We start from the raw sequence: 144,179 nt of genomic DNA, 5'->3' as shown, positions 1-144,179 counted from the left end.
TAATTAATAATGATTGTGGCATTTGTTAAGCACTTACTATGTGTCAGGCACTGTACTAAGCACTGGGGTGGGTACAAGCAAATTGGGTTGGACACAGTCTCTGTCCCGCATGGGACTCGCAGCCTTAATTGCCATTTTACAGATGAGGTAACTGAGGCCCAGAGAACTGAAGTGACTTGCCCGAGGCCACACAGCAGACAAGTGAAGCAGCGTGGCTCAGTGGAAATCAATCAATCAATCAATCGCATTTATTGAGCGCTTACTGTGTGCAGAGCACTGTACTAAGCGCTTGGGAAGTACAAGTCGGCAACATATAGAGACAGTCCCTACCCAACAGTGGGCTCACAGTCTAGAAGGAGGAGATGGACAACAGAACAAAACATATTAACCAAATAAAATAAATAGAATAGATATGTACAAGTAAAATAAATAAATAAATAAATAAATATGTACAAACATATATACATATATACAAGTGCTGTGGGGAAGGGAAGGAGGAAAGAGCCCGGGCTTGGGAGTCAGAGGTCATGGGTTCTAATCCTGACTTCGCCACTTGTCAGCTGTGTGATTTTGGGCATGTCACAACTTCTCTGGGCCTCAGTTCCCTCATCTGGAAAATGGGGATTAAAACTGTGAGCCCCATGTGGGACAAACTGATCACCTTGTATCCCCCCCCAGTGCTTAGAACAGTGCTTGGCACATAGTAAGCGCTTAACAAATACCATCATTATTATTAGCATTAAGTGGCAGAGCCGGGATTAGAACCCATGTCCTCTGCTAGGTGAAATAGGGCAGGTGTCACTAACGAACTCAAGAGCCCGCCGTGTTTTAAATGGTCTTCTTCTCTGCATCTTTCCCAGAGATAAAACGCTCAGTACATCACCGCACCTCAGAACGTCCAGGCCCTGGCAGAGCGGAGCCTTCTCGGCGTTTCTGTTGGCGGTTCTCGAGCGGGTGCTGCCATTTCCCCGTGCCGATTCTCGTTTCATCTTTGCCCCTCCACCCCACCGCCAGCCTCCTGATTTATGTGGTCATAAGTCCGCATATTTATTACTCTATTACTCTATTTATTTATTTATTTTACTTGTACATATCTATTCTATTTATTTTACTTTGTTAGTATGTTTGGTTTTGTTCTCTGTCTCCCCCTTTTAGACTGTGAGCCCACTGTTGGGTAGGGACTGTCTCTATATGTTGACAATTTGTACTTCCCAAGCGCTTAGTACAGTGCTCTGCACATAGTAAGCGCTCAATAAATACGATTGATGATAAGTCAACCTCACGAGAACTCGGTTCACAACTCCTGATGTCTTCAAAAGACCAAGAACTGAAAAACAGCTGAGACGCTAGAAAGGATACCAAGGGTGAGCTGAATCTTGCCAACTTGATGATATTCATGTAAATCCAGGGTAAGAACGGCCCTGCCAGCTGTGTGACTTTGGGCGAGTCTCTTAATAATAATACTAATGATGGTATTTGTTAAGCACTTACTATGTGCAAAGCACTGTTCTAAGCGCTGGGGGGATACAAGGTGAACAGGTTGTCCCACATGGGGCTCACAGTCTTAATCCTCAATTTACAGATGAGGGAACTGAGCCCCAGAGAAGTGAAGTAACTTGCCCAAAGTCACACAGCTGACAATTGGCGGAGCTGGGATTTGAACCCGTGAACTCTGCCTCCAAAGCCCGGGTTCTTTCCACGGAGCCACGCTGCTTCTCCTTAATTTAACTTCTCTGTGTCTCAGTTACCTGATCTGTAAAATGGGGATTAAGACTGTGAGCCTCCCAAGGGACAACCTGATCAGCACTTAGAACAGTGCTCTGCACATAGTAAGCGCTTAATAAATTAAAAAAAAAAAAGTCCAGTACTTGCTGAGCCCTGGATCCGACCACCCAGTTAACCATAGCTATTGACGGGCTTTCGGGTGGAATTGGGCTGGCATAATAATAATAATGATGGCATTTATTAAGCGCTTACTATGTGCAAAGCGCTGTTCTAAGTGCTGTGGAGGTTACAAGGTGATCAGGTTGTCCCACAGGGGGCTCAGTCTTAATCCCCACTTTCCAGATGAGGTAACTGAGGCCCAGAGAAGTGAAGTGACTTTAAATTTGCAAACCCCAAATTCAATCAATCAATCAATCAATCAATTGTATTTATTGAGCGCTTACTGTGTGCAGAGCCTACAGAGAAGTGAAGTGACTTTAAATTTGCAAACCCCAAATTCAATCAATCAATCAATCAATCGTATTTATTGAGCACTTACTGTGTGCAGAGCCTACAGAGAAGTGAAGTGACTTTAAATTTGCAAACCCCCCAATTCAATCAATCAATCAATCATATTTATTGAGCGCTTACTGTGTGCAGAGCACTGTACTAAGCACTTGGAAAGTACAAGTTGGCAACATCTAGAGACAGTCCCTACCCAACAGTGGGCTCACAGTCTAGAAGGGGGAGACAGAGAACAAAACCAAACATATTAACAAAATAAAATAAATAGAATAGATATGTACAAGTAAAATAAATAAATAAATAGAGTAATATCAATCTGATACCACATCCAGTCGTTTTTTCCCTCCGTGACATTTCCAGAACCTGCCCCCTCCTCTCCGTTCAAGTAGCCACAATGCTGGTCCAGGCTGAATCATAATCCAATACCTGTTCTCCCTCCTACTGCGAGCCCCAGGTTGGGACCTGATTTTCTACTTACTATGTGCCAAGCGCCTGACAAATACCGCAGTTATTATTATGACGTACAGATTACCCGCTGGTCAGTTACATATTGTACATATTTATCATCATCAATCGTATTTATTGAGCGCTTACTGTGTGCAGAGCACTGTACTAAGCGCTTGGGAAGTACAAGTTGGCAACGTAAAGAGACGGTCCCTACCCAACAGTAGGCTCACAGTCTAAAAGGGGGAGACAGAGAACCAAACCAAACATACTAACAAAATAAAATAAATAGAATAGATATGTACAAGTAAAATAAATAGAGTAATAAATATGTACAAACATATATCCATATATACAGGTGCCGTGGGGAAGGGAAGGAGGTAAGATGGGGGGGGTGGAGAGGGGGACGAGGGGGAGAGGAAGGAAGGGGCTCAGTCTGGGAAGGCCTCCTGGAGGAGGTGAGCTCTCAGTAGGGCCTTGAGCTCTCAGTAGGGCCAGAGAATACTATTCTCTGGTGCATATTTACTATTCTATTTATTTTATTTTGTTAATTTGTTTTGTTTTGTTGTCTGTCTCCCCCTTCTAGCCTGTGAGCCCGCTGTGGGGTAGGAACCGTCTCTATCTGTTGCCAACTTGGACTTCCCAAGCGCTTAGTACAGTGCTCTGCACACAGTAAGCGCTCAATTGGAGAAGCAGCGTGGCTCAGTGGAAAGAGCCCGGGCTTGGGAGTCAGAGGTCATGGGTTCAAATCCCGCTCCGCCACTTGTCAGCTGTGTGACTGTGGGCAAGTCACTTAACTTCTCTGTGCCTCAGTTCCCTCATCTGGAAAATGGGGATTAAGACTGTGAGCCCCCCGTGGGACAAACTGACCACTTTGTTTCCCCCTCAGTGCTTAGAACAGTGCTTTGCACATAGTAAGCACTTAACAAATACCATTATTATTATTATTATTATTATTATTTATTGAGCGCTTACTGTGTGCAGAGCACTGGACTAAGGGCTTGGAAAGTGCAATTCAGCAACAAATAGAGACAATTCCTACCCAATGGGCTCACAGTCTAGAAGCGGGGAAGACAGACAACATAGTAAGCGCTTAATAAATGCCATTAAAAAATAAATAAATACGATTGAATGAATGAAGGAATGAATGAATAATCCAGCTTGAACAACTACATCAGTTTCCTCACTGGGTTTTCTGCCTCAAATCTCGGCCCAGATGTTTTATTAATACCTCATTCTTCACATATCTCCCCACTCATCAAAAAACACAAGTGGTTATCCATTCCTTTCTGCATGGAACAGAAACTCCCCACCATTGACTGTAAATTACTTATGGGTGGAGAACGTGTCTGCTGATTCTTATGAGGTGGACTCTCCCAGACACTTAGTACAGCGTTCTGTAAACCGCAAATGCTCCATGAATGCCACTGATTGATTGACTGAATGACTGTAAACGAGCAGGGAATGTGTCCACTCCATCCCCCGCATCTTACCTCCCTCCCTTCCCCACAGCACCTGTACATATGTATATATGCTTGTACATATTTAGTACTCTATTTATTTATTTATTTTACTTGTAAATATCTATTCTATTTATTTGATTTTGTTAATATGTTTGGTTTTGTTCTGTGTCTCCCCCTTCTAGACTGTGAGCCCACTGTTGGGTAGGGACTGTCTCCATATGTTGCCAGCTTGCACTTCCCAAGCACTTAGTACAGTGCTCTGCACACAGTAAGCGCTCAATAAATACGATTGATTGATTGATTGTCCACTAATTTTGTTGTAGTGTACTCTCTCAAGCGCTTAGTACAGTGCTCCACACACAGTGAGTGCTTAATAAATGATTGATTGATTGATTGATTGACTGGCGCTCAATCAGCTTTCTTCCTCCTGCTTAGCCACTCTCTTCTCTGGCTCTTCCAGGTTGCACTTTTCCTGCCTCTCTCTCACACTAATCCACAAACAGTGCCTTATTCTTATCTTTCTTACTTTTCTCTTACTTTTCTCTTACTTTTCTTACTTTTCTCTCTCCTTTTCTCTGCCTGGGACTCCCTCCTCTTAGAAGCAGCAAGGCCTAGTGGATAGAGCCCAGCTCTGCCACTTGTCTGCTGTGTGACCTTCGGCAAGCCACTTCACGTCTCTGTGCCTTTTCTTTCTTTCAATCGCATTTATTGAGCGTTTACTGTGTGCAGATCACTGTTCTAAGCACTTGACTGTACTAAGCGCTAAATTACCTCATCTGTAAAAATGGGGATTAAGACTGTGAGCCCCTCGCGGGACAACCTGATTACCTTGGATCTACCCCAGTGCTTAGAATAGCGCTTGGCACATAGTAAGCACTTAGCAAATACCATAATAATAATAATTATTATTATTATTCTCTCTGCTTCCGTTACCTCACCTGTAAAATGAGGATTAAACACCTATTCACCCTCCTATTTTAGACTGTGAGCACCAAGTGGACAGGAACTGCATCTAACCCGACAGGAACTTGAATCTACCCAAAGGCTTAGAACAGTGACTGAAACATAGTTAGTGCTTAACAAATTCATTCATTCAATCGTATTTATTGAGCGCTTACCGTGTGCAGAGCACTGGACTAAGCGCTTGGGAAGTCCAAGTTGGCAACATATAGAGACGGTCCCTACCCAACAGTGGGCTCACAGTCTAGAAGGGGGAGTCAGAGAACAAAGCATTAACAAAATAAAATAGATAGAATAAATATGTACAAATAAAATAGAGTAATAAATACGTACAAACATATATACATATATACAGGTGCTGTAGGGGAGACATTATTATTATTATTGTTATTATTACTATTATTATTATTATTATTATTATTATTATTATTATTATGGACAGGGACTGTGTCCAATCTGATTATTGTATCTACTCTAGAGCGTAGTACAGTCCTTGGCACGTAATGAGTGCTTAACAAGTACCATTATTATTATTATGATTATTATGAATAATATTATTACTATTATTGTTGTTGAGACAGACCACTACTCTCCCATCTTCAAAGCTCTTTCGAAATCACATAACCTCCAGGAGACCCTCATTCAAACATTCAATTCAATCATATTTATTGAGCGCTTACTGAGTGCAGAGCACTGTACTAAGCACTTAGGAAGTACCAATCGGCAACGTATAGAGACGGTCCCTACCCAACAACGGACTCACAATCATCATCATCATCAATCGTATTTATTGAGCGCTTACTATGTGCAGAGCACTGTACTAAGCGCTTGGGAAGTACAAATTGGCAACATATAGAGACAGTCCCTACCCAACAGTGGGCTCACAGTCTAAAGGGGGGGAGACAGACAACAAAAAAAAACATGTAGACAGGTGGCAAAAAACACCCCCCACTTGATCTTTAATCTCCCCAGGTTATAGCCCCCCAAATGTCACATGAGCACTTTCACATAACCTAAGCACTGGTGAACTCCCAACGGCCCCTAGCAGTCCAAACAATCAATCAATGATATTTCTGAGCACTCGCTAGCTGCACAGCGCTGTACTAAGCGCCTGGGACGGAATGTCTAATGTTCTCAAATAGCTGCCACGGAGTTAACCAGGCCCGCAGAGAAGCAGCGTGGCCCGGTGGAAAGAGCCCGGGCTTTGGAGTCAGAGGTCATGGGTTCAAATCCCGGCTCCACCACTTGTCAGCTGTGTGACTTTGGGCAAGTCATTTCACTTCTCCGGGCCTCAGTTACCTCATCTGTAAAGTGGGGATAAAGACTGTGAGCCCCACGTGGGTGGGACAACCTGATGACCTGGTAACTCCCCAGCGCTTAGAACAGTGCTTTGCACATAGTAAGCACTTAATAAATGCCATAATTATCACAAGACTCTTCTAGACTGTGAGCCTACTGTTGGGTAGGGACCGTCTCTATATAATAATAATGGCATTTATTAAGCGCTTACTATGTGCCAAGCACTGTTCTAAGCGCTGGAGAGGATACAAGTTGATCAGGTTGTCCCATGAGGGGCTCACAGTTTTAATCCCCGTTTTACAGATGAGGTAACTGAGGCACAGAGAAGTGAAGTGACTTGCCCAGAGTCACACAGCTGACAAGCAGCAGAGCAGGGATTTGAACCCATGACCTCTGACTCCAAAGCCCGGGCTCTTTCCACTGAGCCATGCTGCTTCTCTATATGTTGCCAGCTTGTACTTCCCAAGCGCTTAGTACAGTGCTCTGCACACAGTAAGTGCTCGATAAATACGATTGAAAGAATGAATGAAGGAAATACACAAAAAACCTCCAAACCCTTACCCTATCCTAAGCCCATCTCTAGTGAGGGCTCCTCAGTTCTTTCACAACAGTCCTATTTGACCTGTCTAATTTTCGGTTCGGTGTTTAATACAGTGTTCCGCATACAGTAAATGCTCACTAAATAGCACTGATTGACTGTTCACACCTCTCCTGCCATTCTTTATTAGCTTTTCTGTTCTCCCCACTCAGGTAAGCTTTCTTTCCATTTTTAAAAAGATGACGGACTCTGAGCCTTAAACTGTCCCTTCTAGACACTGTATTCTTTGTGGGCAGGGAATATGTCTGTTGTATTGTGCTTATACAGTAAGCACTCAATAAATATGATCGATTGATTAATTGTTTGGTCTCCCCTCTCCCATTCACTCTCCTAAATCGGGGTTCTAACCTCTGAGGTAATTCAACTTCTTCACTGAGGGCCAGTTCTGGCCCACGGTGAGAAATGGGCCTTTCTTCAGATCACCCTCAACTCTCTTTTTTTTTTTTATAATGGCATTTATTAAGCGCTTACTATGTGCAAGGCACTGGTCTAAGCACTGGGGGGTATACAAGGTGATCAGGTCGTCCCACAGGGGGCTTACAGTCTTCATCCCCATTTTACAGATGAGGTCACTGAGGCCCAGAGAAGTGAAGTGACTTGCCCAAAGTCACACAGCTAAGTGGCAGAGCCAGGATTCGAACCCATGACCTCTGACTCCATAGTCCGTGTTCTTTCCACTGAGCCACGCTGCTTCCTGATGGTATGTTCCAGTGCTCTAATTTATTAATAATCAATCAATCAATCAATCAATCGTATTTATTGAGCGCTTACTATGTGCAGAGCACTGTACTAAGCGCTTGGGAAGTACAAATTGGCATCACATAGAGACAGTCCCTACCCAACAGTGGGCTCACAGTCTAAAAGGGGGAGACAGAGAACAGAACCAAACATACCAACAAAATAAAATAAGTAGGATAGAAATGTACAAGTAAAATAAATAAATAAATAAATAAATAGAGTAATAAATATGTACAACCATATATACATATATACAGGTGCTGTGGGGAAGGGAAGGAGGTAAGACGGGGGGATGGAGAGGGGGACGAGGGGGAGAGGAAGGAAGGGGCTCAGTCTGGGAAGGCCTCCTGGAGGAGGTGAGCTCTCAGCAGGTCCTTGAAGGGAGGAAGAGAGCTAGCTTGGCGGATGGGCAGAGGGAGGGCATTCCAGGCCCGGGGGATGACGTGGGCCGGGGGTCGATGGCGGGACAGGCGAGAGCGAGGTACGGGGAGGAGATTAGTGGTGGAGGAGCGGAGGGTGCGGGCTGGGCAGTAGAAGGAGAGAAGGGAGGTGAGGTAGGAGGGGGCGAGGTGATGGACAGCCTTGAAGCCCAGGGTGAGGAGTTTCTGCCTGATGCGCAGATTGATCGGTAGCCATTGGAGGTTTTTGAGGAGGGGAGTAATATGTCCAGAGCGTTTCTGGACAAAGATAATCCGGGCAGCAGCATGAAGTATGGATTGAAGTAGAGAGAGACACGAGGATGGGAGATCAGAGAGAAGGCTAGTGCAGTAGTCCAGACGGGATAGGATGAGAGCTTGAATTAGCAGGGTAGCGGTTTGGATGGAGAGGAAAGGGCGGATCTTGGCAATGTTGCGGAGCTGAGACCGGCAGGTTTTGGTGACAGCTTGGATGTGAGGGGTGAATGAGAGAGCGGAGTCGAGGATGACACCAAGGTTGCGGGCTTGTGAGACGGGAAGGATGGTAGTGCCGTCAACAGAGATGGGAAAGTCAGGGAGAGGACAAGGTTTGGGAGGGAAGACAAGGAGCTCAGTCTTCGACATGTTGAGCTTTAGGTGGCGGGCGGACATCCAGATGGAGATGTCCTGAAGGCAGGAGGAGATGCGAGCCTGGAGGGAGGGGGAGAGAGCAGGGGCAGAGATGTAAATCTGGGTGTCATCAGCGTAGAGATGATAGTTGAAGCCGTGGGAGCGAATGAGGTCACCAAGGGAGTGAGTGTAGATCGAGAACAGAAGGGGACCAAGCACTGAACCTTGGGGAACCCCCACAGTAAGGCGATGGGAGGGGGAGGAGGAGCCTGCAAAAGAGACTGAGAAAGAACGACCGGAGAGATAAGAGGAGAACCAGGAGAGGACGGAGTCTGTGAAGCCAAGGTCAGATAGCGTGTTGAGGAGAAGGGGGTGGTCCACAGTGTCAAAGGCAGCTGAGAGGTCGAGGAGGATTAGGACAGAGTATGAGCCGTTGGATTTGGCAAGCAGGAGGTCATTGGTGACCTTTGAGAGCGCAGTTTCCGTGGAATGAAGGGGACGGAAGCCAGACTGGAGGGGGTCGAGGAGAGAGTTGTTGTTGAGGAATTCTAGGCAGCGCGTGTAGACAACTCGTTCCACATTAATAAATGTGGAACTCCCACTTCTGGGGCTTCTGATGCCAATCAATCAGTCAATCCATCAGTACTGTTGGCCGGGTGCCTACAATCCGCTAGGCACTGTACTAAGCAGCTGGTAGAGTTCAATGGAACTAAAAGACATTATTATTACTATTATTATTATGGTATTTGTTAAGCATTTACTACGTGCTGAGCACTGTTCTAAGCGCTGGAGTCGGTCCAGTAATAACAATGATAATAATGTTGGTATTTGTTAAGCACTTACTATGTGCCAAGCACTGTTCTAAGTGCTGGGGAGGATACAAGGTAATCAAGGTTGTCCCCCGTGGGGCTCACAGTCTTCATCCCCATTTTACAGGTGAGGAAACTGAGGCACAGAGAAGTTAAGTGACTTGCCCAAAGTCACACAGCTGACAAGTGGCAGAGCCAGGATTAGAACCCATGACCTCTGACTCCGAAGCCCGGGCTCTTTCCACTGAGCCACGCTGCTTCTCTAAGGTAATCAGGTTGTCCCATGTGGGGCTCACAGTCTTCATCCCCATTTTACGGATGAGGGAACTGAGGCACAGAGAGGTGAAGTGACTTGCCCAAGGTTACACAGCAGACAAGCGGGGAACCAGGATTAGAACTCACGTCCTCTGGCTTCTAAACCTGTACTTCTGTTACTGGGCCATGGTGCTTCTCCAATAATAATAATGATATTTTGTTAAGCATTAAATGGTCTCCACCCTCAAGGAGCTTATATAATTTAATTGGAGAGACACACAGATTCAAAATATTTACCATTAGAGGGACTGTCTCTATATGTTGCCAATTTGTACTTCCCAAGTGCTTAGTACAGTGCTCTGCACATAGTAAGCGCTCAATAAATACGATTGATGATGATGATTAGAGGGACCAGGGGGTAAAAACAGAGCTACAACTGGTAATATTAAGATTTTTAATATGGGTATTCATTCATTTAATTATATTTATTGAGCGCTTACTGTGTGCAGAGCACTGTACTAAGCGCTTGGGAAGTACCACTCGGCAACATATAGAGAAGGTCCCTACCCCACAATGGGCTCATAGTCTAGAAGGGGGAGACAGACAACAAAACAAAGCATGGAGACAGGAGTCAAAACCATCAGAATAAAGATGGGTAGTGGAATAAGTAAATGAATAAATACCAGAATTCATAAATCAGAATCGACACAACTGCTATGGGTGTCTATATATATTCGTATGTGTCATTCATTCATTCAGTCGTATTTATTGAGCACTTACTGTGTGCAGAGCACTGTACTGAGCACTTGGGAAGTCCAAGTTGGCAACGTATAGAGACGGTCCCTACCCAACAGTGTCAAAATGGTTAGCGGAATGACACAGCTTGGGGAGGATGAAATTAATCAGGGAAGCCTTCTGGGAGGAGGTAGCTTTTTTCAATCAATCAATCAATTGTATTTATTGAGCACTTACTGCGTGCAGAGCACTGTATGAAGCGCTTGACAAGTTTTCAGGAGGGCATTGAAGCTGGGGAGAGCCATGGACTGGCTGATTTGAAGGGCGAGGGAATTCCAACAGGGAGAAGAGTATGAGCCAAGTGTCAGAGGAAGAAGACTTCAGTTGAAAACAAGGTGGAAAGTTTTCCTTGGGAGGTGTGGAGAGTAGGAGCTGGGAGGTAGTGGGAGAAGAGAGAGGATATGGGGAAAGCTGGGAAAGCCGGGAAAGCCGCCAGGCATTTTTGCTTGATGCAGGAGGAAATGAGCAATCATTTGAGGTTTGCGAGGAGGGGAGAGGCCTGTGTGTTGACAGAGACTTTGGAGAAGTAGAGTCCACTAGAAATTTTGCCTCATTCATTCATTCATTCGTATTTATTGAGCACTTACTGTGTGCAGAGCACTGTAATAATGATTGGCATTTAATGATGGCATTTATTAAGCGCTTACTATGTGCAACGCACTGTTCTAAGCGCTGGGGAGGTTACGAGGTGATCAGGTTGTCCCACAGGGGGCTCACAGTCTTAATCCCCATTTTACAGATGAGGCCACTGAGGCCCAGAGAAGTTAAGTGACTTGACCAAAGTCACACAGCTAACAATTGGCGGAGCCGGCATTTGAACCCACGACCTCTGACTCCAAAGCCCGGGCTCTCTCCACTGAGCCATGCTGCTTCTCTACTGTACTAAGCGCTTGGGAAGTACAAGTTGGCAATATATGGAGACGGTCCCTACCCAACAATGGGCTCACAGTCTTTGCGCAGCGCTTTGCACACAGTAAGCGCTCAATAAATATGATTGAATGAACGAATGAATGGAGGCTTTCCCAGACTGAGCCCGCTCCTTCCTCTCCCCCTCCCCATATCCCCGCCTTACCTCCTTCCCCTCACCACAGCACCTGTATATATGTATAGATGTTGTACGTACTTATTACTCTATTTATTTACTTATTTTATTTGTACATATTTATTCTATTTATTTCACTTTGTTAATATGTTTGGTTTTGTTCTCTGTCTCCCCCTTCTAGACTGTGAGCCCACTGTTGGGTAGGGACCGTCTCTATATGTTGCCAACTTGGACTTCCCAAGCGCTTAGTACAGTGCTCTGCACACAGTAAGCGCTCAATAAATACGATTGAATGAATGAATGAATCTGTCTCCAAACCCTTGTAAGTCCTACCTTCACAACATTGCTAAAAACTGTGAGCCCGTTTCTAGCCTGTGAGTTAATATGTTTTGTTTTGTTGTCTGTCTCCCCCTTCTAGACTGTGAGCCCACTGTTGGGTTGGGACCATCTCTATATGTTGCCAACTTGGACTTCCCAAGCGCTTAGTCCAGTGCTCTGCACACGGTAAGCGCTCAATAAATACGATTGAATGAATGAATGAGTGAATGAATGAATACACTGTTGTCCTGTAGGTTTTCTGCAGTACAGAAAACGGAAGTCCCAGGCCAGACACGGGGCTGAGCGGGGATTTGGAGACGTATACGAGATGATATCATCTCCTTTGAAAAGTCTCTCCCTTCTCCTTCCCTTTCCCACGGCACCTGTATATATGTATATATGTTTGTACATATATATATTACTCCATTTATTTTACTTGTAGATATCTATTCTATTTATTTCATTTTGTTAATAGGTTTGGTTTTGTTGTCTGTCTCCCCCTTCTAGACTGTGAGCCCACGGTTGGGTAGGGACCGTCTCTATATGTTGCCAACTTGGACTTCCCAAGCTCTTAGTATAGTGCTCTGCACACTGTAAGTGCTCAATAAATACGATTGATTGATTCTCCTACGATTTCAGTTCCTTTTATGATGGGGGAAGGGAGCTGTTGGTCTGGAAGCTCATCTGAAGGGTAGACAACAGATTCCTCAAGTCAAAAGTGGCCACTTTACGAGGGATTGAGCCCACTGTTGGGTAGGGGCCGTCTCTATACGTTGCCAACTTGTACTTCCCAAGCACTTAGTACAGTGCTCTGCACACAGTAAGCGCTCAATAAATATGATTGATTGATTGATTGAGGCCAAAATTGGCAGCCAGCCTGGCCTCCTCCAAATTTTCCCAAACAGAAGTCCGAGAGGAGGTCTTAAACGCTTCAAATCCTTCGGTTTTCCACTGGTGCTTTGCAGTTTCCCAGCTAACAGTCGCATCCTGCCTTTACTGGGGCATCTTCACTGTAGCCGAGAGCAGAAACAGGAAATTTCGGTTATTCGGCATTGTGACGCAGCAGAGTTACAGGCAAATAAAGAACAATAATCAAGATGTCTTCTTGGAAAAAGTCCTGTTTTCACAACAGGAGGTTTGACAAGTGAAGGAGCCCTTCGTGAGCGCGTGTGACTGTCGGCACCCATTCAAAAATTCATTCATTCATTCAATCGTATTTATTGAATGCTTGCTGTGTGCAGAGCACTGTACTAAGCGCTTGGGAAGTCCAAGTCGGCAACAGATAGAGACGGTCCCTACCCAACAGCGGGCTCACAATCTAGAAGGGGGAGACAGACAACAAAACAAAACACATTAACACAATAAAATAAATAGAATTAAAAATGAGGGGAACTTCTCCAGTGGAACCTAGTTTGTCACTGAAGCAAAATATCTTAATGAAGTTGGGCTTCCCCTTTGTAAAGTGACCAGATTTTCTAAATTGCCTGGGAGGAGAAGGCAGGAACGGAAGACAAAAGGGAACTAGATAGACCGACGTTTTGTTAATATGTTTTGTTTTGTTGTCTGTCTCCCCCTTCTAGACTGTGAGCTCGCTGTTGGGTAGGGACCGTCGCTATATGTTGCCAACTTGGACTTCCCAAGCACTTAGTACAATGCTCTGAACTCAGTAAGCGCTCAATAAATATGATTGAATGAATGACTGTCTCTATATGTTGCCAAGACTTCCCAAGCGCTTAGTACAGTGCTCTGCACGCAGTAAGCGCTCAATAAATCCGATTGAATGAATGAGTGACCGTCTCTATATGTTGCCAACTTGGACTTCCCAAGCGCTTAATACAGTGCTCTGCACGCAGTAAGCACTCAATAAATATGATTGAATGAATGAATGACTGTCTATATGTTGCCAACTTGGACTTCCCAAGCACTTAGTACAGTGCTCTGCACACAGTAAGTGCTCAATAAATCCGATTGAATGAATGAATGACCGTCTCTATATGTTGCCAACTTGTACTTCCCAAGCGCTTAGTACAGTGCTCTGCACACAGTAAGCACTCAATAAATATGATTGAATGAATGAATGACCGTCTCTATATGTTGTCAACTTGTACTTTCCAAGCGCTTAGTACAGTACTCTGCAAGCAGTAAGTGCTCAATAAATACGATTGAATGAATGAATGACTGTCTCTATATGTTGCCAACTTGGACTTCCCAAGGGCTTAGTACAGTGCTCTGCACGCAGTAAGCGCTCAATAAATACGATTGAATGAATGAATGAATGAATGAATGAATGAATAAAAGGGGATGAGGGAAAGAAAGGCAGAGAAATAGAGGCAGAATCACAAGAGGGTAGAAGTGGGCTGGCAGAGGAGGAGAGAAAATCATGGAGGTAGAGGTGGGGAAAGAAGGACAGAAGGGAGGGACAGAAATAGAGAGAAAAGAAACAGAGAGAGAGACATATTCAGATGACGTGACTAAACACATATATGTAATAATAATAATAATAATAATAATGGTATTTGTTAAGCGCTTACTCTGTGCAAAGCACTGTTTTAAGCGCTGGGGGGATACAAGGTGATCAGGTTGTCCCACGTGGGGGCTCACAGTCTTAATCCCCATTTGACAGATGAGGCCCAGAGAAGTGAAGTGACTCGCCCAAAGTCACACAGCTGACAATTGGCAGAACGGGGATTTGAACTCAGGACCTCTGACTCCAAAGCCCGGGCTTTTTCCACTGAGACACGCTGCTTGTCCTCTCCCCATACTTAAAGGCACAAAACAAAACACACACACTCTCCCACTGTCCTCTCCCCATAAGCAAAGGCAGAAAACAAAACACAAACGCATACGCACACTTTCCTCTCCCCACACAAAAAGGCACAAAACAAAACACACACACACACATACACACACTCTGTCCTCTCCGCATACATAAAGGAACAAACTCCACCCCCCAAACTATCCTCTCCCCACACACAAAGGGCACAAAACAAAATGCACCCACACTCTTCCCATACACAAAGGCACAAAACACAAACACCCACACATATATACACTGTCCTCCCCCCATAATAATAATAATAATAATAATAATTATGGCATTTATTAAGCGCTTACTATGTGCAAAGCATTCATTCATTCATTCATTCAATCGTATTTATTGAGCGCTTACTGTGTGCAGAGCACTGTACTAAGCGCTTGGGAAGTACAAGTTGGCAACAAAGCACTGTTCTAAGCGCTGGGGAGGTTACATAGTGATCATTGTCCCACGGGGGGCTCACAGTCTTAATCCCTAATTTACAGATGAGGTCACTGAGGCCCAGAGAAGTGAAGTGACTTGCCCAAGTCACACAGCTGACAGTTGGCGGAGCCGGAATTTGAACCCCTGACCTCTGACTCCAAAGCCCGCGGTCTTTCCATTGAGCCACACTGCTTCTCCATGCATAAAGGCATAAAACAAAACACACACACACACACACAAACACGCTGTCCTCTCCTCATAAATAAAGTCACAACCCCCCCACTGTCCTCTCCCCATACACAAAGGCACAAAACACAAACACATAAACACATATACATACACTGTCCTCCTCCCATACACAAAGGCACAAAACACAAACACATACACACACACACACAGACACTGTCCTCCCCCATACACAAAGGCACAAAACACACACACATATACACACACATATATACTTTCCTCCCCGCATACACAAAGGCATAAAACACACACACACATTCACACTGTCCTCTCCCCATACACAAAGGCACAAAACACAAACACATAAACACACATATATAGACACTGTCCTCCCCCCATACACAAAGGCACCAAACAGAAACACCTACACACACACATATATATACTTTCCTCCCCGCATACACAAAGGCATAAAACACACACACATTCACAAACACACTGTCCTCTCCCCATACACAAAGGCACAAAACACAAACACATACACACACATATACAGACACTGTCCTCCCCCCATACACAAAGGCACCAAACAGAAGCACGTACACATACACACATATATACTTTCCTCCCCGCATACACAAAGGCATAAAACAAAACACACACACACATTCACAAACACACTGTCCTCTCCCCATACACAAAGGCACAAAACACAAAAACATACACACACATATAGACACTGTCCTCCCCCATACACAACGGCACCAAACAAAAACACATACACACACACACATATATACTTTCCTCCCTGCATACACAAAGGCATCAAACAAAACACACACACACATTCACAAACACACTGTCCTCTCCTCATACATAAGGACGACCCCCACCCCACACTATCCTCTCCGCATACACAAAGGCATAAAACAAAATACACAGACACTGTCCGCGCCCCATATACAAAGGCACAAATCACAAACACATACACACACCCATATATACACTGTCCACCCCCTTACACAAAGGCTTAAAACAAAACACACACACACACATAAACACACTGTCCTCTCCTTACTCATAAAGGCACCCCCCCCCGCCCAACACACGAACACACTGTCCCCTCCCCATATACAAAGGCACGCACACTGTCCTCTCCCCATAAGCGCTCAATAAATACGATAAATACGATTGAATGAATCAACAAAGGCCCAAAACAAAACACACACGCACATACTGTCCCTTCCCCATATACAAAGGCATTAAACAAAATGCACGCACACTGTCCTCTCCCCATAAGCGCTCAATACGATAAATACGATTGAATGAATCAACAAAGGCCCAAAACAAAACACACACGCACATACTGTCCCCTCCCCATATACAAAGGCATGAAACAAAATGCAGGCACACTGTCCTCTCCCCATAAGCGCTCAATACAATAAATACGATTGAATGAATCAACAAAGGCCCAAAACAATACACACACGCACATACTGTCACCTCCCCATATACAAAGGCATGAAACAAAATGCACGCACACTGTCCTCTCCCCATAAGCGCTCAGTAAATACGATAAATACGATTGAATGAATCAACGAAGGCCCAAAACAAAACACACACATACACTGTCCTCTCTCAAAGCCCAAAACAAAACACACACATACCCTGTCCTCTCTCAAAGCCCCAAACAAAACACACACATACACTGTCCTCTCTCAAAGCCCCAAACAAAACACACACATACACTGTCCTCTTTCAAAGCCCCAAACTAAACACAGCACACACAAACACACACCCCAAAGAAATCTTTGCTTTGAACAACTCTGAGAGCATCTCCAAAGCCACCCCAGCCACGGAATCTGTTTCCTGGGATTTTCTGGTGCTGAGGCCTTGTTCCAAGCCACAGGCTCGGGAGAGCAAACTTTTTAGAATGGAAAATTCCCTCTCTCCATTAATCCCTTTGGCAGCGGAAAATTCCCTCTCTCCTTTAATCCCTGCCCCCATTGTTGCCCCTTGAGTCACTGCAGTCCTAGCAACAGCAGCAGCAAGAAGCCACAAAGCGAGACATCATGAGCCCTTAACAAGCACTAGCTTCTCTAGTAAGCGCTTAACAAATGCCATCATTACTAACAAATACCAGAAAAAAGGGAAAAAACAGGCTTTTCTGTTGACCTCCTCCCAGTTCATACCAACTACCCCCACCCTGTGCTTCTGGATCCTTAGCATTTTGCATAATAATAATGATGGTGTTTGTTCATTTGTTAATCTACTTTGGAGAGTAGAAATTTTGCCTCGGTTCTCTTGTCTTAGTAATAATAATGGCATTTGTTAAGCGCTTACTATGTGCAAAGCACTGTTCTAAGCGCTGGGGGGGGGATACAAGGTGATCAGGTTGTCCCGCGGGGGGCTCACAGTCTTAATCCCCATTTTACAGATGAGGGAACTGAGGCACGGAGAAGTGACTTGCCCAAAGTCACGCAGCCGAGAAGTGGCAGAGCAGGGATTAGAACCCATGACCTCTGACTCCAAGCCTGGGCTCTTTCCATTGAGCCACGCTGTATAGAGTAATAATGATAATGATGGTGTTTGTTAAGTGCTTACTAGGTGCCAAGCACTGTTCTAAGCACTGGGGGAGATATGAAGTAACCAGATTGTCTCACTTGGGGCTCAGTCTTCATCCCCATTTTACAGATGAGGTAACTGAGGCACAGAGAAGTGACTTGCTCAAAGTCACGCAGCCGAGAAGTGGCAGAGTGGAGATTAGAACCCATGACTTCTGACTCCAAGCCCGTGCTCTTTCCATGGAGCCACGCTGTATAGAGTAATAATGATAATGATGGTGTTTGTTAAGTGCTTACTAGGTGCCAAGCACTGTTCTAAGTGCTGGGGGAGATACAAGGTAACCAATCTGTCCCACATGGGGCTCACAGTCTTTATCCCCATTTTACAGATGAGGTAACTGAGGCACAGAGAAGTGACTTGCTCAAAGTCACACAGCCGAGAAGTGGCAGAGAGGGGATTAGAACCCATGACCTCTGACTCCCAAGCCCGTGCTCTTTCCATTGAGCCATGCCGTATAGAGTAATAATAATAATGATGGTGTTTGTTAAGTGCTTACTAGGTGCCAAGCACTGTTCTAAGCGCGGGGGGAGATACAAGGTAACCAATCTGTCCCACATGGGGCTCACAGTCTTTATCCCCATTTTACAGATGAGGTAACTGAGGCACAGAGAAGTGACTTGCTCAAAGTCACACAGCCGAGAAGTGGCAGAGAGGGGATTAGAACCCATGACCTCTGACTCCCAAGCCCGTGCTCTTTCCATTGAGCCATGCCGTATAGAGTAATAATAATAATGATGGTGTTTGTTAAGTGCTTACTAGGTGCCAAGCACTGTTCTGAGCGCTGGGGGAGATACAAGGTAACCAATCTGTCCCACTTGGGGCTCACAGTCTTCATCCCCATTTTACAGATGAGGTAACTGAGGCACAGAGAAGTGACTTACCCAAGGTCACACAGCCGATAAGTGACAGAGAGGGGATTAGAACCCATGACCTCTGACTCCAAGCCCGTTCTCTTTCCATTGAGCCACGCTGTATAGAGTAATAATAATAATGATGGTATTTGTTAAGTGCTTACTAGGTGCCAAGTACTGTTCTAATCGCTGGGGGAGATACAAGGTAACCAGATTGTCCCACATGGGGCTCACAGTCTTCATCCCCATTTTACAGATGAGGTCACTGAGGCACAGAGAAGTTAAGTGACCAGCCCAGAGTCACACAGCTGACAAGTGGCAGAACAGGGATTAGAACCCATGACCTCTGACTCCCAAGCCCGTGCTCTTTCCATTGAGCCACGTTGTATAGAGTAATAATAATGATGATGGTATTTGTTAAGTGCTTACTAGGTGCCAAGCACTGTTCTAAGCACTGGGGGAGATACAAGGTAACCAGATTGTCCCACGAGGGGCTCAGTCTTCATCCCCATTATACAGATGAGGTAACTGAGGCACAGAGAAGTGACTTGCCCAAAGTCACGCAGCCGATAAGTGGCAGAGCGGAGATTAGAACCCATGACCTCTGACTCCAAGCCTGTGCTCTTTCCATTGAGCCATGCTGTGTAGAGTAATAATAATGATGATGGTATTTGTTAAGTGCTTACTAGGTGCCAAGCACTGTTCTGAGCACTGGGGGAGATTCAAAGTAACCAGATTGTCCCACTTGGGGCTCACAGTCTTCATCCCTGTTTTACAGATGAGGTAACTGAGGCACAGAGAAGTGACTTGCCCAAAGTCACACAGCCAATAAGTGACTGAGTGGGGATTAGAACCCATGACCTCTGATTCCAAGCCTGTGCTCTTTCCATTGAGCCACGCTGTATAGAGTAATAATAATGATGGTATTTGTTAAGTGTTTACTAGGTGCCAAGCACTGTTCTAAGCTCTGGGGGAGATACAAGGTAACCAATCTGTCCCACATGGGGCTCACAGTCTTTATCCCCATTTTACAGATGAGGTCACTGAGGCACAGAGAAGTTAAGTGACCGGCCCAGAGTCACACAGTTGACAAGTGGCGGAGCTGGGATTAGAACCCAAGACCTCTGACTCCAAAGCCGGTGGTCTTGCCATTAAGCCACGCTGTAGGTAGGACGTCTATTAACTGCTCTGAACAGAGTAAACTCTCAATAAATACCATGGATTGATCGATTGCCGTATGGTTTGGTTCGACTAGACTGTGAGCCCACTGTTGGGTAGGGACCGTCTCTATATGCTGTCAACTTGTACTTCCCAAGTGCTTAGTACAGTGCTCTGCACTCAGTAAGCGCTCAATAAATACGATTGATTGATTGATTGACTAGGCATTGTAGCTATTCCTTTTATTCTTTTAGACTGTGAGCCCACTGTTGGGTAGGGACTGTCTCTATATGTTGCCAATTTGTACTTCCCAAGCGCTTAGTACAGTGCTCTGCACATAGTAAGCGCTCAATAAATACGATTGATGATGATGATGATGATTCCGATTTCACGATCGGAAAGCGAAGCAGCGTGGCTCAGTGGAAAGAGCCCGGGCTTTGGAATCAGAGGTCACGGGTTCAAATCCCGGCTCCGCCACTTGTCAGCTGGGTGACTCTGGGCAAGTCATTTCACTTCTCCGGGCCTCAGTTCCCTCATCTGTAAAATGGGGATTATAAACTGTGAGCCCCCCGTGGGACAAGCTGATCACCTTGTAACCTCCCCAGCACTTAGAAAAGTGCTTTGCACGTAGTAAGCGCTTAATAAATGCCATTATTATTATTATTATGATAAATATTTTTACGCGTGCCTCCTCCATTAGAACCTAAGCCTCCTTGTGGGCAGGGGCTGCGTCTCGCACTTCTGTCCTCCCTCTCAAGTGCTTAGTACAGTGCATTATGCTCAGCAGATACTCATCAAATACCATTATCATCATCAATCGTATTTATTGAGAGCTTACTGTGTGCAGAGCACTGTACTAAGCGCTTGATCACTATGGTAATAATGGACAGGACAGTGTGTGTGTGTGCATTTTGTTTTATACCTTTGTGTATGGGGAGAGGACAGTATGTGCCTGTGTCAGAGGTGCCTTTATGTGTGGGGAGAGGACAGTTGTGTTTGTGTGTTTTGTTTAAAGCCTTTGTGTAAGGGGGAGGACAGTGTTTATATAGGTGTGTGTTTGTGATTTGTGCCTTTGGGTATGGGGCACGGACAGTGTGTGTGCATTTTGTTTTATGCCTTTGTGTATATGGAGAGGACAGTATGTGTGTGGGGGGGCGGTTGTCTTTCTTTATGAGGAGAGGACAGTGTGTTTGTGGATGTGTGTGTGTGTTTTGTTTGATGCCTTTGTGTATGGGGGGAAGAAAGTATATATGTGTGCATGTGTGTATGTGTTTGTGTTTTGTGCCTTTGTGTAGGGGGGGAGGACAGTGTCTATATGAGAAGCAGCGTGGCTCAGTGGAAAGAGCCCGGGCTTTGGAGTCAGAGGTCACGGGTTCAAACCCCGGCTCTGCCAACTGTCAGCTGTGTGACTTTGGGCAAGTCACTTCACTTCTCTGTGCCTCAGTTCCCTCATCTGGAAAATGGGGATGAAGACTGTGAGCCCCCTGTGGGACAACCTGATCACCTCATAACCTCCCCAGCGCTTAGAACAGTGCCTTAATAAATGCCATCATCATCATCATTTTTTAAAACACTCCCACCCTCATGTCCCCTTAGTTCTGCTGCCCTGCACAAATTGAAAAGAGGAGTCTGTGTTCCAACCCAGTTTTATTGACTGATTTTTAAACACACCCTCTCCAATCACTGCTTTGCCTAAAGGGACGTGCAAGCCAAGATCATCATCATCATCAATCGTATTTATTGAGCGCTTACTATGTGCAGAGCACTGTACTAAGCGCTTGGGAAGTACAAATTGGCAACATATAGAGACAGTCCTTACCCAACAGTGGGCTCACAGTCTAAACTGTCTTAACTTTCAAAAAAAAAAAAAAAAAAAAAAAAAAAAAAATTTGACTGAGTGCTTACTGTGTGTAAAGCACTGTACTAAGCACTTATGCATCAATCCCTAATTTAATATCTGTCTCCCTTTCTAGGCTATAAACTCCTTGTAAGCAGAGAACATGCCTTTCAACTCTGTTGAACTGAACTTTCCCAAGCCTTACTACAGTGCTCTGTACACAGTAAACCTCAATAAATGCCACTGGTTGGTTCGGATAAGAAAAACTGGGGAATGTGGAATGTTGGTTTTTCCAAGGGCTCATTGAAAAAAAAATCTCAATTTAGGACAAACTTGATGGTAAGAGAGAGATCAAGGAGTTCAGGGCCACTTATGGGGTGAAGGGAAGTTAAAGTAGAGAAATTCCATGGGTAAATATCTCCCTCTCATGATTCCCTTCCCGAAGACGGACACCAGTCTGGCCTAAGTAGAGAAAAACTGGATAGAGGGCAGTTGGCCTGGGCCCTATAGACTTGATAAAATAATTGCTCCCAAGAGTCCCGTTTGCAAGGCTGAGTGTGTTTGTGGGGGAAAGGAGGAGGAAGGGAGGAGAGAAGGACCCCCCAACTTCCACCCCCTCTCCGGCACACAAGGCCTTGGGCTTCTGGATAGGGAGCCCCAGATATTACTCTGCTTGGCCCTACCCTACGGGTGGATGACTTATCTACTGGTGACTACTACGATGGACATTTGGAAAGAGGTTTTCTCTCTGCCCTCTATTATGCTTATTGGAGGAAAGACATTTTCCAAAAAGTACTAGTGAAATGCATTATTTCAGAACCTGAAGGTTAGGCGACACAAATGGAGAAGTTGGTGAGTTGAATGGCTGCTTTGAAGGAAACTTATTAGCCACATATGTATTTGGTTCTCACCACAAATGAAAATTTGATGCTAAAAGGATGCTAAAACTATACTGCCACACTGGGCTTGAAAGCTGGGTGGTTTTAATACATTATGGCTCATAAATGGTACTATGTTTTATTTTGTTTGCCAAGTTTTGGAAGTGCTTACTAAATGTCACTCCTCGCCCACTTAAACTGAAATAACCTGTGGCCAGGCGGTTCAGAAAGAATTCTGCACCCAATTGCTTTGAATTATGAGCAGATTGCGTATTCATCATCATCATCAATCGTATTTATTGGGCACTTACTGTGTGCAGAGCACTGTACTAAGCGCTTGGGAAGTACAAGTTGGCAACATATAGAGACAGTCCCTACCCAACAGTGGGCTCACAGTCTAAAAGGGGGAGACAGAGAACAAAACCAAACATACTAACAAAATAAAATAAATAGAATAGATATGTACAAGTAAAATAAATAGAGTAATAAATATGTACAAGCATATATACACATATACAGGTGCTGTGGGGAAGGGAAGGAGGTAAGATGGAGGGGATGGAGAGGGGGTCGAGGGGGAGAGGAAGGAAGGGGCTCATGTATTCATGTCTTAGTTCTGAGCAGAAAGCACACGAGAATATAATTTTATTCCAGCCCATACACGGCTAAATGGGGGAATAAAGAGACTATTCATTCCATCTTTAAAGAAAATATGAATCTTCACTTCCTGATCCTTTCCCAAAGGGGGACAAAAGCCTTTTCATTCCATTAAAAACTGAGAAAGCAATGTGCCTGGCTCTCAGCAGTAGAGAGGATGCATTATTAATCTAAGATAGAGCGATTTGAGATTTAGCCGTGCTTTTGTTTATTAGTCACCTGGGTTAGCCAAGCTCATTAGTAATGGTTTTCTGCTCAGAGAGGGCAAAACTCCCAACATCCTTTTCTAACCATCGGCTAGAAGAGAGACGACACAGGAGCACCAATAACCGAAACATTCATTCAGCCGTATTTATTGAGTGCTTGCTTTTGCAAAGCTTACTTTGCAAAGCTAGTTTGCAAAGCTTACTTTGCAAAGCTATTTTCCAAAGCTTACTTTGCAAAGCACCAAATTAATAGCTTGGGAGAGAGTACGCTACGACAATAAACAGACGCAGTCCCTGCCCGCAGCGAACTGACTTCTTCCTGGTGGCATCGGGGATTCAGCCTGGCCTGAAGCGTGTTTAGAAACCTAAGCTAGGTGTGGTACTAGAATAAATTGAACTGGTTAAGCAGCGTGGCCTAATGGATAGAGCACAGGCCTAAGAGTCAGAGGGACCTGGGTTCTAATCCCCACTCCACCACTTGTCTGCTGTGTGTCCTTGGGTAAGTCACTTAACTTCTTGGTGCCTCGGTTACTCACTTCACCTCTCGGCGCCTCAGTTCCCTTATCTGTAAAATGGGGATAAAGACTGTGAGCCCCTTGTGGGACACAGACATGCTTTTAGACTGTGAGCCCACTGTTGGGTAGGGACTGTCTTTATATGTTGCCAACTTGTACTTCCCAAGCGCTTAGTACAGTGCTCTGCACACAGTAAGCGCTCAATAAATACGATTGATGATGATGATGATCTTATCTACCCCATCACTTAGAACGGTTCCTGGCAAATAGTAAGCAGTTACCAAATACCATTTAAAAAATCTCAAAAACCGGTTATCTCTGCTCTAAACTTGCACTAGTGAAACCAGAGAATTGAGACAAAGCCTCCAAATGGGTCATGATCAGCTCCAAAGGAGAGAGATCAGCTGCAAGGAACCTTCACCTGTATATATGCATATCACCTGTATATATGTTTGTACATATTTATTACTCTATTTATTTATTTATTTTACTTGTACATATCTATTCTATTTATTTTATTTTGTTAGTATGTTTGGTTTTGTTCTCTGTCTCCCCCTTTTAGACTGTGAGCCCACTGTTGGGTAGGGACTGTCTCTCTGTGTTGCCAACTTGTACTTCCCAAGCGCTTGGTACAGTGCTCTGCACACAGTAAGCACTCAATAAATACGATTGATTGATTGATTGATTGATTCCGGCAGCACAAACCAAGCAAGGACCTAGGGGAAAAGGAGATGAAACACTCTCCAAGATGTCGCCTGCCTAAATGAGACTTCTGTAAGCCAAAGTCGCTAAAACTGGAATGGTGGAATGAGCCAGAGGCCAAGGAGCACACTGCAGGTCCTTTTAATTCGGAGAGGGGACCAGCCTGCTTCTAGCTCCTCTGCCAGACAGTATTCTGGCAGCGTGGCTCAGTGGAAAGAGCCCGGGCTTTGGAGTCAGAGGTCACGGGTTCGAATCCTGGCTCTGCCACTTTTCAGCTGTGTGACTTTGGGCCAGTCACTTAACTTCCCCGTGCCTCAGTTACCTCATCTGTAAAATGGAGATTAAGACTGTGAGCCTCCCATGGGACAACCTGATCACCTTGTAACATCTCCAGTGCTTAAAACAATGCTTTGCACATAGTAAGTGCTTAATAAATGCTATTATTATTATTATTATTATGCCCAGTGCTTAGAGCAGCGCTTTGCACATAGTAAGCGCTTAATAAATGCCATTATTAGTATTAGTCTGGAACTTCCACGGGAGGGGGGGTCTGAGCTTTCTGAGCTCTGGCCCAGGCAATGAGAGGGATTATAGATCTTAGTGGGGATCATGCCTCACTTCTGCGTCACCTATACATTTGGATCTGTCACCTTTGAACATTTGATATTTGCCCCACCCCGAACCCCACAGCACTTCTGTACATATCTTTAAATTATATATTATAAATTACTCTATTATTCCTATTAATGTCTGTCATCCCCTCTAGACTGTAAACTCGCTATGGACAGGGAACGTGACTGCTAATTCTGTTGTATTGTGCTCTCCCACGTGCTTAGTACAGTGTGCTGTATATAGTTAGTGCTCAGTAACTGATTAATAATAATGTTGGTATCTGTTAAGCGCTTACTATGTGCAAAGCACTGTTCCAAGTTCTGGGGAGGTTACAAGGTGATCAGGTTGTCCCACGGGGGTACTCACAATGTTAATCCCCATTTTACAGGTGAGGTAACTGAGGCCCAGAGAAGTGAAGTGACTCGCCCAAAGTCACACAGCTGACAGTTGGTGGAGCTGGGATTTGAAGCCATGACCTCTGACTCCAAAGCCCGGGCTCTTTCTACTGAGCCATACTGGAAAGCGCTCAGTAAATACCATTGACTAATTGACGTCTACCAACCTTGTTGTACCGTACTTTCTCAAGTGCTCAGTGTAGTGTCCTGCATATAGTAAGCACTCAATAAATCCCATCGATTGGTAGGAGGGAAGTATGCTGTCTGGGTTGGATCAGCAAGGTAAGGTAGGATGAGGAAAACTGATTGAGAAGTTGATAACAAATGCCATCATTATTATTATTATTGAGTGCCTTAATTACTATTATTATTGTTATGGTATTTGTTAAGCACTTACCATGTGCCAAGCACTGTTATAGGTAATCGGGCTGTCCCATGTAGGGCTCACAGGCTTAATCCCCATTTTAATAATAATAATAATGGCATTTATTAAGCACTTACTATGTGCAAAGCACTGTTCTAAGTGCTGACAGATGAGGTAACTGAGGTACAGAAGAGTTAAGTGATTTGCCCAAAGTCACACAGCTGATAAGTAGCAGAGCCGGGATTAGAACCCACGCCCTCTGCTTCCCAAGCCCGTGCTCTTTCCACTGAGCCACGATGCTTCTCCAAGCCGATGGTGAGGAATTTCTGTTCGACGCAGAGGTGGATGGGCAACGACTGGAGGTTTTCGAAGAGTGGGGTGACGTGGATGAAGCGATTTTTGAGGAAAATGATTGGGGCAGCATACTGAAGTATGGCTGGAGAGGGGAGAAATGCGGGGGTGATTAAGAAGGCCGATGCAGTGGTCAAGGTGGGTTTTGATAAGGGGCTCGATTCATTCATTCAATCGTATTTATTGAGCGCTTACTGTGTGCGGAGCACAGTACTAAGCTCTTGGGAAGTACAAGTCGGCAACATATAGAGACGGCCCCTACCCAGAAACGGGCTCACAGTCTAGCAGTCTTGATGAAGTTAGTCCAAGGATAAATCTTTGGGGGCTTAAGAATTGCTTGAAAATGATGTAGTTCTTCATTCTCAGCCAAGTTGGCCATCATTTACTTCATCTGAAAACTCTAGTCCTCCTCCCAGACAGAGTGTTCCTGGCTCAGGGATTAATGCTGCCCCAAGCCCTAAAGATACTTGCAAAAACACAGGCGCTTGGCTGAAGAAGTGCCATGTGCTTTAACCGTTTCCCCTCTTACACCTTTTAAGACCCTGAACTCTCACTCGGGAAATGGAGTTCTCAGCAGACAATAGTTGTCGATCTATAAACATCCCACAGGAAGGACAAACTGGGGACCCTGAAGCAGCAGAAACAATTCCTGTTCTTATTGCAAATATAGCCCCTCTAGCCGCAAGTGGATTCCGTATTTAACCTTGCTTTCCTCCCCGCCCCACCCCCCAACTTCCAAATTGTCATAAACAAAACCACTTGATTGCCAGCTACTTAGACTCCATTTTACAGCTGCAGGGAGCCACATTCATCACCAGGCACACAGTAAATCGATTTAATCGACACCGTGTTACTAAGAGAGACCGAAAACAACCCAGTGGACAACCCGGTTCCAGTTTCAGAGCATTTTCAGAAACCGAATTAACTAAGCCTGATTTAGGAGGAAAAATAATGTTTGGCATCATATTTTGGCTGTAGATTGAAAGACATGGTATATCTGACTGTGGAGCCTGATTTTTATCCTCCCTCTGCCACTCCTTTTTATAATGGTATTTAATGTTAAGCACTTACTATGTGCCAGGCACGGAACTAAACGCTTTCATCAATCAATCAATCAATCGTATTTATTGAGTGCTTACTGTGTGCAGAGCACTATACTAAGCACTAGGGAAGTACAAGTTGGCAGCATATAACGACAGTCCCTACCCAACAGTGGGCTCACAGTCTAGAAGGGGGAGACAGAGAACAAAACCAAACATATTAACAAAATAAAATAAATAGAATAGATATGTACAAGTAAAATAAATAGAGTAATAAATATGTACAAACATATATACATATATGCAGGTGCTATGGGGAAGGGAAGGAGGTAAGACGGGGGGATGGAGAGGGGGACGAGGGGGAGAGGAAGGAGGGGGCTCAGTCTGGGAAGGCCTCCCAGAGGAGGTGAGCTCTCAGTAGGGCCTTGAAGGGAGGAAGAGAGCTAGCTTGGCAGATGGGCAGAGGGAGGGCATTCCAGGCCCGGGGGATAACTTGGGCCAGGGGTCGATGGCGGGACAGGCAAGAACGAGGCACGGTGAGGAGATTAGTGGCAGAGGAGCGGAGGGTGTGGGCTGGGCTGGAGAAGGAGAGAAGGGAGGTGAGGTAGAAGGGGGCGAGGTGATGGAGAGCCTTGAAGCCCAGGGTGAGGAGTTTCTGCCTGATGCGCAGATTGATTGGTAGCCACTGGAGATTTTTGAGGAGGGGAGTAACATGCCCAGAGCATTTCTGGACAAAGGCAATCTGGGCAGCGGCATGAAGTATGGATTGAAGTGGGGAGAGACACAAGGATGGGAGATCAGAGAGAAGGCTGATGCAGTAGTCCAGACGGGATAGTATGAGAGCTTGAACGAGCAGGGTAGCGGTTTGGATGGAGAGGAAAGGGCGGATCTTGGCAATGTTGCGGAGCTGAGACTGGCAGGTTTTGGTGACGGCTTGGATGTGAGGGGTGAATGAGAGAGCGGAGTCGAGGATGACAACAAGGTTGCGGGCTTGTGAGACGGGAAGGATGGTAGTGCTGTCAACAGTGATGGGAAAGTCAGGGAGAGGGCAGGGTTTGGGAGGGAAGATAAGGAGTTCAGTCTTGGACATGTTGAGTTTTAGGTGGCAAGCAGACATCCAGATGGAGATGTCCTGAAGGCAGGAGGAGATGCGAGCCTGGAGGGAGGGGGAGAGAGCAGGGGCAGAGACGTAGATCTGGGTGTCATCAGCATAGAGATGATAATTGAAGCCGTGGGAGCGAATGAGGTCACCAAGAGAGAAAGTGTAGATCGAGAACAGAAGGGGATCAAGAACTGAACCTTGGGGAACCCCCACAGTAAGGGGATGGGAGGGGGAGGAGGAGCCTGCAAAAGAGACTGAGAAAGAACGACCAGAGAGATAAGAGGAGAACCAGGAGAGGATGGAGTCTGTGAAGCCAGGGTTGGATAGCGTGTTGAGGAGAAGGGGGTGGTCCACAGTGTCGAAGGCAGCTGAGAGGTCGAGGAGGATTAGGATAGAGTATGAGCTGTTGAATTTGGCAAGCAGGAGGTCATTGGTGACCTTTGAGAGGGCAGTTTCCGTGAAACGTAGGGGACAGAAGCCAGACTGGAGGGGTCGAGGAGAGAGTTGGTGTTGAGGAATTCTAGGCAGCGCATGTAGGCAACTCGTTCAAGGAGTTTGGAAAGGAATGGTAGGAGGGATATGGGGCGATAACTAGAAGGTGAGGTGGGGTCAAGAGAGGGTTTTTTTTTCAGGATGGGAGAGACATGGGCATGTTTGAAGGCAGAGGGGAAGGAACCAGTGGAGAGTGAGCGGTTGAAGATGGAATTTAAGGAGGGGAGAAGGGATGGAGCGAGAGATCCATCCATTTAATCCATCCATTCATTCATTCAATCATCAGAGGCATTTGGCATTTGGTATTTGGTATAATGGTATTTAATGTTAAGCACTTACTATGTGCCAGGCACTGTACTAAACACTTTCATCCATTCATTCATTCATTCATTCAATCGTCAGAGGTAGGGGTTGGTGGCGAGATAGGGGAGATCGAGGTACAGTGAGAAGGTTAGCACCAGAGGAGCGAGGTGTGAGGGCTGGGTTGTAGAAGGAGAGAAAGGAGGTGAGATAGGAGAGGGCAAGGTGGCGGAGTACTTTAAAGCCAATGATGAGGAGTTTTTGTTTGATGCAGTGGTGGATGGGCAAGCACTGGAATTTTTTGAGGAGCAGGGTGACATGTCCTGAATGTTTCTGTAGAAAAATTATCCAGGCAGCAGAGTGAAGTATGGACTGGAATGGGGAGTTTGGCTGAGAAGATAAACGCTGGGATAGATGCAAGCTAATCACGTTGGACACCATCCGTGTCCCACACGGGGCTCACAATCTTAATCCCCATTTTGCAGATGGAGTAACTGAGGCACAGAGAAGTGAAGTGACTTGTCCAAAGTCACACAGCAGGCAAGTGGCAGAGCTGGGATTAGTTCTATCCACTTAGCCACGCTGCTTCTCTTGTGTTTTCTTGGCACAGGAATTTAGGAAGCTCTGGGGATTGACAAGGCACTGATGCTCCTCCCAACTGTGAAAAAGAACTGTGCCTTCTTCAGAGCCCTCATTAAACATGTGCCTTTACCGTTTTTTTATTGGCATTTATTACATGCTTACTATGTGCAAAGTACTGTTCTAAGCGCTGAGCACTGTACTATTGCTGTCGTAGAGGAGAATCTGAATCTTTTCAGCTTAGTCGATTACCAGTCATTTATGATAAACAATGAGGTAACAAACAAGTGGTGCTTAGAGATGCTAAGGCTTTGTACCATGGCCTGAAAACATCTTTCCTAGCTTGACAGCTACATGATATGACTCGGTTGTCAAGAAGAAGGGCCATCTGGCCATAAGATTGCTCTTGACCACTACTGAACCAAAACTTCGAGTTCAAAAAAGAGACATATCCCTTCAACCCCTGGGGGAGTGTGAGGAAATTAAAGTTGGTACTTTTTTGGGGGAAGATGAATGTCCTTTAGTAATAATAATAATAGTAATAATAATAATAATAATAATAATGGTATTTGTTAAGCACTTACTATGTGCAAAGCACTGTTCTAAGCACTGGGGTAGATGCAAGGTAATCAGATTGTCCCACATGGGGCTCACAGTCTTCATCCCCATTTTACAGATGAGGGAACTGAGGCCCAGGGAAGTTAAGTGACCTGCCCAAAGTCACACAGCTGACAGGTGGCAGAGTTGGGATTTAGATTGTGCGCTCATTGTGGGCAGTGAATGTGTCTACTAACTCAGTTATATTGTATTCTCCCAAGCGCTTAGTACTGTGCTTGGCACACTGTAAGTGCTCAATATATTTGAGTGATGGACTGACAGTTATATTGCACTTCCCAAGCGCTTAGTACAGTGCTCTGCACACAGTAAGCGCTCAATAAATATGATTGATGATGATGATGATGACAGGCTTCTCAAGGCTGAGAGGCAGAAAGTGGGAAAAGTGAGCCTGTGTCTGACACGTCAGACCTGAGACGAGGCTAAAATAGTAAGTCATCCTTAAAAAAGTATCACTGCACATATGTCACCTTCTTGTGGCAGGTTTTCCTTGAGTTTTGCCCAAGATTGGATGGATTGGAGATGCCAGCCCGACTTTAATGCATGTCAATAGCTATGGTTATCCAGGCAATCAGATCCATGGGTCAGCAAGTATTAGATGTTCTTATCCTATAAGCACTCAATAAATACGATTGACTCATTCAGTCATATTTATTGAGTGCTTACTGTGTGCAGAGCACTTTACTAAGCGCTTGGGAAGTACAAGTCAGCAACATATAGAGAAGGTCCCTACCCAACAACGGGCTCACAGTCTAGATTGACTGATTTTGACAAACATAATTTTCTCCCCTGTGGCCTTCCCTCCATGCATAACCCTCCACCTAGCCCCTTTCCCTTGAACACTAGACTGTATAATCTCCTTGAGGGGAGGGATTGTGTCTATCAACCCTATTGTACTCTCCCGAGCGCTCAGTACAGAGTTCTGCACATAGTGAGTGCTCATCAAATGCCACTGATTGATTGATTGATCTCGGGTTTGTCTACCCTTTTGTCCTCAAGGAAAGCCCTGCCCTTAACTTAGTTTCTATTGAAAATGACCCTCAGGTTTGTCTACCCTTTTGTCCTCAAGGAAAGTCCTGCCCTTAACTTAGTTTCTATTGAAAATGACCCTTTTTCTTCAGCAGATATATGGAGCGGGCAAAGTCAGTGTCCTTCACCTTCCTGCATCCTCTTACGGTAAATTTGTAGTTCAATTGATGAGAATACTAATAATAATAATGATGGTATTTGTTAAGCGCTTACTATGTGCAAAGCACTGTTCTAAGCGCTGGGGAGGTTACAAGGTGATCAGGTTGTCCCATGGAGGGGCTCACAGTCCTAATCCCCATTTTACAGATGAGGGAACTGAGGCGCAGAGAAGTGAAGTGACTTGCCCAAAGTCACACAGCCGACAGTTGGTGGAGCTGGGATTTGAACCCATGACCTCTGGCTCCAAAGGCCGTGCTCTTTCCACTGAGCCACGCTGCTTCTCAATCTCTCAAGGGTCGCAGGGTTTGCTTGGACCTTTTGGGTTGCTAATCAAGTGCTGCAGCTGAAGATTTGCTACTTCCCTCCCAGTTTCCTCATCTTGTCGTTGTCATCTTATGCCGTCGAGTCACGTCCGACCCATAGCGACACCAGGGACACATCTCTCTCAGAACGCCCCACTTTCATCTGCACTCGTTCTGGTGGTGGATCCGTAGAGTTTTCTTGGTCAAAATATGGAAGTGGTTTACCATTCCTTGCCTCCTTCTGTGCAGTAAACTTGACTCTTTCCCCTGCTGCTGCTGCCCAGCACGGGTGAGTTTTGACTTGTCGCCAATCGCCTTCCATTCACTAGCCACTGGTCAAACTCGGAATGGAATGGGTAGGCCTCTGCTTGACTCTCCCTCCCATAGTCGAGACTGGTGGAGGACTGGAAACTCTCCAGGTACGATCCTGAGAGGAAAAGGTTGGCTTGGGTCCTGGTGGTGGTCCTTAGACTGTAAACTCATTGTGGGCAGGGAATGTGTCTACCAGCTCTATTGTATTCTACTCTTCCAGGCACTTAGTACAGTGCTATGCAGTAAGTTCCACTGACTGACTGATTCATTCATTCATTCATTCAGTCGTATTTATTGAGCGCTTACTGTGTGCAGAGTACTGTACTAAGCTCTTGAGAAGTACAAGTTGGCAACATAGAGAGACGGTCCCTACCCAACAGCGGGCTCACAGTCTAGAAGGGGGAGACAGACAACAGAACAAAACGTATTAACAAAATAAAATAAATAGAATAAATATGTACAAATAAAATAAATAAATAGAGTAATAGATACGTACAAACATATATCCATATATACAGGTGTTGTGGGGAGGGGAAGGAGGTAAGTTGGGGGGAATGCGGAGGAGGAGGAGGGGGAGAGGAAGGAGGGGGCTCCATCTGGGATGCCACAGCAGCTGAATGAGCTTTTGAATGTAAGCTTTGGCAATCCTGGAGTCCCAACCGGGCGGTTCCCAAATCTGGGAATGTTCATCTTGTGAAGCATCACCTTGGTAAGCTCTTTTGACCTTGACTGACTCTCTTAATTGAGAAGAGGCATGGCCTAGTGGATAAAGCAGGACTCTGGGAGACAGAAGGACCTGGGTTCTAGTTCTGGCTCCACCACATGTCTGCTGTGTGAATTGTGAATTTGGGCAAAACACTTCACCTCTCTGTGCCTCAGTTCCCTCATCTGTAAAATGGGGATTAAGACTAGGAGCCCATGACTGTGAGTCCAACCTGATTACCTTGTATCTACCCCCAAACTTAGACCAGTTGCTTGACACACAGTGATTGTTTTACATATAAGAAACTAAAAAACAAATAAAAAAATCTGTGACAATCTTTTCGCAGCCTCGTGAGACTATTTTCTTGGTCCTGAGGAAAGGAAAGAATTCCAGCAGAAGTAATCGCCATATTGGCATTAATGAGCAGTTGGCCGGTATAATGGTAGACTTGGAATCTAAGAACATAGGATAATTGGATTTCCTTCAAGTGGCTTCATAATTCTTTCGATAGACTCTCAGTGCCATTTTTTATGCTTTGGCTTTCTTAATTTTGCTTGCTCTTCTAGACTGTGAGCCCACTGTTGGGTAGGGACTGTCTCTATATGTTGCCAACTTGTACTTCCCAAACACTTAGTACAGTGCTCTGCACACAGTAAGCGCTCAATAAATACAATTGATTGCTCTTCCTGGCCAGGTAGTCGTCACTTAGTTCTTCCCCTGGTCTCTGTTACCACTCCCTGTGAACATTTCTCTAGACTGTAAGCTCACTGTAGGCAGGAAACTGTGAGCCCACTGTTGGGTAGGGACCGTCTCTATATGTTGCCAACTTGGACTTCCCAAGCGCTTAGTACAGTGCTCTGCACACAGTAAGCGCTCAATAAATACGATTGATTGATTGATTGAAACATGTCTACCAACTCTATTCAATCAATCTATCAATCGAGCTGTTCTGTTCTTTTGTACTCTTACAAGCGCTTAGTAGGGTGCCTGCCATCAATTGATCATATTTATTGAGCACTCACTTTATTCAGGGCACTATACTAAGCGCTTGGGAGAATACGACACAATATAACAGACAAATTATCTGACAACAACAAGGTTACAGTCTAGAAGGAGAGACAGACAATATAAATAAATAAATCACAGGTGTGTATATAAGTGCTATGGGGCTGGGGATGGTTTATAAAGCTAGCAAGTCAGGGCATTGCAGAAGGAGCGGGAAATAAGGAAATGAGGGTTCCTCTTCTTTAATCATATTTATTAAGCCCTTACCATGTGCAAAGCACTGTACTAAGTGCTTGGGAGAGTACATATGACAACAAACAGACACATTCCGGCCCACAATGACCTCACAGTCTAGAAGGGGAGACAGACATTAATATAAATAAAGAAATAGAAAATAAATGAATAGATGAATAAATAAATTACAGATATATACAGATATATACACATGTGCTGTGGGGTTGGGAGCACTGTACTAAGCGCTTGGGAAAGTGCAATGCAACAATAAAGGGAGATAATCCCTGCCCACTATGAGCTCACAGTCTAGGGTAGGGGAGACAGACATAAATACAAATAGACATCAATATAAATAAATAAAATTACATATATATACAAAAGTGCTGTGGGGTGGGGAGAAGGGAGAAGAGCAAAGGGAGCAAGTCAGGGGGATGCGGAAGGGAGTGGGAGATGAGGAAAAGTGGGACATAGTCTGGGAAGTGGAGGAGATGTGCCTTCAGTAGGGCTTTGAGCGGAAGGTGGGAGAGTAATTGTCTGGTTGATCTGAGGAGGAAGGGCATTCCAGGCCAGAGGTGGGAAGTGGGCCAGAGGTTGGCGGCAAGACAGGTGAGATAGAGGCACAGTGAGAAGGATCATTCATTCATTCATTCATTCAATCATATTTATTGAGCGCTTACTGTGTGCAGAGCACTGGACTAAGCGCTTGGGAAGTCCAAGTCGGCAACGTACAGAGACGGTCCCTACCCAACAACGGGCTTACAGTCTAGAAGGCGGAGACAGACAACAAAACAAAACATGTGGACAGGTGTCAAGTCGTCAGAACAAATAGAATTAAAGCACCAGAGGAGCTAAGTGAGCAGGTTGGGATACAGAAGGAGAAAAGTGAGGTGAGGTAGGAGAGGGCAAGGTGATGGAGAGCTTTAAAGTCAGTGTGAGGAGTTTTTGTTTGATACGGAGGTGGATGGGCAACCACTGGAGTTTTTGAGGAAGCGGGGTGACATGCCATGAATAAGAATAATAATAATAATGATGGCATTTATTAAGCGCTTACTATGTTCAAAGCACTGGCCGTTCATTCATTCATTCAGTCGTATTTATTGAGCGCTTACTGTGTGCAGAGCACTGTACTAAGCGCTTGGAAAGTACAGGTTGGCAACCTATAGAAACGGTCCCTACCCAACAGTGGGCTCACAGTCTAGAAGGGGGAGACAGAGAACAGAACAAAACATATTAACAAAATAAAATAAATAGAATAAATATGTACAAATAAAATAAATAAATAAATAGAGTAATAAATACATACAAGTGCTGTGGGGAGGGGAAGGAGGTAAGGGTGGGGAGTTCTAAGTGCTGGGGAGGTTACAAGGTGATCAGGTTGTCCCACGGGGGGCTCACAGTCTTCACTCCATTTTACAGATGAGGTATTGGGGCACAGAGAAGTGAAGTGACTTGCCCAGAGTCACACAGCTGACAATTGGCGGAGCCGGGGTTTGAACCCATGACCTCCGACTCCAAAGCCCGGGCTCTTTCCACTGAGCCACGCTGCTTCTTAATCCAGGCAGCGGATTGAAGTATGGACTGGAGTGAGGAGAGGCAGGAATTTGGGAGGTCAGAATGGAGGCTGATGCAGTAATCTAGGCGGGATAAGATGAGTGATTGTACTAACGTGGTAGCGGTTTGGATAGAGAAGAAAGGGCGGGTTTTAGTGATGTTGTGAAGATGAGGCCGACAGGATTTGGTGACAGATTGGATATGTGGGTTGAATGAGAGAGTGGAGTCAAGGATGACACCAAGGTTATGGGCTTGTGAGGCAGGAAGGATGGTTTTGCCGTCTACAGTGATGGGAAAGTTCAGGAGAGGACAGCGTTTGGGAGGGAAGATAAGGAGCTCTGCTTTGGACATGTTGAGTTTGAGGTGGCGGGAGGACATCCAAATAGAGATGTCTTGAAGGCAGGAGGAGATGCAAGCCTGGAGGGAGGAAGAGAGAACAGGAGAGTAGATGTAGATTTGGGTGTCATCCGCATAGAGGTGGTAGTTGAAGCCCTCGGAGCGAATGAGTTCTCCAAGGGAATGAGTGTAGGTAGAGAATAGAAGGGGACCCAGGACTGAACTTTGAGGAGCCCCAATAATGATAATAATAATAATGGCATTTGTTAAGTGCTTACTATATGCAAAGCACTAGTTTGGGAATGGGAGTGTGGGAGGAGCCCGGGACAGAGAATGAACAGCCAGAGAGATGAGGAGAACCAGGAGAGGACAGAGTCAGTGAAACCAAGGTTGGATAACATATCCAGGAGAATAATAATAATAATGATAATAATAATAATAATGATGGCATTTGTTAAGAGCTTACTATGTGCAAAGCACTGTTCTAAGCACTGGGGGGGATACAAGGTGATTAAGTTGTCCCACATGGGGCTCACAGTCTTAATCCCCATTTTACAGATGAGGTAACTGAAGCTCAGAGAAGTTAAGTGACTTGCCCAAGGTCACACAACAGACATGTGGTGGAGCCGGGATTCAAACCCATGACCTCTGACTCCAAAGCCCGTGCTCTTTCCACTGAACCAGGAGAAAGGGATGGTCCACAGTGCCAAAGACAGGTGAGAGGTTGAGGAGGATTAGGATGGAGTAGGAGCCGTTGGATTTGGCTTCTAGACTAGATTTGGCTTCTTCTAGACTGTGAGCCCGTTGTTGGGTAGGGACCATCTCTATATGTTGCCAACTTGTACTTCCCAAGCGCTTAGTACAGTGCTCTGCACACAGTAGGTGCTCAATAAATGCAATTGAATGAATGAATGAATTTGGCAAGAAGGAAATCCTCGTTGACCTTTGAGAGGACGGTTTCAGTGGGGCGGAGGGGACGGAAGCTAGATTGGAGGGGGTCCAGGAGGGAGTTGGAGGAGAGGAATTTGAGGCAGTTGGTGTAGACGACTCACTCAAGGAGTTTGAAGAGGAGAAGTGGGAGAGAGATGGGGTGATAACTGGAGGGAGTTGTGGGATCAAGGGAGGGTTTTTTTAGGATGGGGGAGACATGGGCACGTTTGAAAGCAGTGGGAAAGAAGCCACTGGAGAGTGAACGGTTGAAGATGGCTGTTAAGGAGGGAAGAAGGGACGAAGTGTGATTTTTGATCAGGTGCAAAGGAGTGAGGTTGGATGTTCCCAAGCGCTTAGTCCAGTGCTTTGCACACAGTAAGCGCTCATCCCCCCATCTTACCTCCTTCCCTTCCCCACAACACCTGTATATATGTATATATGTTTGTACATATTTTTTACTCTATTTATTTATTTTATTTGTACATATCTATTCTATTTATTTTATTTTGTTAGTATGTTTGGTTTTGTTCTCTGTCTCCCCCTTTTAGACTGTGAGCCCACTGTTGGGTAGGGACTGTCTCTATATGTTGCCAATTTGTACTTCCCAAGCGCTTAGTACAGTGCTCTGCACATAGTAAGCGCTCAATAAATACAATTGATGATGATGATGATGAATAAATACGATTGAATGAATGAATGAATGTGCCAATGGAGGGGGTGGCATTTGAGAGGAGGCAGGAGATTTCCTCTGGAGATACTGCTGGGAAGGGTGGGAAAGTTGAAGAGGGGGCTGGGAGGAGAGGGGATTGAGGTGGGGGGTGGTGATTTGGGGGAGCTCACATACGGTGGTGTTAATTTTCTTAATAAAGTAGATGGCCAGATCATTGTGAGCAAGGAATGGGGAGGCGGGGGGACGGGTGTGATCTTGCTTTCCGTATCTTAGAGAAGCAGCATAGCCTACTGGGTAGAGCCCGGGCCTGGGAGTTAGAGGATTTGCGTTCTAATCCCGGCTCCGTCATTTGTCTGCTGTGTGACCTTGAGCAAGGCACATCACTTCTCCGTGCCTCGGTTATCTCATCCATAATATTAATAATAATAATTGTGGTATTTACTAAGCACTTACTGTGTGCCAGGCACTGTACTAAGCGCTGGGGTGGATACAAGCAAGTAGGGGTTGGACACGGTCCCTGTCCCATGTGGGGCTCGCAGTCTCAAGCCCCATTTTACAGATGAGGACTGAGGCCCAGGGAATAATAATAAGAAGAATGATGGCATTTATTAGATGCTTACTATGAGCAAAGCACTGTTCTAAGCCCTGGGGAGGTTACAAGGCAATCAGGTTGTCCCACAGGGTGCTCACAGTCTTAATCCCCATTTTCCAGGTGAGGTAACTGAGGCCCAGAGAATAATAATAAGAATGATGGCATTTATTAAGTGCTTACTATGTGCATCTGGATGTCCGCCCGCCACCTAAAGCTCAACATGTCGAAGACTGAGCTCCTTGTCTTCCCTCCCAAACCTTGTCCACTCCCTGACTTTCCCATCTCTGTTGACGGCACTACCATCCTTCCCGTCTCAGAAGCCCGCAACCTTGGTGTCATCCTCGACTCCGCTCTCTCATTCACCCCTCACATCCAAGCCGTCACCAAAACCTGCCGGTCTCAGCTCCGCAACATTGCCAAGATCCGCCCTTTCCTCTCCATCCAAACCGCTACCCTGCTAATTCAAGCTCTCATCCTATCCCGTCTGGACTACTGCACTAGCCTTCTCTCTGATCTCCCATCCTCGTGTCTCTCTCCACTTCAATCCATACTTCATGCTGCTGCCCGGATTATCTTTGTCCAGAAACGCTCTGGACATATTACTCCCCTCCTCAAAAACCTCCAATGGCTACCGATCAATCTGCGCATCAAGCAGAAACTCCTCACCCTGGGCTTCAAGGCTGTCCATCACCTCGCCCCCTCCTACCTCACCTCCCTTGTCTCCTTCTACTGCCCAGCCCGGACCCTCCGCTCCTCCACCACTAATCTCCTCACTGTACCTCGCTCTCGCCTGTCCCGCCATCGACCCCCGGCCCACGTCATCCCCCGGGCCTGGAATGCCCTCCCTCTGCCCCTCCGCCAAGCTAGCTCTCTTCCTCCCTTCAAGGCCCTGCTGAGAGCTCACCTCCTCCAGGAGGCCTTCCCAGACTGAGCCCCTTCTTTCCTCTCCCCCTCGTCCCCCTCTCCATCCTCCCGTCTTACCTCCTTCCCTTCCCCACAGCACCTGTATATATGTATATATGGTTGTACATATTTATTACTCTATTTATTTATTTATTTATTTATTTATTTTGCTTGTACATTTCTATCCTACTTATTTTATTTTGTTGGTATGTTTGGTTCTGTTCTCTGTCTCCCCCTTTTAGACTGTGAGCCCACTGTTGGGTAGGGACTGTCTCTATGTGATGCCAATTTGTACTTCCTAAGCGCTTAGTACAGTGCTCTGCACATAGTAAGCGCTCAATAAATACGATTGATTGATTGATTGCAAAGCACTGTTCTAAGCGCTGGGGTGGTTACAAGGCAATCAGGTTGTCCCACAGGGGGCTCACAGTCTTAATCCCCATTTTCCAGATGAGGTAACTGAGGCACGGAGAAGTTAAGTGACTTGCCCAAAGTCACACAGCTGACAATTGGCGGAGCTGGGATTTGAACCCATGACTCCAAGGTCTGTGCTGTAGCCACTATTCCAAGCTGCTTCTCTGTTGGGGATTAAGACCGTGAGCTCTATGTGAGACAGGCTGTGTCCAACCTGATTAGCTTGTATCTGCCCCAACACTTAGTACAGTGTCTGGCACATAGTAAGCGCTTAACAAATACTATCTGAAAAAAAAACCCAACAGCTGCAAGAGGAGTGTCAATTTTTCTTGGCCTGCTCCTGGTCCATTGTTAACATCCATAATAATAATAATAGTATTTGTTAAGCCCTTACTGTGTGTCATGTGCTGTTCTAAGCACTGGGGTAGATCCAAGGTAATCAGGTTGTCCCACGCTGGGGCTCACAGTCCCACTTAGTACAGTGTCTGGCACATAGTAAGCGCTTAACAAATACTATCTGAAAAAAAAAAAAACCCCAACAGCTGCAAGAGGAGTGTCAATTTTTCTTGGCCTGCTCCTGGTCCATTGTTAACATCCATAATAATAATAATAATAATAGTATTTGTTAAGCCCTTACTGTGTGTCATGTGCTGTTCTAAGCACTGGGGTAGATCCAAGGTAATCAGGTTGTCCCACGTTGGGGCTCACAGTCCCACTTAGTACAGTATCTGGCACATAGTGAGCGCTTAACAAATACTATCTGAAAAAAAAAACACAACAGCTGCAAGAGGAGTGTCAATTTTTCTTGGCCTGCTCCTGGTCCATAATAATAATAATAATAGTATTTGTTAAGCCTTTACTGTGTGTCATGTACTGTTCTAAGCACTGGGGTAGATCGAAGGTAATCAGGTTGTCCCACGTTGGGGCTCACAGTCTTAATCCCCATTTTCCAGATGAGGGAACTGAGGCCCAGAGAAGTGAAGTGACTTCCCCAAAGTCACACAGCTGACAAGTGGCAGAGCCGGGATTAGAACCCACAGATTCAGTGACGAGGAGGATGTATGAATTAGTGAATGGAGGAGGCGCTGATGAAAACCCAGTCATTAATGGAAACCATACATCCAGCTGCACACTGAAGACATTATCCCTCCTACTTACAAACTGAAATGGGAAAAGCATGTTTCCATTAGCAGCAAGGATTCCAACGCACAGACTTGAGAGATGGACTTCTCATCATCAATCGTATTTATTGAGCGCTTACTGTGTGCAGAGCACTGTACTAAGCGCTTGGGAAGTACAAGTTGGCAACATATAGAGACAGTCCCTAACCAGCAGTGGGCTCACAGTCTAAAAGCTTGCCAGGCCTGTGGCAGAGGGGTGAAGGGTGTTATTCTGCTGAATAACAAAAGAACACTCCCTTATCCCGAGGATAGAAAATGGGGCTGAAGAGAGTTTGGCATTGTAAACAGAGATTGCATTTACGAAGAAGAAGAAAGCCAACTACTCTATTTAGCAAACAATGACAATGCTTCCTTTCAGAGGGGTGTGTTAGATGAAACGCTCAAATGCAGTTTTTCATTATCCATGCTAAAGCAGGGAAAGGTTGAGATAGATCATTGAAAGTTGCAGATAATGAGCATCCTTCTTCCCCAACTGGAACGGGAAGCAAAACTGATTTGACTTAAGTCTCTCTCCCTCCCCCACTCCTCTGGAATAATAATATTTGGTATTTGTTAAGTGCTGGGAAGGTTACAAGGTGATCAGGTTGTCCCGTTTGGGGCTCACAGTTTTCATCCGCATTTTGCAGATGAGGTGACTGAGGCACAGAGAAGTAAAGTGACTTGCCCAAAGTCACACAGCTGACAGTTGGAAGAAGTGAGACCAAGCAGGAGGTAGGTTTAGGAAGAGGTTCAGAGAAGCAGCATGGCCTAGTAGAAAGATCCTGGAGTCAGAGGACCTGGGTTCTAATTCTGCCTCTGCCACTTATCTGCTGTGTGACCTTGGGCAAGTCACTTCACTTCTCTGTGCCTCTGTTACCTCATCTGAAAAATGGGGATTGAGACGGTGAGCCCCCCCCGTGGGACACAGACTGTATCCAACTTGATTATCTATCTACATATCTATTCTATTTATTTTATTTTGTTAGTATGTTTGGTTTTGTTCTCCGTCTCCCCCTTTTAGACTGTGAGCCCACTGTTGGGTAGGGACTGTCTCTAGATGTTGCCAACTTGTACTTCCCAAGCGCTTAGTACAGTGCTCTGCACACAGTAAGCGCTCAATAAATACGATTGATTGATTGATTGATTGATCTTGAAACTATCCCAGCACTTCCCCTCTCAGGGTCGCCCCTGGAGAGTTTCCAGTCCTCTACCCGTCTTGGCTATGGGAGAGAGAGTCCAGCGGAGGCCTACCCATTCCATTCCCAGTTTGGCCAGTGGCTAGCCAGTGGAAGGCCATCTACTACGAGTCAAAACTCACCCATGTTGGGCAGCAGCAGCATGGGAGAGAGTTGAAGGGGGGAGACACAAGTTTACCGTGCGGGAGAAGACAATGGTTAACCACTTCCGTATTTTGACCAAGAAAACTCCATGGATCCACTGCTGGAACGACTGCAGATGGAGAGCGGGGCGTTCTGGAAGAGATATCAATCAATCAATCGTATTTATTGAGTGCTTACTGTGTGATCAGGTGACAACCTGATCACCTGATCACCTTGTAACCTCCCCAGTGCTTAGAACAGTGCTTTGCACATAGTAAGTGCTGAATAAATGTCATTATTATTATTATTATTATTATGGTATTCGTTAAGCCTTTACTATGGTCAGGGGTTCAAATCCCGGCTCCGCCATTTGTCAGCTGGGTGACTTTGGGCAAGTCACTTCACTTCTCTGGGTCTCAGTTCCCTCATCTGTCAAATGGGGATGAAGACTGTGAGCCCCATGTGGGACAACCTGATCACCTTGTAACCTCCCCAGCACTTAGAACAGTGCTTTGCACATAGTAAGCGCTTAATAAATACCATTATTATTATTATTATTATTATGTGTCAAGCACTGTTCCAAGTACTGGATGAAAGTGGATGAGTGGTGTACTTCCCAAGCGCTTAGTACAGTGCTCTGCACACAGTAAGTGCTCAATAAATGATTGAATGAATGAATGAACGTGGGCACGGGAGTCAGAAAGACCTGGGTTCATTCATTCATTCATTCAGTTGTATTTATTGAATGTTTACTGTGTGCAGAGCACCGGACTAAGCACTTGGAAAGTACAAGTCAGCAACAAATAGAGACAATCCCTGCCCACAATGGGCTCACAGTCTAGAAGAGGGAAGACAGACAAGCACTGTACTAAGCACTTGGGAAGTCCAAGTTGGCAACATATAGAGACGGTCCCTACCCAACAGCGGGCTCACGGTCTAGAAAGGGGAGACAGAGAACAAAACCAAACATATTAACAAAATAAAATAAATAGAATAGATATGTACAGGTAAAATAAATAAATAAATATGTACAAACATATATACATATATACAGGTGCTGTGGGGAAGGGAAATGTCCACGGAGTCGCTACGGGTCGGAGATGACTCGACAGGATAGGACAAGACCCTAGATAATAAAAAAGGGAGGAGAATTAAGATAAAAATTGCAGGATACTGTGGTTTGGAGGGGATGCAGAGTTGCTCCTGCTTGCCCGGACTTCGGCCCTGTGGCTTAGCCTGGGCCTGAGAGTGTGAGGACCTGGGTCCTCTCCCCGGCTCTTCCACTTGCTGATGGGTGACCCGGGCTAAGTCACTTCACTTCCTGGGCCTCAGTTTCCTCATCTGAGGAAATTTAGGCAGTAAGCCCCATGTGGGACAGGGACTGTGTCTGACCTGACCACCCCAGTGCTTCGTGGCCCAGTGGAAAGAGCCCGGGCTTTGGAGTCAGAGGTCATGGGTTGAAATCCCGGCGCTGCCAATTGTCAGCTGTGTCACTTTGGGCAAGTCACTTCACTTCTCTGGGCCTCAGTTCCCTCATCTGTAAAATGGGGATTAAGACTGTGAGCCTCTTGTGGGACAACCTGATCACCTGGTAACCTCCCCAGTGCTTGGAACAGTGCTTGGCGCATAGTAAGTGCTTAATAAATGCCGTCATTACTATTATTAATTATAGAAAGCACGAAACAAATGCCAGCATGGGCCAGCAGCTTGGTGGAAAGAGCATGGGCCCGGGAGTTAAAGGAGGTGGGTTCTAATCCCGGCTCTGCCATTCGTCTGCTGTGTGACTTTGGGCAAGTCACTTCACTTCTCTGGGCCTCAGTTACCTCGTCTGTAAAGTGGAAATTAAGACTGTGAGCCCCATGTGGGGCAGGAATTCCATCCAACCCGATGACCTTGTATCTACCCCATCGCTTAGGGCAATGATTGGCACATAATAAGTGCTAAACAAATACCACAATTATTATTATTATTATTACTACAGTTATTGCAAGAGCAGGAGGCCACTACAACCCCTTTCTGTCTCCACATCCGGGCATCGTGGGTGTCACTGGATTTTGGGGTTTGGGCTTGGGGAGGAAGAAGGCCTTTCGCGGGCCAGTTACAGCATCATCATGGCAACCCCCTGTGAAGTAGTTCCCATCCTCTGCTCACCTGGCTCTGCTGGGGGGGTCTCCTTCCTCCCTCCTGGAGTCTCCTAGGATAATCCCATTCCCTCCCAGCTCAGCTCCTATTAGGACACCTCTCCGTCTGGGAAGTTCCCCTATTTTCCTCCACCTCCTAGCCTCGATAGTGGCTCCAGACAGAGGCCTTCCCTGACGAGGCGCTCATTTCCTCTTCTCCCACTCCCTTCTCAGTCGCCCTTACATTCAGATCCGCACCCTTTTTTCACAGCACTTACTCATTCATTCATTCATTCAATCGCATTTATTGAGCACTTACTGTGTGCAGAGCACTGTACTAAGCGCTTGGGAAGTACAAGTTGGCAACATACAGAGACAGTCCCTACCCAACAGTGGGCTCACACTTATGGAAGCGGCGCGGCATAGTGCCTAAAGCACAGACCTAACAGTCAGAGGGTCATGGGTTCTAATCCCAGTTCTGCCCCTTGTCTGCTGTGTGACCTTGGGCAGGTCACTTCACTTCCCTGGGCCTCAGTTACCTCATCTGGAAAATGGGGATGGAGATTATGAGCCCCATGTGGGACAGGGACTGCGTCCAACCGGATTTGCTTGTATCCACCCCGGCGCTTAGTACAGTGATTGGCACATAGTAACTGCTTAACAAATACCATGATTATTATCTATGATTTATCTATTTATTTTAATATCCATCTCCCTCTCTAGGCTATGAGCCTATTGTTGGCAGGAACTGCGTCCAATGACTCCGTTATCTTGTATTGTACTCTCCCAAGCACTTAATACTGTGCTCTGCACACAGGAAGTGCTCAATAAATGTGATCGATTTATTGATTGAAAACCTGAGTTCGGCCCTAAATACCACAACTTGTGTTTGCCCAATGGACTTCGGCAGTCCAGACTCTCCATTACTGAGTCAGAGCTTGGGGATCAATTGATTGACTCCAGAAAGCATTTAAATTATTGATCAGTAGTCCAACAGAAGTACAGTTCTCATATTGTGGGTTATAGCTTCAGTTTTCATGGGCAGCCCCTTATCAATCAATCAATCAATCAATCGTGTTTATTGAGCGCTTACTGTGTGCAGAGCACTGCACTAAGCGCTTGGGAAGTACAAGTCAGCAACACATAGAGACAGTCCTGCAACTGTCCTGTTGACCTGGTATCTATCCCAGTGCTTAGGACAGTGCTTGGCACACGGTAAGCCCAGCAATCATTGCATTATTTTTCTTTCAAAAATTCAAGATCCTAAAATAGAAAATTGTGTTCACAAATAATAGAAATGAAATGGGACTAGTTCTGATCTGACTATCTTTTACCCACCTCAGTGCTTGACATTTTTTTATGGTATTCGTTAAGTGCTTGCTTACTATAAGTGCTTGCTTGCCTGTAACCTCCCCAGCGCTTAGAACAGTGCTTTGCACATAGTAAGTGCTTAATAAATGGCATTATTATTATTATTATTATTATTATTATTATATGCCAGTCATTTTGCTATGTGCTGGGCAGATACAAGCTAATCCTGTTGGACTCAGTCCCTGTTCCACGTGGGGCTCACAGTCTTCATCCCCATTTTACAGATGAGGGAACTGAGGCATAGAGAAGTTTAGTGATGATGATGATGATGATGATGATGATGATGGTATTTGTTAAGTGCTTACTATTTGCAAAGCACAGTTCTAAGCGCTGGGGAGCTTACAAGGTGATCAGGTTGTCCCACGGGGGCTCACATTTTAATCCCCATTTTCCAGATAAGGTAACTGAGGCCCAGAGAAGTTAAGTGGCTTGCCCGAAGTCTCACAGCAGACAAGTGGCTGGGCCAGGATTAGAACCCAGGTCCTTCCAACTTCTGGGCCCTATGCTCTAGCCACTAAACCACACTGCTTCTTATTAAGAAAGTGCTTAATAAAGACCATCAAAATAAATCGAAGTAATCAACAAATGATAATTGTGGCATTTGTTAAGCGCTTATTAGGTGCCAGGCACCGTTCTAAGCTCTGGGGGAGATACAAGCTTATCAGTTTGGACACAGTCCATGTCCCATATGGGGTTCACAGTCTTCATCCCCATTTTACAGATGAGAGAACTGAGGCATAGAGAAGTTTAGTGATGATGATGATGATGATGATGATGATGATGGCATTTGTTAAGTGCTTACTATGTGCAAAGCACCATTCTAAGCACTGGGGAGGCTACAAGGTGATCAGGTTGTCCCACAGGGGCTCACATTGTAATCCCCATTTTCCAGATAAGGTAAGTGAGGCCCAGAGAAGTTAAGTGGCTTGCCCGAAGTCTCACAGCAGACAAGTGGCTGAGCCAGGATTAGAACCCAGGTCCTTCCAACTTCCGGGCCCCATGCTCTAGCCACAAAACCACACTGCTTCTTATTAAGAAAGTGCTTAATAAAGACCATCAAAATAAATCAAAGTAATCAACAAATGATAATTGTGGCATTTGTTAAGCGCTTATTAGGTGCCAGGCACTGTTCTAAGCGCTGGGGGAGATACAAGCTTATCAGTTTGGACACAGTCCATGTCCCATGTGGGGTTCACAGTCTCTATCCCCATTTGGCAGATGAGCTAAATGAGGCACAGAGAAGTCAAACGACTTGCCCAAGGTCACACAGCAGACAAGCAGCAGAACTGGGATTAGAATGCAGGGCCTTCTGACTCTCGGGCCCTTGATTGATTCATTCATTCATTCATTCAATCGTATTTATTGAGCGCTTACTGTGTGCAGAGCACTGTACTAAGCACTTGGGAAGTACAAGTTTGCAACATTTAGAGACGGTCCCGACCCAACAGCAAGCTCACAGTGTAGAAGGAGAGATCACAATCTTGATCTCTCCACTAGGCCACACTGCTTTTCTGAAAATACCCTGGTGTTATATAGTAGGCAAGGATGTACTGTAAATACTTGAAATAATAATAATAGTTATGGCATTTATTAAGCGCTTACTATGTGCCATGCACTGTTCTAAGCACTGGGGTAGATACAAGGTAAGCAGGTTGTCCCACTTGGGGCTCACAGTCTTGATCCCCATTTTACAGATGAGGTAACTGAGGCACAGAGAAGTTAAAGTGACTCGCCCAAAGTCACACAGCTGACAAGTGGCAGAGGTGGGATTAGAACCCACGACCTCTGACTCCCAAGCCCTGGTTCTTTCCACTAAGCCACGCTGCTTCTCATGATTGTGAGCCCCACGTGGGACAACCTTGATTACCTTATATCCCCCCAGTGCTTAGAACAGTGCGAGGCACGTAGTAAGCGCTTAACAAATACCAACATTATTATTATTATTATTATTATTATTACATGGCACATAGTAAGCGCTTAATAAATACCAACATTATTATTATTATTATTATTATTATTATTATTAGAACCGGCAGCTGACCTTGAAGACAGAAAACGTTTTTCCCCCACCCAACTTCCCTGAAATAACAGTCGGCTCGAGAAGAACTTTCCAGTGACAGACAACTCTGGTGATTTGACTGGAGCGGGTTCAAATTGTAAGATGAAGCGATGGCCCTAGAAACGTACCCGGATATATACAAGGAACGTTTATTTAGTAACAGCGTGCGTGTCCAGAAGTCAATAAAATAAATGAAGCAAGAACTGTTCCTTCTCAACCGGAATCGGTTGTTGCTTGGTCAGTTGCGACAGTAAATGTAAAAATGAGGCAGATGAAAGCGATTTCAGAAAACCACTAAACACGCCGCCCCTCGTGAAAGCTTCCTGGGAGGTGGCCAAAAGAATTATTTAGTCTTTCATGGCCCAGTCTACTGACTCACCTCTCAGGTATTGAAGCATATAATAGTAACAAATACCAACATTATTATTATTATTATTATTATCATTATTATTATTATTAACAAATAATGATATTATTTGTTAAGCACTTACTAGGTGCCGAGCACTGTTCTAAGCACTGGAATAGATACAAAGTAATCAGTTTGTCCCACGAGGGGCTCACGGTCTTAATCCCCATTTTACAGATGAGGGAACTGAGGCTCAGAGAAGTTAAGCGGTTTGCCCAAAGTCACACAGCGGACAAGTGGAGGAACAGGGATTTCTGACTCCCGAGCCCGTGCTCTTTCCACTGAGCCATACTGCTTCTCCAACGGACTGGATCCAATTTGATTGTCTTGAAGTGACCCCAGTGCTTACTGCACTGGCTGGCACGTAGCACTTAACAAAGACCATTAAAAACGATAATAGTAATAATAAAATGAAGAGAATTAAGGCAAAACTAACAGGACCCTGCAGTCAATCAATGGATGGAATTTACTGATTGAGCACTGTATAAAGCGCCTGGGAGAGTACAATACAACAGGGTTGATGGACACGGTTCCTGCCCACAAAGAGTCTAGAGGAGGAGACAGACATTAAAATAAATTTCAGAAATGCACGTCATCTATTTTAATAAAGAAAGAGCCGTGGTGCAGAAGGGAGAGGACTTGGGTTCCAATCTCAGCTCTGCCACTGGCCTGCTGTGTGACCTTGGATAAGTCACTTAACTTCTCTCTGCCCTAGTTTCCTCCCTCCCCTTTAGAATTTGACCCCTTGTGGGACAGGGACTGTCACCGATCTGTTCATCTTGTATCAATCTCTAGACTGTGAGCTCGTTGTGGGCAGGGAATGTGTCTGATTGTTGTTACCTTGTACTCTCCCAAGCATTTAAATAATAATTATGGTGTTTGTTAAGCGCTTACTATGTGCCAGGCACTCTACTAATCACTGGGGTAGATACAAGCAAATTGAGTTGGACACGGTCCCTGTCCCATGTGCGACTCGCGGTCTTGATCCCCATTTTACAGATGAGGGAACTGAGGCACAGGGAAGTGAAGTGACTTACCCAAGTATAATGAAATGCTGTTTCCCGACAGTCTGAAACAAAATGAAAATTGCTTGTGTTCTGTGGTTGCTTCTTCAGATTTTTCAGAGGGGTCTTCGTGCCACCAACTTGGGGGGAAATCCTTTGTCACACCTACTTACGGTAGCCCCGTGTAAAAGGAGAGAGTTTTGGAAATTGCAGTGTGTTCTGATTCCATTTTAAAGGAATCTAAAAAAAGATTTTATTTTACTCTCGAATCATCCCATCATCATTCTCCTCAACCTTCCTCATCGCCACCAACCAAACCCAAAATAAACAAGGAAGATGAAGGACTCTCCGGGATTGGAAAGATGATGGTAAGAATGCCCCAAAATGTATTATGAGCAGGTTAATCAATCAATCAATCAATTGTATTTATTGAGCGCTTACTGTGTGCAGAGCACTGTACTAAGCGCTTGGGAAGTACAAGTAAAGTCCAAGTAAAGTAAAGTACAAGTAAAGTACAAGGTTAAATCAACAGAGTCTGAATTTAGCTACATGTAGGTGATGTGGAAAATAACTTTTTGATAAAGACCCATTCTGGGGTACCTCTTTCAAAGCCATGTGTGGATGGAAGCATTAAGAAGACACAGGGATTTGGGGTATCACTGAAATAATAATAATAATAATACTGCATTTGCTCTTTTATGTGTTTAAGTGCTTACTATGTGACAGGCACTGTACTAAGTGCTAGGGTAAATACAAGCTAATCAGGTTGAACACAGTCCGTGCCCCACTTAGGGCTCCCAGTACTCATCCCCATTTTGCAGATGAAATAACTGAGGCACAGAGAAGTGAAGTGATTTGCCCAAGGTCACAAAGCGGACAAACGGCGGAGCTGGGATTAGAACTCAGGTCCTTCTGGCTCCCAGAATCGGGCTCTAACCACAAGATTATGCTGCTTTTTGTTGGAAAGAGCTATGTACCAAGTACGGTGGGTAGACTCAAAATGTCCCAGCCAGATGCTCCTTACTGCAATTGTTAATTCAGTATTACGACTAAGAATATAGCCCAATTATGAGCAAAACTAGGCAATAAAGTGCAAATGTCGAAAGGCCCAGCATCTGGGTTCTCTTCTCAGATCTGCTGGGGGAAGGGAGGTAAATCTGGCCTCCATCAGCGTGCTGTACTGGGGAGGAACTGATAATAACCCAGGAAATTCCACTGAATAAGGGAAAATACTAGGTCCAGGTGAATAAGGGTGCAAGATAGAGAAGAGAAATGCTCGAAGACGGCACGTGAAATTCTATGCCTCTGTGGTTTCGCTTCACTCTTCTGTGAAGCTAATATTGGCTCTATTTCCTGTGGCACTGCAGTGTACTGGAACAGTGACTTCTTCTCGCCCTAAGGCGAGAAGCGGGTAAAATTAACAGAATTGCTCTGAGTAACGAGCCTACCGTTCTGTTTATCGTCGCCGTCAAAGGAACTAACCCGAGGCTCAGCGGGAACTTCGAACCCCCAGTTCTCCAGCGCTTAGAACAGTGCTTGGCACATAGTAAGCGCTTAATAAATGCTATTATTATTATTATTATTATTACAGGCCACCCCACTGAAACTCATGGATACCAACTCTACCTTGTCATACTCTCCCAAGCGCTTGGTACGGGGCTCTGCAGCTCTGCAGGTGCTCAGTAAATACCATTGATCGATTTTTTTTTTTAAATTGACATCTGTTTAAACGCTTACTATGTGCTGGGCTCACCAGGATTCGGTGACAGATTGAATATGAGAGGGTGGAGTCAAGATAATTGCCAAATTCTATTTGTTCTGACGATTTTGACACCCGTCTCCATGTTTTGTTTTGTTGTCTGTCTCCCCCTTCTAGACTGTGAGCCCATTGTTGGGAAGGGACCGTCTCTATATAATGCCGACTTGTACTTCCCAAGCGCTTAATATAGTGCTCTGCACACAATAAGCGCTCAATCAATCAATCAATCATATTTATTGAGCGTTTACTGTGTGCAGAGCACTGTACTAAGCGCTTGGGAAGTACAAATTGGCAACATATAGAGACAGTCCCTACCCAACAGTGGGCTCACAGTCTAAAAGGGGGAGACAGAGAACAAAACCAAACACACTAACAAAATAAAATAAATAGAATAGATATGTACAAGTAAAATAAATAAATAAATAGAGTAATGAATATGTACAAACATATATACATATATACAGGATATATGTACAGGCTCAATACAGGCTCAATAAATACGATTGAATGAATGAATGAATGAATTGCCTTCCCCCTTTTTTAAATGGTATTTGTTAAGCACTTACTATGTATCAGGCACTGTACTAAGTGCTGGGCATGTTAAGCACTTCCTATGTATCAGGCACTGTACTAAGCGCTGGGGATGTTAAGCACTTACTATGTATCAGGCACTGTACTAAGCACTGGGGAAGATACAAGTTAAGCAGGTTGGGCACAGTACTGTCCCACATAGGGCTATCAGTCTCAATTAACGTTTTACAGAAGAGGTAACCGAGGCACAGAGAAATGAAGTGATTTGCCCAAGGTCACATAACAGACGAGTGTGTGGAGCTGGGACTAGAACCCAGGTCCTTGTACAGATTTGGAACAGGACGTTGTTCTTAATTGTGTTTTTAGAATACCTCTCCCCGCAACCCCTCTAATCTTTAGATTTAGATGTATCTGTATATATGTATATACGTTTGTACATATTTATTACTCTATTTATTTATTTATTTATTTTACTTGTTCATATCTATTCTATTTATTTTATTTTGTTAATATGTTTGGTTTTGTTCTCTGTCTCCCCCTTCTAGACTGTGAGCCCACTGTTGGGTAGGGACCGTCTCTCTACGTTGCCAACTTGTACTTCCCAAGCGCTTAGTCCAGTGCTCTGCACACAGTAAGCGCTCAATAAATACGATTGATTGATTGACTGATTGATTTAGGGAGTGTGATTCTCAAGCAAGTAATGTGATTTGGGGCTCTGGAAGACCCTCGCAAAGGAGAGCCCACTTCTAGACTGTGAGCTCACTGTTGGGTAGGGACCGTCTCTATATGTTGCCAACTTGTACTTCCCAAGTGCTTAGTACAGTGCTCTGCACACAGTAAGCGCTCAATAAATACGATTGATTGATTGACTGATTGATTTAGGGAGTGTGATTCTCAAGCAAGTAATGTGATTTGGGGGTCTGGAAGACCCTCACAAAGGAGAGCCCACTTCTAGACTGTGAGCCCACTGTTGGGTAGGGACCGTCTCTATATGTTGCCAACTTGTACTTCCCAAGCGCTTAGTCCAGTGTTCTGCACACAGTAAGCACTCACTAAATGTGATTGAATGAATGAATGAACCTTCTCACTGTGCCTCTATCTCACCTGTCTTGCCGCTTGAATGAATGAATGAGCAACGGACAGAAGACAGCCTAGATGCGTGAAGTTGGGTAGGACGAGAGAGTTCCTCTTCAGTGCCGCATCCATCAGCGGAGCGACCTCTTCCCAAATGACCCCTGTACCATCTGCTATGGAGATGCTATCTTCAATCAATCAATCAATCAATCAATCGTAGTTATTGAGCGCTTACTGTGTGCAGAGCACTGGACTAAGTCAGGGGAGCACCAGAACATCTCAGAGGACGGTGAGCGGTCGAATATCCAGACTGGAGTCGGCCCAGCTGAGAGTCTGGATGAACCAACCGGGCCCGTGACTTGTCCGGTTCGGTTCCTAACTTTCGATGACCTGAACGAGTCTCCGTCTTGATTAGTTTGGATTATCAGTTGTCTCCGAGGGCACGCTGATTTGGCACGGACGAAGGGCACGCAAGCACGGAGAAACACTAGCCTTTGGGAGCCTAACCGCCCCCACCGTGTCTCGTGTGACCCTGAGAGCAGCTAGGGGAAGGATAGCATCCCGGCCTGCCTCAAAGCCAAGATCTATGCTATAATTACCCACAGCAGTAAATAACTTCCTTGAAAAATTCCATGAAGGACTGGTAAAACCCCCGCAGCTCTGGGAGGTTTAACTACGCCAGGCCGAAATTACATCTAAGAAGTCGTCGGGGCTGCGAATTGCCATGTGCCTTGGATTCTGGCGGGAGGGGGAGAGGAAGACATCGAAAGAAAGAAAACCTTCTGTCTTTCTTTTTATGGCATTTGTTAAGCGCTTACTAAGTGAAAGGCACTGTTCTTAGCACTGGGGTAGACACAAAGTAATCAAGTTGGATTTGTTCCCCCCCATCTTACCTCCTTCCCTTCCCCACAGCACCTGTATATATGTATATATGTTTGTACATATTTATTAATCTATTTATTTATTTATTTATTTTACTTGTACATATCTATTCTATTTATTTTATTTTGTTAGTATGTTTGGTTTTGTTCTCTGTCTCCCCCTTTTAGACTGTGAGCCTACTGTTGGGTAGGGACTGGCTCTATATGTTGCCAACTTGTACTTTCCAAGCGCTTAGTACAGTGCTCTGCACACAGTAAGCGCTCAATAAATACGATTGATTGACTGATTGATTTTGTTTTGTTGCCTGTCTCCCCCTTCTAGACTGTGAGCCCGCTGTTGGATAGGGACCGTCTTTATATTTTGCCAACTTGTACTTCCCAAGCGCTTAGTACAGTGCTCTGCACACAGTAAGCGCTCAATAAATATGATTGATTGATTGATTGAAAGGCACTGTCCTTAGCACTGGGGTAGATACAAAGAAATCAGGTTGGATTTGTTAGTAGGTTTTGTTTTGTTGTCTGTTTCCCCCGTCTAGACTGTGAGCCCGCTGTTGGGTAGGGACTGTCTCTATATGTTGCCAACTTGTACTTCCCAAGCGCTTAGTAAGTGGTCTGCACACAGTAAGCGCTCAATAAATACGATTGAATGAATGAATGAATGAATCCAGTCCCTGTCCCAAAAGGGGCTCACAGTTTTAATCCCCCTTTTCCAGATGAGGGAGCTGAGGCCCAGAAAAGTGAAGTGACTTGTCCAAGATCACACAGCAGACAAGGGGCAGAGCCGGGATTAGAACCCAGGTCCTCTTGGCTTCCAGGCCCGGGTTCTATCCACTAGGCCATGGTGCTTTCTACAGCTGCTATCATTTAATCAATCAATCAATCAATCAATCAATTGTATTTATTGAGCACTTACTGTGTGCAGAGCACTGTACTAAGAGCTTGGGAAGTACAAGTTGGCAACATATAGAGACAGTCCCTACCCAACAGTGGGCTCACAGTCTAAAAGGGGGAGACAGAGAACAAAACCAAACATACTCACAAAATAAAATAAATAGAATAGATATGTACAAGTAAAATAAATAGAGTAATAAATATGTACAAACATATATCCATATATTCAGGTGCTGTGGGGAAGGGAAGGAGGTAAGGCGGGGGGAATGGAGAGGGGGATGAGGGGGAGAGGAAGGAAGGGGCTCAGTGTGGGAAGGCCTCCTGGAGGAGGTGAGCTCTCAGTAGGGCCTTGAAGAGAGGAAGAGAGCTAGCTTGGCGGAGGGGCAGAGGGAGGGCATTCCAGGCCCGGGGGATGACGTGGGCCGGGGTTCGATAGTGGGACAGGCGAGAACGTTCAATTATATTTATTGAGCGCTTACTGTGCGCAGAGCATTTGTCCCCGTCATTGTTACGACCCTGGGCAGGAGTTTGCTGTACCATCCTGTTTCTCCCTTCAAGGCTCAGGGTAACCCAGACAAACTTCTATCACTTCCCCAGGCTACAGGCTCTCAGCATGCTTCCTTTGCCAGGAAATGGAAGCAGAAAGAAGAAGAAATGGATGAAGAAATGGAAGAAATCCCTGCCTCTCATGCGGTGAACTGCTGCAGAGGGGAGGGGTGGCCGGCTGGCTGAAGCACCAGGGATTTGCGGACACACTTGCTCCTGTCTCTCAAAATCCGGGGCCATGGAAATTCTTTGGAATCCTGTTCGCTGGGTGAGGTGGGGCCTGGGGCTCGTACTCCAAATAGCCCTCTCCCCCGGATAGGCCTGCGTGCCAGATTTCAATCCATGATATTGATTTAATAATAATAATAATAATAATGGCATTTATTAAGCGCTTACTATGTGCAAAGCACTGTTCTAAGCGCTGGGGAGGTTAAAAGGTGAGCAGGCTGTCCCACGGGGGTCTCACAGTCTTAATTCCCATTTTCAGATCAGGTAACTGAGGCACAGAGAAGTGAAGTGACTTGCCCAAAGTCACACAGCTGACAACTGGCAGAGCTGGGATTTGAACCCGTGACCTCTGACTCCAAAGCCTGTGCTCTTTCCACTGAGTCACGCTGCTTCTACGCAGCATGCACAGATTTGCACGCTTACTGTGCACAGAGCACTGTATTAAGCACCTGGGAGAGGATAATAATAATAACAGTGATAGTAATTGTGATATTTGTTAAGCGCTTACTTAGAGAAGCAGCGTGGCTTAATGGACAGAGCACGGGCTTTGGAGTCAGAGGTCATGGGTTCTAATCCCGGCTCTGCCACATGTCTGCTGTGGGACCTTGGGCAAGTCACTTAACTTCTCTGAGCCTGGTACCTCATCTGTAAAATGGGGATTATGACTGTGAGCCCCACGTGGGACAACCTGATCACTTTGTATCCCCCCCCCCAGCGCTTAGAACAGTGCTTTGCACATAGTAAGCACTTAACAAATGCCATTATTATTATTACTATGTGCCAAGCACTGTACTAAGCGCTGGATAGATACAAGTTAATTGGGTTGGACACAGTCCCTGTCCCATGAATGCGAATAAAATAGAGTGTGAAGAGTGTGAATACAACTGAGCATGAAGCAGCATCGCCTGGGAATCAGAAGATCGGCATTCTGATCCCAGCTCTACTAGGTGCCTGCTGTGTGACCCTGGGCGAGTCATTTCACTCCTCTGTGCCTCAGTTCCTTCTTCTGTAGAAGAGGGATTCAATACCTGTTCTCCCAAGCAGCGTGGCTCAATGGAAAGAGCCCGGGCTTGGGAGTCAGAGGTCATGGGTTCAAATCCAGACTCTGCCAATTGTCAGCTGTGTGACCTTGGGCAAGTCACTTAATTTCTCTGGGCCTCAGTTCCCTCATCTGTAAAATGGGGATTAAGACTGTGAGCCCCACGTGGGACAACTTGATCACCTTGTATCTTTCCCAGCGCTTAGAACAGTGCTTTGCACATAGTAAGAGCTTAACAAATACCATCATTATCATCATCTACCCCAGCACTTAGAGCAGTGCTTGACACATAGTAAGCACTTAACAAATACCATTATTACTGTTGTTATTGTTATTATTTTCTCTTTGTGATTCCAACTTCTGGCCTCATCATCATCATCATCATCAATCGTATTTATTGAGCGCTTACTATGTGCAGAGCACTGTACTAAGCGCTTGGGTAGTACAAATTGGCAACATATAGAGACGGTCCCTACCCAACAGTGGGCTCACAGTCTAAAAGGGGGAGACAGAGAACAAAACCAAACATACTAACAAAATAAAATAAATAGAATAGATATGTACAAGTAAAATAAATAAATAAATAAATAGAGTAATAAATACGTACAAACATATATACATATATACAGGTGCTGTGGGGAAGGGAAGGAGGTAAAATGAGGGGAGGGAGAGGGGGACGAGGGGGAGAGGAAGGAAGGGGCTCAGTGTGAGAAGGCCTCCTGGAGGAGGTGAGCTCTCAGTAGGGCCTTGAAGGGAGGAAGAGAGCTAGCTTGGCGGATGTGGGGAGGGAGGGCATTCCGGGCCCGGGGGATGACGTGGGCCGGGGGTCGAAGGCGGGACAGGTGAGAACGAGGCACGGTGAGATTAGCAGCGAAGGAGCGGAGGGTGCGGGCTGGGCTGGAGAAGGAGAGAAGGGAGGTGAGGTAGGAGGGGGCGAGGTGATGGACAGCCTTGAAGCCCAGGGTGAGGAGTTCCCTTCCTTCCACTGGGGCATCCCAATGCCTTGAACAGGCCCTGATCTCTTGTGGAACCCAGGACTCCAGCATGGTGCTCCATAGACCCTCTCTTGACCTTCTAGTTATCGTTTTATCTCCCTCCTACCATTCCTTTCCAAACTCCTTGAACGAGTTGTCTACACCCACTGCCTCGAATTCCTCAATGTCAACTCTCCTCTCGACCCCCTCCAATCTGGCTTCCTTCCCCTACATTCCACGGAAACTGCCCTCTCAAAGGTCACCAATGACCTTCTGCTTACCAAATCCAACGGCTCCTACTCTATCCTAATCCTCCTCGACCTCTCAGCTGCCTTCAACACTGTAGATCACCCCCTTCTCCTCAACACGCTATCTGACCTTGGCTTCACAGACTCCATCCTCTCCTGGTTCTCCTCTTATCTCTCCGGTCGTTCATTCTCAGTCTCTTTTGCAGGCTCCTCCTCCCCCTCCCATCCTCTTACTGTAGGGGTTCCTCAAGGGTCAGTTCTTGGTCCCCTTCTGTTCTCCATCTACACTCACTCCTTTGGTGACCTCATTCGCTCCCACGGCTTCAACTATCATCTCTACGCTGATGACACCCGAATCTACATCTCTGCCCCTGCTCTCTCCCCCTCCCTCCAGGCTCGTAGCTCCTCCTGCCTTCAGGACATCTCCATCTGGATGTCTGCCCGCCATCTAAAACTCAACATGTCCAAGACTGAACTCCTTATCTTCCCTCCCAAACCCTGCCCTCTCCCTGACTTTCCCATCACTGTTGTCAGCACTACCATCCTTCCCGTCTCACATGCCCACAACCTTGGTGTCATCCTTTACTCTGCTCTCTTGTTCACCCCTCACATCCAATCCGTCACCAAATCCTGCCGGTCTCAGCTCCGCAACATCACCAAGATCCGCCCTTTCCTCTCCATCCAAACCACTACCCTACTCGTTCAATCTGTCATCCTAGCCCGACTGGATTACTGCATCAGCCTCCTCTCCGATCTCCCATCCTCGTGTCACTCCCCACTTCAACCCATACTTCACACCGCTGCCCGGATTGTCTTTGTCCAGAAATGCTCTGGGCATGTCACTCCCCTCCTCAAAAATCTCCAGTGGCTACCAATCAACCTACGCATCAGGGAAAAACTCCTCACCCTGGGCTTCAAGACTCTCCATCCCCTCGCCCCCTCCTACTTCACCTCCCTTCTCTCCTTCTCCAGCCCAGCCCCCACCCGCCGCTCCTCTGCTGCTAACCTCCTCACTGTACCTCGTTCTCGCCTGTCCCACCATCGACCCCCGGCCCACGTCCTCCCTCTGGCCTGGAATGCCCTCCCTCCGCGCATCCGCCAAGCTAGCTCTCTTCCTTCCTTCAAAGCACTACTGAGAGCCCACCTCCTCCAGGAGGCCTTCCCAGACTGAGCCCCTTCCTTCCTCTCCCCCTCCTCCCCTTCTCCATCCCCCGCCTTACCTTCTTCCCTTCCCCACAGCACCTGTATGTATGTATATATGTTTGTACATATTTATTACTGTATTTATTTATTTATTTTACTTGTACATATTTATTCTTTTTTTTTTTTTGGTTTATATGTTTGGTTTTGTTCTCTGTCTCCCCCTTCTAGACTGTGAGCCCACTGTTGGGTAGGGACTGTCTCTGTTTGTTGCAAACTTGTACTTCCCAAGTGCTTAGTACAGTGCTCTGCACACAGTAAGCACTCAATAAATACGATTGAATGAATGACTGAATGAATAGACTTAATAATTATGGTATCTATTAAGTGCTTACTATGTGCCAGGCACTGTATTAAGCGCTGGAGGATAATGGTCCTTGGAGAGCCAGATCTGAGCTTCCCAAAGGGAAATTAGAGTACGGACTTACCCAGACATCCAATACAATAGACAGGATACATTTTTTACGGTATTTGTTAAGCAGTCACTACATGCCGGGCACTGTGCTAAGCGCTGTGGTAGATACGAGCTAATACAAGCTAGAGAAGCAGCATGGCACAGTGGATATGATTGAATGAATGAATGAATGAATGAATCTAGCTTTACTTCTCTTTATTCTGATGACTTGACACCTGTCCACATGTTTTGTTTTGTTGTCTGTCTCCCCTTTCTAGACCATGAGCCCGCTGTTGGGTAGGGACCGTCTCTATATGTTGCCGACTTGGACTTCCCAAGCGCTCAGTACAGTGCTCTGCACACAGTAAGCACTCAATAAATATGATTGAATGAATGAATGAATGATATAGCTCAGCCCTGGGACTCAGAAGGTCATGGGTTGTAATCCTGCCTCCATCACTTGTCTGCTGTGTTACCTTGGGCAATTCGCTTTACTTCTCTGGGCTTAGATACCTCATCTGTAAAATGGGGATTGAAACTGTGAGCTCCACATGGGACAGGGACTGTGTCCGAACCGATTTGCTTGTAACCACCCCGGTGCTTAGTATAGTGCCTGGCACATAGTAAGCACTTACCAAATGCAGTAATAGTAATCATAATAATAATCGGGTTGGACACAGTCCATGTCTCACATGGGGATAACGGTCTTCATCCCCATTTTCAGATGAGGTCATGGAGGAGCAGAGAAGTGAAGTGACATGCCCAAGGTCACACAGCAGACAAAAGGTGGAGCCAGGATTAGAACCCAGGTCCTTCACCCCTCGGGCATTCGCTCTCTCTATCAGAGAAGCAGCATGGCTCAGTAGAAAGAGCCCGGGATTTTGAGTCAGAGGTCATGGGTTCAAATCCCAACTCCGCCAAATGTTAGTTATGTGACTTTGGGCAAGCCACTTAACTTCTCTGTGCCTCAGTTACCTCATCTGTGAAATGGGGATGAAGACTGTGAGCCCCCCGTGGCACAACCTGATCACCTTGTAACCTCCCCGGTGCTTAGAACAGTGCTTTGCACATATAGTAAGCATTTAATAAATGCCAACATTATTATTAGGCCAAGCTGTTTCTCATGTTCCCACTTTTATACATAAATTTCACTCTAAATAAATTGAAGTCCAGGAAAGGACAAAATAAAAACAAGTTTCTGCTTTGAGAGAACTATCCTCTGTAATAAGACATTTTACAATAAATCTCTAAAGTGTGAAGCATTCTGCAGCAGATCATACCCTCTTAGAGTAAATTATAGCTCTTAAAAGAGATGAGTCATATTAGGAGGAAGCCAAGCTGTCCTTAATTTCCTGAATCTGATACTCTAAGAAATCACACCTAGTGGAAATACCATTTGTTTAGGTTTTAATTCTTGTATCATTGATTTAGATCTCCCATAAGGCTTCTCAGAAATCACTGATTGCATATCCTCTGGAAAACTTCTAAACTTCTTATTTACACGAACTGTGCTTCGTCCAGTTGGAAGAATGGTGGAGTAGCCTAACTTTCACTGTCCCAAGATTTCTCCTGAAGAGAAGGGATTGAGTAGGAAAGGTGGCAGAAGGAAGCTGGTTGCTGAAAATAAAAATAGCCATCGTAGAGGTGTCTGGTATCACATTGAGACTGAGCATGGGGAGGCCAGCTGAAAACCAGACTGTGTAATATAAAAACCCGAATGGCAAGCCCCACTTGTCCAGTGGACTACAGAAACTCATTCATTCATTCGATTGTATTTATTGTGCACAAAGCACTGTACTAAGCACTTGGGAGAGTACAATATAATAACAAATACATTCCCTGCCCACAGCGAGTTCACAGTCTAGAGGGGAAGACAGACATTAATACGTATAAATAAATAAATTACAGATACTCCTACTGTGGTATTTTTGTTTCAGTTTCATTCAGTCATATTTACTGAGCGCTTACTGTGCACAGAGCACTGTACTAAGGGATTGCGAGAGTACAATATCAGTACACACATTCCCTGCCTATGAGCTTTAAATTCATTCATTCAATTGTATTTATTGAGCACTTACTGTGTGCAGAGCACTGTACTAAGCGCTTGGGAAGTACAAGTCGGCAACTTATAGAGACGGTCCCTATCCAACAATGGGCTCACAGTCTAGAAGGGGGAGACAGACAACAAAACAAAACATGGAGACAGGTGAAAACATATAGACAGGTAGGCATCTCTGAAGAAGATATGACATTGTCATCAGACGATTAGAGAAGCAGCGTGGCTCAGTGGAAAGAGCCTGGGCTTTGGAGTCAGAGGTCGTGGGTTCAAATCCCGGCTCCTCCACTTGTCAGCTGTGTGACTTTGGGCAAGTCACTTCACTTCTCTGTGCCTTAGTTACCTTATCTGTAAAATAGGGATTGAGACTGTGAGCCCCACGTGGGACAACCTGATCACCTTGTAACCTCCCCAGCACTTAGAACAGTGCTTTGCACATAGTTAGTGCTTAATAAATGCCATTATTATTATTAGACAGACACGGGGAGATCTTTTATAGGATGCTTCTAATGGATACATTGAGTTTTCAAAGAAACACTGCCTAAGGTTTCTTCAGCATCTGAGTGGCTAGTAGTCATTATAGTTTTGTGACATTTGATTAAAACGTTTATTAAAATCGAATGGTAGCCCTTCTGGTGGTAGGTATGATGTAGAATAGATCCATGGTACAATTCCTGGTGTGAGGCAAACTCATATGATGATGAGAGTAATAATAATAATGATGGCATTTGTTAAGTGCTTACTATGTGCAAAGCACTGTTCTAAGCACTGGGGAGGTTACAAGGTGATCAGGTTGTCCCACGTGGGGCTCACAGTTTCAATCCTCATTTTACAGATGAGGGAACTGAGGCCCAGAGAAGTGAAGTGACTTGCCCAAAGTCACACAGCTGACAGTGGAGGAGCCGGAATTTGAACCCATGACCTCTGACTCCTAAGCCTGTGCTCTTTCCACTGAGCCATGCTGCTTCTCTTGATGATGGTGGTGGTGGTGGTGGTGGTGAGGCACTTAGTACAGTGCTCTGCACACAGTAAGCACTCAATAATATTAATAATAATAATAATGGCATTTGTTGAGCACTTACTATGTGCAAAGCACTGTTCTAAGTGCTGAATAATAATAATAATTATTATTATGGTATTTGTTAGGTGCTTACTATGTGCTAAGCACTGTTCTAAGCACTGGGGTAGATACAGGGTAATCAGGTTGTCCCATTTGGGGCTCATAGACTTAATCCCCATTTTCCAGATGAGGTAACTGATGCCCAGAGAAGTTAAGTGGCTTGCCCAAGGTCACACAGAAGACAAGTGGCAGAGGCGGGATTAGAACCCATGTCCTCTGACTCCCAAACCTGTGCTCTTTCCACTGGGCCACGCTGCTTCTCTAAAAGCATGATTGAATAATAATAATAATAATGATGATGGCATTTATTGTTACTGTCTCTATATGTTACCAACTTGTACTTCCCAAGCACTTAGTACAGTGCTCTGCACACAGTAAGCGCTCAATAAATACGATTGATGATGATGATGATGATTTATTAAGCGCTTACTATGTGCAAAGCACTGTTGAGTGAGTGAGTGATGGTGGTGATGATGGTGAGGATGAAGATGATATTTATTTATTTATTAATTTATTTTTATTGGTGCCCGTTTACCTGTTTTGAGTTCTTGATGCCTGTTGCCTGTCTACTTGTTTCGTTTTGTTGTCCGTCTCCCCCTTCTAGACTGTGAGCCTGTTGTTGGGTAGGGACTGTCTCTATATGTTGCCGAATTGTACTTTCCAAGCACTTAGTACAGTGCTCGGCACACACTAAGCGCTCAATAAATGCGATTGAATGAATGAATGTTTACTTGTACCGATGTCGGTCTCTCCCCCTCTAGACTGTGAGCTCATTGTGAGAACGGATTGTCTCTCTTTCTTGCGGAATTGTACTTTCCCAAGCCTCTCAGGGTGGCACCTGGGGAGTTTCCAGTCCTCTACCAGTCTCGGCTACGGGAGGGAGAGTCAAGCAGAGGCCTGCCCGTTCCATTCCTAGTTTGGTCAGTGGCTAGCGAGTGGAAGTTGCTCCTCTCTGGTCTCCCATCCTCGTGTCTGTCCCCACTTCAATCCATACTTCACGCCGCTGCCCGGATCATCTTTGTCCAGAAACGCTCTGAATGCTAATTTTGATGTAGTAGTTGTGCTTCATGATGGTTGAAGTGGTAGGGGGTTGTGAAAATGTGGTAATAGTTTAATTATCACAAATGATTATTGTGATGGGAAGCAGCGTGGCTCAGTGGAAAGAGCCTGGGCTTGGGGTCATGGGTTCTAATCCCAGCTCTGCCGCTTGTCAGCTGTGTGACTTTGGGCAAGTCACTTCACTTCTCTGGGCCTCAGTTCCCTCATCTGTAAAATGGGGATTAAGACTGTGAGCCCCACGTGGGACAACCTGATCACCTTGCATCCCCCCCCAGTGCTTAGAACAGTGCTTTGCACATAGTAAGCGCTTAACAAATGCCATTATTATTATTATTATAAATGATATCTGGAGGATTTGGCTGTCTGAGAGCCTTTCTAAACCCTACTGGTCTGGCACTGGTATTTTCCCATCTGTCTGACTTTCTCTTTTTCTATATACAATGTCTCAAAACACAAAACAAAAGAAAGGATTCATTCATTCATTCAATCGTATTTATTGAGTGCTTATTGTGTACAGAGCACTGTACTAAGCGCTTGGGAAGTACAAGTTGGCAACATATAGAGAAGGTCCCTACCCAACAACGGGGTCACAGTCTAGAAGGGGGTGGCGGACAACAAAACAAAATATATTAACAAAACGAAATAAATAGAATAGTAAATATGTACAAGTAAAATAGAGTAATAATTCTGTACTAAGATATATGCAGGTGCTGTGGGGAGGGGAAGGAGGTAGGGCAGGGGGGATGGGGAAGAGGAGTGGAAGGAGGGGGCTCAGTCTGGGAAGGCCTCCTGGAGGAGGTGAGCTCTCAGTAGGGTTTTGAAGGGAGGAAGAGAGCGAGCTTGGCGGATGTGCGGAGAGAGGGCATTCCAGGCCAGGGGGAGGACGTGGGCCGGGGGTCGACGGCCGGACAGGCGAGAGCGAGGTACGGTGAGGAGATCAGCGGCAGAGGAGCGGAGGGTGCGGGGTGGGCTGGAGAAGGAGAGAAGGGAGGTGAGGTAGGAGAGGGTGAGGGGATGGACAGCCTTGAAGCCGAGAGTGAGGAGTTTTTGTCTGATGCGTAGGTTGACTGGTAGCCACTGGAGATTTTTGAGGAGGGGAGTAACATGCCCAGAGCGTTTCTGCACAAAGATGACCCGGACAGTGGCGTGAAGTATAGACTGAAGTGGGGAGGGACAAGTGGATGGGAGATCAGAGAGGAGACTGACGCAATAATCCAGTCGGGATAGGATGACAGATTGAACAAGAAGGGTAGCGGTTTGGATGGAGAGGAAAGGGAGGATCTTGGCGATGTTGCGGAGGTGAGACCGGCAGGTTTTGGTGATGGATTGGATGTGAGGGGTGAACGAGAGAGCAGAGTCGAGGATGACACCAAGGTTGCGGGCTTGTGAGATGGGAAGGATGGTAGTGCCATTAACAGTGATGGGAAAGTCAGGGAGAGGGCAGGGTTCACCTCTACTGTTGGTCTCCTCCTCATTTCCTTTTATTTTTTGTGTCATATTAAAAAAAATCTTTTTGCTCTCTCATCATGTCACAAGCACACCCATATCCTTTTAGACTGTGAGCCCACTGTTGGGTAGGGACTGTCTCTATATGTTGCCAACTTGTACTTCCCAAGCACTTAGTACAGTGCTCTGCACACAGTAAGCGCTCAATAAATACGATTGATGATGATGATGATGATCCTCAGACAAGACTGATTATGCTGCCGTTGGGCGGTGTTACAGAAAGAGCTTGCAGCTGGATTTGAGGTTGAAGGTAGAGGATGGGATAAAGCGCAATTTATGGTAAGCGCTGGAGGTTGTAGTATGGGAACTTGCATACTTTCCGCTAGTGGAAAAAAGCAAAACGAGTTTTTGGAAATAAAGGAGAAGGGGCTTGAAAGAAAAGTGTCCAGTGACTGAGGCGGAAAAACCAAGGAACACATGTCCATTCTAAAGAAGGTACCGTATGAGGAATTGGGTATTTTAGCACTCGGGGCAAATTTTTCAAACTGTGCCTCTATTTTCTGAAAACACACCAACCAGAGCTGAAATGCTGCTCTCTTTCTGGCTCCTCTTTCTCTGTTGCACCTCGAAAGCTGCCCCTCTAGCCTGTCTCCCTAAGATACCCCTCCAGGAATAAAGGACCAATGGAAACTGAAGAGGTCAAGACCCTTAATTCGGGGGGATTTTCCTTCAGAAGTAGTTACTTTTTCCCTTGACTACGTGTTATAATGACTTCCTATTTTCTCTCCTCACAGATGTCCCATCTTAAGCTTAAACTAGATGAGGACTTCCAAGGTTTCCGATCTGGCGACCCCATCATTGGTGGGTATAAGTATAGATGAGCTGGACATGTAGGGGAATTTACGATCTTTTATCATTTAAGTCATCAAAATCACACCGCTTATTAGTGCTACTTCTAGAACTGGTATCTCTAGTCTCCTTTATATACACACTGTTTTACAATTACCGAGTAGGTGAGAAACGAACGCATGCAGCCTCGTGTAAAGAGCCCGGAGTGCGATTCAAGTGTGAGAAGGCAAGAAAATAGAAAGCACGGTACATCTTAAGGTAAAGCATTGCCAGTTGTAAGTGAATGGGTGGGGAATGTCACTGTTTATTATTGCATTGTATTTTCCCAAGCGTTTAGTACAGGGCTCTGCACGCAGTAAGCGCTAAGTAAATATGACTGAATGAATGAATGCCCAACCGCTCTTGTGCAGAGAACTAGCTTTAGTAAATTAATAGAGATCTTTGAAGTAGGTTCACGTTAGATATTTTTTCTTCTCATTTTAGAGACAAATAATGAAATGAAGGCTGAGTCAGCGGACAGAGCGAAAACAGGAATAGAGTGCTGGATTGCAATGAGAGGGGGGAGAGCCATGACTCAGGAAATGGTGTCTTGGCTGTCATGAGATGGAGTTTATTACTCTATTTATTTATTTATTTATTTTACTTGTACATATCTATTCTATTTATTTTATTTTGTTAGTATGTTTGGTTTTGTCTCCCCCTTTTAGACTGTGAGCCCACTGTTGGGTAGGGACTGTCTCTATATGTTGCCAATTTGTACTTCCCAAGCGCTTAGTACAGTGCTCTGCACACAGTAAGCGCTCAATAAATATGATTGATGATGATGATGAGTCAGTTCTGTGTCTTTTTTTTCTTGCCAATAAAGACCAGGGGTTGGAGAGGCAGGGAGAAGTGTCGGGAGGAGTTTGAGCACTTATGTACCTATCCATAATTTATATTGATGCTATCGGTGCCTGTTTACTTGTTTTGATGTCTGTCTCCCCTCTTCTAGACTGCGAGCCCGTTGTGGGCGGGGATTGTCTCTCTTTGATGCTGAATTGTACTTTCCAAGCGCTTAGTATAGTGCTCTACACCCAGGAAGCGCTCAATAAATACGGTTGAATGAATGAATGAATGAATACTAATGTCTGTCTCCCTCTCTAGACTGTAAGCTCGTTGTGGGCAGGGAAAGTTTCTACCAACTCTGTCGTATCGTTTTCTCCCAAGCGTTGAGTCCCGTGCTCTGCATGCAGTAACCACTCTATAAAAATGATTGATGTTATATTATAATGGGTGATGCAGATAACAACACACATTCCTTAATTTCATTTATTTTAGAAGTGCAGGGAGGGGTCTGGAATAAGAGTACTTCTGGATGAATAAAGCGTCTCCACCGAATTGGGTGAGTTCATCATGACTCATGGAAATGCATCAGCACGATAATCCCTCTGAGAATTATTATGCCTCTGGCCTCGCCTGTATTAATATACAGGATTTCTGCAAGCATTTCTATCCTAGGAAGTTTTGGAGGACTAAACCTGCTTTTCTCTGCATCCTCCCAGTTTCCCGTGCCAGGGATAGGGCTGGGCTAACGTAGGGATTTTAGGGGCTCTAGTCCGGGGTCTCGGTGACGCCACGCAGCATCCAGATATACGGAAGCCCTGTAGAAGCCATGGTAGCCAAGGACTCGGGCTACCCGGCTCAGAAGAGAGAAGCAGCGTGGCTCGGTGGAAAGAGCCCGGGCTTTGGAGTCAGAGGTCATGGGTTCAAATCCCACTCCGCCAACCGTCATCTGTGTGACTTTGGGCAGGTCACTTAACTTCTCTGTGCCTCAGTTACCTCATCTGTAAAATGGGGATTAAAACTGTGAGCCCCCCCCGCCATGGGACAACCTGATCAACCTGTAACCTCCCCAGCGCTTAGAACAGTGCTCTGCACATAGTAAGCGCTTAACAAATACCATTATTATTATTATTATTATTAAAAAGTCCTAGAAACCGGCAAACCTCCTCTGGCCACCCAACTCTTGACTTCCTGGGAAGTCCTAAAGAAAGAAAACGGCCAGACCTGGAGGGAAAATGGCAGGTAACCCTGGGACTCGATGTCTTTCAGAACCTGATTCTTTCATCTCACCACCGAGATGAACCAGAGAGCAGATACCCCGGGGGAAGAGAGCAGGGGGACAGAGAGCAGGGAGGTAGAGAGCAGCCGTGGTATCTCTCAGACCCTGAGTTTTTCATCTCACAGCTGAGATGAACCGGGGGTAGAGACCTCGCCTCACTACTCTCTTTCACCCAGCCCTCATACGTCACTCCTCTCGTGCTAATTTTCTCACTGTGCCTCCATCTCTCCTGTCTCGCTGCCAACCCCCGGCCCTTGTCCTGCCTCTGGTCTGGGACGCCCTCCCTCCTCAAATCTGCCATACAGTGACTCTCCCCCACTTCAAAGCCTTACTCCTCTCCTCCAAGAGGCCTTCCCAGACTAAACTCCTCCTTTCCTCATCTCCCACTCCCTTCTGCCTCGCCCTGACTAGCTCACTTTGCTTCCCCCCCCGCCAGCTCCACAGCACTTATGTTCAAATCCATAATTTCATTTATTTGTATTGGTGTCTGTCTCCCCACTCCCAGAGAGAGAGTAAGAGATGGAGAGACATAGGCGGGGTCCGTTCATTTGCTCGGTTTCCCTACTGGAGCAGTGGCGGGGAGGGTGGCAGATGTGTGGCTGTGATTTCTATCAAATGGGCTGGGGGCCGGAAAGGGGGACGGGCTCCACGCCACCCTCAACATACACAATAATGATAATAATAATAATAATAATAATGACATTTGTTAAGCGCTTACTATGTGCAGAGCACTGTTCTAAGCGCTGGGGGGGGATACAAGGTGATCAAGTTGTCCCACGTGGAGCTCACAGTCTTAATCCCCATTTTACAGATGAGGTAACTGAGGCTCAGAGAAGTTAAGTGACTTGCCCAAGGTCACACAACAGACATGTGGCGGAGTCGGGATTCGAACCCATGACCTCTGACTCCAAAGCCCGGGCTCTTTCCACTGAGCCACGCCACGCAACCTTTCCACCCCTTGGTTGGCTGGAGAATTCTCCTCGTTCTCTGCCATGGGATAATACGTCACGGTGTGCCTCGAAAATATCTCCTGTTATTAATAATAATAATAATAATGGTATTTATTAAGCCTTACTATGTGCAAAGCACTGTTCTAAGCGCTGGGGAGGTTACAAGGTGATTAGGTTGTCCCACGTGGGGCTCACAGGCTTAATCCCCGTTTTACAGATGAGGTTATTGAGGCCCAGAGAATAGTAATAATAATAATGATGGTATTTGTTAAGCACTTACTATGTGCAAAGCACTGTTCTAAGCGCTGGGGAGGTTACAAGGTGATCAGGTTGTCCCGGGGGGGGGCTCACAGTTTTAATCCCCATTTTATTCATTCATTCATTCAATCGTATTTATTGAGCGCTTACTGTGTGCAGAGCACTGTACTAAGTGCTTGAGAAGTACAAGTTGGCAACATAGAGACGGTCCCTACCCAACAGCGGGCTCACAGTCTAGAAGGAGGAGACAGACAACAAAACAAAACATATTAACAAAATAAAATAAATAGCATAAATATGTACAATTAAAATAGAGTAATAATATGTACAAATATTTATACATATATATAGGTGCTGTGGGAAGGGGAAGGAGGTAAGGCGGGGGAGATGGGGAGGGGGAGGAGGGGGGAAGGAAGGAGGGGGCTCAGTCTGAGAAGGCCTCCTGGAGGAGGTGAGCTCTCAGTAGGGCTTTGAAGGGAGGAAGAGAGCTAGCTTGGTGGATGGGCAGAGGGAGGGCATTCCAGGCCAGGGGGAGGACGTGGGCTGGGGGTTGATGGCGGGACAGGCGAGAATGAGGCACGGTGAGGAGGTTAGCGATGGCAGAGGAGCAGAGGGTGCGGGCTGGGCTGGAGAAGGAGAGAAGGGAGGTGAGGTAGGAGGGGGCGAGGGGATAGACAGCCTTGAAGCAGAGAGTGAGGAGTTTTTGCTTGATGCGTAGGTTGACAGACAACCACTGGAGACACATCCACCAAGCTAACTAGCTAGAGAAGCAGCATGGCTCAGTGGAAAGGGCCCAGGCTTTGGAGTCAGAGGTCATGAGTTCAAATCCCAGCTCCGCCAACTGTCAGCTGTGCGACTTTGGGCAAGTCACTTCATTCTCTGGGCCTCAGTTTCCTCATCTGTAAAGTGGGGATTAAAACTGTGAGCCCCAACTGGGACAACCTGATCACCTTGTAATAATGATAATAATAATAATGATGATGATGGCATTTATTAAGTGCTTACTATGTGCAAAGCACTGTTCTAAGCGCTGGGGAGGTTACAAGGTGATCAGGTTGTCCCATGGGGGGCTCACAGTCTTAATCCCCGTTTTACAGATGAGGTCACTGAGGCCCAGAGAAGGGAAGTAACCTGCCCAAAGTCACACAGCTGACAATTGGTGGAGCCGGGATTTGAACCCATGAACTCTGACTCCAAACCCCGGGCTCTTTCCACTGAGCCACGCTGCTTATTGTAACTTCCCCAGCAGTTAGAACGGCACTTTGCACATAGTAAGCTCTTAATACTGTCATTATTATTATTATTAGCTCTCTTCCTCCCTTCAAAGCCCTATTGAGAGCTCACCTCCTCCAAGACACCTTCCCAGACTGAGCCCCCTTTTCCCTCCCCATCCCCCCACCCTACCTCCTTCCCCTCCCCACAGCACCTGTATATATGTTTGTACAAATTTATTACTCTATTTATTTTACTTGTACATATTTACTATTCTACTTATTTTGTTAATGATGTGCATCTAGCTTTAATTCTATTTGTTCTGACGATTTTGACACCCGTCTCCACATTTTGTTGTCTGTCTCCCCCCTCTAGACTGTGAACCTGTTGTTGAGAAGGGACTGTCTCTAGATGTTGCCAACTTGGACTTCCCAAGCACTTAGTCCAGTGCTCTGCACACAGTAAGCGCTCAATAAATACGATTGAATGAATTGAATGAATGAATACTGAGAGCTCACCTCCTCCAAGAGGCCTTCCGAGACTGAGCCCCCTTTTCCCTCCCCATCTCCCCCGCCGTACCTCCTTCCCCTCCCCATAGCACCTGTATATATGTTTGTACAGATTTATTACTCCATTTTACTTGTACATATTTACTATTCTATTTATTGTGCTAATGATATGCATCCAGCTTTAATTCCATTTGTTCTGACGAGTTTGACCCCCGTCTCCATGTTTGGTTGCCTGTCTCTCCCCTCTAGACCGTGAGCCCGTTGTTGGGTAGGGATTGTTTCTCTCTCTTGCCAACTTGGACTCAGCACCTGTATATATGCTTGTACAGATTTATTACTCTATTTATTTCATTTGTACCTATTTACTATTCTATTTATTGTATTAATGATGTGCATCCAGCTTTAATTCCATTTATTCTGACGAGTTTGACCCCCGTCTCCATGTTTGGTTGTCTGTCTCCCCCCTCTAGACTGTGAGCCTGTTGTTTGGTATGGATTGTCTCTCTCTCTTGCCAACCTGGACTCAGCACCTGTATATATGCTTGTACAGATTTATTACTCTATTTATTTTACTTGTACCTATTTACTATTCTATTTATTGTGTTAATGATGTGCATCCAGCTTTAATTCTATTTGTTCTGACGAGTTTGATGCCCATCTCCACATTTGGTTGCCTGTCTCCCCCTTCTAGACTGTGAGCCCGTTGTTGGGTAGGGACTGCCTCTAGATGTTGCCAACTTGGACTTCCCAAGCGCTTAGTACAGTGTCCTGCACACAGTAAGTGCTCAATAAATATGACTGAATGAATGAGCCCCCTTTTTCCCCTCCTCCTCCCCATCCTCCAGGCCCTACCTCCTTCCCCTCCCCACAGCACCTGTATATATGTTTGTACAGATTTATTACTCTATTTATTTCACTTGTACCTATTTACTATTGTATTTATTGCATTAATGATGTGCACCTAGCTTTAATTCTATTTGTTCTGACGAGTTTGACCCCAGTCTCCATGTTTGGTCGTCTGTCTCCCCCCTCTAGACTGTGAGCCCGTTGGTGGGTAGGGATTGTCTCTCTCTCTTGCCAACTTGGACTCAGAACGTGTTTGTGCAGATTTATTACTCGATTTATTTCACTTGTACCTATTTACTATTGTATTTATTGCGTTAATGATGTGCACCTAGCTTTAATTCTATTTGTTCTGATGAGTTTGATGCCCGTCTCCACGTTTGGTTGTCTGTCTCCCCCTTCTAGACTGTGAGCCCGTTGTTGGGTAGGGACTGCCTCTAGATGTTGCCAACTTGGACTTCCCAAGCTCTTAGTACAGTGTCCTGCACACAGTAAGTGCTCAATAAATATGACTGAATGAATGAGACCCCTTTTTCCCCTCCTCCTCCCCATCCTCCAGGCCCTACCTCCTTCCCCTCCCCACAGCACCTGTATGTTTGTACAGATTTATTACTCTATTTATTTCACTTGTACCTATTTACTATTGTATTTATTGTGTTAATGATGTGAATCCAGCTTTAATTCTATTTGTTCTGACGAGTTTGACCCCCGTCTCCATGTTTGGTCGTCTGTCTCCCCCTTCTAGACTGTGAGGCCGTTGTTGGGTAGGGATTGTCTCTCTCTCTCTTGCCAATCTGGACTCAGCACCTGTATATATGCTTATACAGATTTATTACTCGATTTATTTCACTTGTACCTATTTACTATTCTACTTATTGCGTTAATGATGTGCACCTAGCTTTAATTCTATTTGTTCTGACGAGTCTCCCCCCTTCTATACTGTAAGCCCGTTGGTGGGTAGGGATTGTCTCTCTCTCTTGCCAACTTGGACTCAGACCCTGTTTCTACAGATTTATTGCTCGATTTATTTCACTTGTACCTATTTACTATTCTATTTATTGTCTTAATGATGTGCATCCAGCTTTAATTCCATTTGTTCTGACGAGTTTGACCCCCGTCTCCATGTTTGGTCGTCTGTCTCCCCCTTCTAGACTGTGAGGCCGTTGTTGGGTAGGGATTGTCTCTCTCTCTTGCCAATCTGGACTCAGCACCTGTATATATGTTTGTACAGATTTATTACTCGATTTATTTCACTTGTACCTATTTACTATTCTATTTATTGTGTTAATGATGTGCACCTAGCTTTAATTCTATTTGTCCTGACGAGTTTGACCCCAGTCTCCATGTTTGGTCGTCTGTCTCCCCCCTCTAGACTGTGAGCCCATTGGTGGGTAGGGATTGTCTCTCTCTCTTGCCAACTTGGACTCATAACGTGTTTGTGCAGATTTATTACTCGATTTATTTCACTTGTACCTATTTACTATTGTATTTATTGCGTTAATGATGTACACCTAGCTTTAATTCTATTTGTTCTGACGAGTTTGACCCCAGTCTCCATGTTTGGTCGTCTGTCTCCCCCCTCTAGACTGTGAGCCCGTTGGTGGGTAGGGATTGTCTCTCTCTCTTGCCAACTTGGACTCAGAACGTGTTTGTGCAGATTTATTACTCGATTTATTTCACTTGTACCTATTTACTATTGTATTTATTGCGTTAATGATGTGCACCTAGCTTTAATTCTATTTGTTCTGATGAGTTTGATGCCCGTCTCCACATTTGGTTGTCTGTCTCCCCCTTCTAGACTGTGAGCCCGTTGTTGGGTAGAGACTGCCTCTAGATGTTGCCAACTTGGACTTCCCAAGCTCTTAGTACAGTGTCCTGCACACAGTAAGTGCTCAATAAATATGACTGAATGAATGAGCCCCCTTTTTCCCCTCCTCCTCCCCATCCTCCAGGCCCTACCTCCTTCCCCTCCCCACAGCACCTGTATGTTTGTACAGATTTATTACTCTATTTATTTCACTTGTACCTATTTACTATTGTATTTATTGTGTTAATGATGTGAATCCAGCTTTAATTCTATTTGTTCTGACGAGTTTGACCCCCGTCTCCATGTTTGGTCGTCTGTCTCCCCCTTCTAGACTGTGAGGCCGTTGTTGGGTAGGGATTGTCTCTCTCTCTCTTGCCAATCTGGACTCAGCACCTGTATATATGCTTATACAGATTTATTACTCGATTTATTTCACTTGTACCTATTCACTATTCTATTTATTGCGTTAATGATGTGCACCTAGCTTTAATTCTATTTGTTCTGACGAGTCTGACGCCCGTCTCCATGTTTGGTCGCCTGTCTCCCCCCTTCTAGACTGTAAGCCTGTTGGTGGGTAGGGATTGTCTCTCTCTCTTGCCAACTTGGACTCAGAACGTGTTTGTACAGATTTATTACTCGATTTATTTCACTTGTACCTATTTACCATTCTATTTATTGCGTTAATGATGTGCACCTAGTTTAATTCTATTTGTTCTGACGAGTTTGACCCCCGTCTCCATGTTTGGTCGTCTGTCTCCCCCCTTCTAGACTGTAAGCCCGTTGGTAGGTAGGGATTGTCTCTCTCTCTTGCCAACTTGGACTCACAATGTGTTTGTACAGATGTATTACTCGATTTATTTCACTTGTACCTATTTACAATTCTATTTATTGTCTTAATGATGTGCACCTAGCTTTAATTCTATTTGTTCTGACGAGTTTGACCCCCGTCTCCATGTTTGGTCGCCTGTCTCCCCCCTCTAGACTGTGAGCCCGTTGTTGGGTAGGGATTATCTCTCTCTCTTGCCAATTTGGACTCAGAACCTGTTTGTACAGATTTATTACTCGATTTATTTCACTTGTACCTATTTACTATTCTATTTATTGCGTTAATGATGTGCACCTAGCTTTAATTCTATTTGTTCTGACGAGTTTGACGCCCGTCTCCATGTTTGGTTGCCATTCCCCCCGCCCCCAGACTGTGAGCCCGTTGTTGGGCAGGGATTGTCTCTCTCTCATGCCAACTTGGCCTTCCCAAGCGCTTAGTACAGTGTCCTGCACCTATTAAGCGCTCAATCAAAGCGACTGAATGACTGAATTTTGGAAGCGAGGCGCGACGAGCGCATTTAAATGAGCGGGCAGGGCGGTTAACCGCCGCCGCCCTCACCCTCCCTCCTCGCCTCAGAGGGGGAGGCCGAGGCGCCAGCCGCACGCCTAACGCGCATGCGCGCCGCCTGCCGAAGCGGGGGGCGCGCGCGAGAGCGGGCGGGAAGAGCGACGTGGGAGAAGGGACGGGGACCCCTGACGGACAGCCAGGGAGGCCAATCAGGAGCGCGAGCGCCCGCCGCCTGTCCAGCTCGGCCAATAGGAGAGGCGGGAAGGCGGGACCTGTCCCGGCGGGGTGAGGGAACACCGGAAGTCGTCCCTTTCTCGCGCGCGCGCGCCCGTGCCTGAGGCGAGGGCGGTTGGCGAGGCGGCGGACTCCGCCTCCCTGCCGTGTGGGACGCGTCGGCCGCCATCACCGCCTCCATCCCCATCCTCCTCATCATGTCGTCCCTGTCCTCCTCTCCCGGGGACCCGTACGACGAGAGGGATTACGAGAGCCAGGCCAAGCGCCTCAAGACGGAGGAGGGGGAGATCGACTTCTCGGCCGAGGAGGGCGACGGGCGCCGGGACCAGGCCGGGCGCGATGGCGGCGGCGGACCCGGCGGCGGCGGCAGGACCTTCCCTCCCTCGGTAAGCTCATTCATTCATTCACTCACTCACTCTCATTCATTCACTCACTCACTCACTCACTCATTCATTCATTCAATCGTATTTATTGAGCGCTGTCTGTGTGCAGAGCACTGGACTAAGCGCTTGGGAAGGACAAGTTGGCAACATATAGAGACCGTCCCTGCCCATCATTCATTCGTTCATTCATTCATCCAATAATTCAATCAATCAATCGTATTTATTGAGCGCTTACTATGTGCAGAGCACTGTACTAAGCGCTTGGGAAGTACAAATTGGCATCACATAGAGACGGTCCCTACCCAACAGTGGGCTCACAGTCTGAAAGGGGGAGACAGAGAACAGAACCAAACATACCAACAAAATAAAATAAGTAGGATAGAAATGTACAGGTAAAATAAATAAATAAATAGAGTAATAAATGTGTAATAAAGTATAAGTAATAAATAAAAACATTCAGTCGTATTGAGCGCTCACCGAGTGCCGAGCGCTGGAATAAGCGGTTGGGAAGGACAAGTTGGCAACGCATAGAGGCGGTCCCTGCCCATCATTCATTCATTCACTCATCCACCCATTCATTCATTCAGTCGTGTTTATTGAGCACTCACTGTGTGCAGAGCACTGGACTGAGCGCTTGGGAAGGACAAGTTGGCACCGTATAGAGACGGTCCCTACCCATCATTCACTCATTCATTCATTCAATCGTATTTATTGAGCACTCACTGTGCGCAGAACACTGGACTAAGCGCTTGGGAAGGACAAGTTGGCAACATATAGAGACGGTCCCTGCCCATCATTCATTCATTCATCCAATAATTCATTCAATCGTATTGAGCGCTGTCTGTGTACAGAGCACTGGACTAAGCGCTTGGGAAGGACAAGTTGGCAACACATAGGAACGGTCCCTACCCGTCATTCATTCATTCAGTCGTTCATTCATCCATTCATTCAATCGTATTGAGCGCTCACCGAGTGCCGAGCACTGGACTAAGCGGTTGGGAAGGACCAGTTGGCAACGCATAGAGGCGGTCCCTGCCCATCATTCATTCATTCACTCATCCACCCATTCATTCATTCAGTCGTGTTTATTGAGCGCTCACTGTGTGCAGAGCACTGGACTGAGCACTTGGGAAGAACAAGTTAGCAACGCATAGAGACGGGCCCTACCCATCATTCATTCATTCATCCATTCAATCAATCGTATTTATTGAGCGCTCACTGTGTGCAGAACACTGGACTGAGCGCTTGGGAAGGACAGGTTGGCAACACATAGAGACGGGCCCTACGCATCATTCATTCATTCACTCATTCATCCAATCGTATTTAGTGAGCGCTCACTGTGTGCAGAGCACTATACTAAGCGCTTGGGAAGGACAAGTTGGCAACACATAGAGACGGTCCCTACCCATTATTCATTCATTCACTCATCCAGTCGTATTTATTGAGCGCTCACTGTGTGCAGAGCACTGTACTAAGCGCTTGGGAAGGACAAGTTGGCAACATATAGAGACGGTCCCTACCCATCATTCATTCAGTCGTATTTATTGAGCGCTCACTGAGTGCTGAGCACTGGACTGAGCACTTGGGAAGGACAAGTTGGCAACACAGAAACCATCCCTACCCATCATTCATTCATCCAGTCGTATTTATTGAGCACTCACTGTGCAGAGCGCTGGACTGAGCGCTTGGGAAGGACAAGTTGGCAACTCATAGAGACGGGCCCTACCCATCGTTTATTCATTCATCCATTCATTCATTCATTCAATTGTATTGAGCGCTTACTGTGTGCAGTGCACTGGACTAAGCGCTTGGGAAAGACAAGTTGGCAACACATAGAGACCGTCCCTACCCATCATTCATTCATTCATCCAATCGTATTTATTGAGCGCTCATTGTGTGCAGAGCACTGGACTAAGTGCTTGGGAAGGATAAGTTGGCAACACATAGACACGGTCCCTACCCATCATTCATTCACTCATTCATCCAATCGTATTTATTGAGCGCTCACTGTGTGCAGAGCACTGGACTAAGCGCTTGGGAAGGATAAGTTGGCAACACAGAGACGGTCCCTACCCATCATTCATTCATTCATTCAATCGTATTTATTGAGCGCTCACTGTGTGCAGAGCACTGGACTAAGCGCTTGGGAAGGACAAGTTGGCAACACATAGAGATGGTCCCTACCCTTCATTCATTCAATCATATTGATTGAGCGCTCACTGTGTGCAGAGCACTGGACTAAGCGCTTGGGAAGGACAAGTTGGCAGCACGTAGAGACGGTCTGTACCCATCATTAATTCATTCATTCATCCATTCATTCGTTCATTCAATCGTATTTATTGAGCGCTCACTGTGTGCAGAGCACTGGAGTAAGCGCTTGGGAAGGACAAGTTGGCAACACATAGAGACGGTCTGTACCCATCATTCATTCATTCATTCATCCATTCATTCGTTCATTCAATCGTATTTATTGAGCGCTCACTGTGTGCAGAGCACTGGAGTAAGCGCTTGTGAAGGACAAGTTGGCAATGCATAGCATTGCATCAGCCACATGTCTGCTGTGTGACCTTGGGCAAGTCACTTCACTTCTCTGAGCTTCAGTTACCTCAACTAAAATGGGGATTAAGACTGAGCCCCACGTGGGACAACTTGATCACCTTGTATCCCCCCTAGCGCTTAGAACAGTGCTTTGCACAGAGTAAGTGCTTAACAAATGCCGCTATTATTATTTATTCATTCAATCATATTGAGTGCTCACTGTGTGCAGAGCACTGGACTAAGCGCTTGGGAAGTACAAGTTGGTAACACATAGAGGGTCCCTACTCATCATTCATTCAATCATATTTACTGAGCGCTCACTGTGTGCAGAGCACTGGACTAAGCGCTTGGGAAGGACAAGTTGGCAACAGATAGAGGCGGTCCCTACCCATCATTCATTCATTCATTCAGTCGTATTTATTGAGCGCTCACTGTGTGCAGAGCACTGGTCTAAGTGCTTGGGAAGGACAAGTTGGCAACACATAGAGACAGTCCCTACCCATCATTCATTCATTCAATCGTATTGATTGAGCACTCACTGTGTGCAGAGCACTGGACTAAGCGCTTGGGAAGGACAAGTTGGCAACACATAGAGATGGTCCCTACCCATCATTCATTCATTCATTCAATCAATCGTATTTATTGAGCGTTCACTGTGTGCAGAGCACTGGACTAAGCTCTTGGGAAGGACAAGTTGGCAACAGCAGGCTCACAACGCTTATTCATTCATTCAGTCGTATTTATTGAGTGCCTACTGTGTGCAGAGCACTGTACTAAGCGCTTGGGAAGTACAAGTTCCCAAGCTACTATATACACAGCACTGTTCTAAGCGCTGGGGAGGTTACAAGGCGATCAGGTCATCATTCATTCATTCAATCGTATTTATTGAGCGCCTACTGAGTGCAGAGCACTGTACTAAGCACGTGGGAAGTACAAGTTCCCAAGCTCCCATATACACCAGCACTGTTCTAAGCACTGTGGAGGTTACAAGGTGATCAGGTTGTCCCACATGGGGCTCCCAGTCTCCATCCCCATTTTACAGATTCATTCATTCAATTGTATTTATTGAGCGCTTACTGTGTGCAGGGCACTGGACTAAGTGCTTGAGGACACTGAGGCTCAGTTAAGTGACTTGCCCAAAGCCAGGAAAGAGCCCGGGCTTTGGAGTCAGAGGGTGTGGGTTCAAATCCTGGCTCCGCCACTTGTCAGCTGGGTGACTTTTGGGCAAGTCACTTCTCTGGGCCTCAGTTCCTTCCTCTGGAAAATGGGGATGAAGACTCTGAATCCCACATGGGCAACCTGATCACCTTGTGCCCCCCCCTCAGCGCTTAGAACAGTGCATTGCACATAGTAAGCGCTTAACAAATACCGTCATTATTACTGTTATTAATTGGTGGAGGTGGAATTTGAACCCATGACCACTGACTCCCAAAACTGGGCTCTTTCCACTGAGCCACGCTGCTTCGAGAAGCACCGGGCCTCAGTGGGAAGAGCCTGGGCTTGGGAGTCATGGGTTCTAATCCCGGCTCCCCCACTGGTCTACTGGGTGACCTTGGGCGAGTCACTTCTCTGAGCCTAAGTGACCTCATCTGGAAAATGGGGATCAAGACTGGGAGCCCCATGTGGGACAACATGATCATCTTGGATCCCGCCCCTGCCCCATTGCTTAGAACAGTGCCGGGCACACAGTAAGCGCTTAACAAATGCCATCATCATTATTATTTGTTAAACGCTTACTATCAATCAGTCAATCGTATTTATTGAGCGCTTACTGTGTGCAGAGCACTGTACTAAGCGCTTGGGATAGATACAGGGTGATCATGTTGTCCCACATGGGGCTCACAGGCTTCACCCCATTTTACAGGCGGTGGCAGGAGGAGCTTCCCTCAGTTGTTATCCTGATAATGATGGTATTTGTTAAGCGCTTACTATGTGCCCAGCACTGTTCTAAGCGCTGGGGATAGATACAAGGTGGTCAGGTTGGCCCACATGGGGCCCACAGTCTTCATCCCCATTTTACAGGCGGCGGCGGAAGGAGCTTCCCTCAGTCGTTAATCTGATTTTTAATAATGATAATGGTATTTGTTAAGCGCTTACTATGTGCCCAGCACTGTTGTAAGCGCTGGGAATGTGGGGAGATACAAGGTGATCAGGTTGTCCCACGGGGGGCTCACAGGCTTCATCCCCCTTTTCCAGATGAGGGAACTGAGGCCCAGAGAAGTGAAGCGACTCGGCCCAAGTCACCCAGCAGACAAGGGGCGGAGGCGGGATTAGAACCCAGGACCTCTGACTCCCAAGCCCGGGCTCTTTCTGTTGAGCCACGCTGGTTCACGGTGATGATGCCCTCCGGTGGGCATCCCCCCCCCGTGTCCCCGACCTTTGCCCCTTTTGTTCCCCCCTGACATTTCTAGACTGTGAGCCCGCTGTTGGGTAGGGACCGTCTCTATATGTTGCCGACTTAGACTTCCCAAGCGCTTAGTCCAGTGCTCTGCACACAGTAAGCGCTCAATAAATACGATTAAATGAATTTCCTTTTCAGCTCCCCGTTGGCGAGCCGTTGGGGCCGAGCCCTTTGTTCTAGCTCCAAGCGGGGGAGGCCCCGGTTCCCCGCCTTCGGCCAGATGCTGATGGCAGGGTCATTCATTCATTCAGTCGTATTTATTGAGCGCTCACTGTGGGCAGAGCACTGGACTAAGCGCTTGGGAAGTACAAGTTGGCAACATAGAGAGACGGTCCCGACCCCACAGCGGGCTCACGGTCTAGAAGGGGGAGACAGACAACAAAACAAAACATATTAACAAAATAAAATAAATAGAATAAAGACGTACAAATAAAATAGAGTAATAAATACATACAAACATATATATATATATATATATATATGGGGAGGGGAAGGAGGTAAGGCGATGGGGAGGGGGCGTCGGAGCCCCGATTCCCCCTCTCCCCTTTCTTCTTTTGGGGTTGTTTCGGTAGTATTTCTTCACCGCCGGGGTGGACGTATTACCTAATCGGGACCAATCCCATCTGTGCCCCCCATTATACTATTTGTTAAGCCCTTACGGTGTGCCAAACACTGTTCGAAGCGCTGCAGTAGACAGGAGGTTGCCCCCCCCCCCCCCCATTATAGTATTTATTAAGTTCTTACGATGAGCCAAGCACTGTTTGAAGCATTGGCATAGATGGAAGGTTGCCCCCTCTCCCCCCCACATTGTATTGTTTCCTAAGCGGTTACGATGTGCCAACACTTTTTGAAGTGCTGGCATAGACAGAAGGTTGCCCCTCCCCAATTATAGTATTTCCTAAGCGCTTACGATGTGCCAACACTGTTCGAAGCGCTGGCATAGACAGAAGGTTGCCCCCCCCCCATTATAGTATTTCATTCATTCATTCAATCATATTTATTGAGCACTTACTGTGTGCAGAGCACTGTACTAAGCACTTGGGAAGTAGAAGTTGGCAACATATAGAGACGGTCCCTACCCAACAGTGGGCTCACAGTCTAGAAGGGGGAGACAGAGAACAAAGCAAAACATATTAACAAAATAAAATAGAATAAATATGTACAAATAAAATAGAGTAATAAATGCATGCAAACGTATGTACATATATACAGATGCTGTGGGGAGGGGAAGGAGGTAAGGCGGGGGGATGGCGAGGGGGAGGAGGGGGAGAGGAAGGAGGGGGCTCAGTCTGGGAAGGCCTCCTAAGTGCTTACAATGTGCCAACACTGTTTGAAGCGCTGGCATAGACAGAAGGGTGCCCCCCCCCCCCAATTATAGTATTTCCTAAGCGCTTACGATGTGCCAACACTTTTCGAAGCGCTGGCATAGACAGGAGGTGTCCCCCCCCCCCCGGCCAATTATAGTATTTCCTAAGCGGTTACGATGTGCCAACACTGTTCGAAGCGAAGCGCTGGCATAGACAGGAGGTTGCGCGCCCCCCCCCCCCCCCCCCCCAGTTATAGTATTTCCTAAGCACTTACGATGTGCCAATCACTGTTCGAAGCCCTGGCATAGACAGGAGGTTGCCCCCCTGCCCCCATTATAGTATTTATTAACCGCTTAGGATGTCCCAACACTGTTGGAAGCACCGGCCTGGACAGAAGGTTGCCCCACCCACTTGGGGCTCACAGTGTGACTACCCATTTTCCAGACGAGGTCACTGAGGCCCGGAGAAGCGAAGGGTGGGGATGGGGGGACCCCTCCCCACCTTTGCCCGGTTTCCAGGTGAGGGAGCAGAGGCCCAGAGTTGCGGAGGGAGCTGGCCAAGGTCACCCAGAGGACGAGGGGCTGGGGGTGGGCCCGGATTCCGTGTCGGAGACCTCGGGTCTCGCTTGGGCTGAGCCCGATTTTCCGCACCTGGGGATTGGTAAGGTGGGGCCCTCGGGAAGAGGCCGGCCATTCCTGGGTGCCCTCATTCATTCATTCAGTCGTATTTATTGAGCGCTTACTGTGTACAGAGCACTGGACTAAGCGCTTGGGAAGTACAAGGCAACATGTGGAGACGGTCCCTACCCAACATTCATTCATTCAATCGTATTTATTGAGTGCTTACTGTGTGCAGAGCACTGTACTAAGCGCTTGGGAAGTACAAGTTGGCAACATATAGCGACGGTCCCTACCCAACAGCGGGCTCACAGTCTGGAAGGGGGAGACAGAGAACAAAACAACCTCCCCTCCTTCTTCCCCACCATCCTTCCTTCCTTCCTTCATTCGTTCATTCATTCATTCAATCGTATTTAATAATAATAAAATAATAATAGTGGCATTGATTAAGCACTTACTGTGTGCAAAGCACTGTTCTAAGCGTCGGGGAGGATACAAGATGATCAGGTTGCCCCCGGCAGTTCACAGTCTCAATCCCCATTTTACAGATGAGGTCACTGAGGCCCAGAGAATAATAAGAAATAATAATGATGGCATTTATTAAGCGCTTACTATGTGCAAAGCACTGTTCTAAGTGCTGGGGAGGTTATAAGGTGATCAGGTGGTCCCACGGGGGGTTGACAGTCTTCATCCCCATTTTACAGATGAGGTCACTGAGGCCCAGAAAAGTGAAGTGACTTGCCCAAAGTCACACAGCTGACAAGTGGTGGAGTCGGGATTTGAACCCATGACCCCTGACTCCAAAGCCCGTCCCCTTTCCATTCATTAATTCATTCAAATGAGCCCGCTGTTGGGTAGGGACCGTCTCTATATGTTGCCAACTTGTGCTTCCCAAGCGCTTAGTACAGTGCTGTGCACACAGTAAGCGCTCAATAAATACGATTGAATGAATGAATTGAGCGCTTACTGTGTGCTGAGCACTGTACTAAGCGCTTGGGAAGTACAAATTGGCAACATATTTTCCACTGAGCCACGCTGCTTCTCTGAGCGTTTACTGGTTGTGGAGCACTGTACTAAGCGCTTGGGAAGTACACTTCGGCAAAAAGATAGAGACAGCCCCTACCCAGCAACGCGTGAAATCCCTCCCCAAACCTAGGATCGCGTTGGAAGAAATGGGAAGTCTCCTGCCGCACGTATTATGGCCTCTGCCCAGCCTTAGTAATGAAACCCGCAAAAAGACACCGAGAAAAACACCGTCCGATCGTGTCTTGTGGGTAGTTTGGTTTTTTTTGTCGGGGGGGCGAAGATCGGGAGAAAAAGTAAGGGGGTAGTAAAAACAGGAATCAAAATCAAAACGAATTTGAAAAAAAAAAAAAACCCACCCAAAAAGCCAAATCCTTCCCCGGATCACGAGGTATAATTGCTCGGAACTATTGTTTGGACCAGCCGGTTTCGAGGAGTAAGAGTAACCCAGTTTAAATCAAAAAAGGAAAAGACTTTCGCCGCTGCCCTGCCATTTCAGATTGGACATGCGTGGCGTAAAACGAGCGACAAAGAGCCAACCTTTCCCGTTAGTTACCCTTTAAATTAAATGTAGCCTCTCGTCTTTCACGGTTACCGTTTCCTCATTTTAGAAAAAAAAATATGAGAGGCTTTTGGGGTACTGGTAGGTTTATAAGGGGAATACAATTCAGAAAGGCCAGTCGAGGTGACATCCGATATTGCTATATATATAGTTAGCATTTAGCTGGTTAAGGTCCCCCTTCTCCTCCTCCTCCGTAAAATTGTGTGGCCTTTAGCACTAGGTGGTTACTTTGTAGTCTGTTCGTAGCGTTTTGAAGTAACTTCAGAAATCTGATGTAAACCAAATGGAATAAGTGGAATCCGATAAGTTTCTCCTTTGAGATAATTTCATGCAAAAGCCGGCATTTGGTCGGTGTACTTGATTTTTAGAAACAAATAGTCTGGGGCTTTTTTTGTGTGTGCGTGCGTGGGGGAGTTGGGGGGAGGGTTCGGTATGCCTTTGCCCAGAGCCTAGCTTGAGATGGACGCTGCAACAGACTGACACGTTTTACTTAAAGCGGCAGGAAAAGCACCGTAATCGCCGCGTAAAATCTCTCTCGGAGCATCGAGAATGTTAAGTTTAGCGAAATGAATGTTCTTCCTTCTGGGTGTTTTGTAGTGTGGAAAAGAAAGAAGAGCTAACCTTAAAAGTAGTTGCTGGGCTGCAAATAATCACATTCCCTAGGGTGTGAAAAAACAACACAAGCCGGGCTCAGTGGAAAGAGTGAGGGACCAGGTTCTAATCCGGTTCAGTGCCCTGCACATAGTAACCGCTCAATAAATACGATGAAAGCGAGTGAATTGAATACCGTTGATTGATTGATAATCCCAGCTCTGCTACTTGCCTCGTGGCCTTGGGCAAGTCATTTAACTGCCCCTGCCTCAGTTTCCTCATCTGTAGAATGGGGATTCAATACTTGGCTCCCCCCCAGACTGTGAGACCCATATGATTCTCTTGCATCCACCCCGGGGTTTAGCCCGTAGCAAGCACTTGAAAAATGCTATTATTCTTTTAAGTAGATGTATTTTCTACTTGAGTTTCTATTTTGGAGGAAGCAGGCTAGTGCTCGTTTACCTAGACAAGCACACTTAACAAAAAAATGCTTGTGAAGTTGTGGGAAGAATCGTCGAATAATAAAACCTAAACCAGAGTTCCTTATACCTTTTTATTTATTAAACATTTCCCCGCTGCCTCTTTAAAATCACAATTAGGAAAGAACATTATGAAATCCTGGAATTATTGTGTGAGAACCAACCGTCAGCAGTTGTCGGGAACCATTGCTTTTTCAGTACAATAGAGAAACTCTGCCTGGCCCTACTTGTGGTATTTCTTAAGCTCTTTATTATGTGCCAAGTGCTGGAGATAGGTTGGATACTATCCCTGTCCCACATGGGTATTGAGTTGTGTACAATTATGGGTCTGTATCTTTTAGGACGGTAAAATGGAGGATTGCGTAATTTAGTAAACAGGAAAGTGATGCTTACAAGCCTTTCTGTTTTCTGGCTCTGTTTTAAGCCTATTCCTGTTCTTTTCCTGACACATAGTCTAGTTTATTTAAAGAGGAACGATCATTTCAGGAAAGTTTATTGACTGCCACCTTGATGGCTTCAGCACACTGCCATGCAAACGTTGGCTCTCAGATTTGAATTAATGATAAAGTTTCTGAGTTTGCTGAAGCAGCAAGAATTGCGAATGCATGTGGGTGTGACGAGGGCTTCCGGTATGAGACGCATGATATGCTTCAATTATGTGGTGAATCTGCAGGCACCTATTTAGAAGTGTGTCGTTTGGCTTCGCTCTGCTGCTCTTGTCTACGCTGCAAAAGCATTTGTGTACAGGACTAGGATGGGCATGATCCCTATAGGGCCTGTCTCCCTCTGGGAACTGTAGGCATACATTTTTAAATGCCGAAGAAAACACGTTGCTCAGAACTCCGCATCTCTTTGTATCATCTTGGCTAACCTTCAACCAAGAACCGAGAAAGATTTTAATTGTCAAGGTAGAAATATCCTTTGAAGTTGTTTACAGAAAAACATCAGGAGGCCTAAAGACTAAAAACGCATAGGCTGTTAAAAAGACTAGAATGCTGAAAAGGAGATTATGGAGATTTGAGTCTTGTGTACTCCCCAGCTATTCACCTGCTTCATTCTTGTGAGTGAGCAGTGTTCTAAAATTTACCGGAATTGACCTTGAAGAGCATATTTATAGTAAATTTCCATATCCTGCCTGCGTACAAGAAAGCCTTTGAGTAGAAGCAGTTCAGATAAACATGTGAATGTACCAGTGTGACAGATTCATCCAGAAGAGATGGGGGAATTTGTTGAAAAAGATGTTGAGGATTTGCTAATTTGGGGACAGATCTATAGCACTGTTGAGATACAAAGTACATGCTTCTCTCTTTCGTTCATTCGGTCGTATTTTTTGAGCGCTTACTGTGTGCAGAGCACCTTCCTTCCTAACTCCTGCTGTAATAAAAATTTAAATTATTTGGTAATGTTACTCAAAACTTGTTTAAGCGTACCTAATGTGTCTTTTCTTGCAGACTGTGTCAGTTCCCATTGAACCAGACTTTTCAAATTTAGGGATGGCTGTGTGATACAGGACTTGACAACTGCTTCCGCTTACTATGTATATCTCTGTAGAGGGTAGACCAGACAGAGTCTGTAAAATTGCCTCATCATCAGGAGTGTCGAACAAGTGCCTGCCCAAGTGGACGGGCAAGCCATCGGGGGGGTTCTGTGGGTTGCTGGGGGCATCGCATGATTTTGCAGTTGAAGTTCAGAGACTCGGAGAGAGGGGAAGAGGGTGTGTACGTGTAGTGCAGCACTTCCTAACTGTTTCTGGATCAGTGTCTAAGAACAGACAAGCTCCATTCTAGCCTTGGCTGAGCTGCTGAAATAAAGCTCACTTGTCTTTACACCTGGGTCTGAGAGCCTATTGCATGGCTTTGAATTTTAGGATGTTCATGTATTTCCATTTTTTTATTATATTCAGCTTTTCTAAAAATCTGAAATGATTTCACCACTCTTCAGTGTCGTTGGTGTGCCTAGTGGCAGTAGGGGGAAAATGGTTAAAAACTACCACATGTATATAAAATCATCCATTTTGTTAGCTTAATGTGTTTGCCTGCTTTTTATAAATAGCAGCCAGAGCAGGGGTAATTTTTGGTGCAGTGGTTTCTGTGTTAGACCATTTAATCCTACTGCCATTCTTTATGTACTTTTGAAGGAGTATTTTAGTCACCAGGATTCAGCTTGCTGGGTGGCTTGAACACTGATGTGATTATGATTATTAATATTCCTTCCTCAGGTAAAATAAGAGTGGACCCTTTGTGGTTCCTAAATCGTATTAAGCAGTGATGAAGTGGTCTGAAGAAGTGGTAAAGTTAAAAAATAAGATATGTCGTAGGTTTTCTGTACATTTGAAGGCTCCTTTGTAGTACATATAACATAGTTTCTGAAGAGTTGCTTGTTAAAATTGTACTGATTGCCCAGAAGTATAAAATGGGTTGTAAAAGACTATTTTATAAGCCCTCCTTTAAAATCATAACAATAATGAAATTAAGATTAGAACTGAAGTGGGAAGATTGCCATTTTTGCTGATGGGTGTGTAAATATTGTTTCTAGACTGAAAATTTAGTCTTGAAGAGGGGTTTGTCTTAGTAATCCTGAGTTTTGCGAGTTCTACCTGAAATCCTTGTAATAATAATAATAGTAATAATAATAGTATTTTTAAGTGCTTACTAAGTGCCAAGTGAGTGACTTTGCATTTGCTTGAAGCTGAAGTGTTGCCAATTAAGCAAGCTTTATTATTTTACTAGAGTGAAATTTATCATCTTAGAGATGCTAAACCTTTCCATCTTTACATGTTTAAAATATTTTATGAGGGAAAGCTTGATGTTTTCGTAAAATTCCAAAGTTCGTCGAGGATAGAAAAACGGTTGGGAAATGTCTCAAATCTATATACCAGTTGTTGAAGTGGATACCGTCCCATTTATTTTCAGGGAAACCTGGGGTGGGGAAAGTGTTACGCCAGCACACTGTTTTACTATATTTTTGTAAACTATTCTACTTTTTTTTCCTCACATTTTGAACACTCACTGTGAAGTCAAGATCTGTGAAACAGTCCCAAAAGTTTTAATTATAATCGTGGTATTTAAGTGCTGGGATTAGATTCAGTAGAAGCAGTTTGGACACAGTCCCTGTCCCACATGGGGCTCACAGTCTTAAAAGGGAGGGAGAACAGGTATTTTATCCCCATATAATTACATCATTACAAATGAGGTAATTGAGGCCCAATGAAGTGACTTGAGCAGGGAAATGGAGAAACCAGGCTCTTTGAACTCCCAGGCCTGTGCTCTCCAATGGGTCACACTTTTAAGTTTTCTGTAACATAACCTTGTTTGTGTCCCCCAGCTGCCTTCTCTAAACTGTAAGCTTGTTGTAGGCAAGGGACGTGTCTACCAACTCTGTTATATTGTTCTCTCCCAACTGCTGAATACAGTGCTCTGTATACTGTAAGCAATCAATAAATTTGATTCTCTAATCATCCATCTACCCCCTCATCTTTCTGTCCTTAATCTCCCCACGTACTCTATTATCTCAACTTCCTCCATGTTCTCCCTGTTCATCCCTCTGCTTTATCTACTCTCCATCCGCCTCCTCCTTCCCCAGCAGCCACAGCCTTATGGCAAACCATTTTTGGCAGCAGAGCAGATGTGGCCTGCCCATTTATTTCTCCATTTCTTGGGTAGTGGCTTCACCATTTTGCATAAAGGCTGCTTGTGCTGCCCGGATCCTTTCAGAAAAAGGGAAGGGAGGAGGTAGCTTATCTTCCTTAAGGAAGCAGCATGACCTAATGGAAAGAGCCCAGGCCTGGGAGTTAAAGGACCTGGGTTCTAATGCCGGCTCCCGCCACTTACCTGCTGTGTGGCCTTTCACTTCACTTCTGGGCCTTAGTTCCCTCATTGGCAAAATCGATATTCAATGCCTGTCCTCCCTCCTACTGTGAGCCCCATGTGGGACCTGATTATCTTGTATTTGCCCCAGCACTTAATACAGTGCTTGGCCCATAGTAAGCGCTTAATAAATACCACAGTTAGGGTTATCATTCCCTGCTTCCTGTTGTCACTAATGACAACAGGTTGCTGTTGTGGCCATGGGGAAGGAAATGGAGAACAAAGAAGATGGGGCAGTGGGGAGGTTAAGAATGGAAGTTAGAGGGCCAGACCCCCGCGTGTTAACAGAGGTGATGGGACAAACAAGGAGAAGGGCAACACAAAATTCAGTGTCCTAGTATCAATTTCCTTTCCTGTTATCTTCACTCTCCCTGTGTGTATTTGTGTGTGTGTGCATGCGTTTGTGTGTTTTAAAATCCATAATGTTAATGATCCTTGACTCAGGCTTGGGGAGTGAGAACTACAGGATTAAAGGATTTACCTCTCCTTTTTCACCATATCCCTTCAGTCACTCTATAGAACCAGGTTTGCTTGGCTGGCATCAAAGATGGTCTTGGGCAAAGGCGTTCACCCTCCACCTGCTGTTTCCGCACAGGGTTTTTTACTATCGCCCTGGCAGTGATCTTTAATTCATGGGCTCAACACCAACTGCTCCTGCCCAGATTATTGACCAGGGACTGCTATCTGAGTGGTTAGGGGTGAGCTTCAATACTTTTTTTATATAGCACAAAAATCCAGAAACTAGTTTCACTTAAAAAAAATAGGAAAAATGATTATTAAAATTTATTTTTGTTTTAAAATCTTAAGCTTCACACATTGCCATCCCAGAAATATATGACTTGCCCGATTTCATGGAGCCCTAAATTTGCAGGACTGCCCACTGAAGACAGTCTATCAATTAATCAGTGGTATTTGAGTGCTTACTGTGTTCAGAGCCCTGTACGCTCCTGGGAGAGCACAATACAAAAGAGTAGGTACTCACATTGTGAGTATGAGTAGTTCATTGCACTCACAGTTAGGAATGTTCCCAGGCAGAATCTCTCATTTGTTCTAATGAACTTTTTACTAATATGCATTTAGGTAGGGAGATCTTTCTTAGAATGGTACAGGAAATACCTTTACATTTAAATGAGCGGAGATGAGCCTGCAGAAGCTGCTTAGCTGAAACTAAAAAAAAAAAAAACGGGTTCTGCAGCCACTTGGCTGTATCTAGTCCCTCTTAAAAATGGTGCAGAGCACTTCCTTTTTAAGTGTTGAAAACTGTTGTTTTTATTAAAGCGTGTCCTATTGGGTTCAGGGCATTCGAACTTTCTAATGATCCCTGTCTTTGAGAGATGAGATGATGAGTGATGAGAAGAGAGATGATGGGTGTGTGGGTCCTTTTAAAATCCCTTACTGTTTTGAAACTTCAGTTGGGATATTGGACCATTTTAAACTTCTAAACTCAAGGGTCATTTTTTAGAATAGAAGTTTAAGGAATTAGAGCGGGTTTTCTGATCTTAGGCTCCGCCACTTATCGACTGTGTGACTTTGAGTAAGTACTTCTCTGTGCCTCAGTTACCTCGTCTCTTCCTCCCTTCAAGGCCCTGCTGAGAGCTCACCTCCTCCAGGAGGCCTTCCCAGATTGAGCCCCTTCTTTCCTCTCCCCCTCGTCCCCCTCTCCATCCCCCCGCCTTACTGCCTTCCCCTCCCCACAGCACCTGTATATATGTATATATGGTTGTACATATTTATTACTCTGTTTATTTATTTATTTATTTATTTTACTTGTACATTTCTATCCTACTTATTTTATTTTGTTGGTATGTTTGGTTCTGTTCTCTGTCTCCTCCTTTTAGACTGTGAGCCCACTATCGGGTAGGGACTGTCTCTATGTGATGCCAATTTGTACTTCCCAAGCGCTTAGTACAGTGCTCTGCACATAGTAAGCGCTCAATAAATACGATTGATTGATTGATTGACTGTAAAATGGGGGTGGGGGTGGGACGACCTGATTACCTTATCTCTATCTCAGTGCTTAGAATAGTGCTTGGCACCTAGTAAGTGCTTAATAATACTATTGTTATTATTATTATTATTATGCTAACCCTCCAGGGGCAGAGATAGAGGTTTGCAGTGCGTGACACCTATGTGTGTAGAGGAAGCCTTTCTCAAGGGTAGGATGCTGCTGTTTGGCAGAGAAAGAGAAAGCAGAACAGAGGTTTGGGAGTATATGGGGGTGTTAAAGTTTAAGATCATTTATATTGTGGAAAAAGGAACAACTATTGTACAAGTTGCTGCATGAACAGAACAATTTCCCTTAGAATTTTACTTTTCCATTCTGAATCAGTTACTTTTAGGCAGCTTTCGTAAATGAATTGTCTTCTTGATTCTGGAGTAATGTTATATAAAGGACTTTAACTTGGCAGTCCTGTCCAAGTGAAATATTAGTTCCCTGATCTTTCTTAAAAGGAAATAATTATTAAAACTGTCCTCAGAACAATGCTGTCCAAAGGAATGGTCACAGAAGATAATAACAAAGAGAAGCCAGTTTGCTAATTCTCTCGAATGAGGTTATCTGTAGGGAAGCAACATTTTAGAAGAACAAAATCCGAGGAGAGAAACTTTGTGCAAGTGCAGGGGAGAGAGAAATCTAAGCTTAGATTAGTTGCTCATTTGTTTAGGGAGTTAGGTCAGAAACGTAGAATATTGTTATTCTCTCCCTGATCTTGGTGTTACTCTCAAAATATACTTGTAGAAAGGCAGCCTTGGTGGGGTAGAACTTTTGATTAGTACCCCCTTTTAAAACGCATTTGGAACAGAACCTATTGTGAGAATTGAATAGGAGCAGCCTTTTTGTGGGCAGGGAATGTGTCTGTTACATTGTTGTGTTGTACTCTTCCAAGCGTTTAGTGCAGTGCTCTGCACACTGTACATGCTCAATAAATATGAATTGATTGATTGAGCAGCTCCTCTCCATAATTTGCCAATCCAAATCCAAAAGACTTGACACTTTTGAGCAAGGATCATAAACAATCAGTGGAGAAGCAGCTTAGCCTAGTGGAAAGAACATAGGCCGGGCGTCAGAGGACCTGGGTTCTAATCCCATATCTGCCACTTAGCTGCTGTGTGACCTTGGGCAAGTCACTGAACTTCTCTGGGCCTCAGTTCCCTCATTTGTGAAAAGGGGATTAAGACTGTGAGCCCCAAGTGGGTCAGGGGACAGTTTCTAACCCAGTTACCTCGTATCTACCCCGGTGCTTGGTACAGTGCCTAGCGCATAGTAAGTGCTAAGCATAATAAGTAAGTAGAAGCAGTGTGGTCTAGTGGATAGAGCACAGGCCCAGGAGTCAGAAGGACCTGGGTTCTAATCCCAGTTCTGCCACTTGTCTGCTGTGTGACCTTGGGCAAGTCACTTCACTTCTCTGTGCCTCAGTTCATAGGGATTAAGTCTGAGCCCCACGTGGGACATGGACTGTGTCCAACCTAATTAGCTTGTATCAACCCCAGTGCTTAGAACAGTGCTTGGAACAAAGTAAGCACTTAACAAATACGATTAAAAAAGTGCTTAACAAATACCATAAAAAATCAGTGGTATCTGTTTAGCACTTACTGTGAGCAGAAGACCGTACTGAGGGCTTGGGAGAGTACAACGTAATAGAGTTGGTAGATGTCTGTTTTGCCCACAAGGAGTTTATAATCTAGAGGGGGAGACGGACATTAAAATAAATTACAGTTACGTACACATAAGTACTGTGGGGCTGAGGGTAGGGGGGAATATCAAGGATTTAAAGGGTACAAATCCAAGTTCAGGGGTCACCCATAAGAGCGACAGAGTAGGAGAAATAAGGACTTAGTTAAGGAAGGCCTCTTCAAGGATATAGACTGTGAGCTCGTTGTTGGGTAGGGACCATCTATATGTTGCCAACTTGCACTTCCCAAGTGCTTAGTACAGTGCTCTGCACACAGTAAGCGCTCAATAAATGCGATTGAATGAATGAATTTTAACAGAGTATAGAATTCAGTAATTCTCTAGACTGAAAACTCCCTGAGGGCAGGGAGCGGATCTACAAACTGTCTTATTGTACTCTCACAAATAACTTAGTACAGTGCTCCACATACAGTAAGGACTCAGTAAATACCATTGATTGAATGAGGCTGTGAAGGTGGGGAGAGTGATTGTCAGATTTGAGGAGGGAGGGCGGGAGTGGGTGAGAGGTTGATGGAGAGATAGAGAAGATGGAGGTACAGTGAGTAGGTTGGCAGAGGAGTGAAGTATGTGGTTTGGGTTGTAGAAGGAGAGTGGTGAGGTAGGAGGGGTAGGGTGATTGAGTCCTTTAAAGTCGATGGTGAGAAGTTTTTGTTTGATGCGGAGGTGGATGGGCAACCACCGGAGGTTCTTGAGGAGTAGAGAAACATGAACTGAATTTTTTTTCCCCCCAGAAAAGTGATCTGGCAGCAGAGTGAAGTATAGACTGGAGTGGGGAGAGACAGGAGGCTGTTGGTAGTAGTTTAGGCGTGATAAGATCAGTCCTTGAATCAGCATAGTGACAATTTGGAGAGGAAAGGGCAGATTTTAGCAGTGTCGTGAAGGTACATTCAACAGGCTTTGGTGAAAGGTTGACTGTGGGTTAGGTGAGAGAGATGTCAAGGATAACGCCAAGGTTATGGGCTTTTAAAACGGGGAGGAGAGTGGTGCTGTCTACAGTGATGGGAGGACAGGATTTGAGTAGGAAGATGAAGAGTTCTGTTTTGGACATATGAAGTTTAAGGCTGAGAATCCAAGTCAAGATCTCCTGAAGGCAAAAGGAAATGTGCGACTTCAGAGAAGGAGGGAGATCAGGGCTGTAGATGTAGATTTGGGAATCATCTGAATAGAGCTGATTTTTGAAGCCAAGGGGCACCTTGATTTTTGAAAAAAGAAGGGGCACCGGAACTGAGCCTTGAGAAACTCCCACATTTAGAGGGTAGAAAGCAGACTAGGAGTCCTTGATAACTGGACTAGACATAATAAGCAAGCTGACCTCTGAATAACTATTTGAACGTTGTGGAGAATCAATCAGTCGTATTTATTGAGTGTTCACTGTGGGCAAATCACTGTACTAAGTACTTGGGAGAATACAGTATGAGAGAGTTGGTAGACATATTCCCTGCCCACAGCAAGCTTACAGTCTAGAGGGGGAAGAAATCCAGTGGGATTTCAGAAGAGCTTTGAAGGGAAGCGCCATGTTTTGGAGTTTCAGGCAGCAGGAGAGGTTTGAGCAAATGGTCAGAAGTTGGAGAGGGTAAAGTGAGGGTCAGTGAGAAAAAGGGCTTGAGAAAAATGAGTGAGAAGAGTTGGTGTGCCTTAAAGCCAGAGCTCAGGAATATCTAGTCTGAAGCACAAGGCAATAGAGCATATAAAGATTTTTCAGAAGTGGGAAGATGTGTTCAAAACAACACATTGGAGCAGTGATCCTGGTGTCCTGGAGTGGAAAGAGGCTGCTTTAGTAGTCTGGTCGGGTTTTGATGAGCACCTGGACCAGATTGATGCTATTCGGGTGGAGAGGATCCAGAAATAATGTGGAACAAGAACCAGCAAAATAAATGGGTGAGTTAATAGAGAACAGAGAGTCGAATGTTATCAAGGTGGTGTGCTTCTGGGTTAGGGAGGATGATGGTGGGGCCGATGAGTTGGTGTAAAGCGAGATGGACAGTGTATACCCAAAGCAAAGGCTTCAGAAACAGCCACAGTTAGGGAGGGGCAGAGGAAGAGCCAGTGAAAGAGAATGTGTGAGCCAGAGGCACTACAGTTCCCATATCCTACCCAGTCATCTAGGACCACCCATCCTGGAGGGCTATGTGAAGGATCTCTGCAGAGGTAAGGGCCCCCCCAAATCCAGATCTCCTTCGGTCTGGATAAGGAGCCAGTCTGATTCCACACAGCTGAGTTAACTCAATATAGCTAAAACATACATACGTGTCTAAATAGTCTTTTTCCTACTGTAATTTATTGTAGCATCTCCTTCATTAGATTGTAAGTTCCTTGAGCATAGGGATCGGGTCTTTAATTTTATTGGTCTTCTTCCCAGGGCTTACTTATAAGTACAGTGCTTGGCACACCAGGAATCACTCCATAACTACACTAGATTAATTGAGCTAGTAGGATTTGATAATTATGATTGGGTCCTTTCTAGAGGAGCAAATTGTTCAGACTTGGTTGTAGTGGGGGAAAATACAACCAAGTGCTTAGTACAGTGCTCAGTAAGTTCTCAGGGCCCTTCAAGGACCTACTGAGAGCTCACCTCCTCCAGAAGGCCTTCCCAGACTGAGCCCCCTCCTTCCTTTCCCCCTCCTCCACCTCCCCATCCCCCCGCCTTACCTCCTTCCCCTCCCCACAGCACCTGTATATATGTATATATGTTTATACGTATTTATTACTCCATTTTTATTTTATTTGTACATATTTATTCTATTTTATTTTGTTAATATGTTTTGTTGTCTGTCTCCCCCTTCTAGACTGTGAGCCCACTGTTGGGTAGGGACCGTCTCTATATGTTGCCAACTTGTACTTCCCAAGCGCTTAGTACAGTGCTCTGCGCAAAGTAAGCGCTCAGTAAATACGATTGAATGAATGAATGAGTAAATACCATTGACTGGGAGAGGAGGGAGGTTAGGTAAGAGGGAGAGCCGATTCCTTTAGTCTGTAAGCTCGTTGTGGGCAGGGAACATGCTCACCAAATCCGTTATTCTCTCCCAAGTGCGTAGTACAGTGCTCTGAACCCAGCAAGCACTTAATACCATTGACTGATGTATAATTTTTTCTGGCTTGTGATTTGAAAGAAAGCAAAAGACGTATGAAATAAATGATGTGACTAGTTGGGGTATCTGCAGAAATTTTTCTAGATTCCCGACACCAACTGAAATAGTCCTAATCCACTTGGTTCCTTGGAAGCGAAGTTAAATTCAGACAAATTTACTGATTTCTTCTCTTTTTGGGAGGTGGAATTTGGTTAAGTTGGAGTCTGACTCAACATTAGTGTATTTAAAAAAAAATGTGCTCCAGCAGGGCTTTTTGCATAATTGAAATTTACATGAGTCTGAAAACTAAAACCCCACAGTAACTGAAAATCATTTTCTCTTGTTAGGAGTCTGGTGGAAGTCATCACAAAGTTTCCGTTTCTCCAGTCGTCCACGTCCGAGGACTCTGCGAATCAGTTGTGGAAGCTGACCTTGTGGAGGCTCTTGAAAAATTTGGAACGATATGGTAGGTACAGTAGTCAAATAATGAAGATTTGGATGAAAATATAACAACCAGAGTGAAAAGTTCACTGGTCAGCACAGCAGGTTGGACGTTTACGTATGACTTTAGCTTTTACCCCGAGAGGAGACTTTTCAACTAAGGTGTTCAAATCCTGCGAGCCTTTCAAACAAAGGATCGGAGGCGTTCCGGCCAAGCCGCTTCTTCCTGGGATCTCAAAGCAGGCAAGAACTCTGGGAAGCTCAGCAAGGAGGAAGCAGGAACAGTCGGAATGGGTGAAAAGAAATAGCTTTTTTAGTCACTGGTTCCTTATAGAGTTGGTGTCCCTGCCGGGAAGCTGCAAGCTCTTCAGTCCTGGAGGCACAAGCTCTGGAGATTTGTTGTGCTTTGATAGTCACCCTTCCCTAGCCCCCACAGCACTTAAGTATCTATCCGATTGCAATTTATTTTAATGTCTGTCTCCCCCGCTACTCTGTAAGCTTCTTGTGGTCAGGGATTGTCTATGCCTTCGCTTTTTTTTGTATTGTACTCACCCAAGCGCTTGGTATAGTGCTCCTTACACAGTAAGCGCTCAGTAAAGACCTGAATAATGGGTGGAGATAGCAACAATAGGAGATATCTCACATTATCTGCTCTAGCTGCTGCAACTCCAGTGACAATTCCTGTGTGTGTTGGGGAAGCTAGGGTCTTCCAGGTGAAATCCTAGACTCTCATAGCTCGATAATAGTAATAATGATTACAGTGATACTTGTTAAGCACTTAGTATGTGCTAAATGCTGGGGTAAATACATGATGATCAGATCAGACATGGTCCCTGTCCCACATAGGGCTTACAGTCTTAGAAAGAAGGAGAGCGTATTTACAGATGAGGAAACTGAGGCACAGAGAAGTTAAATGATTTGCTCAAGGTTATGCAGTTTCTAACGATAATTTAAAAGCATGTCCTGAGGCCAGTGCTCCTGCTTCTCCAGACACATCTCTTTAATCTTCTAGATTGTGTCAGCGTCTTTTCTATTGCAAACTCAGTTGTAGTGGACTCTCCCAAGCTTTTAGAACAGTGAACATAGTAAACACTCAATAATATGATTGATTGGAGGATGACGTTAGATTGGTTAAAAGTAGGAAATGTGTGCCTGGAAATATACATAATTAAAAGTATATATTCATGTTATTTACATATAGTTATATATATTTACACTTTTTAATGAAATGATTTAAGTAGGAGTAATCGTATTATGCACTTACCATGTGCAAAGCGCTGTACTAAGCGCTGGGAGAGAATGCACAGGTGGGAATGAGACATTGTCCCTGTCCTTGGGGCGAGGGGCTCAGTATCTGAACAGTAGAGACCAGCCTGAAGCAGGGTGACTACAGGGAAGAATTTCAGGATGAGGAAAAGTTCTGGGGCATCTGAGTGTCCAGGAGGCATCTTTCAGCTTGGTGGGAGATATTATAATAGTAATAATAATAATAATTGTGTTATTTATGTGCTTACTATGTGCAAGGCACTGTACTAAGTGCTGGGTCGTATACAGGGAAATTGGGTTGGACACCGTCCCTGTCCTGCACAGGGTTCTCAGTTTCAATCCCCATTTTACAGATGAGGTAACTGAGGCCCAGAGAAGTGAAGTGCCCTGCCCAAGGCCACAAAGCAGACATGTGGCGGAGCTGAGGTTAGAACCATGGCTTTCTCACTCCCAGGCCTGGGCTCTATCCACTATGCCATGCTGCTCCTGTATGTATAGTTAGCTGCTGATCGGAAGGCAGGCTGCAAAATGGGCTGGTGGTTAAAGGGAATTGAGGATAGGATTAGTTGTAGGAGTATGGGAATATTAGAAGTTAACGTCTCTGTTGGTAGCTAGTGGCCAGATTGATAACCTGGGTGATTGTGCTTTGCCATCCCTTTGGCCTCCTGGAAGGAGAGCAAATCCTGAGGACAGGAGCACTCTTGGAAAACACAACTTAGGGCTCCGTCATCTCGGGTTTTAGAGATAGTTGAAATCTGGTATAGTTGAGTAGCTAACTTGGGAAGATGGGATTGATGGCTCTCTGGGATGGGGCTTTAGAATCAACCTGATGCACTGCTCAGATCCTTAACCAGCCTAGTTTCTCGGATTCCCCTAGAGTAGGATCAGCCTGGGGCTTTCTCCTCTTTGAACCTGGCCAGCTGAACTGCAGCTCAAGGTTCATTTTATATCTGGGCTTTCCATGGACTCTGAGATGGAGGCCAGAGTCAAAGAATAGGCTGAAAAAAAATTTTTTCAAGATTGGGTAGGGCTCTGTAGCCATTCAACTTCTCTTTGTTTGGATGAGTGAAACTGCGAGAGAGAGCATTTGAGCCACAAAGTCATAACTTAAGAAAAAATGAACGGGCTATCCCGTAGGTGAACTGGGCCGATTTCTTGAGGACTTCTCCAAATGGTAACGGGGGATAGAACTGGATTATTTCTTCTATTCTTGAAGACTTGGTTTTATAAAATCCAAGGCCACCTTGGAAAATGAAAATTAAGGGCAGTTGAGTGGAAATTCCACAACTCAAACCTCACTACCAAAACCCTGTGTCAGAGGGTAACCAAGCTCTGAGTTGGTGTTGGATAAATGGGTCCGATCGTCGGTGCCAGATTGTGGTAGGGCCTTTTGACTTATTTCTTTGTATTGGTATTATTTCCAATTTTTTGACAGTGATTACTGCCACAAAAGTGGGTGAAAATTGGTGGGGAAATTTGGGGGTGAGGAATGGAACCAAATATCTTCTCAACAGCAATTCCAGTTGTGGAGAGATTTTTTAAAAAAATACCCAATCTTGAATCCTGGGATATAGATAGGAGAAGGAAGGTTCAGGTAATTTCCCTTGACTTCATTTTTGGCCCAGAAATAGGTTCCTCTTGGGTTTCTGACCCATCAGAAAGAGAAACCTATTTCAAATACCAAAGCATTTGCTGAATTTAATTAATTACCCCCTACCTCCCTGCATTGAACTGAATTTCAATAATTTTTTTTGTAAAATCCAGTGTTTAGATACACCAAAGACAAAGGGATGGAAATAAGTCATTTTTAGATTGTGAGATAGAAAGGCATCTGATTTAATTGTCTACCACAGTACTTAGCAGTGCTTGGGTTTTGTTAGCACTGAATGAATACCATAGTTATCATTGAACTTGAACGGTTTATGAGCATGAATGAAGAGCTTGTTACAGCTTTTGATTCAAGGTTAACTTTTATTTTTTCCAGTCTGTAGCAATATTTCTCAAACTGTTTTTGTTCAAGAGAGTTCTATAGCATCCACAGCATTTTATTTTCTTTAAATTCTCCTTCCTTAGTTCCCCAAAGCAAATAGATGATAGCTCTTGCCTATAATGGTCACTTAGCCAGTTTTACTGGTGAGCTTTTGGTGAGGACCCCGAACTGACTCTTGATTCTGTTGTCCATAAAGCCAAGAAGTTCTCCCTAAGAAACTGTCCATTAAGCCATCTCAGGGGGGCCGAAGAAGTCGTTTGGCAGCTGCATTTTGCCCTAGCATTACCCTGCTTTGAGCGTTCACTCACATAGTCTATCAGGCAGTATGCTTCAAATTGCCTTTTTAGAAAATTCTTTTTACTAAAACTGTACATAGGTTTTCTTTAAAACTGCTGCTTATATCCCTTGAGCGGTAAGTCTCCTTTTTTTGTATATTGGAAAAAGTTCGTTTACCGTAATAATGCCAAGGTCGTGGGTTTGATCTGCATAAAAGCCACTGAGCTTTTGAGAATCAGTGTGCCCTGGTTGATTGAGCATGGGGTTGGGAGTCAGAGGACCTGGGTTCTAATCTCATGTCTGCTACTCGATCTGCCTAGGTCACAGAGCAGGCACGTAACTTGGGCTTCGATACCTATTCTCTCCTACGAAGACTGCGAGTTGCCTGTGGGACAGGAACCATGTCTGATCAGGTTATCTTGTATCTTCCCAAGTGCTTAGTACAGTGTTTGGCACATAAAAAGTGCTTAACAAATGTCACAATCGTGTACTGTGCTAGCAGTATTTCTCCGGCAGTTCTAGTTAGTGCCAGGATTCACCAAATATGCTGTGGAACTCCAGGTGGGAAACATTATTCTGTAAAGTGTGCTAATGCTTGAAATTTTCTGGGCCTCAGCTTCATTGAGAGTCCGAATTTCAAGTTTTGTTTTGAACATGTTAGTATTATCATTACTACTATTACTGCTATTTGGTCATGCGAAGCATACTTGAGTCAATGACTTGCGGATTTTAGCTCTAGACTGTAAACTCATAGGCAGGGAACAAGTCTGCTAATTCTGTTGTACTCTTCCAAGTGCTTTGTAGGGTGCTCTGCATACAAAGTGCTCAAAAAATACCATTGATTGGGGACTTTAAAGGGATTTTAAGCACTTAGTACAGTGCTCTGCACACAGTAAGCTCTCAATAAATACGATTGATGATTTTGAACAGAAAAGAAGGGAGGATAATAGTTTTGTGTATTACAGACAGGCTGTGAAATATATTGCCAACTTTCTGAAACACAACTAAATGTAAATGTTTCGGGGCAGGGATGGGATTATTATCTACTTCATTGACTAGTGTTGATTACCTAGGGTTAATTAAACGTTCTGGGAAGTAACATAACTTTTTTAGTGGAAAAAGCTAGGGTTTTAATCCTGACTCTGACAGTTGCCTACTCTCTGCCTGAGATTCCTCCTCCCTAAAGTGGGGATTCAGTGCCTCCTCTCCCTTCTTATACTTAAAACTGTGAACTCCATGTGGGACAGGAGCTGTTCCACTTGATTAACTTGTTATCCCAGTGCTTAGAACAGCATTTGACATAAAGTAAGTGCTTAAATACCATAAAAAAAGTGGATTGATCAAATATTTTGCTCAAAAGAAACTTTTAAAAATTTCTCTTGTGACTAGGAACAAATAATCATTTGTGAAAAATGATGTTTTCTTTTAGCTATGTAATGATGATGCCATTTAAACGCCAGGCTCTAGTGGAATTTGAAAACATAGATAGTGCCAAAGAATGTGTGACCTTTGCTGCGGATGAGCCGGTCTATATCGCTGGTCAGCAGGCGTTTTTCAACTATTCTACAAGCAAAAGGATTACAAGACCGGGAAATACTGATGATCCGTCTGGCGGCAACAAAGTTCTTCTGCTGTCCATTCAGAATCCTCTCTATCCAATTACCGTGGTATGTATAACTGCAGTATTATAAAGCTAAACCAAAGTTGATTCTATTCTAGATTATCGTCCAGTTTTATTGCTATTTAGATATTTGAAAATTACAAATTAAAATGTGAATTTTTAACTGTGTTCAGTTTTCGTTTGCTGTGAGCCAAGTGGCTTAGGGCAGAGCTCTTTAAAATCAGGTGTGTGTGTGTATACATGCATACACATATTTGGAAAATTTTGTTAATGCTTTATGGTCAGCCTATTTCAAAAATGTTGGGTGAACAAATAGGATTATGTGTGCAAGGAAAAATTTGGTGGGTAGTGGTGCATTTTTAAATACAGGGAGTTCTCTTATATTTCATGTAAGTTCCTTGAGGTCAGGGGACATGTCTACCAATTCTGTTGAGTTGTACTCTCCCAAGTGCTTAGTGCTGTGCTCTGCATGTAGTAGGTGCTCAATAAATTCAGTCATCTGATCGTGTTCCCGTAGCATGAGGCTTTTCAAGAAAAGTGTGTTTTAGTCGTCATTGATTTAGTGGGAATTAATGAGTTCGGGGTAGATGGCTCGAAGGGACCGCCGTGACTGGCAAATTTTTGTTCCGTTTTCTATTAGAAAGCTTTACACCCTTGCCTATCCATAGTTTTACTGTATTAAATACTGCCAAGTTACAAAAACCAAAGTTCAGGCATTTTCTGGGTTATGTCCATCTCACATTGTGGAAATTTGGAGACGCATCATACGCCAACCGTTGACACTCCCCGAAACGTGTAAACCCTATCTGCGGAGTTACGTCCAATGACGGCTGATTGGGGCAGAATTGGTTTTCCCCCCCACCTCTTCTGCCCCTGCATGGCTCCATCCTCACTCTCCCCTGTTCAGATAGTCTTCCTCACCCCTTCTCCTCTTGCCCCTTGTGTCTTTTCTCCTAAGCTACTAATCTCGTTCTCAAGCCCCAGGCCCTCGCAGCTAGCAGGAGTAGGGCAGGAGAATGTTCCTGATGTCCCAGGAACTTGCCCCAAGGGCAGGGGATATGTCTGTTTATTATTATATTGTACTCTCCCCAATATTGTATATATTGTACACAGCAAGTGCTCAATAAATACAGTTGACCAACTAGGGAAGAACTGGCTTGGTTTTACCCCGCTGTCTTCCCTTTCACTGCTCTGTCATCTCCAAAATAGCCATCACCAACGTGCTTCCATCTCCAGCCTCTCAGCCAGCCCCTCCCTGAGGAACTCAGCAGCGTGGCTCAGTGGAAAGAGCACGGGCTTTGGAGTCAGAGGTCATGGGTTCAAATCCCGGCTCCACCAATTTGTCAGCTGTATGACTTTGGGCAAGTCACTTCACTTCTCTGTGCCTCAGTTACCTCATCTGTCAGATGGGGATGAAGACTGTGAGCCCCATGTGGGACAACCTAATCATCTTGTTTCCACCCCAGCGCTTAGAACAGTGCTTTGCACATAGCGCTTAATAAATACCATCATTATTATAACTCTGGCCACTGTAACTGCTCCCGAACCTTTGGCTCCCCCAGGAACTGCAGTTGTGTGCAGCTGGTTGACATCCCCTTCAGCGCTTAGAATAGGGCTTTGCACCTAGTAAGTGCTTAGTAAATGCCATTATTATTATTCCCTTGCTCTCAGGAGGAGGCAGTGAGCCTCCTCTACCGATATCAGTGAAAGCCTCCAGGTGAACCAGTTTCTTCCATCTCCAAGTCGCCACTATGGGGCCACTCTACAGGGGAGAGAGGGAGGGAGCCGGGAAGGTCCAAAATGGCCAGACGGCAGTGAGAGGACTGGTGAGGAGGGCCAGCCCGAGCAACAGAAACATCAGTGGGGTCTTGGCGTCAGGGAGCAGCCCGTTGGCAGCCCCAGTGAGGCCCCGGGAGAGTGGCATATGGGAAGCTGGAGCCCGGTCACGCACCAGGGGATAAAAGATTGAAGCCAACAGAGGGACAAGACATGGCTCAGACCCAGCCATCTCTCTTGCCATCTGGGGCACCAAGGCAAGGCCATCGACAATGCAAATGAATGCCACTGCATCACCCAGGCTCAAGAGAAGCTTCCTTTGACTTAGCAGTAGTAGTAATAGAAATAGAATGAGTGCCCTTTTAGTAAGGTGCACTGTATTTTTGGACAGTATGGAATAAAGAAGTGACATTGCCTCCCAGTTGGAACAGAGCAACAGAGGGGCCCTCTGGGGATGCCCTCCGAAGCGGCTTCAGCAGCCATTCAACTTGAGTAAGGGACGTGGTGCTCATACCACTTTCTGACATGGCTGTGACACTCCTCCCACTAGAGTTAATGCCTGAGCAACCTGCCGCTTCAACTGTTACTCTGGGTGGTGGATGGGCCCTTCTCCTCCCACAAGAGAGATTAAAGCTTTAGCAGTCTTCAGTCATATATGAGGTGTCAGGAAGTTGCAGCGGATATACTGTTTTCCCTGCATACAATGCAGTCTAGCAGCCTCGGAGGTTATTCATGGGGGAAACTGGACTGTGAGTCCCGCTCCCCTGGGTCACCTTTCCTCTCCCCTGGCCCCTAGTTCCCTGGGTAGGAGTCTTAACTACTTTGAACTTGGGAGCATCTAGCAAACTATATCTAATTCTCATTACTCAATGTACTGTATGTCTAAATTTGAAAACACACACACACACAAACGAAACTCTTAAGATTAAGTGATTCAAAATTGTACTGTGCCAAATTCACAAGATACTGAACTCGTGACCTACCGAAAATAGTAATACGATGTAATTCAGAAGACGTGGATCTTACCCAGAAAAAGCTGGCATTCTCAAAACCCAGTGAAATTGTAAACAGTCGCCTAGTGCACATAAAGCTATTTTTATGGTATTTAAGTACTTACTATGCGTCAAACACTGTTCTAAGCACCGGGACAGGTAGAAGTTAATTAAATTGAACACAGTCCGTGTCGCATATGGGGAGCACAGTCTAAGTAGGAGGGAGAACAGGAGAACTGAGGCAAAGAGAAGTTAAGTGACTTGCCCAAGATTTCACAGCAAGTGTTTGGCAGAGTCAGGATTAGAACCCAGGTCCTCTCGCTCCCAGGCCCGCGCTCTTTCCATTAGACTGCTTCCTTTCCTTTTCTTTTCCCTCTGCCAGTGCTCAATAACATCCACCTCTGCAATTTTTAGTCTTACCTCCTTGCTTTCTGTAGTCTGTGACCTCAAGAGAGCTTGGGGATGTCAAGATTTTATTTTTGACTTAGGTTGTGATTGAGAAGGTTCCCTCTAGCCCAGTGCAGGGTCAAAACTGAGACCTAGGCAGCCCCTTGCCTCATTATACTTCTGGATAAAATTACAGAAAATCCTTTCCACTTAGCCCATATCTCATTTCTAATTCCGAAATTGTGTCTGAAGACCTTCCTCTTGTGGCCCACTCAAGGATTAGGCATTTCCTGCAACCCTGCAGCTTCTGACAAGTAGGTTAGGTTTAAAAACCAATCCAGAGTAAAAATTTGTCAGGACATCAAAATTCCCTCTGAATTATTTTAGTTTAGAGGGCATTAACTTATTGTTGGAGCTCCCCTCTCCTTGTTCAATATTAAATAACAATATAGGTCCATGAAATCTAGGAACTTCAAGACACCTCCAGACATCTTTTAGCCTAAAGTTGTCGTCGTCGTAGTAGTAGTAGTAGCAGCAGCAGCAGCATTGAGCGCTTACCGTTTGCAAAAGCTCTGTACTGAGCAGTGGGGAAGGACTACACAGATGGGAATTGTGTGGTCTTTGGCCCTCGGTTGAGTTGGGGAGGTTCACGATACGGAAATAGGGAGAGGGGACTGGTGACACACGTAAGGGGAGGCGAAACAAAACACCGACAATACAGAGACAAAAACAGAAATATGGTATTGTGGTAGAGGAGCAGAATTTCAAGCCCCATGTGGCTCCGAATCCAGTCACAACGGAGCCAGAGGCTTCCCAAAGTTTTGTGGTGGCGGCATGCTCCACAGTCTCTCCTTAAGGTAGGAGAATGACAAAATCACACAGACCCATAGGTCCCAAGGGCATGGGAATTTCTTGGTAACCTATTTCAGTTCTATATCAGTCCTTTGTTGCCCTTGGGGGAGTAGAATAGAATTAAGAAGATAGGATCCCTGCTCTCAAGGAGCATACCATCTAATGTGGGGGATTGGCATAAAATAAACTGTAGGTTGGGGAAGCCCCTGAGGATGAGGATGAATGAGGGTGAGTGCCGTGGAAATTCCAGTCAGGGTGGATGGGGAGACAAGGGGAGTGTTGGAGGGGTGAAGTGTGTGAGCTACGTTGTAGTGGGAGAGGAGCCAGGGTGGCTAGTGGGGAGGTTGAGTGCCTTAAAGCTGATTGTGAAGAGTTTCTGTTTGGTGTGGTGATTGATGGATGGCTAAAAACTGAAGGTGAATGAGGAGTGGGGAGATGTGCATAGAGGTGGAAGATGACAAGAGCTTAGACCAGCATGGTAGCAGTTTGGATGGAGAGGAAGAGGTGGTTTCTGGAGGTGTTGTGAAGATAAGATTGAGAGGATTTGGTCAACTCTCCTCTGCTTTTAACGTAAACCAGTTTTCTCTTAAGACGTGGGGACAACTGATCAGCATCCTTCCAGTAAAATCTCTGCACACACTCGTGTGCGTTAATTAAGGGACACCTTTAAACTTTTTTCAGATTCCGAGGTAGTCATCCGTTCATCTTCACAGGAATTTTAAAAAATAAATTTTGAAATGGCATGAAAAGTATTTTTGTACTTCAGACTCAGAATAGGGTTTTTGCTTAGATTAATGTATCGTTTCTAATGTTTTATAATTTTCATATAAATTTTAAACAATTGGTTTGATTTTAGTTGACTGATAATTTAAGCTATCAGAAAAAGCTTACCTTGATTTAAATGCTTAAAATTAAAGCTGTTTTTCCTATGGAAAAAATGATCTCAGACTTGCCTAGATAATCAGAATGTTCAATTCAAACTTTCTATCTTGTGGTAAAATGCCTCTTTTTTCTACAGGATGTTCTATATACCGTGTGCAACCCTGTTGGGAAAGTACAGCGAATTGTTATATTCAAGAGAAATGGAATACAAGCTATGGTTGAATATCCTTTATTTTTCTTGATGTTTAACTGGAAATATGTAAATTGAGGGGGTTTTTCATGATGCGAGATATTTCTTGTTTGCAGTTCATCCTTTAAGAAAGTGGAGCAATTTCACCCAGAACTCAAAAGGGCTGTTCATTAACCAAAAGATGTTCAAAGTAGTTGAAAGACAGATTTCTAATTTTTTTGATCTTTAACGTAGGTAGAATTTTAGCGTTAAAGGTGACTTTATCCTAAAGGTGCCTCTTCATCTTGAACAACATTTGAATGCGTCCTGTGTGTAGAACTTTACTTAGACCCTTGGAAGTGAAAGACCATTTCTACCACAGATCTCATCTCATCTGTAGATTTCTGTGTTTCCATTATTTCAAATTAAACAAAATTCTGTTATAATTCCAAGAAAATAACTTCATCCAAATTAAAGTGAATGCACTGGAGGACTTATGATGCTTAAACCTCCAGAATTAGGACTTACTTTACCTTCATTTTTGAGCCCTACTGGGTTTTCTTGTAAGTGCCCAGAACTTATGTTGATTTTGTTTTTTAAAAGTTAGTAAGTACAAATTATTCTTTTTCATTTGTGAAGCCTGAAAGGTAATCATTCCCAAGTCTTCATTTGGAGTTAAAATGGAATCAAGTGCAGAAATCCCAAAGAGGGAAGTGAACTCAAGAAAGCTGGTTTCAGAATTCTATCATCTTCAAGTCATGTGGATCCCCCTTGTAAAATGTGGGGTTAAAAATTAATGCAGAGTCCAAAATCCTCCCTGTGTTTTTTCTCTGTGTACATTGTTATTGTTCTAGTAGGGTTTTTAGGTGTATAGCCATTATTTTTTAAAAAATTCAGGTAAAAATCAGGTTTAAAGCTTTATAATTTTCCAAAATTTGGGGCTTTGTGTTTCTGACATTACAAAATTTGTACAGCAAGTGTTTCTCCAGTAGTACTGCTCCTTTCTAACATTTGCAGGTGGCTAATCAAATGGTCAGCATAACTTCACGTACTGAGCAGTGTTGCGTAATGTTGGATATCTAACCCTTTCCAAGCTTATTCTGAAATTTAACAATATCCAAACTTTGGTTTAGAGGTCAAGGCTGTCTGTTGGAGTGAGGAAAATGATGAAATGCACACAAGCAATAAGCAGAAACTGCCGTGGATTCTGATTGCCCAAGGAACCTTTGCAATCAGTCAATCAGTTGTATTTACTGAGCGTTTACTGTGGGCAGGGCCCTAAACTAAGCCCTTGGGAGAGTAAAAATAATAGTATAACAAACACATTCCCTGCCCACAGGGAAGTCCCTAGAAGAAAACATTTAATCCATGTAAAACTGACCAAACTTTCCAGTTATTCTGTTCCAAAGTACGTAATGAAAGCAAAGTAATGACAATTGACTATGAGCAGATTTAGCGTGTTTTCTATGATGACTCTGGCAGAATTGAAATGAATTGAGTAACTTTTAAAGTTCAAGGTCAGTTTTTTTAACATTTTAACATTTATTGAGGGTTTGAAAAAAAACCCAAACTTTTAAAAAACCAAACACAACAAAAAACCTGATAGGGTTAGTGGTGGGGGAATACATTTAGGGTTTATTTGAATAAAAATTTTAAACCCCTACCAGCAGGATCTCCTAAAATGCAGAGATTATGGGAAGAGGGGACTTTTCTATTTTTTGGTATATTGATTAATACTGGATGTGACCTGGGACCCCGGATGTTTTGTAATCCAGTACGAAGGTAGGAGACTTTGTTTAAACACTCCCTGTATCTGCAAAGATTACTTTGGGAAGTTACGGCGCTTTTCGTGGGGAGTGGGAAATGGGTCAAGAAGCAAGGAGTCTTTATAGCCATTTCCTTAACATAATTTACGTTCGAATCAGTTCTTTGTGCCCAGAAAGCTAAGGCAGCACTCAATGGAGCAGATATATATGCTGGATGTTGCACACTAAAAATTGAATATGCACGGGTAAACACTTTCCCTTTCTTGCTCTATGATTGCCGCGGAGGAATATGTATTCTGTGAACTTACCATTCTTTGCATCTCAACAGCCGACTCGCCTCAATGTCATTCGGAATGACAATGACAGTTGGGACTACACTAAACCGTACTTGGGCAGACGAGGTAGGTGTTGTTGCATTCCAGCCGTGCGCGCTAACCCAACTTCTGTACAGATAGGTTTCTGTGTCAATGAAGTAGTTAAATGCAAGTAAACCGTTGGTGGTGAAGGCTTTGTGGTTGTCCCAAGCCCGGAAAAAAAGATATGCCTGAACCTTAGATTCCCCCTACTGGTGTGTACTGAGCTATTTAGTTCAGCAAGGAGCACACACTTGCAAGCACGCCCGCAGTTCAAGGACTTGCATTTCTCCAAGCAGCTCTCACTCTTTGGAGGAGAGGAAACCGATTCAGAATATTGCTTACAAACTACAAACTCGCACACTGCTTCTCTATGGAAAGGACTTTTTTTTTTCCCCAAGCTGGACAAGGCATTAAGAAGGATAGAGGACTCCGGCAGGCTGACTCTACACTTCATCATGCACAACAGTCGACATCAGCAAAAAAAAAGCCCTCTGAAAAAAAAAAAACCAAAAAAAAAAAAACCAACCTCAGACTTGCAATTCATCTTGACTGCATACTGCATGCACCACCACCACAAGTGTTAAGAGGAGGACCCTCACAGTACTTCCGATTTGCATGGGATGAACACCATGATAGACTGTGCCCATGAATTCAAGCTGTACGTGTGTATTGGTCGGGTTTCCCTTAAGGTTAACAGTTGTAGTACTTGAGACATATTTTATTAAAGAGCGTACAACTCTAGACTTTTTCTGTACTGTTGTAAATCTGCACTCTGCTGTAATGAGGTCTTTGCAGTTTAGAGTAAAGCTGTTTGTTTGGCATCAAATGATTGGGATTCATTTGTATGCAGCCTTTGAGGTCAGATGCTGCCGGACCAGTCCACCTGGGTATATTAAAAGGCAGAAGGCACGAGAAGTGTACATGCGATGCACTTCAGTTAATTTTATCGGGAACGTTCGTAACTGTGACCATTCAATGGGGGGTTTGCTTGGCAATAGTAACGCAAATGCATCTGTAAAAAGGCAAAGTGCTGTGTAGACTGATTTCTGTCAAGTGGCTGTTGATAAAAAGTTGTCACTTTTTGTAATTTCATAGTACATGTCGCTCCATGTTTTAGTAACCTGTGTAACTCGGAAAATAGACCCTTAACTGAGGTGGAAGCAACCTGTGTAGTGAAGGTAGATTGTGTTGATAAATATGAAAACAAGGGCTTTCACTTGAGATGCGTATTAAGCTATCAGCTATTTTATAGAAGTGCGGGATTTCATCAGTTTGCTTCATTAAAATTGTTGTACAACGAATCGCAATATAATTCTGGAATTTCAAAGTTGTAAAAGGCTAACAAGGGGACTTCAGTATTGGCTAGTCTTTGTTACCAGCAATTGAAGTACAATTTGAAAAATTCGCTTAATCCAGGGCAACCCTGAAGCTTTATACAGGTTTTACTATGGCATCCAAGAAATCCCGATGGCATTAGGGACCCTAAAATATCCATTGTAAAGCAAATTAGCCTATCGGTTAATTTAACGAAGTGTTTTAATTGTTTGAACCATTTAATTTTTAAAAATACTTAGTTTGCTTATGCACGGTCCCCAAACAGGTTGAATTTTATAGCTTCGATTGGGCCGTGCATTTGCTCTTCTCAGTGGAAATCTGGTAGCCAGAGGCACGGTACAACCGACTCAAATTGAAAAAGACAGTCTCAGCCACTTAAATTGAGTGGGACAAATGGGCAGCTAAATTTTTTTCTCCTAGCAATTTTCAGGGAATTAATTGACTATCAGTGGTGAGGGTAATAATTGTGTGGTAATGTGTCAAGCACTCTAGTAAGGGCTAGAGCAGACACAGCCCCGTACCACGTGGGGCAAGCAGTCAAAGAAGGAGGGAAGAATAGGTATTTTAACTCCACTTTACAGATGAGGAAACTGAGGCCCAGAGAAGTTGTGTCTTGCTCAAGATCGCATGGCAGGCAAGTGGCAGAACTAGGATTAGGATCTGGGTCTCCTGCCACCCCCCCCACCTACTTCCCCCCAAGCCCATACTGCTTCTCAAAAATCATTTGCTTTTGAGACTGCAGATTTTTTTTTATATGAAAGGAGTGATTTGTTTAAAAGCGATGCTTGTCAGAGTTGGAACTCAGTGCTAGATCTCTAACGTCCAACTTGAGATTCTTTTTGTAGATGAGAATAGTAACCTGACTTTTCTGGGTCCCTTCCATTTTGCTTCTGAAGGAACCTCTAAGATGCAGTCTTGGTAAAGTCTCATTAGACTTATCACACATAACATTGTTTCATCCAGTAGGAAGTAGAGGCTTAAATCTTGCAACTTTCTCTTCAGTGAGAATGGAAAAGAATAGTAGTCCGCTCTTCCGCAGGAGGAAAACTCCTTACTGGTGAGAGGGCTGACTCTCAGCTGGCTGGAGTACAAATCACTCTTACTCCAACTACACCTTTGAGTCTAGGAACCCACAGCCAGAGCTGATTTTGAAGAGCAGTTACTAGAACTGTTGAGTTCCTGCCACTTAAGACCCTCTAATAATGATCTCTTTTTAAAGTATGATACTTCAGCCTTCCGGAAGCGAGGAGTTACAAAGCGCTTTTAATTAGGATTGTTAGAACGGTCTGTAAATGCGGCTGGATTGTTTTGTGCACGTGAAAAGAAGCCGCCTCCTCTCTCTCCCCCCCCCATCCCTGAAGTAGATTTGATCACCTTTTCTCCCTTAGTAGGTTATACCAGACACCTAGTAGGAAAGTGTACTGTTTCTCTCATCTCCTCTCTCACGTTTTTGCTTAAGAAATAGTCTAGGAGAAGTGGAAAGCCTGGCTGTTCAAATTTACTAGGGCCAAAATTAGAGCCAGGTCTAGGAGGGGACACTTTTCAAGTTGTACAGAATTAAATTGACTGTCCTGCCTTTTGAAACTACTGCCTAACAAAGATTTATGTACCTTTTTTTTACCAACCAAATACGGTAAATGCCATTCCTGAAAAACCTGGCCACTGTTTTTCCTTTGTAACAACCAAATCTAGCTTTCGGGAATTTGGCGTATCATTCCGAACGATTCTTTGAGGGTTGGTACAGCTCTCATCCAATAATGTTGACCCCTTGGTTAGCTTTACGTAGGTATATTTAAGCAGGGGGGCACTCAAAGGACTGCCCTTTCCTGAGAATGGAGACATTGGCTTTTTGCTTGCGGTGAAATCCTAACCTGTGACACACTATGGGCTATTACTGTGCAGTTCTTTCAGCACTCTCATAAATCAGTAGGTGCTTGTAACTATGTATATGTACATATATAATACTCTGTGTTTACTGATTGTGAAACCATGTAACACAGGTTGTTGTTGGCTTATGCTGAAACTTCTTGAAAGAAGCCCACTTTGAAACTGTGTTGCTGTTGAAGCTAATAGTATGATTCAGGTACTGTCTTTCAAAAGTACTGCCCTTACAGCTTGTTTTTAAAACATGCCTAGGTAAAGCCTTCTGTACAGTGTTAACCTGTAGTTTTGTGTACCTTCACTTTCTGAAAATTATCCAGTCTTCCCTTAGATTAAGTGTGTCTGTATCTTGTAGTTGCCAAACAATATTCAAGTTATACGGAACATGTTAGCCAGATGAAGCTTTTTCGCAACCTTTGGAGTTCTACACCTATGACTTGTGTTTAAATCTGCTTTGAATGGATGTTTAAAGATAACCAAGAATCGAAACCTTTTCTTTGAATTGTAATGCTAACGTATGTTCAAAGTGAGAGCTCAAGTCAAGTGTTCGGGTCTGCATCTCCCATTGTTAAAACTGCTTTTCTACTTCTGTGTCAGATAGAGGAAAGGGTCGCCAGAGGCAGGCGATTTTGGGAGAGCACCCTTCATCCTTTAGACATGATGGCTATGGTAAGTAAGTTTTCCAAGGCACAAGGAAGCCTGCCTTTTCCTAGTCTCCGATTAAATGGATCTGGCCTTGCGGTTTTTATAGCTGTGGAGATACAGAATGGGATTTCAGTTAAATTGGTGGCAGAATGGCTTGTCCCCTGTCTTTTTAGTGGTACTTGTGTCGGAACTCTTCTGACCTGCTTCTCGGTGGGCCTTGAATACGATTTCCTATGGTTTCAGCCCCGGTACTCGTCCGTAAATATTTAAATCCTGACACTTTTAAGTCAGCTAGGGAACCGTAGTGTTTTAAGGACTTTGCTTTCCCTAGAACATCTCAGGAAATTTATTTCTTTGGCTTTTGACCTTCTGAGATTAGCGGGGGCGGCTTGTCTCTGTTTTCTTCTCTGCTTTCTGCAGTCTGTTAATAACCTCGCCAGTGACAAGTGATGGTTCAACCTTACTTTATTCACCCAGGGTTCTGGGTGATAATCTAGCCCCAAAACACCAACATGATGAATACATTTTATCCAAGGTTGGGAAACAGAACCTGAGACAGTATTTTGACCTATTATAGAAATGCCTTTTTTTTTTAAAAAAAGTGCATATATAGATCTCTCTCTCTCTCTCTCTCTCTCTCTCTCTCTCTCTCTCTCCATATATATATATATATATATACAGATATGCATATGTAATATTTGTTGAGCACTTACTATGTACCAGGCCCTGTACTAAGTGCTGTGGTTGATGCAAGATAATCAAGTTGGACACAGTCCCTGACCCTCATAGAGCTCACCGTCTTAATCCCCATTTTACAGATGAGGTATAACTGAGGCAGAGAAGGTGACTTACCCAAGGTCACACAGCCCACAAGCGGAGGATTCGGGATTAGAACTGAGATCCTCCAACTCCCATGTCTTTCCACTAAACCACACTGCTTTTCTGTCAGTTGAGCTGCAGTTTTTAGCAGTAGGTCCTTCCTTGTGCTTGAGGTTTGAAGGGCAAGTATAAAGACCGGTAGTCCACAAAGCAGCGAGATCTTCAGTTTCCTTAGTTTTTGAAATTTGGGTAAGTTCACACCTAGGATCGATGGGATAGTTTCATGGACCTCCTTATTTGTCTTTTCCGTGGAGGCTTGCCATACTCCTGTGGACTTTTTCTTCTTTTCCCCAGTGAGCACTGGGGAATGTGCCACTTTATCATGGCTTTATTTCCCACTCCTTTCAGTGTGTTTGTTTACTAGCGACTCCGTGACAAACTTCCTTGTTGAGGATATTTTAGATGTGGGCCTCTCCACTCCTGAAAAAGCCAGATAATTAGCCCGTAGAATTCTATTTGTAGTTTCCCCTCCTATCACTTTGCTCTGTTGAGGTTTGATGAAGAAGGGGCAGTTAGTTTACATACCTAAATTGCTTTCCCAGCGTTGGACAAATCTTTAAACTCATGTTCCTGGATATGCATTACCCACTTTCTCCTCCTCCGGACCAGTCAGTCAGTATTTATTGAATCCCTACTCAGTGCGGAGCGTTGTGGATTGTATAGGCTCATTTACAGTCTGTGAAGCACTCGTGTATATATATACATCCACTCAATTTATTTTGACCACTGCAGTTGAAATGTATTTGTGTTTTGTCTCCCCTGTTAGAGTGTGAGCTCCTTGTGGGCTGGGAATGTGCCACTTTATCATGGCTTTACTTCCCAAGGATCTAGTGTGGTGCACTGCACTAATAAATGTTACTGGTCCAAATGCCCAGGAAAGGTCAATAAAAGTAAAAGAAAAAGACATCACCCCTGCCCTCGAGGGGCTTAGAACCCAATGGAGGACAGAGTCGGACACAAACTGTATGCAAGTGGAGGAAGCAGGAGGAAACACAGATTCAGTTGGAAATAACAAGGTTGTGGAGAAGTCATAAAGTGAAATATATAAATTGACATGTTTCGAAATGCTACAGGTGGCTTTGGGGATGACACACGAGCCGGGCAAATTTCACTTCTGGGCTAATAATAATAATAATGGCATTTGTTAAGCGCTTACTATATGCTAAGCACTGTTCTAAGTGCTGGGGAGGATACGAGGTGATCAGATTGCCCCACGTGGGGCTCACAGTCAGTCCCCGTTTTCCAGATGAGGGAACTGAGGCTCAGAGAAGTGAAGTGACTTGCCCAAAGTCACACAGCTGACAAGTGGCGGAGCCAGGATTAGAACCCATGACCTCCGACTCCCCAGCCCGTGCTCTTTCCACTGAGCCACACTGCTTCTCTCTGTGTCTCTCCCCTTGTCTCTGTCTCTCTCTCCGTGTATCTGCCTGTAGTTTTCTCTCCATCTCTCTGTCTCTCTTTGTCTCTTCCCGTCCCTTTCCATCTTTCTGTCTCTCTCCCCCGTCTCTGTCTCTTTCTCCCCCTCAGTCTCTCCCTCTCTCACCTCCACTGAGTTGTCGGGTTTGATAATGAGAATCTATTTTTCCAACTGTGGGGTGGGTAGTCCTACAGATCATAAGTTTGTCGGTGCGTTTTGCTTTGACTCCTTACACAATCCTTCTAATTATCACATTGCACAGACCACTTTTTGTTTTTGTAGTTAGGTGAACCCAAGAATTTATCTGCACTTCCGTGGCTACCTACTGGGCATTTTGGAGTGTTACTTTTACTGAAATGTACCACAAGAATACAGGTTTCTTTCGCTAACTGTAATCTTGAGTGTCCATGGTCAGTATTCTGTTCACTATTCTGTTTACCGTTTAACTAACATAGTGTTCAGTCCAGAGTAGCCGCAGTTTTCTGTGACTGTAAATAATGCTGCCAGTCATCTCAGGCTGGCGCTGCTCAGGTCCCACAGTACTTTGCTGTTTATGTGCATTTCATAGGGAAAATGAATTGGGACTGTTTAAAACTCACTGTTACAGTTTGCTGAGTAAGCTCGTTGTGAGCGGTGAACGCTAATTCTGTTGTACTGTACTCTCTTGAGCGCTTAGTACAGAGCTCTGCTCGCGGTAAGTGCTCAGTAAATTCCATTGTTCGGTCAATTGAGCATTGATACAGGATTAGCACAAAGCACAGTGGGATTGGGGGGGACTCCTACCATACTATGGCAACATCGAGCTCTAAACAGTTACTGTCACTGATTTTCCCCTGCAACTAGGAACGGCAAATGACTACCAGGCTTCGGACGTTCATTTTAGACTTTCACAAACTTTACGGGACTTCAGTCACTGTGACTAATGCTGGGGATCCTGTGGTCCTCTTGGCTAATCATCGGTTGGTGAGAGAAACCTGTATTTGCAAAAGGAATAAGTAATAAGTCTGTCTTTTCACCATTTTTGTAGGATCCCATGGCCCACTATTGCCCTTACCGAGCCGTTACCGAATGGGCTCTCGAGATACACCTGAGCTTGTTGCCTATCCACTCCCCCAGGCCTCCTCCTCCTACATGCATGGGGGAAACCCCTCTGGCTCAGTGGTTATGGTTAGTGGGCTGCATCAACTAAAGATGAACTGCTCAAGGGTCTTCAACTTGTTCTGCTTATATGGAAATATCGAAAAGGTAAAACTTAAACGTCTCTCTGTCTGTCTAGTTAGGAAGCTAGGAATAGGCCCCGTGGCTTCTCAGCCATCCAAACCAGGAATCCCGAATCTGACACGGGCGCGAGAACCTCTTCCCCCAAACAGTCCACCTGGTCAGTTGTGGAGGATGAGGTAACAAATGCAGCTGTGCGCAAGGACGCCGTGCATAAGGGACATTGTCACATATCATTTTGTAGGGCCACTTGCGCACACAGATTAAAACAGAGTCTCGATGTCAGTGGTGGGCTTTGGGGATTCAAGGAGAGTGAGGAATAGTTCTCTTAACGAAGATCCTCAGGTAGAGCCAGGAGAGCCTTTTATATTACACAGTCGACAGCTAGAATCCACATGGTAAGAATTGTGAGTGGTGGATGATTTTCTGCCCTTTAGTTTGGCTGGCGGGCACTTACAATAGTAGTCCTGATTTTCTTCCTATCTGGGATTTGGGATTTTTACCAAGTCAGTCTCTCTTTTTTTTTTTTTTCCTCTTTCTGTTCGGATTTTACCCTGCTGTTGTGTGACAAGACCCATGTGGGTTTCATTTGGGTTGTAAAGTCACTTCCGATTTTCTGAGTGCTCAGGAATAGAAGTGAGAAGCACAGAGCATTCACGGTCATAATAATAATAATAATAATAAATTCCACGGCCTGCTGTTTGATTAATTGAACTCCAGTTCTCCTCTACGTCTCTTTGCTGCCAGAACCAATTTCTTTCATGTGGACAATCACAAGACATTTAATATAAACTGATAATATCTTTAATGAGGTATATTCACGGTCATGTGGACAATCACAAGACATTTAATATAAACTGATAATATCTTTGAGTTGTATTCATGGTTATGATACATATTTCTTTGGACATTTCGTGACGTCCATGCTATATACGTTTTTCTCCCTGGCATGATATATTAGACTCAAGTTTGTGAGTGAATATTAAGTTGTCAAGAATATAAATTTTGACTTAAAAGAAATCAAGCAGCGCACTGGTTTGTCAACTACAATTAATTTGAATTTAATGCCTTTTGAAATAATTCAGCTACAACTATTTTTCTGTTATATTTAAACTCAGGAACCATGTAATGCAGTACATTAGAGTCATAAATATGTTACTTCCAGAATTTATGTGAGGTGTGGGGGGGGGGGGGTGGGCATTAATAAGTTGAGGTTGCAACTCGTCTGAGGTGTCTGATAAAGTCAGAATTAGAGTTGGTTTCTAATGCCAGCCACTTACTGCTGGATTGTGGCTACTCTTGCAAGAAGTTAAAGACTATTGAATGGTTTGTCAGTGGGAATTGGTTTGTATTCAGAAGGGTTTGCTGCTTTGGGATTTGGCCTCATTACTCTCTTCAGTTCAAAGACTGTTGCAATGTGCTGGACTGGTCCAACGGCCGTGATTTACCTGGTTACTTTGGATATTTTCTTTACAGGTCAAATTTATGAAGACCATTCCTGGTACCGCACTGGTAGAAATGGGGGATGAATATGCTGTAGAAAGAGCTGTCACCCACCTCAATAATGTTAAATTATTTGGAAAAAGACTCAATGTTTGGTAACTATATGATCATTTTCACTTTCATAATAGTGCTGCGTGACTTTAGTGAGGCAACCTGTGGTGCCAAATAATGCTGCGGTTCTGAGTGTTTGTCGGCCTTTGCATAAAAACTCTAAGCGTGCTTGAAACTAGAGATTTTTCCAAATTGAAGCATTCGAAGTAAAACAGCAGGGTGTGCAGTTCAGATCAGTTTCCTTGCATGTTAAAATCGATCGCTTTTACTTTGTCAATATTTAAGTTGGTGGAAAGTATTCAAATATGAGGAATGGCTCAGAGAGAAATTACCTGACTAGTAGGATAACTGTAGTAGTTATCAATGGGTGATCAGAACTAGAACGAGTTACTGTACAGTCAGCTCTCTCACTACATGTGTTTTCATTATATGCTTTGGATAAAACATTGATGGGAATTAGGGAAAGTTCTCCTGACAGTACCCATCTATCTGGCTAGAACAGTTGTTGTGTGTGCATGGCTTTGACCAAGATCTTAGTATTATCCCCTCCCATCACTTTGCTCTGTTGAGGGGTTTGATGAAGAAGGGGCAGCTAGTTTACTTACCCAAGTTGCTTTCCCAGCGTTGGACAAATCTTTAAACTCATGTTCCTGCATATGCATTACCCACTTTCTCCTCCTCTGGACCAGTCAGTCAGTATGAGTTTTTCTGAACATGAGGTCCATGTTTGCTCTGTTTCTGGAATCTGGTTTTTGTTTCTACAAACACCGTTGGTGAGTTGGTTTAGCCTTATAACAATCTGAGAAAAGAAATGAAATGAATCGTCTCTATGCAGATGATTCCCAAATCTCCATCTCCAGTCTTGACCACTCTCCCTCTCGGCAGTCTCACGTTTCCTCCTGCCTTCCGGGCATCTCTACCTGGATGTCCTGCTGATACCTCAAAATAAACCTGTCCAAAACAGAACTCCTTATCTTCCCACCTAAGCCCTATCTGACCCCTGTCTGTAAACAGTACCGCTATCCTCCCTGTCTCACAAGCTCATAACCTTGGCGGTGCCCTTGACTCCTCTTTCCCATTCAATCTGTCACCAAATCCTGTCAGGTCTATCTGTACAACATCACTAAAAACAGCCCTTTCCTCTCCATCCACATTGCTACTATGCCGATCCAGGCGCTTATCCTATCCCGCCTTGACTCCTGCCTCAGCTTTCTTACTGACCTCCGTACCTCCTGCCTCTCCACACTTAGCAGTGCTGCCTGAATTGTTTTTCTCCAAAAATGTTCAGTCCTTACCTCCGCACTCGTCATGCACCTCCAGTAGTTGCCCGTCAGACTCTGCTCCAAACAGAAACTCCTCACCACCGGCTTTAAAGCACTCGATCCGCTCTCCCCATCCTATTTTACCTCACCGGTCTACTTCAGCGCAGCCCACTCACTTCACTCTTCTAGCACCAGTTTGCTCTCTGTGCCCTGATCTCACCTGTCTTGCTGCTGACCCCTTTCTCACGTCCTCCCTCTGACTTGGAACACCCTCCCCCTCAATTTATGCCAGACCGCCACTCTCCCCACCTTCAAAGACTTATTATGGTCACATTTCCAAGAGGACTTCTCCAACTAAGCCCTCTTTTCCCTGGCTCACTCTCCCTTCTGTATCATCTGTGTACTTGGATCTGAGACCTTTAGGCGTTTGATATTTGCCTCGCCTTTACCCCACAGCACTTAGGTACATATCTAGAAATTCTGTATTATAAATTATTAATATCTGTCTCCCTTATAGCCTGTAAGTCCCTTGTGGGCAGCAAAAGTGTCTACCAGTCTGTTATTGTACTCTCACAAGCACTTAGTACAGTGCTCGGTAAATATCACTGGCTGATTGCTCGATGGTCTTGGCTGCTTTTTTAAAATCTAACTAGATATGGGGACTTTTTTCTTTTTCTTTTCCCCTCAATCCCCAGTGTGTCTAAGCAGCACTCTGTTGTTCCAAGTCAAATATTTGAGCTGGAGGATGGTACGAGTAGCTACAAGGATTTTGCCATGAGCAAGAATAATCGCTTTACAAGTGCTGGCCAAGCGTCCAAGAATATCATCCAGCCACCCTCTTGCGTGCTGCATTATTATAACGTTCCATTGTGTGTGACGGAAGAGACCTTCACAAAGGTAGGAATTGACTCCCGAAATATTAAATAGGTGTTTTCGTATTTTTTAAAGCCTGTGCAGGTGGAAAACTGTCTAGTCCAAGGCCTTGATCATTTGAGTCCATTCTGCGCCCTGCGTGAAAATCAGGGGTAGCTTAACGAGATGGAAATAGCAATAGCATCAAGAAGAGGGCAGATATCCCCTCTAGATGAAAAGTCCAAAATGAGTTCTCAAAGCTGGGGTGTTCGGTGGTCGGCCCATCCGTGACCACAAGGATCGATGTCAAGAAGTGAAACCATCCAAAGGGTCTCACCGTGCTTCATGGTGACCCGTCAGAGACCAAATTTTGCATGGTACTGCCGTTGGTCTTAACCAACACTGAGTATGCCGCCCACTTCCTGCGCAAGGTTCACGTACTTAGCCGCCTCGTCAAAGAACCCTTCGTAATGTTTTTGTTTCTGTTTCTGTGACAGTTGTGTAGTGACCATGAGGTTCTCACATTTATCAAATACAAAGTGTTTGATGCAAAACGTAAGTAAGCATTCCCTCCGTTTCCAAAGTGAAATTCTCTGAGCTGTCCATCGCAGCAGGTGACGGCAGTCGCATTCTGTCTTTGACAGCTTCAGCCAAAACACTTTCCGGGCTGCTGGAGTGGGAGTGCAAGACGGATGCTGTAGAAGCCCTAACTGCACTCAATCACTACCAGATAAGAGTTCCAAGTAAGTAAAATTCTTTTCATTTGATTGTAATGTCAGACTTGGAATTGGTGCAGGTGTCGAGGGAGAAATTTGCGGAATTTTCTCCTGATGTAGCGTAAAAGCCAAACTTTTAGTTTTGCAGTCCACTCTGCTTGTGTTCTTAATCGTTTTAGCATGGTAAATGCCCTCTCTTTGGTCTTGTTGCTAGCGCTCCCGAGGCCAGCTTTGAACAGCTCAGCTAGAGATAGCAGTACCCCTTCAAAATTCTGCGTATTACTGCTGAGTAACTCCAAAGAATATACACTATTTAAAAGCAGGGTGACTTGGGTTTCAAAGTTAGAGATGAGACAGGTTCCGTGGCTCAGTGGAAAGATCCCCGCCAATTGTCAGCTGTTTGACTTTGGGCAAGTCACTTCACTTCTGTGCCTCAGTTCCCTCATCTGTAAAATGGGGATTAAGACTGTGAGCCCCACGTGGGACAACCTGATCACCTTGTATCTCCCCAGCGCTTAGAACAGTGCTTTGCACATAGTAACAAATACCATTATCATTATTATTATTAATGATTATAATTGTGATTATGGTATTTAAGCACTTACTATGTGCCAGGCACTGTACTAAGTGCTGAAGTGGATACATGGAAATCGGGTTGGACACAGTTCCTGTCCCATATGGGTGCACTGTACTAAGTGCTGAAGTGGATACATGGAAATCGGGTTGGACACAGTTCCTGTCCCACATGGGTGCACTGTACTAAGTGCTGAAGTGGATACATGGAAATCGGGTTGGACACAGTTCCTGTCCCACATGGGTCTCACACTTCTAATCTCCATTTTACAGATGAGGTAACTGAGGCCCGGAGAAGTGAATAGTCTTGCCCAAGGTCACACGGCAGATAAGCAGCAGAGCAGGGATTAGAACTCTGGTCCTTCAGACTCCCAGGCCTGGGCTCTGTCATCATCATCATCATCAATCGTATTTATTGAGCGCTTACTGTGTGCAGAGCACTGTACTAAGCGCTTGGGAAGTACAAGTTGGCAACATATAGAGACAATCCCTACCCAACAGTGGACTCACAGTCTAAAAGACTGTCCTCTAGACCTTGCTGCTTCTCAAAGATAAGCACAAATTAAAGATTAAGGATAAGCACAGATATTTGATTGCTCCCCCATGTTTTGGGTTCTCTAGAAGAATATTCATAAAATGTCTTCTGCGTTCTCTGGGAGCTTGTGTCTTCGGTTCTGCAGATGTTGTTGTTCTGCAGCTTTCAGCAGCCACTTCGATTTGGGGGGGTCTGCACCCAAGAGTGGCGAGCAGGTTTGCTCGCATTCCCTTCTCAGATGATCAGCCGGTCAGAAAGGCAGTTGCCATTGTGTCTCTGCAAAGCAAGCGAAAGGAGGTACCGACAGTGGGGGTGTTTTTTAGGGGTAGACTCGGAGAAGCCTTGTGGGGTGGACCCCCTAAATGGGTGGGGTGGACACTCCAGGCAAATCCTCGCTCTGCTCCAGGATCAAATCGACCAGTCTCGGGTGCAGAGCTGCATCATTCAGTCAGTCGGTCAGTCAGTGGTATCTCTTGATTATTTACCGTGTGCAGAGCACTCTGCTAAGTGCTTGGGAAAGAGCAATGCAGTAGAATTGAGAGACTCAATCTCTGCCCACGAGGAACTTACAGACTAGAGGGGGAGACAGACATAAGAAATAAACTACAAGGGAAACGGTGGAGGAGTAGAAGGAGATGGTCCCTAAGTGACGGGGGACTGACTGGATGTCACGCCTTTATCCGAGTGGTGTTAGCGAGAACCGCCCTGAGGAGCTGGGATTTAGGATCCTTGTGGGTGGGGAATCCCTTGCCAAGGCTCAGATCCGTGGAGCAGAGGTGATGGCCCGCTGCCTCAATGCCACGGCATTGACTTCGATCTCCTTTTTCATATAAGTTGCCAATTTGTACTTCCCAAGCGCTTAGTACAGTGCTCTGCACACAGTAAGCGCTCAGTAAATACGATTGATGATGATGATGATTCCTCATCCCCAAACTCACCAAACGAGGGGACGAGAAGTAGTGCGGCCTGATGGGGAGAGCGCAGGCCTGGGAGTAAGAGGACCTGGGTTCTAATCCCAGCTCTGCGCCTTGCCTGCTGTGCAGTCTTGGGCAAGTCACTTAAGTTCTCTGTGCCTCAGTTTCCTCAACTGTGAAATGGGGATTCTCCTTCCTTACACTGTGAGCCCCATGTGGGACAGGGCCCCCAGTTGCTGTGGATCTACCCCGGCACTTCAACATAGTAAACGCTTATCAAATACCACAATTGTTATTTTTCGTATTATTTGGGGATACAATAAGCGTGGCTCAGTGGAAAGAGCTCGGGCTTTGGAGTCAGAGATCATAGGTTCGAATCCTGGCTCCGCCACATGTCTGCTGTGTGACCTTGGGTAAGTCACTTAACTTCTCTGAGCTTCCGTTGCCTCATCTGTAAAATGGGGATTAAGACTGTGAGCCCCACATGGGACAACCTCATTACCTTGTTTCCCCTCCCCAGCGCTTAGAACAGTGCTTTGCACATAGTAAGCGCTTAACAAATGCCATTATTGTTATTATTATTATTATTATTATTATTATTATTATTATTATTATTATTATTATCTGAGGGGTTCTGAAAACACCTGGGGCTCTAGCAGAGTGAAATCTGTCCTGCTTTTGTTTTCTGCAGATGGTTCCAACCCCTACACGTTGAAGCTTTGTTTCTCTACTTCATCCCATTTATAAAGAGAGAAGAAGGTAACATGATAGGAACCACGTTCAGCTTTCTTTTGCAGTTTCAAAAAGTAGATGTCACCATCTCAAGTGGTTGATCTGATGTTGCCTTGCTCACTTTGATTTAAGATTTGTATCTCGTTGAAAAATAAACAGGTTTTTTTTGCCTCAAGTAGATTTTGATGTAAGCTTAAGTATTAAATTGTTTTCATTAAAATAGAATAACTACACGTGTAGAGTATCTACAATCCCTTTGTAGATTATGCAATTATATACACTGTTTCTAATCTTATCACTATGGTTGTTTTGTTCCACAATTGAAAATATATTTGCATTCTAAATATTAAAGATCTGCAAGTATGTTTCCTTTGCGATTGAAATTAATTTGCAGGTGGAAGTATTGCATCTTAATATGGTAGAATTCCTGTTATACGTTTAGGTATTTAACTATGTTGGATTTATCCATGATAAACATAACTTGTATTTATAAAGTGCGTTTAATCAGGTTTCAGGATAACCTTGCACATGATGAATTGAAGTACTGCAGACTTGGTCGATTTTATATTTCCAAAAAGGTTAACAGACACGTGGGTACAATTTGTACAGTGTGCTCTCAAACTTATTTAAATTGGTGGTGGTTTTTTTGTTGCTGTTGTTTTGTTGTTGTTTTTTTTTTTTTGAAACCATTGTTCATTTGTATTGACGTGCTAGTTCATTTGTATTGACATCTGTTGCTAGTCCCAGTTTGGGGGTTTTATAATTAAAGTTTCAACATTGAGTTATGTGTTCATCCTCATTGACTGCATGTTGCCCTTAAATCCCACGCGGACCTTCAAGCCCTCAGGATTGATAATTTTGATATGAGCAAATGGAGTTAATTCCTTACGTGGGAGAATCACACTCAAAAGGAGCTTGTTTTCTATGCCCTTTGCACTTGAGTATAATGTTTAGAATCTCAACTTTTGGTTAGGTGTCCCCTCTTCCTCCTCCTCTTCCTCTGTCCCCCCCCCCCCCCAAAAAAAAAAAAAACCCAAAAAACAAAGTTTGTTCAGAGCTTTACAAACATTAGCAGTGGATTTTTTTCCTGGTGTTTGCTTTACTTCAGGTAAATAGACTTTTCACTTTGGTCTAACCATTGTCTAGCTACTCCTCTTCTCCGAGGAGGTTATTAGGGTCGCAGGCAGGATGCCGTGTACTGGAATACTCTACCTGAACGAAGGAAAAGAACTGTCACTGGGATAGAGCGGGCTGCCTTTCACATGTCTGCAGCTGTTAAACTCAGCCAGCGAAAAGGGCTGCTAATGTGCAAATTGAAACTTAACCCAAACATTTTCTAATCTAGAAAAGGGGTAGAATCTGTGCACGAGGTGGGTTGTTTTTTTTAACTGTTCAACCAGGTTTTCCTGCAAACTTAAAAAAAAATTAAGCAAAGGAAAGCAAACCGTCGTTGCATTGTGAACTGTAGCTCTATAAAGACTCTTCCAAGGCGCACAGTTATATGATCTTAAGTTGAGTCACTGCCACATGCTGCATATTTTCCCTCTGTCCAAGGGGGTGGGAGGTGGCAACGGGGCAGATTTAATGCACCGGGGACTCTAACAGCACGGTCATTTCAGCTGGTCGGTCCCCTGTCCGGTCGGGATAGGGCACCAGAAGACTTTGTTTGAGATCCAGGAATTGTATTTGAAGTGCCCAGACTCCCTCCGCCTTGACTCCTGCCTCCAAGTCCCGCAGCTCGGAAGAGGCACCCGTGTTTCCGGAGAACTGGGAGGGGAACACGGTGGCTTCAGAGCAAAGATGGAAACTGTGTCTCCTTGAGGTTCTACAGATTTCCACCAAGAACCTTTGTGTGTCCTTCTGGCACATTTTTATTATGTCACCTGCCTATTGAGATGGTTGATAACATCTGTTCTGGGGGGGCAGAGCAGAATTTAGTTTTCTCAGGTGCCATTGGTGATGACAGTGATGATTATGGTATTTGTTAAGCACTTGTGTCAAGCACTGCAGTAAGCACTGGGGTAGATAAGATAATCAGGTCAGGACTGTGAGCCCACCGTTGGGTAGGGACTGTCTCTATATGTTGCCAATTTGTACTTCCCAAGCGCTTAGTACAGTGCTCTGCACATAGCGCTCAATAAATACGATTGATGATGAACAGTCACTATCCCACATAATAGTAATAATAATAATAATGATAGCATTTATTAAACACTATGTGCAAAGCACTGGTCTATGTGCTGGGGAGGTTACAATGTGATCAGGTTGTCCCACCGGAGGCTCACAGTCTTAATCCCCATTTGACAGATGAGGGAACTGAGGCCCAGAGAAGTTGTGACTCGCCCAGAGTCATACAGCTGACAAGTGGCGAAGCTGGGATTTGAACCCATGACCTCTGACGCCAAAGCCCGGGCTGTTTCCACTGAGCCACGCTGCTTCTATGGGGACACATGGGGCTCACGGTCTTAGTAAGAGGGAGAAAGGGTTTTGAATCCCCATTTTACAGTTGGGGAAACTGAGGCACAGAGAAGTGAGGTGACTTGCTCAAGGTCACATAGGCAAGTTGTGGAGCTGGGAATAAAACCCAGGTCCTCGGCCGGGTGTGCCCTCAAGCATAATCTCAAATTCCAAAGCTGAAGTTGGTTTTTCTTCAACAAGAGTTTTTAAAGGAATGAAATAAAGCCATCTAACTAATGCCACCAGGACTTTTCAAAAGCAGTTATATTCGTGCCCATCCTTCTTTCCAGACTCAGACAGGGCAAGCAGTCAATCAATCAATCAATCAATCAGTTGTATTTATTGAGCGCTTACTGTGTGCAGAGACTGTACTAAACGCTTGGGAAGTACAAGTTGGCAACATATAGAGACGGTCCCTATCCAACAGTGGACTCACAGGGGGAGAGAGAGAACAAAACAAAACATATTAACAAAATAAAATGAATAGATATGTACAAGTAAAATAAATAGAGTAATAATAGAGTAATAGCAGATTCTCTGTGCCACTTCTCTTCTACATCTGTAGCTTTAGGACTGTCAGCTCCTCCTAGACTGTAAACTCACTGCGGGCAGGGAACGTGTCTACCAACTTCATTATACTGTACTCTCCCCAAGTGCTCAGTGTTCTGCACACAGTGAAGACACTCAATAAGTACCACTGATTAAGAAAAAAAGGCAGACGGGGCTGGACTAGGCAACCAGGTGCTCCCAGCTAAAAATTCCCTTCTTAGAAGTTCAATCTTCTTCAAAGGGGGTCCGCTGTTATTTGACCACCCCGCAGGATGTCTGTGTCTTGTTAAATTGTTCTCTACATGTACAATTAGAGAAGCAGCATGGCTCAGTGGAAAGACCATGGGCTTTGGAATCAGAGGTCATGAGTTCAAATCCCGGCTCTGCCACTTGTCAGCTGTGTGACTTTGGACAAGTCACTTAACTTCTCTGGGCCTCGGTTACCTCATCTGTAAAATGAGGGTGAAGACTGTGAGCCCCCCGGGGGACAACCTGATCACCTTGTAACTTCCCCAGTGCTTAGAACAGTGCTTTGCACATAGTAAGTGCTTAATAAATGCCATTATTATTACATGTGCTTAGTGCAGTGATCTGCACACGGTAAGCGCTCGATAAATTCAGTATGTATATATGGTTGTACATATTTATTACTCTATTTATTTATTTATTTATTTTACTTGTACATTTCTATCCTACTTATTTTATTTTGTTGGTATGTTTGGTTCTGTTCTCTGTCTCCCCCTTTTAGACTGTGAGCCCACTGTTGGGTAGGGACTGTCTCTATGTGATGCCAATTTGTACTTCCCAAGCGCTTAGTACAGTGCTCTGCACATAGTAAGCGCTCAATAAATACGATTGATTGATTGATTGATTCAGTTGACTGACCTGAAACAAGTGAGACAGACGGAACAAATGTGTTTTTGATCCAGGCCCGAGCAGTTGCAGGCCGACGCAGGTGGGTGTTCAGTCATTCATTCATTCAGTCATATTTATTGAGCGCTTACTGTGCGCAGAGCACTGTACTAAGCGCTTGGGAAGTCCAAGTTGGCAACACATAGAGACGGTCCCTACCCAACAGCGGGCTCACGGTCTAGAAGGGGGAGACAGACAACAAAACAAAACATAAACCAAATAAATAGAATAAATATACAAGTATATTTATTCTACCAGTATTTACAAGTATATACAATAAATGTACAAGTTCCCGATTCAGCCACAGTGTGAACGGTTTCCAAGAAAAGGGCAAGGCTGTTCGGCAAAAAGCCCTGGTTCTAGCCACCCTCTGCTTGCTGAAGATTCCTCTCCGCAACGTCCCTCTCTTTCTGAACGAGTTCTGAGCGGTTATAGAAACAGTCGGAGCCGGGAAGTATCACAGCTATGGGGAGAAGAGGGAAAATTGGCCTCGGGTTCGGAAAACAAGCCATTTTTTTAAATGGCGTTTATTAAGCACTTACTATTTGCAAAGCACTGTTCTAAGCACTGGGGAGTTACAAGGTGATCAGGTTGTCCCACGGGGGGCTCGCAGTCTTAATCCCTATTTTACAGGTGAAGTAACTGAGGCCCAGAGGAGTGAAGTGACTTGCCCAAAGTCACCCAGCTGACAAGTGGTGGAACCAGGATTTGAACCCATGACCTCTGGCTCCAAAGCCCGGGCTCTTTCCACTGAGCCACGCTGCTTCTCCTAGCCGACTGCCCGTCCCTTCATTGCTTCCAGCCTGTTTAGTACCCTGCGGTAGGGCTTTGCTTAAGGATGGTAAACGTGAATAAAAGAGGTCAACTGAGGCTTCCAAATGATATTTTTTTAGTGCCACCTGCGGGCTTAGGGTTGCTAGGCAACTGCTTTTTACCTAGCAAATGAACCCAGTTGTTTTTGGAGGAAAGGAGGTTTTGGTTGAGAACTTCCCGCTGCAGTTGGGAGCACGAGATACAGAGAACTTTTCCAGATTTTTTTAAATTGGACTTCCACAGACCGTGAGTTTCTTTAGTGACATGCTGATTAGAAACCAGCGTGGCTCAGTGGAAAGAGCCCGGGCTTTGGAGTCAGAGGTCATGGGTTCGAATCCCAGCTCTGCCACATGTCTGCTGTGTGACCTTGAGCAAGCCACTTCACTTCTCTAAGCCTCAGTTCCCTCATCTGTAAAATGAGGATGAAGACTGTGAGCCCCACGTGGGACAACCTGATCACCTTGTACCCCCCCCCCAGCGCTTAGAACAGTGCTTTGCACATAGTAAGCGCTTAACAAATGCCATCATTATTATTAGAAACCGGCCCACCTCCATATGGCTACTGATTGGCTGAGGGGTTTTCAGTTCAAATCCTGGCAACAAGGCCTCTTTGCCCACGGCGCCACCCACTTGATGATGATGATGATGATGAAGATGACGGCATTTGTTAAGCGCTTACTATGTGCAAAGCACTGTTCTAAGCGCTGGGGGGGGGTACAAGGTGATCAGGTTGTCCCACGTGGGGCTTACAAGCATCATCCCCATTTTACAGATGAGGGAACTGAGGCTCCGAGAAGTTAAGTGACTTGCCCGGGGTCACACAGCAGACATCATCATCAATCGTATTTATTGAGCGCTTACTGTGTGCAGAGCACTGTACTAAGCGCTTGGGAAGTACAAGTTGGCAACATATAGAGACAGTCCCTACCCAACAGTGGGCTCACAGTCTAAAAGAGCCGGAACTCGAACCCATGACCTCTGACTCCAAAGCCCGGGCTCTTCCCACTGAGCCACGCTGCTTCTCTGTTCGTTAAATCATAAGATCTTGTTCATAAGATCTAATTATTTTACTGTAAATGGTAACGGCAATATAAATCATTTGAAATTTGTCTTGTTCCTCCTTTCTTTGCTTTGTTTTCTAATCTTAATTGAGTTCTGTTCATTTGAGCCCACTCTTTTGTAGGGACTGTCTCTATATGTTGCCAACTTGTACTTCCCAAGCGCTTAGTACAGTGCTCTGCACACAGTGAGCGCTCAATAAATACGATTGATTGATTGATCTCCAATTCCCACCACCTGGTGATGTATATAATGTTCTAGTGATTGTGTGGACATTATTGCTGAAATTGGCAGGAATGTCGACTCTCTGGATTCTAGCTATTTATGGCATGTATCCTTGTTATTCTGGCCTGAAACTGGATCTTTCCCCTTTTGAATCGAGAAGTAGCGTGGCCTAGTGGATAGAGGACGGGCCCGGGAGTCCGAAGGACCCGCGTTCTAATCCTGCCTCTGCCACTTGTTTGTTGTGTGACCTGTTGTGTGTCTCAGTTGCCTTCTAGACTGCGAGCCCGTTGTTGGGTCGGGACCGTCTCTATACGTTGCCGACTTGTACTTCCCAAGCGCTTAGTACAGTGCTCGGCACACAGTAAGCGCTCAATAAATGCGATTTAATGAATGATTGTAAAATGGGGATGAGGACTGTGAGCCCCATGTGGGACTGTATCCAACCTAATTACCGTGTATCTACCCCAGTGCTTAAAGTAGTGCCTGACGCATAGTACGGGCTCAACACAAACCATTTAAAAAAAAAAATTAGTGTCAGGCCAAATGCCATTTATGGCTCATTCACCATCTCCTGTGGATTTACACCTACCAGTAATAATAATAATGATGGCATTTATTAAGCGCTTCCTATGTGCAAAGCACTGTTCTAACCCCTGGGGAGGTTACAGGGTGATCAGGTTGTCCCACGGGGGGCTCACAGTCTTAATCCCCATTTTACAGATGAGGTCACTGAGGCTCGGAGAAGGCTTGAAGCAACGTTGCTCAGTGGAAAGAGCCTGGGCTTTGGAGTCAGAGGTCAGGGGTTCAAATCCCGGCTCCGCAAATTGTCAGCTGGGTGACTTTGGGCAAGTCACTTCACTTCTCTGTGCCTCAGTTACCTCTTCTGTAAAATGGGGATTAAGACTGTGAGCCCCCCGTGGGACAACCTGATCACCTTGTAATCTCCCCAGTGCTTAGAACAGTGCTCTGCACATAGTAAGCGCTTAATAAATGCCGTCGTTATTGTTATGATTGAAGTGACTTGCCCGAAGTCATCATCATCAATCGTATTTATTGAGCGCTTACTGTGTACAGAGCACTGTACTAAGCGCTTGGGAAGTACAAGTTGGCAACATATAGAGACAGTCCCTACCCAACAGTGGGCTCACAGTCTAAAAGGGCGAGACAGAGAACAAAACCAAACATACTAACAAAATAAAATAAATAGAATAGATATGTACAAGTAAAATAAATAAATGGAGTAATAAATATGTACAAACATATACATCATCATCATCATCATCAATCGTATTTATTGAGCGCTTCTTGTGTGCAGAGCACTGTACTAAGCACTTGGGAAGTAAGTTGGCAACATATAGAGACAGTCCCTACCCAACAGTGGGCTCACAGTCTAAAAGGGGGAGACAGAGAACAAAACCAAACATACTAACGAAATAAAATAAATAGATATGTACAAGTAAAATAAATGAATAGAGTAATAAATATGTACAAACATATATCCATATATACAGGTGCTGTGGGGAAGGGAAGGAGGTAAGATGAGCGGGATGGAGAAGGGGACGAGGGGGAGAGGAAGGAGGGGCTCAGTCTGGGAAGGCCTCCTGGAGGAGGTGAGCTCTCAGTAGGGCCTTGAAGGGACTTCCCAAGCGCTTAGTACAGTGCTCTGCACACAGTAAGCACTCAATAAATACGATTGGATGAATGAATGAATTTCAGGTTGTTGCTTTCAATCAGACATTTTTATGGAGTGCTTTCTCTCATGTTTCGTCCCAGAAACCACAACAGTAGCTACAGAGAGGAGGAATCCAGGGGTGCTCAGCTTTGAACACGGAGGACAACTGTACTGGCTGTTTACATGAGTCCAATAAACCAGCTTACCCCTGCAACCCCACTTCACTCTGGGTTGGTACAGCTTGCCCAGTGGTGGAGGCAGGGGCGAGGGCTTAAGAGGGAGAGAACATCCTTGGCTCTGTGTGCTTGTGTGTTTGTATACATGATGTGTGTGTACACGGGTTTAAGTGAGTGTGAATGTGACTCCTCTGTTCTCCTTGCCCCCTCTATTTCCCTTCTCTCTATCAATCAATCGTATTTATTGAGCGCTTACTGTGTGCAGAGCACTGTACTAAGCTCTCTACCTTCTTACCCTGTTTCTCCTGATTTTTTTTCTTTACTTTTCACTTCTGGTCAGTCTGCCTTTCCTGTCTTTCCATGCCCATCCTTCTCCCACCCAGTGAGCCTCCAAAATAATAATAATGATGGCATATATTAAGCGCTTACTGTGTGCAAAGCACTCTACTAAGCGCTAGGGAGATCGTCCCCCTCTCCATCCCCCCCATCTTACCTCCTTCCCCACAGACACCTGTATATATGTATATATGTTTGTACATATTTATTACTCTATTTAATGTACTTGTACCTATCTATTCTATTTATTTTATTTTGTTAATATGTTTGGTTTTGTTCTCTGTCTCCCCCTTCTAGACTGTGAGCCCACTGTTGGGTAGGGACCGTCTCTAGATGTTGCCAACTTGTACTTCCCAAGCGCTTAGTACAGTGCTCTGCACACAGTAAGCGCTCAATAAATATGATTGATTGATTGATCAGGTTGTCCCATGGAGGGGTTCACAGTTTTAATCCCCATTTTTACAGACGAGGTAACTGAGGCACAGAGAAGTGAAGTGACTTGCCCAAAGTCATACAGCTGACAATTGGTGGAGCCGGGATTTGAACCCATGACTTTTGACTCCAAAGCCCGGGCTCTTTCCACTGAGCCACGCTGCTTCTCTAAATCTTTCCTCAGATCAGCAGGGCAGCTCTGGAGAAGGCAAGCTCTCTGCCCAGACTTGGGGATTACTAGAGGGTTTCCCCCTCTCCATCCCTCCAGCCTTACCTCCTTCCCTTCCCCACAGCACCCGTATATATGTATACATGTTTGTACGTATTTATTACTCTATTTATTTATTTTACTTGTACACATTCTATTTATTTTATTTTGTTAATATGTTTTGTTTTGTTCTCTGTCTCCCCCTTCTAGACTTTGAGCCCACCGTTGGGTAGGGACCGTCTCTATGTGTTGCCAACTTGTACTTCCCAAGCGCCTAGTCCAGTGCTCTGCACACAGTAAGCGCTCAATAAATACCATTGAATGAATGAATGAAAAGGGTTTGTGACAGGTACGGGGTGGGCCTCTCGGAACCCGAATGGAAAATTCCCCACTTCTCTGGGTAGGCGCCTCCTTGGATAAGTTTCCCAACCAGGTCATTTAGGCCCTGGTCTGGAGAAATAAATTTGGGGAAAGGAGAAGTATTAGACTCCAAAGCTAAGGTGGCCTCAAAGGGGCAGCTTTAGAAACGCCAGCAGGACGCAGTTGACCCCCTCCAAGAGCCCCAGTAATCGTGACTGAACCAGATTCCCCAACAGCCTAATTCATTCACTCATTCAATTGTATTTCTTGAGCGCTTACTGTGTACAGGGCACTGTACTAAGCGCTTGGGAAGTACAAGTTGGCAACATATAGAGACGGTCCCTACCCAACAGCGGGCTTAATGGTCAAAGTCAGGATGGAATCAATATTGGTACTGTTTCACTTAGACCATGAGCCCAACTTGTACCCACCAACAGCACTTGATGCGTAGTAAGTGCTTAACAAATGCCATAAAATCAATCAATCAATCAATCGTATTTATTGAGTGCTTACTGTGTGCATAGCACTGTACTAAGCGCTTGGGAAGTACAAGTTGGCAACATATAGAGACAGTCCCTACCCAACAGTGGGCTCGCAGTCTAAAAGGATCAGAAAGAATAGCAACAGGGGATACCAAAGAATGAAATTTAAAGCCATTGACGTCTACTGCTTGGTTGTCGGAAGCCATTCACCATGTGCTTGGCTACGTGGTGGCCCTAGAGCTGTGTTTGGGGGAAGATCCTTGAAAGGGTTTAGACTAAAATAACTGGAGGGGCTCACCCTAGCTTCCTTTTTAGCCAAGGTGTTGCTTTAAGACCACTGTTGGGTAGGGACCGTCTCTCTATGTTGCCAACTTGTACTTCCCAAGCGCTTAGTACAGTGCTCTGCACACAGTAAGCGCTCAATAAATACGATTGATGATGATGATGATCTCCTCCAGGAGGCCTTCCACACTGAGCCCCTTCCTTCCTCTCCCCCTCACCCCCCTCTCCATCCCCCGCACCTTACCTCCTTCCCTTCCCCACAGCACATGTGTATATGTTTGTACATATTTATTACTCTATTTATTTATTTTACTTGTACCTATCCTATTTATTTTATTTTGTTAGTATGTTTGGTTTTGTTCTCTGTCTCCCACTTCTAGACTGTGAGCCCACTGTTGGGTACGGACTGTCTCTATATGTTGCCAGCTTGTACTTCCCAAGCGCTTAGTACAGTGCTCTGCACACAGTAAGCGCTCGATAAATACGATTGATCGATTGATTGATTGATTCTCTGGGCCTCAGATACCTCATCTGTAAAATGGGGATGAAGACTGTGAGCCCCCTGGGGGACAACCTAATCACCTTGTAACCTCCCCAGTGCTTAGAACAGTGCTTTGCACATAGTAAGCGCTTAACAAATGCCATTATTATTATTATTACACTGGGGCAGCATTTATGAAGATATGGAAGGAGCCATCAGATTCAGGATGGAAAGATTGCCTTTCAGAGCAAGCTTCCTTATCATGACCCTAGCTCCAACATTTCATTCTTGTTATTTTTTTTAATGATACTTGTTAAGCACTATGTGTAAGACACTGTTCTAATCATTCATTCATTCATTCATTCAAAAACAAACTGGGTTTATCAGATAAGAATAATAATAATGATGGCATTTATTAAGCGCTTACTATGTGCAAAGCACTGTTGTAAGCGCAGGGGAGGTTACAAGATGATCAGGTTGTTCCACGTGGGGCTCACAGTCTTAATCCCCGTTTTACAGATGAGGGAACTGAGGCACAGAAAAGTTAAGTGACTTGCCCAAAGTCGCACAGCTGACAAGTGGCGGAGCAGGGATCTGAACCCATGACCTCTGATTCCAAAGCCCGTGGATCTAGATGAGAGATTCCCAAGACAGAGAAAGAAAGTTTACATGTTACTTGATATATTCCTTCCCTTCAAATCAAGGGGTACCTTCATTCATACATTCACTCATTCATCATCATCATCATCATCAATCATATTTATTGAGCGCTTACTGTGTTCAGAGCACTGTACTAAGCACTTGGGAAGTACAAGTTGGCAACATATAGAGACAGTCCCTACCCAACAGTGGGCTCACAGTCTAAAAGGGGGAGAGTCTAAAAGGGGGAGAGTCTAAAAGGGGGAGTCATTCCGTAGTATTTCCTGAGTACCTACTGTGTGCAGAGCACTGTATTAAGCCCTTGGAGGGGAGGGCAACAGAGGAAAAAGACTCCACTTGGAATGCCCTCCTTCCACATGTCCCACAGACAGACGATGACTCTTCCCCCTTCAAAGGTTTCTTGCAGATAGATTCCCAAGAGGCCTTCCCTGACTAAACCCTCTTTTCCTATTCATCAGTTCCTTTCTGCGTTGTCCTGACTTGCTCCCTTTATTCATCTCCCCTCCCATCCCCAATCACCTATTCATTCATTCATTCAATCGTATTTATTGAGCGCTTACTGTGTGCAGAACACTGTACTAAGCGCTTGGGAAGTCCAAGTTGGCAACACATAGAGACGGTCCCTACCCAACAATGGGCTCGCAGTCTAGAAATCAGCAATTAATCGAGTTAATCAGGTTGGACACAGTCTCTGTCCTGCATGGGGCTCATTGACTAAGCAGGAGGGAGAACAGGTATTGAATTCCCATACTACAGGTGAGGAAACTGAGAAAAATGAAGTTAAATGACTGGTCCAATTTCACAGAGCGAATTGGCAGAACTGGGATTAGAATGGCTGAACTGACTAAAGCCTGCTGGGAGGAACAGATCAATCTAAGAGAAAGAAAACAAGTGAAGAGGCGGAAATAAACTCCCTTTTCTTCGGCCCCTCTTTGTTTCAGTGCTGTAGACTGCAATCAGCCAGAGATTGCTCCTGCAGTCCAACAGGTGGTGAGTGATGTTGTGTGTTGGTTGCCCTCGGACCGAAACTCGAGGCCTTGGCCCCAGCCTGGACCAAAAACGCTCCAAATTATCAGATTAAACACACCTTCTCTGACTGTTGAAAGCAGCAGGAGGCTGTCAGGAGCACAGGTTCGTTCATTCATTCATTCAATCGTATTTATTGAGCGCTTATTGTGTGCAGAGCACTGGACTAAGCGCTTGGGAAATACAAGTTGGCAACATATAGAGACGGTCCCTACCCAGCAACGGGCTCACAGTCTAGAAAGGGGAGACGGACAACAAAACAAAACATGTGGACAGGTGTCAAGTCGTCAGAACAAATAGAATTAAAGCTAGATGTACATCATTAACAAAATAAATAGAATAGTATATATATACAAGTAAAATAGAGTAATAAATAATAATAGAGTATTAATTCTATTAGTAGTATTGAGAATATTAAATGAGTAAATTCTATTAAGAGTATTAACTCTATTAATGAGTAATAGAGTAATAAATTCATTCATTCAATCATATTTATTGAGCACTTGTTGTGTGCAGAGCACTGTTAAGCACTTGGGAAGTACAAGTTGGCAACATATAGAGACGGTCCCTACCCAGCAACGGGCTCACAGTCTAGAAGGGGGAGACGGACCACGAAACAAAACATGTGGACAGGTGTCAAGTCATCAGAACAAATAGAATTAAAACTAAATGTGCATCATTAACAAAATAGAATAGTAAATATGTACAAGTAAAATAGAGAAATAAATAATAATAGAGTATTAATTCTATTAAAAGTATTAAGAGTATTAAGAGTAAATTCTATTGAGTATTAACTCTATTACTCTATTAATGAGTAATAGAATAATAAATTCATTCATTCAATCGTATTTATTGAGCACTTGATGTGTGCAGAGCACTGGACTAAGCTCTTGGGAAGTCCAAGTTGGCAACATATAGAGACAGTCCCTACCCAACAGTGGGCTCACAGTCTAAAAGAGTCTAAATGTGCATTATTAACAAAATAAATAGAATAGTAAATATGTACAGGTAAAATAGAGTAATAATAATAGAGTATTAATTCTATTTATAGTATTAAGAGTATTAAGAGTAAATTCTACTAAGAGTATTAACTATTACTCTATTAATGAGTAATAGAGTAATAAATTTATTCATTCACTCAATCGTATTTATTGAGCACTTACTGTGTGCAGAGCACTGTACTAAGCACTTGGGAAGTACAAGTTGGCAACATATAGAGATGGTCCCTACCCAACAACGGGCTCACAGTCTAGAAGGGGGAGACAGACAACAAAAAACATGTGGACAGGTGTCAAGTTGTCAGAAGAAATAGAATTAAAGCTAGATGTGCATCATTAACAAAATAAATAGTAAATATGTACAAGTAAAATAGAGTAATAAATAATAATAGAGTATTAAGTCTATTAAAAGTATTGAGTACTAATTAAGAGTAAATTCTATTGAGTACTAACTCTATTACTCTATTAATGAGTAATAGAATAATAAATTCATTCATTCATTCAATCGTATTTATTGAGCTCTTATTGTGTGCAGAGCACTGGACTAAGCAGCAGAGTGAAGTATGGAATGGAGTGGGGAGAGACAAGAGGCAGGGAGGTCAGTAAGGAAGCCGATGCACTTCACTTCTCTGTGCCTCAGTTCCCTCATCTGTCAAATGGGGATTAAGACCGTGAGCCCCATGTGGGACAACCTGATTACCTTGTATCTACCCCAGCGCTTAGAACAGTGCTTGGCACATAGTACACGCTTAATACCAATATTATTATTATTATTATGAGTGATTGGATTGACGTGGTAGCAGTTTAGATGGAGAGGAAAGGGTGGATTTCGCCCTCCAGAGTGTGAGTTCCGTCCGCTGTACCATGCTGCTTCTCTAAGCAGCGAGGAGTTAGGATCATCATCAATCATATTTATTGAGCGCTTACTGTGTGCAGAGCACTGTACTAAGCGCTTGGGAAGTACAAGTAGTCAGAGGGCATAGCAGGCCAGAATCAATCAATCAATCGTATTTATTGAGCGCTTACTGTGTGCAGAGCACTGTACTAAGCGCTTGGGAAGTACAAGTAGTCAGAGGGCAAAGCAGGCCAGAATCAATCAATCAATCGTATTTATTGAGCGCTTACTGTGTGCAGAGCACTGTACTAAGTGCTTGGGAAGTCCAAGTTGGCAGCATATAGAGACAGTCCCTACCCAACAGTGGGCTCACAGTCTAAAAGGGGGAGACAGAGAACAAAACCAAGCATACTAACAAAATAAAATAAATAGAATAGATATGTACAGGTATGGCCAGAAGTCTCAAATGTTCCAGGCCGCCCATGACAGAGCCTGTTGCTTAGCAAATACCATCATGATTCTTGAAAGCAGAACCATGAAAAACCTCCACCCCTCCCCATCTCCCCCCTCCCCCCCCCCTCCTCCCCCTCCCCACAGCACTTGTGTATATTTCTACATATTTATTACTCTATTTTATTAATAATGTGTATATAGCTATAATAATGATGATGGCACTTGTTAAGCGCTTACTATGTGCAAAGCACTGTTCTAAGCACAGGTGATCAGGTTGTCCCACATGGGGCTTACAGTCTGAATCCCCATTTTACAGATGAGGTAACTGAGGCACAGAGAAGCTAAGTGACTGGCCCAAAGTCACACAGCTGACAAATGGTGGAGCCAGAATTCGAACCCATGACCTCTGACTCCCAAACCCGTGCTCGTTCCACTGAGCCACGCTGCTTCTCTAGCTATATAATTATAACTCCAAACTGTGAGCTCGTGTTGGGTAGGGACCGTCTCTATATGTTGCCAATGTGTACTTCCCGAGAGCTCAGTCTAGTGCTCTGCGCATAGTAAGCGTTCAATAAATACGATTGAACGAATGAATAATGAATAATAACGAATGAGAAGCAGCGTGGCTCAGTGGGCAAGAGCGTGGGCTTTGGGGTCAGAGGTCATGGGTTCAAATCCCAGCTCCGCCAATTGTCAGCTGGGTGACTTCGGGCAAGTCACTTCACTTCTCTGTGCCTCAGTTACCTCATCTGTAAAACGGGGATTGAGACTGTGAGCCCCACGAGGGACAACCTGATAATCTTGTAACCTCCCCAGCGCTTAGAACAGTGCTTTGCACATAGTAAGTGCTTACTAAATACCATTATTATTATTCTATTTATTCTGACGGTTTTGACGCCTTTCTAGTCAGTCAGTCAGTCAGTCAATCGTATTTATTGAGCCCTTACTGTGTGCAGAGCACTGTACTAAGCACTTGGGAAGTCCAAGTTGGCAACATACAGAGACAGTCCCTACCCAACAGTGGGCTCACAGTCTAAGAGACGTTGGGTTTTGTTGTCTGACAGACTCGTCTGTCTAGACTGTGAGTCGGGGCCGTCTCTCTATGTTGCCGATTTGTCCTTCCCAAGCGCTTAGTCCAGTGCTCTGCGCACAGTGAGCGCTCAATAAATACGATGGAATGAATAAATAGCATTCTTAGCGCCCGGCCTTAGCTTCCGCCAGATGGCCGCTAGGGGGCAGCATGGGCAGGTACTGCCGCAGGTTGAGCCCGGATCCATTAAATGGAATCATCCATACTCTGAAATGGTGCCGCCTGATATATAGATATATAGATATATATCAGATATATATATAGATAGATAGATATAGATAGATATATAGATATATATCAGATATATATAGATATATAGATATATAGATATATATAGATATAGATATAGATAGATAGATAGATAGATAGATTATAGATAGATATATGATATTTATATATAGATAGATATATGATATTTATATATAGATAGATAGATGTGTGTGTATACACGTTCATCAATCAATTCATCAATCAATCAATCAATCATATTTGCTGAACGCTTACTGTGTGCAGAGCACTGGACTAAGCGCTTGGGAAGTACAAGTCGGCAACATAGAGAGAGAGTCCCTACCCAACAGCGGGCTCACAGTCTAGAAGGGGGAGACAGAGAACAAAACCAAACATGCTGACGAAATAAAATAAATAGAATAGATATGTACAAGTAAGATAAATAAATAAATATATGTATACACATTCATGTATATATATATATATACATTCAATCATATTTATTGAGCGCTTACTGTGTGCAGAGCACTGGACTAAGCGCTTGGGAAGTACAAGTCGGCAACATATAGAGACGGTCCCTACCCAACAGTGGGCTCACAGTTATATGTGTGTGTATGTGTGTGTGTATACACACACATGTATATATGTATGTATGTAGATGTATATCAATCAATCAATCGTATTTATTGAGCACTTACTGTGTGCAGAGCACTGTACTAAGCGCTTGGGAAGTATAAGTTGGCAACATATAGAGATGGTCCCTACCCAACAGTGGGCTCACAGTCTAAAAGGACTGTGTCTAAAGGATGTGTGTGTATATACACGCACATACATATATACATATATATGTGTGCATGTATATATACACATATACATATACATGTGTATGTGTGTGTGTGTGTATATACATGTATATATATCTCTTTCCACTGAGCCATGCTGCTTCTGTGGAGCCCGGAGGAGCAGCGTGGCTCAGTGGAAAGAGCCCAGGCTTGGGAGTCAGAGGTCATGGGCTCGAATCCCGGCTCTGCCACTTGTCAGCTGTGTGACCTTGGGCAAGTCACTTCACTTCTCTGGGCCTCAGTTACCTCATCTGGAAAATGGGGATGAAGACTGGGAGTCCCACGTGGGACAACCTGATCACCTTGTATCCCCCCAGCGCTTAGAATAGTGCTTTGCACATAGTAAGCACTTTTAAAAAAATACCATCATTATCTATACTCTGAAATGGTGCCTGGTATATGTATATGTCTATGTTTATATATGGGGCAGTCAAGATAAAAGTTGGTCCCTATTCCACCCGGGGCGGAGAGGGAATGGGTGTTGAATCCCCATTTGATAGAGGAGGGAACCGAGCCACAGAAGTGAAATAAATACGATTGAATGTGAATGAATGAATGAATGAAATGACTCGTCCACGGTCACAGCAGGTCAGGGGCAGAGGCAGGATTAGAAACCAGCTCCTTTGGCTCCCAGGCCTGGACTCTTTCATGGCATACTGGGAGTCAGAAGGTCATGGGTTCTCATCCCATGACCTTCTGAGCTGAGCCCCCTCCTTCCTCTCCCCCTCCTCCCCCTCTCCATCCCCCCTCACCTTACCTCCTTCCCCTCCCCACAGCACCTGTATATATGGATAGATGTTTGTACATATTTATTACTCTATTTATTTTACTTGTGCATATGTATTCTATTTATTTTATTCTGTTAATATGTTTGGTTTTGTTCTCTGTCTCCCCCTTCTAGGCTGTGAGCCCACTGTTGGGTAGGGACCATCTCTACATGTTGCCAACTTGTACTTCCCAAGCGCTTAGTACAGTGCTCTGCACACAGTAAATGCTCAATAAATACGATTGATTGATATATATTTGTATACACACACACCTCTGTGTGTGTGTGTGTGTGTGTGTGTGTGGCTCGTGGCGTGGGGGGTCGCCTGCTGGAATTTAGAGGACTATGCCAAGAATCCTGGAATTAGAGGACTATGCCAAAGATAATAATAATAATAATAATGATAGTGACGGCACTTATTAAGCGCTTACTATGTGCAAAGCACTGTTCTAAGCGCCGGGGAGGTTACAAGGTGATCAGGTTGTCCCACGTGGGGCTCCCAGTCTTAATCCCCATTTTCCAGATGAGGTCACTGAGGCCCAGAGAAGTGAAGTGACTCGCCCAAAGTCACCCAGCTGACAATTGGCGGAGCCGGGATTTGAACCCAGGACCTCTGACTCCAAAGCCCGGGCTCTTTTCCACTGAGCCACGCTGCTTCTCGTTAAGATCCCGGCAGAGACCCTCAAGGTCCAGACAGATGGTAGAGGAGACCAGCCCACTGTGCCACATTGCTCCTCAAGTATTCCCAAATCCAGAGGCACATTTCTCCGGGCTCTAAGACGTCGGGATTCCAGACCCGCAGGGCCTCCTCTCCTTTCCCCGTCTCTTCCCGCCATGGATGGGGAGGAGAACCAGCCCACTGGAGGTGAGTGAGTGGAATAATAATAATAATATTGATGGCATTTGTTAAACGCTTATTACCCTCTGTAATAATTAATCCAGGGCCGGGGAGGTTTGGACCGGGACCAGCCCATTCAGAACCTGGAGAAATCCAAGGGCTGAGCCCCTCTGGGAGTGATGCAGGAGTTTTTCCCTGAATGTCACTGAATTATTCATTTATTCAATCATATTTATTGAGAGCTTACTATCATCAATCGTATTTATTGAGCGCTTACTACGTGCAGAGCACTGTACTTAGCGCTTATGATGGTATTTGTTAAGCACTCACTATGTGCAAAGCCCTGTTCTAAGCACTGGGGAGGATACAAGGTGATCAGTTTGTCCCACGGGGGGCTCACAGTCTTAATCCCCATTTTACAGATGAGGTAACTGAGGCACAAAGAAGTTAAGTGCCTTGCCCACAGTCACCCAGCTGACAAGTGGCGGAGCCGGGATTAGAACCCATGACCTCTGACTCCAAAGCCCGGGCTCTTTCCATTGAGCCACGCTGCTTCTCCACTATGTGTGGAGCACTGTACCAAGCGCTTGAGAGAGTACAATGCAACAATAAACAGTGACATTCCCTGCCCACGATAATAATAATAATAATTATGGCATTTGTTAAGCGTTTACTATGTGCCAAGCACTGTTCTAAGCGCTGGAGGAGATAGATCCAAGGTGATCAGGTTGTCCCACGTGGGGCTCACGGTCTTCATCCCCATTTTACAGATGAGGGAACTGAGGCCCAGAGAAGTGAAGTGACTTGCCCACAGTCACCCAGCTGACAAGTGGCGGAGCCGGGATTAGAACCCATGACCTCTGACTCCCAAACCCGGGCTCTTTCCACTGAGCCACGCTGCTTCTCTCACAATGAGCTCACGATCTAGAGTTAGAAAATTGGCAAGGCTTAGTGGAAACAGCACAGGCCCGGGAGTGAGAGGTCCCAAGTTCTAATCCCAGCTTTCATTCATTCAATCGTATTTATTGAGCGCTTACTGTGTGCAGAGCACTGTACTAAGCGCTTGGGAAGTACAAGTTGGCAACATAGAGAGACGGTCCCTACCCAACAGTGGGCTCACAGTCTAGCTTTACCACTTGTCTGCTGTGTGACCTTGGGCAAGTCGCTTAACTTCTCTGTGCCTCAGTCACCTCACCTGTAAAATGGGGACTAAGACTGTCAGCCCCGCGAGGGACAACCTGATTACCGTGCATCTCCCCCAGCGCTTAGCACAGTGCTTGATACATAGTAAGCGCTTAAATACTATCGTTAGTATTATTATTCACTTCCCTGTGCCTCAATTCCCTCACCTGTAAAATGGGGACTAAGACTGTCAGCCCCACGAGGGACAACCTGATTACCGTGCATCTCCCCCAGTGCTTAGCACAGTGCTTGATACATAGTAAGCGGGACTGTGAGCCCACTGTTGGGTAGGGACTGTCTCTATATGTTGCCAACTTGTACTTCCCAAGCACTTAGTCCAGTGCTCTGCACACAGTAAGCGCTCCATAAATACGATTGATTGATTGAAATGCTATCGTCAGTATTATTATTCACTTCTCTGGGCCTCAATTCCCTCATCTGTAAAACGGGGATGACGATCGAAGCTCCGTGTGGGACACAGACCGTGTCCAATCTGATTAGCTTGTATCTACCCCAACGCTTAGTGCAGTGCCTGGCACGTTGTAAGTGCGTAACAATTATAATTAAGAAAACTGACCCAGTTATTTCTTTCCCAGTGTGTTTGCCTTTGTCCTTAACTTGTAGAGCGCGTCTGGTTCAGCGTCCTTAAGTCTTTCTCCAGTGCTTGGAATAAAGCACCGGAGAAAGGAATGCAATGAATGAAAGGAATGAATGGACTATTCATTCCTTCAATCGTATTTACTGAGCACTTACTGTGTGCAGAGCACTGGACTAAGCGCTTGGGAGAGGACCAAGGCCCTGCTGAGAGCTCACCTCCTCCAGGAGGCCTTCCCAGACTGAGCCCCTTCCTTCCTCTCCCCCTCGTCCCCCTCTCCATCCCCCCATCTTACCTCCTTCCCTTCCCCACAGCACCTGTATATATGTATATATGGTTGTACATATTTATTACTCTATTTATTTATTTATTTTACTTGTACATATCTATCCTATTTATTTTGTTTTGTTGGTATGTTTGGTTCTGTTCTCTGTCTCCCCCTTTTAGACTGTGAGCCCACTGTTGGGTAGGGACTGTCTCTATGTGTTGCCAATTTGTACTTCCCAAGCGCTTAGTACAGTGCTCTGCACATAGTAAGTGCTCAATAAATACTATTGATGATGATGATGAGGACAGATTTATCACTCCATTTAACTTGTACATATTTACTATTCTATTTATTTTCTTAATGACGTGCATTTAGCTTTAATTCTAGTTGTTCTGACGACTTGACGCCTGTCCACTTGGTTTGTCTTGTTGTCTGTCTCCCCCTTCTAGACTGTTAGCCCGTTGTTGGGTAGGGACCGTCTCGCTATGTTGCCAACTTGTACTTCCCAAGCGCTTAGTCCAGTGTTCTGCACACAGTAAGCGCTCAATAAATACGATTGAATGAATGAACAATACGAAAGGCAGTAAAAAGAAGGAGAAAACCGCACCGACTCCAGCTGGTCACCTTCAACCCCCTGCTCCTGGGCTGGAGGTTTTTGAGGTGGCAGGATCCTTCCTCCACACACTCTGCTTTTAGCCCAAGATGTTGATAGGCGCACCTAGGAACCACGGTGATAGGTACCAGAAAAAGAGAGAGCAAGAAAAGAGAGGGGAGGGAGAGAGAACTGAATTGTACTTTCCAAGCGCTTAGTACAGTGCTCTGCACACAGGAAGCGCTCAATAAATACAATTGAATGAATGAATGAGCAGGTTCAAGGTGGAAGCTCATTTTCTCTTCACAGGAACGCGATACTCTTTGTCCCTGTCTCAAACTTGACAGGGCCAGAGAGAGAGACCTCCTCCTTGTTTCCTCCCCGTAAAGATGGAGGAAGCTTGTCTTGCTCTCCTGGGTCTGCCCCGTGAATCAATCAATCAATCAATCAATCATATTTATTGAGCGCTTACTGTGTGCAGAGCACTGTACTAAGCACTTGGGAAGTACAAGTTGGCAACATATAAAGACGGTCCCTACCCAACAGCGGGCTCACAGTCTAGAAGAAGTAAAGGTAGCGTGGCTCAGTGGAAAGAGCCCGGGCTTTGGAGTCAGAGGTCTTGGGTTCAAGCCCCGGCTCTGCCAATTGTCAGCTGGGTGACTTTGGGCCAGTCACTTCACTTCTCTGGGCCTCAGTTCCCTCATCTGTAAAATGGGGATGAAGACTGTGAGCCCCCCGTGGGACAACCTGATC

General features: G+C 44.9%; 1 protein-coding gene and 1 non-coding gene across 2 annotated transcripts; one reads left to right on the top strand and one right to left on the bottom strand.

Moving 5' to 3' along the window:
- Positions 1 to 32,464: 32,464 nt before the first annotated feature.
- Positions 32,465 to 32,602, bottom strand: LOC119934959. Its single transcript, XR_005453049.1, has one exon. It is a non-coding gene; the product is annotated as a small nucleolar RNA SNORA7 (small nucleolar RNA).
- A 42,376-nt stretch (positions 32,603 to 74,978) lies between these two features.
- On the top strand, positions 74,979 to 123,390 carry HNRNPLL (heterogeneous nuclear ribonucleoprotein L like). The gene is made up of 13 exons (XM_038750655.1): positions 74,979 to 75,182; positions 95,670 to 95,788; positions 100,725 to 100,962; positions 105,942 to 106,027; positions 107,889 to 107,985; positions 108,069 to 108,141; positions 111,910 to 111,981; positions 115,281 to 115,498; positions 116,948 to 117,069; positions 118,983 to 119,184; positions 119,637 to 119,694; positions 119,784 to 119,882; positions 122,569 to 123,390. The coding sequence occupies exons 1-13, from the start codon at positions 74,994 to 74,996 to the stop codon at positions 122,622 to 122,624; spliced, it is 1,629 nt and encodes a 542-aa protein (XP_038606583.1). The 5' UTR covers positions 74,979 to 74,993; the 3' UTR covers positions 122,625 to 123,390.
- Positions 123,391 to 144,179: the final 20,789 nt, after the last annotated feature.

The sequence above is a fragment of the Tachyglossus aculeatus genome, chromosome 1, assembly GCF_015852505.1.
Source record: "Tachyglossus aculeatus isolate mTacAcu1 chromosome 1, mTacAcu1.pri, whole genome shotgun sequence".
NCBI classification, from domain to species: Eukaryota; Metazoa; Chordata; class Mammalia; order Monotremata; family Tachyglossidae; genus Tachyglossus; species Tachyglossus aculeatus.
Note: the sequence above shows the minus strand (reverse complement) of the source record. Positions and strands in the feature narration are given on the sequence as shown.

What these genes read in the sequence shown, in the direction of transcription:
- HNRNPLL (XM_038750655.1), top strand. Translation starts at nt 74,994, where the DNA reads ATGTCGTCCCTGTCCTCCTCTCCCGGGGACCCGTACGACGAGAGGGAT. An exon ending in TAAAAATTGAATATGCACGG is followed by an intron (nt 107,986 to 108,068) that starts GTAAACACTTTC and finishes GCATCTCAACAG; the next exon opens with CCGACTCGCCTCAATGTCAT. An exon ending in TATATGGAAATATCGAAAAG is followed by an intron (nt 115,499 to 116,947) that starts GTAAAACTTAAA and finishes TTTTCTTTACAG; the next exon opens with GTCAAATTTATGAAGACCAT.